This window comes from Rhineura floridana, chromosome 12, assembly GCF_030035675.1.
Source record: "Rhineura floridana isolate rRhiFlo1 chromosome 12, rRhiFlo1.hap2, whole genome shotgun sequence".
NCBI lineage: Eukaryota > Metazoa > Chordata > Lepidosauria > Squamata > Rhineuridae > Rhineura > Rhineura floridana.
This window is the reverse complement of record NC_084491.1, coordinates 20,559,478-20,703,656: the sequence shown is the minus strand read 5'-3', so window position 1 is coordinate 20,703,656 and position 144,179 is coordinate 20,559,478. Positions and strand designations below refer to the sequence as shown.

The 144,179-nt window shown below is 44.2% G+C and overlaps 3 protein-coding genes across 3 annotated transcripts; 1 reads left to right on the top strand and 2 right to left on the bottom strand.

Annotated features, from left to right (window-relative positions):
• Positions 1-36,308: 36,308 nt before the first annotated feature.
• Positions 36,309-41,665, bottom strand: LOC133368759 (neuropeptide FF receptor 1-like). Its single transcript, XM_061593373.1, has 3 exons — positions 41,368-41,665; positions 39,089-39,188; positions 36,309-37,203 (listed from the first exon to the last, which is right to left on the bottom strand). The coding sequence occupies exons 1-3, from the start codon at positions 41,663-41,665 to the stop codon at positions 36,309-36,311; spliced, it is 1,293 nt and encodes a 430-aa protein (XP_061449357.1).
• Positions 41,666-85,096: 43,431 nt separating this feature from the next.
• On the top strand, positions 85,097-103,981 carry EIF4EBP1 (eukaryotic translation initiation factor 4E binding protein 1). The gene is made up of 3 exons (XM_061592907.1): positions 85,097-85,411; positions 101,436-101,606; positions 102,994-103,981. The coding sequence occupies exons 1-3, from the start codon at positions 85,243-85,245 to the stop codon at positions 103,023-103,025; spliced, it is 372 nt and encodes a 123-aa protein (XP_061448891.1). The 5' UTR covers positions 85,097-85,242; the 3' UTR covers positions 103,026-103,981.
• A 29,301-nt stretch (positions 103,982-133,282) lies between these two features.
• Positions 133,283-143,805, bottom strand: LOC133368399 (nodal homolog 2-A-like). The gene is made up of 3 exons (XM_061592602.1): positions 143,235-143,805; positions 137,249-138,069; positions 133,283-134,061 (listed from the first exon to the last, which is right to left on the bottom strand). The coding sequence occupies exons 1-3, from the start codon at positions 143,512-143,514 to the stop codon at positions 133,909-133,911; spliced, it is 1,254 nt and encodes a 417-aa protein (XP_061448586.1). The 5' UTR covers positions 143,515-143,805; the 3' UTR covers positions 133,283-133,908.
• Between the last annotated feature and the right edge of the window lie 374 nt (positions 143,806-144,179).

The following is a 144,179-nucleotide window of genomic DNA, read 5'->3' as shown; positions in this document are numbered from 1 at the left end:
AGGGGGCCACACCCACACCTGACTTTGATTTCACTTGAGACAATCATGGCTTCCCCCAAAGAATCCTGGGAAGTGTAGTTTGTGAAGGGTGCTGAGAGGAGACTTCTCTTGCCCTGACAGAGCTCCAGTGGCCAGACTGGCTTAACAGTCAGCTGCTCTGATTAAAGCTCTGTGAGGGGAACAGGGCATCTCCTAGCAACTCTCAGCACCCTTCATTAACTTCATTTCCCAGGTTTCTTTGGGAGAAGCCATGACTGTCTAAAGTGAAATAAAGGTCTGGTGTGAATATGTCCAGGGACAGCTTTGGTTTAAATTTGGGTGGGAGGCTACATGTGCCTGCTGTAGAATAAAAAGGTGGGGAAAACACTGAAAAGCAATGATACTGTTCATAATGTTTTCCTTTTGGAGAGGAAAGGAGCTTCCACTCTGTCCAGTGCCCACCCACCCAATCTCTCCCCCTCCCCCTTCCTCCCCTCCCCTTTCTGCCCTCCTCCTCCCGTCCCCCAGGTCAGTTTCACCTATCCTAAGCATGATTGCACAGGAGTAAATCCCACTGAAGTCAAAAAGCATGCAAATGATCACACCTGCCCTCTTCTCCTCCCTCTTTCCCCTTCCCTCCCCCTTCCTTCACCCCTCTCTTCCCCTCCCCTTCCAATCCCCTCCCTCTCTCCTCCATGGTCAGTTTACCTATCCTAAGCTTTATTGCAAGGAAGAAAATCCCATTGAAGTCAATATGCATGCAAATGATCAGATCTGCCTTTCCCCTCATTCCCCTCTCTTCTCCCTTCTTCCTCCCCTCTTCCTTCTTCCTCCTCCCCTGCCCACTCTAGGCATCCGTCCCCATAGTCATTTTTACCTATCCTAAGCATGATTACAAGGGAGTAAATCCCACTGACCTCAATAAACATGTAAATGATCAAGCATGCCCTTCCCCTCCCACCTGCTCCTCTCCTCCCCTCCCCATCCCCTGTGGTCAGTTTTACCTATTCTAAGCATGATTGCAGATTACAGATTGTAAATCCCACTGAACTCAGTCAGCATGTAAATGATTAATCCATTCTCAGCAAACTTGCACAGGATCCCATTTCTTACCTCCGGGATAAAAAAGCAGAGAAATTCACTAGTAGCCAACAGATATTTCTATCAAACTTTAAAAAGCAGGGAAATTGGGCAGCTATAGTGAATGCACCAGGGGAGCAGGAGACCTGACTTCCTCTCAGAGATATTGAACTGCCCTACAAATTTGTAAAAATGCAAACACAATTTGGGTTGGTATTTCACAGTACAATCCACATCCTGTGCAGCTTGGAAGAATTTGGTAACATGTGCCTCTGAGCATATGGTGAGTGGTGGCAACACCTGCAATCAGCCCAAGTAACAGAAACAAGACATGTGCTGTGTTGATATTGTTTTAGCAGGCAGGAAGCAACAATATTAACATACAGTTGATATAGTTCAGATAGTCACTTTAAATATGTTTAATTTACTTTGCAATTTTAGTGAAGTTTATGAGATTATGAGAACTCTGACAGAAAAAGTCCAAAAGGGATCTGGGGTTCTTTTTCTCTCTTTTTACACTTTGAACTCTCAATACTCTCTGACTGTTTTGTGTATCACCATGAAAATTTAGAGGGTTGTTAAGCAAGCGTTTCTGAGTTCAGGACTATAAGTTTTGTAAGGTTTTGTTTAAAATGAGCATATGGGAAGCATCAGAATGGCATGGGGTTCATTTGCAATTTAGCATTGCGGAATGTGAAAAATCCAAGCTCTTGTGGCTGTATAATCTTCAAGTTCTCTTATCATCGTGACACACATATGTGCCTTTTCCTGCTGCCATCAAACAATTAACACTCTTCCAACTGCATTAATGTAACCAGACCCCCACTATCCAACTATAAGGAATAATAGCCGGTTGTACCTTCAAAAACCTCTTGTCCTTTTGAGATAAGCAGCAAACTACCACCACCTATTGGCCAAAATGAAACTTAAGGATGCTGTTATGCGTACATAGCACGGAACTCTGCTTAAGACTGCAAAGAATACTGTGTGGATCTGTTGACTTGTCCAGAGCAAAGTGCATGCTAGATTGGGATGATTTTTTTTTCTTAGAGTACATATTTGCAATCACTTCATGAAGATTAGTCGTGCCTTCAAACACTGTTAACTCCCTAGGGTGCCTTCAGACTGTCACTATTTTGAGGAAGAAATTCAAGGGGAATTTAGGTTTGTGCAATGAAAGTGGATTAAAGTGCACTGTTGCCCTAGTGCAACAAACCCACTTTTAAAAAAAATAAAACAGACCTTCTGTGGTTTGGAAAGAGAACCGAAATTCACTGAAAAGAGTGGGATGTATTAATGCCCAGTGGGAAGATATATAAACTCCCCATAAGCAAATCAGGATGAATGTTCACTGTCATCATCCCCCCCCCAAAAAAAACACTCAGAAAGGGTGAAACCACTCAGTAAAACCCAGACATAGTATAACCTCCCTATAAGGTTATGCAAGCAAAACAGGATAAGAACAGAACATAAGAAGAGCTTGCTGGAGCAGTCCAATGGCCCATATCGTCTAGCAACCTCTTATCACACTGGCCAACCAGATCTCCATGAGAAGCCCACAAGCAGAACCTGAGTGCAACAGCATTCTCCTCTGTGCAGACACATAGGCGACCTGGTCATAGTCTTCCCCACTGTAGTGAGATGTATTCTGTTTCTGTTTAAATTGGGAACATAAGAAGAGCCTGCTGGAACAGGCCATTGGCCCATCTAGTCCAGCATCCTGTTCTCACAGTGACCAACCAGATGCCCATGGGAAGCCCATAAACAGGACCTGAAGCAAGAGCACTTTCCCTTTCTGGGGTTGCCAGCCACTGGTATTCAGTTGCATACTGCCTCCACTTATGGCCTTATGCTCCATGAATTTGTCTAATCCTCTTTTAAAGTCATCCAAATTGGTGGCCAACACTGCCTATTGTGGCAGTGAATTCCTTGGTTTAACTATGCGCTGTGTGAAGAAGTGCTTTCTGTTGTCTGTCTAGAAACTTCCAATATTCAGCTTCACGGGATGTCCACAAGTTTTAATGTTATGAGAGAGAGAGAGAGAGAGAGAGAGAGAGAGAGAAACTTCTCTCTATCCATTTCCCCCATGCCATGTGTAATTTTATTCACTTCTTTCATGTCACCTCTTACTTGCCTTTTCTCTAAACTAAAGAGCCCCAAATGCTGCACTCTTTCCTCATAGGGGAGTTGCTCCATCCCCTTGTCCATTTTGATTGACCTTTTCTGAACCTTTTGCAACTCTGCAAATTCTTTATTTGAGGTGGGACAACCGGAGCTGGACACCATATTCCATTATAACAATTTATAGCAATTATTTCTAAATTTGCATCTGTATATATCAATTAACATATGCACATTTTATACAAATCTGGCCTCTTTTTTGGCCTCTGATTCAGAGATGCATAAGTCGCCCACCTCACCTCACCTCACCTCTGATCTGGGTGGGCCCTTCTCATGACATGATTCACAGACCACCATGCAGGATTTTTGTGGAGTGTGCAGGATAGACTGTCAATAGCTGCTAGCTCTCCCTCCACGGTTGGAGGCAGTGTGCTTCTGAATTCCAGTTGCTGTAAAACACAGCCAGGGAGAGTACTCTTGTGCTTAGGTCTCCCTTGTGGGTACCCATAGACATAGAATCATAGAATAGTAGAGTAGGAAGGGGCCTATAAGGCCATCAAGTCCAACCCCCTGCTCAATGCAGGAATCCAAATCAAAGCATTCCCAACAGATGGCTGTCCAGCTGCCTCTTGAATGCCTCCAGTGTCGGAGAGCCCACTACCTCTCTAGGTAATTGGTTCCATTGTCGTATGGCTCTAACAGTTAGGAAGGTTTTCCTGATGTCCAGTTGAAATCTGTCTTCCTGCAACTTGAGCCCATTATTCCGTGTCCTGCACTCTGGGACGATTGAGAAGAGATCCCGGCCCTCCTCTATGTGACAACCTTTCATGTACTTGAAGAGTGCTATCATATCTCCCTCAGTCCTCTCTTCTCCAGGCTAAACATGCCCAGTTCTTTCAGTCTCTCCTCATAGGGCTTTGTTTCCAGCCCCCTGATCATCCTTGTTGCCCTCCTCTGAACCCGTTCCAGTTTGTCTGCATCCTTCTTGAAGTGCGGAGACCAGAACTAGATGCAGTATTCAACATGAGGCCTAACCAGTGCTGAATAGCATCTGGTTGGCCACTTTGAGACAGGATGCAGGACTACATGGGCCATTAGCCTTATTCAGCAGGGTCTTTTTATGTTCTTATGATCTGGAACAGGACTAGGATTTGCGGGTCCTCAGATACCAATCTATCAGTTTAGACAACTTAAGCCTTGCAGTAGAAGGAATAGACTCCTTTCAAGTTGCAAGGGACACTGTTAGCATGCAGTGTGGCACCCAGTCTGTTTACAGCCAGTCTCTCACACACTCATACAAACACACGGTGAATAAAATTCCAGGAATTCAAACAGTAATGTAGTTTCAACCCCAGAGCAAGTTTCAAAGTGACCGCTGCCTAGCCTGTATACATACAGCTTTTAAAGACATGGTATAGCCATACACACTTTTTTTGTCCTACTGTTTTCTTTGATCAAACAGGTTTTGCAAATTTTCAGGAGCACTGCACAAATTTGCAACCCACCAGATACAATAGTGCACTTTGAGGGGGGGTGAATTTGCATACTACATTCCACAGTGCCTCTGTCATACTACTTTCAGCTCCCTGGGGGGTAGAGGGGAAGTTATCATTGATTTCCAGCCAAGATCACCGGCCCCAGCAGAATTTGTGTGTGAAAGAAAAAGGTTTCTGGAAGAATGTCCTTCAGATAGTTGGCATTCTTTGTTTCCTGTCTGGTCTTATGCTAACTGTCCCATGATGTGAGGAAGGCAGGTTTCAACTTAAGAGGGGCCTGTAAGAATGAAGATGACAAATATTTTGTACTGCACATGAGAATCCATTTGCTCTGTTATTGGCCTTGTTCTCACAGAACTCTAAACCATGGTTTATTAAATTATGATTCACTTAACCATGGCTTAGTGCTATATGTGAACTCTGCCCAGCATTTTAACTATGGTCTGTTTGCTGCTAACAAACCATGTGGATCAGACAGAACTTCATTGTACAACATGGGGTCCTGTGTGCTGGGGACCACTTATGTCAAAATGTACTTTTATATTTGTTTGTACATTTGTGATGACCAGTGGTTTCTAACAGATCTGACCGACTGCTAACAAACCATGGCCTGAAGCTACAGCTTGTTGTTGGCTTAAGAATTTTGGTTTGTTGTAACTATGGTTTGGCATGGTGTGTGAACCCACCACCCTTTTTTAACCATTGTTTGTTTGGCCACTCCACACCAGATGTTCACCAAACTACAAAGGCATGAGACCAGAACAGCTAGAAAACAAACCAAACTTTGGAATAACAAGCCATGGTTTGTTTAAGCATCTGTGGGACAACTTGTAGTTAATGCATGGTTTGTTAAACAATCCATGGCTTAGTGTTATAGTCAAACCAATTTTGTGAGTGAGTCAGCCTTAAGCTAAAGGTCATTGTGCCCACAGTTGCTATAAGCTTGCTGTCACAGCATTGCAGATATAAGAAGCATTCTGCTGGATCAAAGCAAAGGTCCCCTTAGTCCAGTGACCTGTCTCCCAGTGGCCAAACAGATGCCTCTGGGAAGCCTACAAGCAGAGCAAGGCACAAGCACATCAAATAGTTCTATCCTTTTGCCTTAAAGCAATACATCATTCGAGTCGACGACCTGACCAAAAAAATGGTTAATGTTCCTTAATGGCTCGAATGGGCAGCAGATGTCTCTTTAGAGCAGCAAATTGTTAAAATATGGTTTCTTAATGTTGAGATCTCGAAAATGTTTAGAATGAGCAAGTCATCAAAATCTGGGGAAGGTGACACTCCCCTATCCTCCAGGGGAGGGGTTTTGTAAGGTGTGTGTAGGAAGGAGCATAGAATGCATTTTTGGGATAGAATCAGAGAAAGCTGTGTGTCAGCTGAAGGCTGGAAACACGATCCAGTGCTGGGTGTGTTCCTCAGGAGATCTGATGGCACGTAGGAGTCGGAGACCAGTTGTTTGTTTATTTGTTAATCAAAGTTACATATGAGTCACACTTTTCATAGAAGTACATCAAGGTGGCTTACAACACACAAAGACAATAAAATTTAAAATCCAATAAAAGCAACATTAAAAACCATAATAAAAGCATCAATAAATACTGCACTGGCTGGTGGGAAAAATCATGTTAACAGGCCTGATAATGAGTTCAGTTTTCAAGAGACCCTGAAAGAAAGCAGGGATGGTTCTTGCTGACCTCTACTGGTAGGGAGTTCCATAGGGCAGGGCCTGCCACACTAAAGGCTCTGTCCCTGGTGGAGGCCAACCGAACCTTTTAGTCAGAAACTATCAAAAGTAGCCCATCAGAAGATCTCAGTGACTGAGATGGAACATAGGGGAGTCAGGCTGTCCTTAAGTTATGCTGCATTACTGTGACTTCATGATCTGTCTGTTTGTTTGTCTCAAGTCTAGCTTTGCTGTGCAAACAAGCTGTTGGTACTAGGATCTGACTGGGTTAGCCCAAGTTAAGCGGAACTGGATCCCAGATCTTTATATGTAGTTCAAGAATCAGGGCTCAAATGTAAATGTACTGCCTTTAAGTTGATCCCGACTTACAGCGACCCTATGAATAGGGTTTTCATGAGGCTCAGAGGCAGTGACTGGCCCAAGGTCACCCAGTGAGGTTCATGGCTATGTGAATGAATGAATGAAAATTTTATTACAGTCACAAGACCAGCATAAATAAATAAACGGGCATACAGTTTCAATAGTTTAAAAAATACCACTAGAAGTTAATTTAAATTAAAATAATCCAGTCATTCATTAAAAAATTTTAACCTTAAAACTTGAACCTAATACATAACAATTATTTAAGATACATATATTTATATTCCAATAGATCTAAAATTTACTAAATATATCGATTCTAAAGGTAAATTATTAGCCAATACTGAGGATCGTCTTTCTAATTGATATTACTGCTGTTGTATATTTTGCTACTAAGAATGTAATTCTCTGAGAGCTATCATTCAATAGGTAATCCAACCAAGCCGTTTCAGGTTTAAGAAGAATAAATTTTAAAAGTGGCATAATTATCCGATGTCTTATGTGACAATAAAATGGGCATCGTAATAATACGTGTGCATTGGTCTCAATTTCACCTTCACCACAGGGACATAATCGGTCTGCATAAAGTGTTTTATTAAAGCGACCTTCAAGCAAGACAGATGGAAGAATATTCAATCTCATCAAGGTAAATGCTTTTCTATATTTATAGAAAGATAGATTAGAATAATATGGCATAGGGTCAAAGAATCTTGGATTATGCCTATATTTCATTGCTTGAGTTATATGTAGTTGAAAATCTATGTCTTTAATTCGTTGACGTATATTCATTTGGGCAGTCTCTAAGTCCATCGTTAATATAATTTGGTAAGAAAAGCCGAGCTCCTGCAATTTAGTTTGAATTAAACTATCCCATTTGGATTTAAAATTATCTTTTAAAATATGCGGAGCAAGGCCATTTGGTTCAAACATAAGTTTTAAACAATAATTTATTCTAAAAAACCAAATTCTTGATTCGATCGATTGGAGCCCTGATTCTAACTGAATCGCACAGCTTGGAACGCATGTAGGGATAGCCATAATGGTTCTTAGAAAGGAATTTTGGACTGACTCAAATTCATTAAACTTATAACAGATGGTAGTTTATATTCCATAGGTGAGTTGTGGAATAATTTTGGCTTTAAAAACTTTAATAGCTGGATTGGGCAGTTGACCACCTTTAGAATAAAAGAAGGATATCAATGCTTTGGTAGGTTTTTTTGCATTAAGTATAAGCGAGTTGATGTGAAAACGATAGCTACCTGAGGCTTGGAAGACAAATCCTAGATATTTAATGGAATTCACCTGCTCCAGTAAGCGTCCATCTATACACCAACGTTGTTTAGTTCTTTTTTTGGTGAATATCATAACTTTTGTTTTTTGATAGTTTATTTCCAAAAGTTCAGAGGAGCAGTATTCTGCTGTTCCAGTTAATAGACGCTTTAGGCCAATAGGTGTCTTTGATAAGAGGACTAAATCGTCTGCATATAATAAAGCATCTCTGGGTCGATTAGCTAACATTGGAGGATGAAGAGAGGAAGAGGCTAATTTAGCAATTACATCATTTATATATATGTTAAACAATAAAGGTGCAAGGACACATCCCTGTTTAACTCCTTTGGTTGTTATTATGGGGTTTGTTAGGTGGCCTTTATTGTTGCATCTTATTTGAAAGGTTGTATTTTTATATAGGCCTTGTATTAGGGCTATCAAGCGTCTATCCAGGCCTAGGTTATTTAATTTAGACCAAAGCCGAGATCTAGATATCGAGTCAAAAGCGGACTTTAAGTCTATAAATGCAATATAAAAGGCTCCTCCTTTTCTTTTTGCGTATTTAGTAGCAAGATGATGTAAGAGTAATACGTTATCCATTACGGATCTTTTTGTTCTAAAGCCTGCTTGTTCAGATGCTAAGATGTTATTTTGGTCAATCCATTTAATTAGCTTATTGTATAAATGAGCTGCATATAATTTACTTATTATATTTTGCAGACTGATTGGTCTATAATTTGCAGGGTCAATTTGAGATCCTTTTTTATATATAGGTATAATTGTTGCAGCTCCCCAATTATCTGGAATGATCGCTGTAGAATCGATATAAGTAAATAGGGATGCCAAAACAGGAGCCCACCATTTAGCATTGGTTTTATATACTTCAGCAGGAATATTATCGGGACCAGGGGCTTTATTTGGTTTCAATTTGATAATAAGTTCCATAATTTCTTCATTTGTTACAGGTAGCCATTCAGGAACATCATTCAAAATATAATGAGTCTGGATTTCTATATGTGTTGTTTCATTGAAAAGTTTTCTAAAGTGACTTTCCCAAACATTGGGAGGAATATTGCAATTGGGTTGAGAATGGGTTTTCGGCCAATGATATGAAATTAAACGCCAAAAAAGGTTAGAATTTTTTAATTTAGCGGCATTCAATAACCGCTGCCAGATTTCAGTTCTTTCGGCACCTTTTTTCATTTTTATTATTTGTTTATATTTTTTCTTTACAGAGCCATATTTCTGAAGATCCAGATGTAATCCAGAGGATTTATAGCGCTGGTAAGTATCTAATAGTTGTTTCTTTATTTGTACACACTCATAATCATACCAGGACTTAGATTTTATATATCTAGTTTTAGTTATACCTATTGAACTGTTATTCAAAATTTGTTGGAGAAGTGCCATCAATTTTTGAAAACACTTTATTGGGACTAGTAAGGGAGAGTTAGCTAAGAGTTCTTGTTTAATAGCTATTATCTCTAAGGAATTTAAACTATTTGTAATAACTTTTTCTAATTTTGGAATCCATTTAACTCTCTGTGGACAGATGTCAGTATCATAATCCGTGAAGGTCTTTTGCCTTAAATGGATATTATTATTTTTGCAATTAAGCTGTAAAGAAACTGGAAAGTGATCGCTCTCTGATCGTTCAATAACTGTACAGTTAGTAACCAAACATAGTAGTTCATTTGATATAAAAGTTAGATCAATTAGTGACGATCCTGAGGAGGAAACATATGTATACTCTCCTTCTAAATCACCCGTTCTACCATTTATTAACGTTAAATTCATCTTAGATGTTAATTTCATTAGAAGAAGGCCCGCATAATTTATCCCATGATCTTTTGAACATCTCGGGATTAATGTTATCGGCTCCTCTGGTATAAGCGTCTGTTGTGAATATTTTGCATAAAGCGCATCATCAGATTTTCCAAGTCTTGCGTTGAAATCGCCTACTAATAAAATTGGTAAATTTGGATAATCTACTGTTAGAGAAAGCAAAAAAGTCTCCAGAAGGGCAATACGTTCAATAACAACATTTTTAGTTCGTCCTGGTGGCAAATAAGTGTTAACAAGTAACAAAGAAAGGTGTGGAAATTTTAAGACAAGGGCAGTGGCAAAATTTGACAAAGAATTCAACTGGATAACATTAACTATTATGGCGGTCGATATTAAAGTGCATATACCACCTTTAGGACGACCACCTACATTACTTGCTATGGCTTGTAGTTGGTACGATGAGAATCCATCTAAATATAATTCCTCTTTTTCCCATTTTTCTTGTAATAAGATATCATAGGCTGCTAAAAACGCTTTAAGATCTGGATCGCTTGCTTTTTTTTGCCATCCAGCAATATTCCATGATATTACGTTAAATTGATCTAATGATAGAGTATTAAGTCATCGAGGTGGACAAGAGTTGTCAACGTTCCCTCGTATTAGTTCCACCTTGGAGTATGAATTATTTGGAATATATTCCATTAAAGTAAAATTATTTTGCTCATGATTACCTAAAGGAGAATGGCAGATTGAAAGTTTAGAGGGGTTATCAGAGGAATTATATTGAGTTTGAGAAGTGCTTACTGGCATTATTTTATTTTCGTGAAGCGAGGAATCATACTGATCACATTTATGTCTTTCTTCCAATTTTGCTATTAAGACCCTAAAGTGATTAATAATCTCAGTTCGAACATCTGGATCAAATTCTTCATAGGAATCCAGAAGAAATAATTCCTCGGGCAAAAATTCACAGTTTACAATGGGGTAAGTTGGAAGAGCTGTCATATTTGCAGTAGCTTGATCCAAGATGTTTTCTTGTATTATATTAAAATTAGTACTTGTCTGTAGAGAAGTCATTGGATCATTAACTTTATTCAAAAAGAGACGTAGAGGAGGGGCTACATTTTCAAAAAACCTTGATATTTGTATCGCTTGAGGAGCAAAAATAGATCTGTTATTATAAAGAGATTGTACTATGTTGGTATCCTTAAATGTAATCACAGCTCTGGCCTTTCTATAGTTGTAAAATAGATATTGAATTGAGACAATTGTATTAAAGTCTAATAGTCCAGGGACAGTTGCTTGAACCAGTTTCCAAAAATGCATCTTCCGTTGGTTCTGATTTAAGAGCCCTCCAGGTTTTGGATAATTTAGAAATACTAATTTAAAACCATTAAGGACAAGTTCCCATGCTTGATGGATATCGTTTACTTTTGGATTGATGGTAGTTAAATGGCTGATAGATCGATCTACATCCTGGGATGTTGATGAAATCGTATTTTGTTCAGTTGTCATAATTATTAAATTTCGATCTGATATATTTTTGATAGGGGATACAGAGATATTGTCTCATAGGATAAAATCCTGCTCCTGTAAAGACTTAGCTGTCTTGTTTTTCTTTTTCTTTTTCCTTTTTTTCTTTGTGATCTTTTGCTTTGGAGTGTCTAATAGAGTAAAAAGTTTTCTAAAATTCATTTTAGAGCTATAGTTGTTTTTATAGTTTTTAATATTTTTACTCTTTTTACAATTTCTTATCCTGCGTTCTCCTTTTTTAATTCATTTTGTTGGTTGGAGTTCAGGGTCAGTCAACATAGTTTGGGTAAATTGAGATATTTTTGTTAGTTTGCTTTTCTCTTCGTTAGTTGGATGTTTAAACTTTATTATTTCTTCTGTTAAAATCGTAAGCAATGAGATAGATTCTTTAACAAAACTTGAAATTTGGGACAATGAAGCTGTTACCGCTGTAGTCCATGGTTCCTCTAAGATATTTGTTCCTTGAGAGTAGAATGTTAAGTCAGCTATTCCATTTTGCTTGTTCTTTAATGATGAGGCAGAAACGCTTAATCCATCCTGTTTAGACAATGAACCCAATATGGCGCTTATATTTAAAGCAAAATCCGCTAAATTATTTTGTTTTTCAGCTTCGGATTGAGATACAGATATATCATTAGATATCTCTTCAGCTTGGTCCTCATCATAGGATAATTCGAGGGCAGGTATAGAGCTACAAGTACTTATTTCTAATGAATTTTCTTTAGATGTAGATTCTGGTTTCATTAAAAAAGCATTCAATTCCCCTTCAGTAGCCAGTTCATATGCTAAACTTCTTCGCCGGGTATTATCCAATGTAGGAAAGGAGGTATAGCCATAATGTCCAGTCTTCTTTATCATTTTCAAGAGTCAAGTTGTTTGATACAATTGTAGTATTTTTCAATATCTCCTTTGGGCTATAATATTGTGTTATCTTAGGTTGCTTTCTCTTTAAGTGGCTATTTTTAGCAGTAAAAGTATCTGGCTCCGCTAAAGGAATAATTCCTAATTCCTTGTAGGACTTTCTTGTTAATACCATATTTCACAGCGATTTTGCAAACTGGTCGCTCACTTAGAAGATCATTTGTAGTTCAAAAGCAATCATTCTCTGCTACGAGGTCTCAGATAATTGGCATTTATAATTAGTAAATTATAATAAGATATTACTCACTTTTATTATATACAGAAAAGGTTTCTCAGTAGCTTCTGTTGATTTAATATAGCGTAAATGTTAGTCAAAAATTCCTTCCTCAAGGTCTGTTGTAGCAGTTCTTATCTTTAAACGTTCTGTATATTCTGTTTCCTCAAGAACGTTTTGTGTTAGTTTGCGTTAGTTCTTCTCCTTATCAATTCAATATAGTCCACAGAAAAACCGGCTGTCCTTGCTTCAGGTTCTGTGATGACTGATAATTCCTAATAGTCCAAAAAATGCTAAATATTTAGCATCAAACAATTGAGATAGAGAAGCTATCTTAATTCGCCTGGTTGTTAAGCGCCATTTTTGGGGGATTCGAACCCTGGTCTCCCAGGTCGTAGTCCAGCACCTTAACCACTACACCACACTGGCTCTCTGAGTCATGGCTCATAGATGCCAAATTTCATGCATGGGAGACCTTTCTCAGAGCAAAGGCTGCATTCCCAGCTGGACAACCGTCCAGGGGCCACATGCCAATGGTGGGCAGGGCCAGAGGCAAAAGTAGGCAAAGCAATGGATATAGAATTTGCGTTCGTACAGTGGGCTAGTTTCTACACACAGTCCTCGCTATCCTCCATCCAGAGAAGGAAGAGGCATTATGACAGTTCAGGGGCACATTTCAGGGAGGCACAAACACTTAGGGCGTGAGGCAGGTCCAATGAGGAATGTGACCTAGGGAATATCACAAGGGCCATTCAGAGAGGCCTGGAGGGCCACATTTGGCTCCCAGGCCTGAGGTCCCCCTTCTTTGTCCTATATGGTTGCTCTGCATGTGGTAGAAGCTATGTGTGCAGAAGGGGACAGTGGGACCATGCTGCTGGCCTCACATCTGACTTTGTGTGTGGCATGGTCCCTGCCACCCGGATGCCACACGATGGTGCAGACATCTGCTCTGGGAAAGCCTACATGTGAACAACTGTTTGCACATAGGCTTCCATGCACTTGGACCCATGCACAATATGACATCCCTCTCACATGGAAACCTATCCATGAACAAGCAGCTCATGCATAGGCTTTCCCAGTGTAGAAGTCTGCCCCAATACACAGATGTCCAGGGCAGCAGAGACAGTGCCATGCATAATATTGGAGTCAGGGCCAATAGCACAGGTAAGGCAAGGTTCAGTACCATGGAGGAAGATCAAGGCATGCTTTCAGGACCCTGGAGAGTACTACTGCAGCTTTAGACAACATCTGGATTGTCTCAGCAAGGTCGTGCAGCAACTGGCTGAGTTTTATAGCAGGGCTCCTAGTCAATGATGGGAAGCCCCATCCTCTGAGTGCTGCCTCTTGGCCAGTTAAAGGGTAAGCATCTTCTTCTGAAGCCATTTGCTGCTTCAAGGAAATGATGTTTCAGCAGGGCTGTGCGTGGCCCCCAAATCTGATTTCGGACCCAATACTATCCAGAAACTGATTTGGGGGCCTTGCACTGTGTTTAATTAGGGTTATGGATGTAGGCAGGTTGCATGTGTCTACTTTTCCCCCACTCACCAACAGACCACCACCCCTCTTTTGATGTCTACAGGTGGACCTGATCTGACTTGAGGTGAGCTGTGGCTGCCTGGTTTGCTCTGGGTCAATCCAAGGTCAACCCAAATTGGCCTGATTTGGTTCAGAATCCAAAATTTGGCCAGAGCTGGTGCACACCCCTAGGGTGATATTTAACACTAGTTCTACTCAGAGTAGATCCATTGAGGTTATTGGGTATGACTAACTTAGGTTCATTAATTTCAATGGGTGTACTCTGAGTATGATTTAGTTGAATACAACGCCTAGTTTTCAGCTTTGGGAATCTCTCATCAGGGTTCTCTTGATCCCCTGAAGAGTCTGTGGACCAGCCATCAGAGTCTGGCAGCAGAGGGCTCAGGGGAGGGGAGATGGGCTCTGGTGACCATGGACTCACATGGGAGTCCATCTCTCTCTTCCTTGGAGCTGCAGTTGCTGGAGGACTCTGCCTCTGAGGCGTCCCGGTCCAAGGCCATGACAAAGGCAAGGAAGGGGATCCAGTATTTTTTCTTTTTCTTAGCACGGTTGGAAATCTCATAATGCATCTGTGGCACCTACTTCAACTGACAATATTGTGGGCAGACGGAGAGCACTGTGAGCAATACCTGGCATTTTACGTCCTTAGCACACTCATCTCCTTGATCTTGGTGACATTTATTAGTTTCTCAGTGCAGGATGAAAGGAGACCTAAGGGTGGGGGAAAGGCTCCATGGAAGTCTAATCTCTATACTAAGACCTGCTGACATTCTCTGCCCCCACTCTTCTGCCCCAGCTCTGTGCTTGACGCACACATGGCAGGAGCCACACAGGGCTGCTGATCATGATGGGAGTCATGGCAGTCTCACAGTTATGGCAACCCAAGGTAATGGCTGTTACTACCCTGATGACACCTTCGGCTGACATTTTAGTTTAACGTGGCCACATTGGTAACCACCCTGCGCTCCTACTGGGAGGAAGGGCAGGATATAAATAAATACATCTCCAACATTCGGTTTTCTTGGTAAAGGGTCTGCACACTGATTCACAACTTAACCCACCCTTGAATATCCTGTAGCCCTCCCTGAGCAAAGAAAATGGCATTTATTGGTTTTCATTTTACCCTTTCTCGCAGAGGGAACTTTTAGCCCATGGGAGACTTTTTAGAACAGGTATGGGGGACCTTGGGCTCTCCAGATGTTGCTAAACTACAACTCCCATCATCCCTGGCCATTGGCCATGCTTGCTGGGGCTGGTGAGAGCTGTAGTTCAGCCACATCTGGGGAGCCAAAGGTTCCCACACCTGATTTAACTCAATGTTGAACCTGAAGCCCTGTTAACTATTATTTTACTTATTTATATATATTTCATTTATATATTTTAAAATGAGGTTGTAATAATATCTATTTTTATCTGATGATTCAATGGTCTGTTGACTGTAATAAAATTTTGATTTGACTATGGGCATTTGATATTAATGCGTGAGGCTTGTGTCTATGGCTGGCTTGTTTTTCTGGTGTATGGGAGGCTGATCTGCAGCACCTGTACCCATATCTCCCCAAGCGAGCCCATTCCCATTCAGTCTGAGAAGTGGACCAGGCCTAGCCGATCCCTGGGTGGAAGACCTCCTGGGTATTCATGTTTGTGGCACATTGCTTACACCACTCATATGCAGTTGGCTCACAACTAATCAGAGATGTTATTGAAAATGTTCACATTCATGAATGAATTCTCAGAGCCTCCAAATTAGGATAGCCGCTTCTGTTTTAAATTACATTCGAGATCTTTATCTTATCAATTAATGTTTGGTTGTAGAGTTTTTATAGTGCTGTGTTGAGTCATTGCACAATGTCTCCCTGGGGAGCTAGAAGGCAACTGATTGCCATCTGGAATTCCTGAATTGGAATTGCCAGCACAAGTTCCTCTTAATTTAAGATCTCTTTAGAGCAAGGGTGAGGAACCTTTTTCAGCCTTAGGACTGCATTCACTTCTGGACAACCTTCCTCAGTAGTGAATGGAGCCGGAGGCAAAAGTAGGCAGAGCAAAGGATGTAATTTTTTAAACCTTTGTACAGTCGGCTTGTTTCTACACACACTCACACGTCCCTCTCTGTCTTCCACCTAGGCAAGTAAAAGGCACTACCAAGACTTCAAGGGCACATTCCAGCAAGGCCAAGACAAAAAGTAAGCTAACGAACAAAAACCACTTGGGGTGCAAAGCGGTGCCAGTGAGGGATGTGGCCTGGGAAGAGGGGGTGTGGCCTGTGGAGAGTTCCAAGGGCTAAATAGAAAGGCCTGGAGGGCCACATACATCCCTGGGGCCTGAGGTTCCCTACCCCTGGTGGTATAGAGGAGTGACTAGCAGAGCAGTCCCAAAGGCAGAGAAGGAAGGAGAGCCAAAGGTGGATGAACCACCTTTTTGAGTGAACTGCTTGGCTCGTACCAGCAGGGTAGTAAGTACGTTTTGCCTAGCAGCAACTCTCCAATATGTCAGGATATTTCCAGCCCTACCTGGAGATGCTGGGGATTGAACCTGGGACCTTCTGCCTGCAGAAGAGATGTTCTACCACTGAGCTATGGCCCGTCCCCCAAAAGAGTATGTGAGCAGCTATCAACGGGTGACTCCACTCTGCAGCCTTCTCTGGCCTCATCATGGCCAAGTATGAACACAGGTGGACTGAAAATTGCCCGGCATGCAGTGGGGGGACAGGATGGGGATGGGAGCATTGGCCCAATCCTTATTGGCACACAACAGCCCAGACAAACGGTGAGAAAAGGAACAACAGCAGCTGCCTAATTGGGAAGCACCACAGCCTTGTTATGCCTATTCAGAGTAATTCAGCGTTCTGACCTGAATGTGCCACTGTGTATTTACTTAAGAAGCAGGCTTTTACCCTGCATTTAAATCACTGACACTTAAGACTTACCAAAATAAGAAAAGCTACTTTATTTATAGAAATACATAGTAGATAGAAAAGGCATCCTTAGTTCTAACTAACTAAGTTGGAGGTGCAATGCCTGGATGTGGGTACTGTCCTCATGGCTCAGGAGAGAGAACAAAGACAGAGATGTCTCCTCTCTCCTCGGACAGTCGAAGAAGAAGTAAACAGGAAGGAGGGTCTGAAGTGAGGTCAGCTTTCCTGAGAATACCAGTTTACAACAGAAGGAAGTTAGGTAGAGAAGAGCACAGGTAAAGGTAGGCAAGCCTAGCCAGCTGCCTAACTCTGTCTTCCTTCTGGAATGAAAAAGAACCCAGTCAGGAGTAGTTCTTGCCACACTTCCAACAAGCCTACAGAGGCTAGAGATGGAAGATTTTGCCACCATGGGGGAGGAAAGCTAAACAAAAGAGAGGAGAGCAGTATTCTGGACTTGGGGGTTGGGGGAGAAGTCAGGGAGAAACTGCGAGTGATGGAATGCCACAGCTCTGCAGAGGAGAAAAATGAGAGAGAAAATAAACTTTGGGGCTGTATAAGAATTAATCAAAGGTGGTGGTCAGACAATATTATTTGAAACAAGTTCCTGATGATGAGAAGAGTCTGAAACTTCCTGAAGGGATAAGAGTCTCACCAGGTCTCCTCTAAAACCTTGAGGCAGATTTGGGGCACTGAAGAAACCTAGGCTGGACCTCTCTAATGGGTTTTAAATTACTGGAGGATAGATCTTGATGCAACATTAGGAGAAACAGTTTAATGGTATGAGAGAGAGCAGCTTGAAAATGGAGCCAGTTACCAGAGGTGGAGATCAGGCTGGACTGATGGAAGATGCTCAAGCTCTGGATCTGGTGCATTAGGCAGGAACTTGGTAATCATCTCCTATCAACTTCAGCCAATATGGCCAGTAGCCAGGGATGATGGGAATTAGAGACGAGGAAATTAGATTCAGTTCACATTTAAAGGCAAATCTGCTTAATACACACTTTTCAAAACAATTTATGAACCAAAGCACAGCCAGCCTTCAAAATTTGCACTTCTCTGAATTTTGCAATGCAGTTCTCCAGCCAAATAATGTGCACACAAATGCATACATTAGGGTAAAGTATGCATAAAAATGCAAATATTATCGAAAATAACATGCATAATGCATTACATTAGGGAAAATTGCTTTGCAAAAATGTCTCTGTTAGGCAAATTTGCATACAATGTATGACTTTTAGGAGAAATATGGGACTTCCGGGAAGGGTGACTTAGCCTGTGCCTGCTTTTGAGACGGGCTCCTGCCTCAAAAGAAGCTTATTCAGATATATCAGTCAGTTTTTTTTTTTTTTTTGACTGATTAAACTTCTCCCGGGTAGGGAGAAACGAAGAGATTAACCTCAAAGCCTATTTTTGTTGGGACGACCAGATCTCATTAATTTATGGGACGAGGTCCAGCCGACGAAGGTGGGACGGATTTTCAACAACAAGCTCTATCTGATAAAGCGAACGTTCATCTTATCTTCTAAGAGAGAACGCACTAACAGGCAAGCACCCTTCTTTCTATATTTTTCTTTTACTTGACTTAAATTGTTGCTGTTTAAAAGAGATTTGCCAGATTGATCGGTTTTTGACATCTCACTGGGGAGCCATAACTTCTCTCTGCTACTCACTAATTAATAGCTTATCTCTGTTTTTGTTGCAAAAAGCTGTCCTGGATTTGCATTCTAAAGATATACACAGAAGAGGGATTTCTATTCCAGATTTTTATTTTGAAGAATATTATATTGTCTGAGACTACTCTCTTTTTGGTCTATTTTATTTTGACGAATCTGTTTCCTGACGACCGCCATTAATTGTTTCGATCCTGGGAACTGCATTTTGTTTACTTAAGCATGGAGAGATAAGGCTGTCTGCTCTGTTTATACTGTGATGTCACCAAGTTTGGAGTATTAACCCAATTGTTGCTGAAATAAGAAGTGGTTTTCCTATATTTTTCTTTTAAAATGGCAATTAAGAAAGTGGCTGAGAATCTGGAAATAACTATGTTTCAGAAAATAATGGATGAGATTGAGATAACGAAACAAAACCTGCGACAGGGTTGTAAGGAGCTGAAAATTGAATTGAGTAAAATGAAGCAGGAGATTAAAGATATAGGGGTCCCTGTGAGAGAGGTGACCCTGGAAGGGGTCCCTGTGAGAGAGGAGACCCCGGAGATTGGAACAAACGTGGAACAGGAAAAAGATTTGGAGTCTATGGACTTTAGAAACAAAATCTATTGTTTGGAGACACAGGAGATTAAAGACATAGGGGTCCTTGTGAGAGAGGAGACCCTGGAGACTGGAACAGGGGTCCCTGTGAGAGAGGAGACCCTGGAGACTGGAACAGGGGTCCCTGTGAGAGAGGAGATCCCGGAGATTGGAACAAACGTGGAACAGGAACAAGATTTGGAGTCTATGGACTTTAGAAATAAAATCTATTGTTTGGAACTCAATGTTATCTCTGAAGAAATTAATGAAGATTCTAGAGATAAAGTTATCAATGGCATGGATAATCTTCTGGACTGGAATGATGTGATGGAGCCCAATATAGAGAAAATCTATGGAATTAACTGCAGCCATGTGACAATGGAAAAACTTTCAAGAGATGACCCAGTGTATTTTGAAAAAAAGAACAGAGATATGATTTTACAGCAGTATTTCAGCAACCTATTCAGAATGGATGGCAAGAAAATATTTGGGATAGAGGTAATTCCCATCAGACTCTTACTATATGACTATGGCTTTGACAGCAAGATTATTATGGAATACTGATAATGGAAGATTGGATACTGAAATTACTGGACTTAACAAGACTACTGAAGATGGAAGATGGAAAATGGAACTAATAGGGATAATAGAACAATGGCTACTGAAATTACTGAACCTAACAGATTCTGATGTGATGGATTAATTGAAATGTTTATTTTGACTATGGTTATGACAATAAGATTATCATAATTAGTAATGAGATGGATTAATCGATATGCTTATCTGGAAAAAAAAATTGATAGATATATTTCTTAAAGAATTGAAACCTCTCTTTGACTTTTTGTGGAAAGAATAAAGTAATGTTTATGAGATTTGATGATTAAGTAAGATAACTACTGGAGGAAAGTGATTTTATAATATGACTTAAGAGACAGGATTGTTATATATTATAGACTTATAACTGATTTGATCTTTGACAAATGGGAAGTCAATATTTTACTCTTTATTTTTTATTTTTGTTTTTTTTTTCTTTTTTTCTTTTTGTTTAACTATTTTTGATTTTGTTTTTTGTCTTTGAATGTTTTATGATTTCGTCTTGTATGTTTTATGAAAATCTGAATAAAAATTATTGAAAAAAAAAAAAAGGAGAAATATGGACTAAACAGCTGATGAATTTTCATGAGAATCTTTTTTTTAATTGTAAACAGATATGAAAATGTGGAGAACTTGAATTTAAGATTGGAAAAATGAAAAACTGAGATTGACAGATTTGCCTGTCCCTACAACACCTGGAGGGTGCCACGTTGGCTGCCTCTGCCCTAGATGGTCTTTTCCAGTTCTATGGTTCTAGGCCATCCAACCATGTCATCGGTGCCTTACAAAGAGCTGAAGTGGCATGGGAACCTGGGCAGAAAAGTTTTCAACAGCTGCCACGGCACAAAAGTAACAAGTAAAATCCACAAGAATTGCCATGCTAACGGAGCCCCCACAAATCCGCCCATACTCCCAGTTCTTTCTTTCCATCAGTCACTCAGGACTGACGCTCCAGGCAAGGAGCCCTCAGCACAGCAAGTTGGTAGCAGCAACCAGCCCCTCATACTCAGCTAGAGGCCTTTTTTCTATCTATAGAAGCTACATTTTTAGTTACAGTGGTTAATAGCCACTGAAGGACCTTTCTCCTGCCAATTTATCCAATTATTTCCCCTGCTTCTCTTGCATAACATGTTGTGTGAATCATCCTAGAGTTGATCTTTTTTTACTATTATTTCTCCCCATTCCAGATCTGGAACTAAAATTAATGTTTTCCTTTGGACATCAGTTTGGAGGGCCAAAGCCTGCATGCAGGTGATTAAAGAAGCGAGGTCCTGGGGTCTGTCTTAATTTGCCACCCATGAGTCTTTTGTTTTCTCTTTTCAAACAGCAGGGCTCACTTGCTTTTTCAGCAGCCATATCATATGCTGTTTTTATGAAGTTCCTCCAAGCACTCTTGGCTGTAAGGGCTCTCTGAAACAGCATATCTGTTTCTTATTTAAGCCAATCCCACTTTATCTATGCATGTAGACTGGAGGATGGTGCCTGGAATACCAAGAAGAGCTATTTTAAAGTGTGTGCATGTGTAAGAGAGAGAGGGCAGGGGCTATATTGAACCATATTTGTGTATGAAAAGGGAAAAGTTTGTTTCTCTGTTGCTAGAGCCACATTGATCTTTTGAGTATATACTAGGGTTGTGCACAGTTCCCTTAATCTGACCTGGGAGGCTGTGGGGTGGAGGATCCAATCCTGCTGTGGTCTGCTTCCCCTGCATGTTCCCTGAGGGGAACACAGTGACGAAGCAGGATCCTGCCACCAGCGCCAGCAGGATTGTACCCTCTGCTCAACCGCTGGTGAGCGGAGGATTCAATCCTGCTTAGTTTGGCTCTGTGCATGTGTACCCTTGCTGGAAACAGGCATGTGCAACCATAGCTCACTTTTTCTGCCTGACAGCCAGAGGCTCAACCCAACCTGGAGCAATCCAGGGCTCTCTCCACCTGATTTGGCCAAACCTGGTCTTTTCAAACTGGCCCTATTCAGTTGGGTTGCCAGGTTGGAAGCATCCCAAACCCTGAGATTTCAGGAGTGGACCCTAGTGATGTCATGGGGCTAGGCTCTGGTAATGTCATTAAGCATGACATGTTATGCATCAACCACAGTTGCCTGGAGTATACCACTCAAATAAAAAAAAATTCTCTGATTAGAAATTAAGATAAAAATCTTAGCTAAATGAATGAGTTCCCAGGTCCAGCTGAAGTGACGGGATCATTCCTTCTCACCTGCTTAAGGATCCTGGGAGGGGACATTTAATTAGCCTACTTGCTTCTGGCGAGAAGGGTTTAAGTGCCCTCAGGCCAGGCCACTCACCAGAAAACCATTATAAGAGGAAGAAGGGAGCCTAGATTTGTTGAGATGTTAGATGAGAGTGCTCAGGATTAAAGATGGATGTCCCTGAAGGCTGCAGTTCTGAACACACTTGACTAAGCCCCATAGAACTCAATAGGATTTATTTCTGAGTAGATATAGTTTGGATTGTGCTATTGGTAAGGCTTGACTAGGGATCCTCTGCAAAGATACCCATATCAAAGCAGGGCTGGTAACCCCCTGCCTGCCATGCCCTGCCTGCCTTTTAACGTGGCTGCTCCAAACCTCTTTACAGACTTGACCCTTCACTGCAGAGAGAAGTTTGAGAATAAAGTAAGAGTTAAGAAGATTCTCTGCCCTTTCCTGCCTAACCTGTGGGCTGCTATAAACTCACTTTGACAGCCAAATCAATTCCAGTGAGTAATAACTGACAGAGAAAACACACACAGTTTGGTCTACATTCACAGGCAGTAACTTGGAAACAACAGCAATTGAAGCCACACTTCCCAGTATGTGAATTCTCTTTTACCACTATTGGGCAAGAAACAAAACATCATGCAAACAACAAGGTGTATCATCAGTGGGTTTAAGGGGGTTGAGCTGAGCGCATGGAATCACTGTTACTGTTTTTATGGATGTAAGGCAGAGGTAAATGAAATGCAAATAGAAAAACAAAACAAAACAAAAGACAGTGATGATTTCCTAAATTCAATACCATACCAACCACAACAAGATTCCTATGAGTAAGGCAGAAAACTCAGCATCTTGCAACCAGTCAGAGTTCCTAACCAAAAAACCCAACTAAAAAAACTTGGCAGCCAATCAGCCAAGGTCACAGAAATCCCCATGCAGCACAACCTGACCTGGGGGTTGCAGTTAGTGCAGAATGCTGCAGCCATTAGACTAGAACTGTTTTGGGCTAGAAGATGAAACAATTAAAGCAGTTTCATGTGCTGAAAGAATAAATAAATGTAAGGTTTATTATTACAAAGAGGAAAAGTCATACATGCTGAAGCAGCCATGCAGCAGCCTGCATTCAGGGAGCCATTACTACCTAACTCAAAATAAAAAACAGGAAGAGAGGGGAGGAGCAAATCCCTCAAAAATAACAAACACTTTAGAAAAGGAATCAGCAGAGGGAAGACAGATTGTTGTTCTTTCTATTCCCCCCCCCCCGTTCAGGTCACTTGTAACAGGTGTTGGTACTTTACTCCCAACTCCTTGGTTATGAATGGCTTCCTGGCTAAATAAAAACAATTTATCTGCTTTTGAAGTAGGCCATTTTCTTTCCAGAGGAAGCAGTACGTAATCAAAGTGCTCACAACACTGGCGAAAGCACTCTAAATACAAATTCCTTTCTTTGCAGCAGGGAAAATGCTCTACATATAGGACCCTCTGCAGAGACTTCAAGTGAGCCCCCCTGTAGGTGTCAATCAGCTGATCAGTGGTTACAGGAAGCCTCTTTGAAGATGTTCTCCTTGTGACAATCAGCTGATTGGTGCTGAAACTGTCTGCAGCGGAGGTTTCTGTATGACCCATCAACTGATCAGTGGTTACAGTAATCTCCTTTGAACTTTGGCATGTTCAGGTGACTGATGTTCATCTTTTGAAGTTGGTCCATAGGGGGCAGGATAAGGATCTAGCCCACTGGCTAATTACAGTTCCCCACTCCTGATCAAGTCACTGGAATTGGACTTGCTATTTGATTAAAAAAGAAAAAACAACCAGAATTAAAAAGCAGGATCCAGTTTATGTTTGCTACCTTTTTAACCTGATAGATTACCAGCACCTCGGGCAATCACATAAGAGTTAAAGTGGCTTTTTGTAAACACAGTGTATTCATCTGTCTTCATCAGTTAAAATAATGTGGATAAAGATTATACTGTGTCAATTATAAATTATAATTGCTATGTAGACTAATAAGAGTTTGAAACACCTTTCAGTAATTATGGTCCCTTGTTGGTCTACAGAGCAATTATAATATTCAGAGCGGAAAATACAAAAAACATGCTTGCATCTTTCTGCAAGAAAATGTACCATGATTGCTTTCTTTCTTTCTTTCTTTCTTTCTTTCTTTCTTTCTTTCTTTCTTTCTTTCTTTCTTTCTTTCTTTCTTTCTTTCTTTCTTTCTTTCTTTCTTTCTTTCTTTCTTTCTTAAAAAAAGCTTATTTAAAGATGATCTGTGCTGCCTCCAGCAGATTACAAATCCAGAAGATACCAAGGAGAGAGGTGGCAGCATTATTGAACATTCATCCTAGTTAATTTGAGCAAAGCTTTTCCAGAGGTTATATGGTGCCCACTGTTTGTTGAGCATTCATCCTTGTGAGTTTGCACAAAGCTTTGGTGGAGGTTATACCATGACTGAGTAGACACATTTTATTCTAGAATCGGTGGAGACTAGTTCTTGTTTTTTCTACAAGACAATCTGCCCATAATCTAGATCTGCTGCAGATTTTTTGGTCCTCAAAAGCACTTCTTGACAAACTGGTTTCATTCTGAAAAGAAAAGCTCGTTGCCAATTGATTCTGCATTACCCTACAGTGTGTCCATTTAAGAATGGATTTAGGTGGTCCCAGCAATGGAGGAGGGTTATCTACAACTGCCCAATGATGTTAGGAGTACACATATCAAGATGACAAGGGGAGGGTTTTCAAACACATATCAAGTAACCACACACATCTGTATGGATGGCAGAATGTACACAGTCAATCTAGATTGAAAGCATGAAAGATTCCATATTGAGAAAAACTACATTTTTGTGCTACAAATGGGGAAGTGTGTGTGCAGCTGATGATTGCTGTTAATTGAACATTCATCCTGACTTATTTGCACAGAAGTTATAAGTCTTTCTGTTAATCCAGCTTTAGCCCACACATTCTAATGCATTTTCCTGTCCCTTTCCTTAACACAAAATACTATTTTTTAAACAATATAAAAAGTGGGTTTGTTGTTCAAGTGTGTAAAAGCACTTTAATCCACTTTAATGACACAAACCTAAATTTACCGGGATGTAATTGAATCCCACCTGCAAAAATAATGAGTCTGAAAACAACCCAGGTCTGCTCAGGATGGAGGAGGAGACTGTATAAATTCTTAAAATGGACCTTTACAAACGTTCTGGCACGTAGGACAAAATGTCTATGTGCATGTGCAGAGTTCCTTGCCTCTGAGAGAATGGCCGTTGTTAATCTGGAAAAGACTTTCCCCTTGTAAAAAAAAGGCAGTTTTTTATATTGGGGGAGCTCCCTAGGTATATAGAGATATATGCAGATATAAATTCAAAGGAATACTTTTTTTCCCCAAACAACCTGACAGACCTCTGAGCTTGCAGGATTTATGGCTTCTTGGTGGTAGTTGGGCTCATAAAGATTAAAAAAAAAGTAAATCATCTCATTATTGATGGATGTAACTACCTGCCTTTTAGAGTCTACACACCTGCTTTCCCCCCAGGGCAGAAGTGAAGGCTACCCACAGAAAACAATCCCACACACAAGGGTGTATTGGTTTACTCTGCACATTTACTGAAAAAAAAGAGGCAATAAAACTAGAAACCTTTTTCTTAGGTGAAAAAAATATTGGGAGATTGAAGGACAGGTTTTGGTACAACACTAACCTGCATCTTGGTAGTTAATGAAATGTTCTACATGGGGATTCAGCAAGACTTCCCCTCCTAAGGTGCCCCATATTTTATATTCACAGACTTGCTTGCACGATAAGGTGCCTGAAGTGAACAGGGATTTCTGATGACTCTCTACAAACACTTCTGAGAGAAATGACATTTTTGCAAAATCCTGAGATGAGACCTGACCCACTTTTCCCATGTTTTAAATGACACAATTTTCTGGCAATCACTTTGCTTCCAAAGGTAATTTAAATATATTACCGGTCTGCTCTCCTTGATGTAGAACAACTAGTCATGTATTTCCTAAAATGGCAGCAGCAACTATGAATGAGTAGCACTTTCAGTACTCCTAATTGTGCAACAGTAGCTATTTCCAGCTCAGTCTACATTCAGAGTTTGGACTATGTATCAGCAGAAGAATATTACCTGTTTGATGACTCGTTAATTACTTCCTGAACTGTCATAAGGTTGGCAAATGCAAAATTGATCCGAAGCTGTAGCCACAAGGTGGGTTACAGCTTACATTTTAAAAGGAGAGCCAGCATGGTGTAGTGGTTAGAGTACCTGATTAAGACTGTGGAGATCTGGGTTCAAATCCCTGCTCAGTCATGAAGCCCACTAGATGACCTTGGGCCAGTCACTCTCTCACAGCTTAACCTACCTCACAGGGATCTTGCGAGGATAACATGGAGCAGTTGACAATCACTAGGCCAGGTATGGGGAACCTTTTGTCTGTCTAGGACCACATTTCCTCATGGGTGGTAATAGAGTTCCACTTAGAGTGCCCCCAGACTGTCAGTATTGTGTGTGTGTGATTCAAGAGCATATCAGGAAACAGGCGTGTGCAATTAAAATGAATTAAAGCACTCTGTTGTCATAGCGCTACAAATCTACTTTTAAAAAAGAAACTGACTTCCTGGAGTTAGGAAAGTGCTGGGGAAATGTATTGAAAAGTGTGGAATGAAAAGAGACAGTATGCCTCTGAATACCAATTGCCGGGAATCACAAGTGGGGAGAGAAATGTTGCACTCAGGTCCTTTTCTTAGGCTTCCCATAGGTACCTGGCTGGCCACTGTTAGAACAGCATGTTGGACTAGATGGGCCACTGGGCTGATCCAGCAGGCTTTTCTTAAGTTCTTATGAATGGGAAGATGTATAAACATGCATGTACCTAGTGCTTCTGTCCTTGACAGTCAATTTGTCAACAGGGAGGAAATTTGTCAACAAGGAGGGAGCTTTTTCCTGCAAGAAGCAGTTCCTTTTTATGCAACTCATGCTGAGGTTAGGGAAGCCTGCCAGGAGCATCCCAGATGCATCTCATATCAGCTGCCAGCTCCGCAAAGCTGTTGTGCTCTTTGCCCACTGCCGGGGCCTTTCAATAAATGCTGCTGCTGGTTTACAAGCATCAAGTAAGGTCTGTAATTGCTTGCATTTTTGACATACACTGCTTGACAATAGCACAGCACTGAAAGTGCCAGCCAACAAGCCAATTTAAAATCTTTGATGGAAAGAGGGAAGTGGAGGAAAGTCACACAATACCCCCAACCCATCAGCAATAGAAAGTGGAAGAACTGGAACTTGGGCACTTGAATCTCACTGCCTGTGGTATGACTAAGAACCTGAGAGTGGCAAGGATCATTCTCTCGTCCTTTGCTCAAGACTAAGCTAGCTATGAGAACCGCAGAGATGTGTGAACACATCTCTCCGTCTTGTTTCTTTCTCCCCAAATAGCATCCGTAGGGAGACAGCACATTCCAGATCAGGACTGATGGGAAGGGATATTAACCCTTTTGTTCCCTGTGCTGTTATTTCTTACTCCACTGCCACCCTGGGCTCCTTCTGGGAGGAAGGGTGCGGCGTAAAATAAATAAATAATACCCCACCCCCAAAGCTGCTATTCTGAGACTTGGAAGCTGCCTTATACTGACCCCCTTTGATGCCATCTTAGCCAGAGACCATCCTCGCAACTGGAGGCAGCGAATCCCATCAAGCCGTTAGGCATTGTCTAAAAAAGAACGTGGGAAGCCGCCTTATGCTGAGGGAGACCATTGCTCCATCTAGTTCAGTACTGTCTGCACTGACTGGCAGCTATTCTCTGGAGTTTCAGATGGGAGTCTCTCCCAGTCTTACCTAAACAGATAGACAGATAACAGCCTTTATTTTTTAATCAACATTTAATCAAACATTTAGTTTTTCCAAATTGTATGGTATTTTTGTAAAAGCAAGGGTAAGGACTGGGCAGAGTGGGAGGTGTCCACGAATTCATATTCCATCCAAGGTCCATGATGCCTCAGAGTGGTCCAGCCAGCAGTGGAGAAATGGAGGAAGTGAGAGAGAACTCTGTCCCACCCACCTTTCTGACACCTGCCATGCTACCATGGATGCCTACCAGTCAGGGGGCAGGGGGCAGTTGGGGGTGGGGGTACTTCTGGATCCACTACTGTCACTGGAGGCACAAGTGCCTCGGTGGTGGAGTACTTCCGTCAGCTTCAGCTGGCGGCACAGATGTGACCTTATCTGGACAGGGATAGACTAGTCTATGCTCTGGCAACCTCTTATATGCAGGGATGCCTTGTAGGCAGTTCAGAAACTGCATATTTCCCTCTAGTTGAATTTAAGATGGGCCAGCTGCACAGCCAAGAGGCCTCTGGTGCTCTGGCTACCTGTTTTTTCTGCCTTTTTCGTGTTCATGGCTCTGATCCCATCTTCGCTCTCAAGTGCCCTGCTCAGAGTTCATTCTGACATATACTTCAGAGGTGCGAATTTCGAGAAGGTGATCCACAAAAGGTAATTAGACAGAGGCGCACATCTCTTGGAAGCCGGGGAGAGCAGAAGCAAGGAGTGGAGGGCATTTGCGGTATATCTGAAGCACCACCACAATGATTATGAGCAGGCATGAGCCAATATCCTTTGTGTTGAGTGACTAATGCAGACTGATGATGGCATTGTAGGGATACACAACTCAAATCACTCTGAGGACCACTTTGACATTCTTATTTAAATCAAGAGGCAGAATTGTCATGTCAACTGCAGAAAAGCACTTCTGGACAATTTAAACTCTCTGTTTTCTGTTAAACCATTTCTCTGTTAACCCTATTTTCTCTGTATATCCCATATCACACTCTCTTCTCTCTGTCTCTGAAACATCACGGGCCTCTCTGAGTCCCTCTCACAATTTACTCTCCCTCCTCTTTCTCTTCCAACTCTCTGTTGTTCTCTGTAGCATCACTCCTCCCTCTACACCAAATTCCCTTCTGGGCAACCTTCTGGGAGGGCCACATGCCACTGGTGGGTGGAGCCAGATGCAAAAGTGGGCAGAGCAACTCATGTAAATTTTACCTTCCTGCAAGTCAGCCAGTTTCTGCACTTGCACGCCCCTCTCTATCCTCCATCCTGGCAAGCAAGAAGCATTACCAGAGGTCTAGGCAATAGTAGAGTGGCAAAGTCAGCAGTGCAGGTCCCTTCATGATAGTCACAGCCACAGCCCCCCCCCTTTTGCTACTGAGTTGAGAATGAGATCCTTGGTAATGCCTTCTCCCACAACAACAGACATCCCTAGGAACCAATCAGCACGAAAGGGGGGAGTGTTAGCTAGAGAGAAGAGGCTTCTCGGTAGCTGGCTCACCTTCTTTCACTCTGATTGGCTCCAATCAGCAGGACAGGACAAGGAAGATCGTAAGAAGACTCTTCTCAGTGGCAACACACTCCCCTTTCATGCTGATTGGCTTATAGGATGCTGGAGATATAGGACCCTGCTCCCAAAAAAGTAAGGTGTCTAAGACCCTGGATGATGACACTCCTGGGCCTAGGGTGTATTCCTAATAGGCAAAACCACTCAGGGAGTGAAACAGAGCCAGTGAGGGGTGCAGCCTGGGGAAAGGGATTGTGGCCTTTGACCCCCAGGGTTGACGTTTGCCCACCCCTGCACCCCCATCTCCAGCTTAACTCTTCTTTTTTCTATGTTTCCACCCACAAATCTCTCTGCACCCACCTCTCTCTTCTAGGGGTCTATCACCTTTCCCACCCCACAGATCCCTCTGCACCCCCTTCTCTATGTTCCCCTCTTTTCTTCCTTCCTTGTTTCTGTCTCCTACCCCTCCATCTCCAGTTTTCCTTGCTGAGTTTGTCCAAAGTGCACAGGACTCCTAGGCGTTCACAAGTCGGCTGTGAAATGTGTCTTTCTGCTTACAACAGTCGGCTCCATCACACACATGTGAACCTGGAGGGAGAAGAGACTTTGGGCCCATAGTCATCCAGACATTTTCATATTCTTTCTCTCTGCCCCATCCCCCACTTTTTGATATACTTTGGTGAGCCTTAGCTGATCATATGAAGAGGCTGGAAAGGGTCCCATAAATGGGTATTTGGAAATCCTCCAAGGACCCACACATTATTAGGGAGCAGGCTACACTCAACTCCTTGGTCCTTATGTTCTGCAGACAGATCTGTGCTACTTGTAGGAGCTGAATAATGATCATTCCCCAATGGATCAAAGTATAGCAAAGGAGTTTTGTAAAAATCAGCTGCTTTTAACCAACCTGGATAATATAGCAGCTGGATGTCAAAGGCTGGGACAAGGGCAAATGATGAAATAATAGAGACCTAAAATCTCTCATGCAAACATTCAGCTTTCATTTTTACTAGTTGATATCTGATCTGTTTTATCCATATATAAGAAATATGAAAGTTGCCCTTAGAGGACTTTATATGTAAGCCACAGAAGTTGCTCAATATCAATTCCTCATGCAATGAAGTTCAGGATGCAGAAATCGGTTTGGCTGCCAGACTCAGCCCCAACCCTGTTTTGTCTTAGAATCTGCTGAGACCAATTATACCAGCTCAGACTATTAACCTGTCCTGTTCAGTATTGTCTATGCCAGTGGTTGCCAGGGTTGAACATGGGATCTTCTGCATGCAAAACATGTGATCTGCCACTCAGCTATAGCCAGCCTTGTCATGGCTATCATACTGAGTACTAAGCAAGAGACACTTCAATTAATATTCATCCTATTCCAACAAATCTGCAAGATCCATGAAGCAAAGAGGAAGCTGATCTGCAGCACAAATCCAGCAGAAGGTATCCAGGCTCCGGGAATCTAAGGCTACACAGCCAGTCGAAGACAGGACCTGGTGCAGCTCCCAGTGCATCCACACAAGTTAACATGTGTGAATATGCTAATAGTGAAGCAGGCCGACTGATGTTTTCTTTTGAATATAATGTACCCTAGGGGGCTGATACATTGATCAAAACTTAGAGAGAGGATGTTTAATCCTCCCCACCTCGTGCCATTTAATCATTCCCTTCTCCCGTGCTGTGATCAAAACTGTCTTCCATGCTGTTGTTTACCTGATAGGGGAAATAGACAGATATTTTCCACCCACGGGCAAAGAATGTGAGAGTGATTTTGACAGGGGAAACTGTACTACAAGTAAAGAGGAAAACATCCCCTTTCTTTTCTGTGGCTAGAACCAAACTGACATCTCCCTGCAGCTGCATGCCTGTCAAAAAGGAAAGCAATCTATTCCTTTCAGAGGCAGTATGCTTCTGAATTCCAGTTGCTGGAAACCTGCAGTGGGAGAGGGGATGCTGTTCGGCTCTGCTTCCCATGAGGCCATCTGGCTTAGCCACTGTGAGAACAAGATGCTGGACTAGATGGGCTGCTGGCCTGATCCAGCAGGCTCTTCTTATGTCTTATTTTCTTATCTTGTCGTTCTATTAAGACTTTCTGGAATCAGATTTCCAAACTGATGATGGAAATGAAAGGTTATCAAATCCTATCTGAGCATATAGATATCTAGCTAAGTCATAATGAGAACAGACCCATTGATTTTCAATGACTATGACTAACACCGGGGATATCACCCATCATTTTTGCTTAAACCAAGTAAATGATAGGAAGCTGCTGTATACTGAGTCATACCATTGGTCCATCTAGCTCAGTATTGTCTACACTAACTGGCAGTGGCTATCCAGGATTTCAGGTAAAGTTCTTTCCCAGCCCTTCCTGAGATGTTGGGGATTGTACCTGAGACCTGCTCAGAATTTGCTTAATCCTCTTTTAAAGCCATCTAAGGTGGTGGCCATCACTGCCTCCTTTAACTCTGATCCACGAAGAACTACTTTCTGTCCTGAATCTTCCAACATTCAGCTTCATGGGAAGTCCCTGAGTTCAAATGTTGTGATGGAGAGGGAAAAACTTTATCCACTTTCTCAGCACCATGCATATGTTTATACACTTCTATCACGTCACCTCTGCCTTGTCTTTTTTCTAAACTAAAAAGCCCCAAATGTTTATTTATTATTTATTATTTATTTATTATTTAATTTATATCCCACCCTTCCTCCCAGCAGGAGCCCAGGGCAGCAAACAAAAGCACTAAAAACACTTTAAAACATCATAAACACAGACTTTAAAATACATTAAAACAAAACATCTTTAAAAACATTTTTTAAAATGCTTTGAAGAAATCTTTAAAAAGAAAAAAGGAAAAAAGGTTTAAAACACTTTTAAAAAAGGTTTACAAACATATTAAAAAGCAATTCCAACACAGACACAGATTGGGATAAGGTCTCAACTTAAAAGGCTTGTTGAAAGAGGAAGGTCTTCAATAGGCGCTGAAAAGATAACAGAGATGGTGCCTGTCTAATATTTAAGGGGAGGGAATTCCACAGGGTAGGTGCTGCCACACTAAAGATCTGTTTCCTGTGTTGTGCCGAATGGACTTCCTGATAAGATGGTATCTGCAGGAGGCCCTCAACTGCAGAGCGTAGTGATCAACTGGGCATATAAGGGATAAGACGGTCTTTCAGGTATCCTGGTCCCAATCTGTATAGGGCTTTGTACACCAAAACTAGAATCTTGAACTTGGCCTGGTAGCAAATGGGCAGCCAGTTCTTTCAGCAGCGGGGTGACATGTTGGCACTACCCTGCCCCAGTGAGCAATCTCATTGCTGCATTTTGCACCAGCTGCAGCTTCCAGACCAACCTCAAGGGCAGCCCCACATAGAGAGCATTACAGTAATCCAGTGTGGAGGTTACCAGTGCATGGATAACAGTGGTCAGGCTATCGCAGTCCAGAAATGGCCACAGCTGTCTTACCAGCCAAAGACAGTAGAAGGCACTTCTAGCCACAGAGGTCACCTGGGCCTCTTGTGACAAAGATGGATCCAGGAGCACCCCCAGACTATGGACCTGCTCTTTCAGAGGAAGTACGACCCCATCCAAAGCAGGCAACTGACCAATTATCTGAACTCAGGAACCACCAACCCACAGTGCCTCTGTCTTGCTAGGATTCAGACTGTTTATTGGCCCTCATCCAGCCCACCACCGAATCCAGGCAGCAGTCCAGGGCTTGTGCTGCCTCTCCAGATTCAGATGTTACAGAGAAATAGAGCTGGGTATCGTCAACGTACTGCTGACACCTTGCTCCAAATCTCCTGATGACCGCTCCTGAGAGCTTCATATAGATGTTAAACAGCATGGGCGACAAGATGGTACCCTGCGGCACCCCACAGCACAACTGCCAGGGGGCTGAAAGACAATCACCCAATGCTATTCTCTGAGAATGACCTTGGAGATAGGATCGGAACCACTCTAAAACAGTGCCTCCGATACCCATCTCACCAAGTTGGCCCAGAAGGATACCATGGTCAATGGCATCCAAAGCCGCTGATAGATCAAGTAAGAGTAACAGGGTCACAACTCCCCCTATCCTCCCGATAAAGGTCATCCACCTTTCCTCACAGGGGAGTCCCCCCATCCCCTTAATCATGCTGGTTGCCCTTTTCTGAACTTTTTCCAACTCTACACATGCACAAAGACATCTGGGATCTGTAACCGAAATGAGTGTAAACAGAAATGTATGGCAGCAATGACAAGACTAGCCAAATCTAGGAATGAGGAGGACAAAAGTTCCCTTCCATAATTGCTCTGGGATCCCAATATCTGGCTGGGTTCCACCTCAGTTTAACTCTGATTGGAAATAGGGATTTTGGAGAGTAGCTGACAGATTTCTCTGCCTACCCTGCCAAAAAATTTTACAAGAGCTGTTCCTGCTTATCAGAGTTGACAGGTTCCCACTGACAGGAAACAACCCAGCTCTGCACTCTTACTGCTGCAATACTTGGCAAGAGGCAGAGGCAGGAAGAGCAGGATGGAATCTTGGGCAAAGACCCTATGAGAATGCTCCTTATCATTTCTACCCACAAGCCACCATTTCTCTGAAGACTGCCCCACCCCTAGCCATTCACTCCTAAATATTGCTGTGACCACAGGCGTCCTCCGTAATGCAAGGTAGAGACAACTGCCTTTGCTGTTGAGCACCAGTGGAACTTGCTAGGCTGATGAGCACCAGGTAAGCTCATTACTGCTGGGCCATTCACCACCGCAAGAAACTGTTGGTGCTGCGATGCCTGGTATGGATCTGGAAATCATACCTGCCGGCAAAATTTGCCTGGTCTTACCTTCCGAGTTGCTTGCTACAAGACTTTGGAACTGGCCATGTTCTGAGTTTGTTGGGATTTGGGGGTGTTTCTTTGGAATTGGCACAGCTTATTGTTTGCTTCTATATTTCCTTGGCCCTATGTGGTATTTTCTCTCTCTTGTCTCTGCCTTTTGCCTATAGAAACACTGTCTTCTGAGGTCAGCTACAACTCAGCAAAGTGCAATGTAACCCTAAGGGATTTGTGGATAAGGTGGGAAATGTCATCTATTCTAGCCAAACGTAAACAAAACAGAATAAATATGCAAAGGGTTCTGTACTCTTATTATAAAGAGTTGCCGGCTACAGTTGCATCATGACTTGTTGCTTGATTAATATGAATAAATCATTTTTAAAAAATCAATTGGCAAAGTGGGAGTCACAGCCGCCCTTTCAGAATGTCCACCTCACATATAATTAGCACCCTATGAACATTCCTAAATCTCCATGGATCTTGTTGTGAATGACTTATTTACTGATACAAATGTTTATATCCTGCCTTTGCATCACAGTCACTTACAAATACAAATAAATACCCCCCTAAAAGATAGTTCAATAATTAACAATATACTTTCCAAATGCCATCAGATAAAAACACTGTTATATAATCAGGAAAAGTCTGAGCAGATAAAGAGTTTGAGGCTGCAAGCCTATACCCACTTACTTGCAAGTAAGCACCATTAAACTTAAGGGGGCTTACTTCTGAGTAGACATGGATTACACTGTCAGGCTCTCTCTCAAGGCCACATAAGAGGGTGCCACATAAAGTCCTTGAGTGACGGGATTCAACTGAGATGAGGCCATCACTAAAAAGGCCCTGTCCTGGCTGCCCAGTACCCTAATCAACCTTAACGGCAAGCTAGAGAGCAAAACCTCTGAGGCCAACCTCAAGGTAAGTTCATGTGGGTGTTGGCAAAAACATTCAATGAGTGTACAAAGTAGGACTAGTGAGGGGTGTGACTCGGGAGAGTCTCTGGCCTAAGGAGAGTCTCAAGGACCAGATAGAGAGGCCAGGGGCCCTGTTTGGCTCCCAGTGCTGAGGTCCCTCATCCCTGCATTACAGCAGTGATTGTCATTGGTAAATCAGGATCATTCCATGGAGATAAATTATGTAATAAATTTCTGGGTCATGATTGCTGTGTATTACCTCCAGTACTGGAGGCAATATGTAAGAACATAAGAACAGCCTGCTGGATCAGACCAATGGCCCATCTAGTCCAGCATCCTCTTCTCATAGTGGCCAGCCAGATGCCTATGAGAAGCCCATGAGTAGGAACTGAGCATAAGAGCACTCTCCCCTCCTGCGATTTCTAGCAACTGGAAATCAGAAGCATGGAGGCAGATCCTAGCCATCATGGCTAGTAGACATTCATATCCTCCACAAATTTGTCTAATCCTCTTTTACAGCCATCCAGGTTGGTGGCCATCACTGCCTCTTGTTGAAGCAAATTCCATAGTTTAACTAGGCACTGTCTGAAGATGTACTTTTTGTTTCTCCTAAATCTTCCAACATGAGAGGCAGTGTGGTGTAGTGATTAAGGTGTTGGACGATGACCTGGGACTGGATGACCTTGGGCCAGTCACTGCCTCTCAGCCTTATGAAGACCCTTCTTGGAATCGACTTGAAGGCAGTACATTTACATTTTAAATCTTCCAACATTCAGCTTCATTGGATATCCACATAATTTTCCAGATTCAAACCCCCCTCATTTCCCAAAATGCCCGCAGGAAGGTTGAAAAAGTATGCCAGCCCTGGAACTAGCATAGTTGTTTCACTTCCATTTCATGTCAGTGAGAAAGAAAATAAAACAACAGGATGATCAAGGGAAATCATAAATGAAAAATCCTCTCCATTTTGTTCTTTAGTCAAAAGAATTTAAGAAGTGGCAGTTTCTCCACCACAGAATCTCCCCATCACCTCAATTTCTTTGTTTCTCTTACTCATTCTTTTTAAAAATGCATATTTGTTTGGGCTTGAGATTCAGACAAAACTTTCAGGGAAAGACAAACTCTGTCCATAATTTTTCTAATTATTCTAAACAAAGTTTTCACAACATGAACAATTCACACCAGTTATGAATGAGCAGCCACCCTAACGCAAGCCATCCATTCATGCAAGTCAACTCTATGTGCAGGGGAGGAAATGATCCCAGCAAAACCTCTGCTGACTCATCCTTCTTGGGCATCCCAAGCTTTGCAAACTTTACTCAGGGGTGTGATGCCACTGATGTCCTCCAGGTGAATTTCTTGTCCCTGGCCACGTCCAGTCTGTGGATCACAAGGAGCTTTAGTGTGCAAATTCTTCAGACAGAATGAATCTGAGGACACCCCGTTAGTGGAGATTTTATTCCGGCCACCAAAACCACTGGTGCTGACTGTTGCCTGCTCAGCATAGACCTGTTGATGACCCATTTCATCAGAGCGTGTTTGGAGCTTGAAGACTGCTTGGAAGCCCTTCTTGAAGTTCTCATTGAAGTAGCCATAGATGATGGGGTTCACACTACTGTTGGAGAAGGCCAGCCAGTGCGCAAAGGGGAACATGTAACTAGCCAAGAGATTGATGTGCAGCTCATCTAGCTTGGCATAGTCCGTGAGCAGCATCAGTGTCCACAAGGGCAGCCAAGACAGCATGAACAGCAAAGCCACTAGGACAAGCATTTTAATGACCTTCACTTTCCTTCTAGAAACTGCCGTATTGCACCGATCTTCACTTCCCACCTGGTGCTGACTCACTGGGCCTGAGGACCTGTACAACTTGAGCCCGATCCTGCCATACAGGACTGTGATGAGGGTCAGTGGGACAATGTAGATATGGGCAAAAAGCACAGTGGTGTAGACTTTGCGCATTTCGCTGTCAGGCCAGGCCTCGTAGCAGGAATACAGGGGGTATGCTGTGCTCTGATTGTCATTGTACACCATGTAGCTGTCCTCCTGCTGAGCCACAGTGAGCATGACAGCAGAGGGGCACATGATGGCAATGGCCAGGACCCAAATGATGGCAATGGTGTTGAGTGCCTGGAAGAGGGTGAGCTTGGGTTTAAATGGATATACAATGCAGTGGAATCTGAAGAGGGAAAATAAAAACATGTAAGTAGGAAACTGTTACCATGCTAGGCAGAAAGGGAACATAGAAAACCTCTTTATACCTGGTCAAAACAGAGCATATGGTGCAGGGGCAGTGAGGTGAGAGGGACTCAGCTGGCCCCAATGCCATCACTTTTTTTTTTTTAACAAAATGCACATCCTGCTTGATTGTAATAAAACCTCAATGCCGTTTACAAATAAACAAAACATTACCATGGTTGTTAGTGGTAAAAGACAGCCCAGAACAAGTCTTTAGAAACATTCAAAAATGAATGAAATCAACAAGAAGCTAAAAATAGATTAAAATTTATGCTACATGCCTGGATAGGCTTGCCTAAGCAAACATGTTTTCAGCAGGCAGCAGAAGGGGACAGCAAAGGTGCCCACCTGCTGTTAGTAAGCACAGCAGTAGCCTAGTGACACATTCAGAAGTGCAGGATCTCTTCATGTTAGTCACAGCCACCCCCTTCCCTCCTTTTTTGCTGCTGGGTTGAGAACAATATTGTTGTTAATATCTTCTCCCCCAATAACAAACATCCCTAGGAGCCAATCAGCATGAAAGGGGAGAGGGTTAGCCACTGAGAAGAGTCTTCTCAGTGGCTAACTCACCTCCTTTCACTCAGTTTGGCTCCAATCATCAGGAAAGGACAAGGAAGCATGTTAGAAGACTCTTCTCAGTGGCTAACACACTCCCCTTTCTTGCTGATTGGCTCATAGGATGCTGGAGACATAGGGACCCTGCTGAGACCCTGATCCCAAAAAAGTAAGGGATCTAAGACCACCACCACCCCCAAGACCCCAGAAGACTACACTATGACTAGGCAGGGAGTAATATTCATTTCTTACAAGTATTACGTGGCACCTATAACATGCTAGTTCATAGAATCATAGAGTTCAAAGGGCCTATAAGGCTATTGAATCCAACCCCCTGCTCAACGCAGGAATCCAAATTAAAGCATACCTGACAGGTGGCTGTCCAGCTGCCTCTTGAATGCTTCGAGGTTAGAGACCCCACCACCTCCCTAGGTCATTGGTTCCATTGTCGTACTGCTCTAACAGTTAGGAGGTTTTTCCTGATGTTCAGTTGAAATCTGGCTTCCTGTAACTTGAGCCCATTTTTCCATGTTCTGCACTCTAGGACAATAGAGAAGAGGTCCTGGCCCTCCTCTGTGTGACAACCTTTCAAATACTTGAACAGTGCTATCATATCTCCCCTTAGTCTTCTCTTCTCAGGGCTAAGCATGCCCAGTTCTTTCAGTCTCTCCTCATAGGCTTTGTTTCCAGTCCCCTGATCATCCTTGTTACCCTCCTCTGAACCTGTTCCAGTTTGTCTGCATCCTTCTTAAAGTGTGGTGTCCAGAATGGGATGCAGTACTCAAAATGAGGCCTAACCAGTGCTGAATAGAGGGGAACCAATATTTCATGCGATTTGGAAACTATGCTTCTGTTAATGCAGCCTAAAATAGCATTTGCCTTTTTTGCAGCCACATCACACCTTTGATTCAATAACAATTCCAAGATCCTTCTCTCGTGTAGTAGTGCTGAGCCAAGTATCCTTCATCTTATAACTGTGCATTTGATTTCTTTTTCCTAGGTGTAGAACTTTGCACTTATCCCTGTTAAATTTCATTCTGTTCCATGGCCCCAGAGCATTCATGGGAACTGCACTTGAACCTGTTGCAAATTTATGTATTCTGCCATTAGGGCAGGGACCCTGTGGCCCTCCAGATATTGCTCAACCACAACATCCATCGTCCATGTCCATTGGCTGTACTGGCTGGGCCTGATGGGAGTGAGAGTCCCAACAACACCTAGAATCCCACAGGCTCCCCATTCCTCCTTTAGGATCTCTCCCTCTTTCTTACCTATCCACAGCGATTGCCACCAGTGTGAAGACCGAGGATGAAACAGACATGCCTTGTGCGAGCCCACTCAGTTTGCAGGTGCTGTTGCTGAAGGGCCATCCTAGGAAACAGTAAGCAATGGGGCCAATGAGCCAGAATTCAGCAGACACAAGAGAGAAGCTAGGATGAAAGTACTTGGTGGTGAAAGAGATGCAGATGATTTTCTTGAAATCTGGTACTAGTTTATTAACTTTGCAAGTGATAATGCTGGAGAATGGCAACCGCCATCAACACATAGAAATCTGGGGCGGGGGGGGGGGCTTTTAGTAACTTTGTCAAATCGTTTTGAGGATGGGGAGTTGTTATGTTCATAGGCTTCTTTCTTGGATGTCCAAGATCTCTTTGAAATTATAATCAGTTTTGGAGAGAAAGAGAGGCTAGTTTTCCCTCTCTCCCTTGGGGAAATCTCATCACTATGTTCGTGGTCAGTAGCGCAGGTGTGGGGAACCTTCGGTCCTCCAAGTGTTCCTGAACTACAACTCCCATTAGCCCTAACCATTGGCCATGCTTGCTGGGGCTGATGGGAGCTGTGGTTCAGCAGCAGCTGGTGGGCCAAATGTTCCCCACACCTGCAATAGTGGATGATGCAGTGGGACGGAGGAACTTCCTTGACCTCCAGGCAGATGAGTTGCTGTTTACTGGTATAGAGAGGGGTGAGGCAGGCAGGAGGTCAGTACAGTGCAAACGCACCAGCGAAGCCAATCCTGCATTCCTGCCAGTATGTTTGCACTATGCTGTCCTCTCCACCACTCTGCTTCTCTCCCTGCTGGTAAGCAGCAGTGACTCATTGCTTTGGTGTTATGTGCCTTCAAGTCAATTATGATTTATGGCAACCCTATGAATCAGTTACCTCCAATAGCATCTGTCGTGAACCACCCTGTTCAGATCTTGTAAGTTCAGGTCTGTGGCTTCCTTTATGGAATCAATCCATCTCTTGTTTGGCCTTCCTCTTTTTCTACTCCCTTCTGTTTTTCCTAGCATTATTGTCTTTTCTAGTGAATCATGTCTTCTCATGATGTGTCCAAAGTATGATAACCTCAGTTTCGTCATTTTAGCTTCTAGTGATAGTTCTAGTTTAATTTGTTCTAACACCCAATTATTTGTCTTTTTCACATTCCATGGTATGCATAAAGCACATGGTATGCACCACATTTCAAATGCGTTGATTTTTCTCTTATCCACTTTTTTCACTGTCCAGCTTTCACATCCATACATAGAAATCGGGAATATGATTGTCTGAATGATCCTGACTTTAAGTGACTTTAAGTGACTGCTAAGTCATGTTAAAAACATCATTAGAAGCATCTTAAAAACAATTCCAATACAAATGCAGACTGGGATAAGGTCCCAACTTAAAAGGCTTGTTGTTCAGTAGGCACCAAAAAGACAACAGAGACAGTGCCTGTCTAATATTTAACAGGAGGAAATTCCAGAGGGTAGGTGCCAACACTAAAGGTCCGCTTCCTATGTAGTGCGGAATGGACCTCCTGATAAGATGGTATCTTTAGGAGGCTCTCACTTGCAGAGTGCAGTAATCAGTACAGAACAGATGAGGCGATCTTGCAGGTATCCTGGTCCCAAGCTGCATAGGGCTTCATAGACCAAAACCAGCACCTTGAACTTAGCCCGGTAGTAACTGGTAGCCAGTGCAATTCTTTCAGCAGTGAAGTGACATGTTGGCGATACCCTGCCCCAGTGAGCACATTTTGCAGCAGCTGCAGCTTCTGGACCAACTTCAAGGGCAGCCCCACATAGACTACATTACAGTAATCCAGCCTGGAAGTTCCCAGGTTACAACAGTGATGAGGCTATCCTGGTCCAGAAATGGCTGCAGCCATCTTATCAGCTGAAACTGGTAAAAAGGCACTCCTAGCCACTCCTAGTTTAGGGATGAGGAACTTGCTTCCTTCCAGATGTTGTTGGACTACAACTCCCATCATTCCTGACCATTAGCCACTCTGGCTGGCTGGAGTAGATGGAAGTTGGAGTGGAATAACATCTAGAGAGTACAGGTTGCCCATCCCTGGTCTGGGAGTATTTTCCTCTTTTCCTGTAAGAACATAAGAAGAACTCTGCTGGATCAGGATAAAGGTCCATTTGGTCCACAGCATCCTGTCCCAGAGTAGTGAACCAGATGCTTTTAGGAAGATCACAAGGAAGGCATGAAGGTGATATTAGAAGGTGATATAAACCTAGAGGCTGCTCTTAGGCATCATATAGCCACCGTCTCTTTCCCTTACCTGTGATTAAATTGTCAACTAGTGTGGTAGGAACACAGAAGATGCCCACCAGCAGATCGCTGATGGCCAGGTTGAGAATGAACAGGTTGGTGACAGTCCTCATCCTGCTGTTTCTCAGCACAATGCAGCAAACCAGGCTGTTCCCAACCATGCACAACGCAAAGATGAACAGGTAGGCGACAATGTAGACGGCTGCAATAGATAGCGAGTGCTGGTAATAGGGGGAGAAAGTCATGTTCCTTTTGGCATTTCCCAAGGAGGAGATTGTTTGGTTCATGCTACCTTCAGGAGCCTCCATAGCATGGCAGGAATTTGGCTCTCACCTGGGAAAAAAGAAAAGAAAATTACAAAAGTTAGTGTGGGTGGCTTAGATGAAACAAGGTACAAGGTACAAAATTTAGCTTCCTTCAGAAATGCCTCCATGCATTCACTTTACATGGGGGGGGGAAGCAGAGTCATGTCTGCTGGCCCCACCGGAAACATCATCAGCTCCACCCCTTATCCTTGGATGTTTTAGAATAAGGTCTGAACAAGGAACCTATACATCAGGAGCAGGGAACCTTTTTCAGCCCAAGGGCCACATTTTCTTCTGGGCAACCTTCAGAAGCCACATGTCAGTAGTGGGAGGGGCCAGAGGCAAATGTGGGTGGAGCAACAGAAGTGAAATTTACCTTTGTGCAATAGGTTAGCTCCCTCTCAATTCTCCATCTAGACAATCAAGAGGCATTATCAGAGTTCACGGACACTTTCCAGCCAGGCAAACATTGAGGGCGTGAAGCAGGGCTAGTCAGGGGTTTGGCTGAGGAGAGTTCTGAGGGCCAGATAGAGAGAACTGGAGGGCCACATTTGGCCCCTGGGGCTGGAGTTCCTTGCCCCTGCTGTACATGTACAGCTATATCAACATAGGTTTCTTCCATGTGATTGGCAGTCCTGCCCAATCAGCTTTCATGGAGGACTAATCATACACAATCAACTTCCATAGAGCGCTAATAATACACAATCAGCTTGCACAGAGTAACAATAATACACCATCTGCTTGCATGGAGCACTAATAGCACACAATCAGCTTGCATATGAAGTGCTAACATCCCATCAGCTGCACATGCTTAGGCTCTCTGTTCAGATCTTCTGCGGAATATGCAGAAGTCAGGGGTGGGTCCAGCATGGATGATGATGTTGAAGATGGAATGAGTAGCACACTAGGCTACTCCCTCCCCATGTGGAAGGATTTCTGAAAGGGGCTCTTGTAATTTGTCATGAAAGCATTGTTACAAGGCTATGTGAAGTCATGTTTAAGGTTACTATAGAAACTTTTTTTAGAAGAGGGAACATTCTGTCTCTTCATCTTCTTTTTAAAAAGGAAGACCACCAAGAGTCATCATCTCAGCTCAAGGACACATTTAGGCCAGGAAAAACACTTGAGGAGGATTCAGAGCAGGGCAAGGGAGGGACAAAACCTGGGGAGAGAGAAGGGGGTCTGGACAGACAGAGATGCCTGGGGGGGCACATTCCCCATGGCTGTTGTATACTTTGCCCAACTGAAGTCAAAAAGGCCATATGCACACCAGAAACATGCACATACATAGAGAATCCATTCTGTCTCTTTGTCTTTTGCCCATCTCATCCTGTACCTTCTCTTTCTCCAGTGGGAATAACTACAGAGCAATACTTTCAAGGTAGTTCCAGGCATGCAAATCAGTCACACATTTCCTCCTGCGAATGGTGAAGGGAAGTCCATAATCTGTGAACCATCTTGAAGAAGAACTGCCTTGTTGCCACTACAAGCAACAATAGCAACACATGTTTTAAAATCCATTAAAAAAAATAATCCCTCAAATTCTCAGTGGCTCCCAAATCCACCTTGCCTTGCTTACCCTTTTGTCAGCAATTGGTCTCAAAACTGCAGAAATGAGAGAGGTGCCTCTGGATAAGAAACCTGCCAAATGGCAGACCGATAGGTCCACAGGCAGACAACGGATCTGCGCAGGAGTGGCTGCGTCGCTCTCCTGGCTTCCCAGCACCACTATTTGCTGCTGGTTAGCAAGAGGGAGAGCTGGAGGGGCAAGGTGCAGAGAACTCAGCGTGGTGTGGCATGCAGTGGCAGGGACTGCTCCACCACCACACACTGCACCAAGCTCCCTACAACTCATCCCTCTCCCTTTTGGTAAACAGTAGTGACCAATGGTATTGGGAAGATGGGAGAGCAATGCGGCCCCATCCATGCTGCCCCAATGGCCGCTATGACTCTGATGAGAGGCTGGACTTGTCACTTATAATGCTCTGTTCTCTCCTCACTCTAGTGTTTCTTCTCCTTTACTCCATCAACCCCACCCTGGCATTATGGTGCTACAGTAAGCGTAGAGACATTACTTTCGCTTTCATCAGATACTAGTCTACAGCATTTTTTTTAAAAAAAATGTCTAGATCGCCAAGGCACCAGAAAGTGCTTCAAAGGTCCCAGCTTCAATTCATCTTTCCTCATATGGATCCTGCTATGTCTCCGACAAGCCCAAAATCCATCTCAGGCACCTTGCTTCACCTTAGGATTCATGCAAATCTGATGTGTCCCCCTACTTTTTATTATTAAATGATTGTGTTTCTTTTATTGTTTATTGTGTCCTGCCCTGCTATCTGTGCAGGTGGAAATCAGCATATAAACATTTTAATTAATTAGTTAATTGATTGATTGAAGTAGATAGTCAATAGTGCTGATGTTTATGGTAAGAGGGTTTCAACCATTCCACTATCAAGGACTGGCTTCAGGTTTGATGGTGCCCTGGGCAAAGCAACCTCTGTTGGACCCCTTCCTCTGTCGATGGGCTCTGGCAGACCTACGTGGCAGTGGTAATGGGCACAATAGCACTCCAAGCAACACTTGGTGGCTAGGAGATGTCATTTTGAATTTCCCATAATTCTTCAAAGTGATACTTCATTGAGGGTATTCTGTGAAATTAAAATGGCATCTAGTTGCTTTGAGCACTGGGCCAGAAAAAATACTACTACTACTACTACTACTACTGCAGGGGTGAGACCAGATGTGAGCAGTTGGCCCTGCTTCAGCACTGGGGCACTGGCAGCTGCCCAAGGATGCCAGGTACTGACACCAGCCCTGACACTGACACATGAAGCAGTGCCCATGGGGAACTGCTTTTCTGGAGCCTCTGAGGCTGTAATGTTGTCCCTGACTCCTGAGGACAGAGGTGGCACCCTCTGATGTACTTGCAAGAACCTGCCAAGATACGGACATTTGGCATGCATTGAAATGAGGTAAACAGCTTATTAATCACCAGGCAGGACATTAATTAGGAAAACAAGGACAAGAGGAAATGCATCCAGGAGTGCAGACATAATGCCCACCACAACCGGCATTCCATTACTGCTCTGTTTGTGTAATTAGCTTAAGCATGTAATGAAAGCAACTGGTCCGCTTTTATCTGGGGGAGGATGACATTCAGCCTTGTAATTATTCTCCTGTTTAATAAGCAGGTGACATGTCGGGGTTTTTTTTTTATCAGGCTTCCTCATTGCAGTCTCTGGGACTAAAAAAGCACATCTTTATCAGTGGGGATGAGGGGAGGAAGTGGCTGTCTCAGCTGTTGGCTCCTTTCTCAGTATTTCAAGGAAAGCCAATCTTTGTAAGGACGCAAAAGCAAGCATCCTTTCTTTTTCCTCAAAGGGGATTGAAGGCAGGTGGTTGAGGTGAAGCAGAGACACACAGAAGAATAAAAGGGCTTGTTCTCCTGGCAATATATATACAGTATTTATGAAGAAGCCTATACTTCTGCAAGCTGTAAGATAAGGTAAAACGCCTGGCTATTCAATTCAGGCAGGTGTGTGTGTGTGTACACACACCACACACACACACACACACACACACACGACTCCCCAGTTAGCATTGACCCTTGACAGGGTCTTTTCAGTCGCAGTTCCCCTTAGCGGAATGCCTTCCCTGGTGAGATGTGTCTGTCTCCCTCATTAAACCCTTTCAGGAAGAATGTCCTGTTTGCCTAGGCATGCTGAAGCTAAGCAGGGTCAGGCGTGGTCAGTGCCTGGTTGGGAGACTGCCTGGGAACCATATGTAAGCCACCCTGGGTTTGTATCATGAAAAGAAAGGCAGGATATAAATGTAATAAATAAATAGACTATTATTGGCATACCCTGAAATCACTGATTGGGAGAATATTTTTAATTGTATATAAATTAAATCATTGTCATCATCACTGTGTCTGGATCTATTCAGCAGCTAACTATGGCTCAGCTCATGTGGTGGGCATGACCCAAGAGTTTCATCCCACAGAGCCTTCTGCAACATCACCAATGACCCTTCAGCACATCTCTTGGAGTGTGCAGTTCCATTGTTCTCTGTGTCCCAATGAACACTAAGGGTATGCCCAGATTTATTAATTTTTTTGGATGGGGGTGCACGGGTGCAATCACTAATAGTTGCATGAGCAGAGGCTGGAGCAACGTGTGGGTTTTTAGATTAGAAAAAAAGTTAGAGGGGCATGAAAGATATAAATATAGAATTATATAGAGTGTTGAGGAAGCAGACAGGGAGAAGATGATCTCTGTCTCTCCCTCCTCCCCTAGTACTGGGACCAGGGGTCATCCAGTGAAGCTGCATGATGGGAGATGCAGAGCTATTGAAAGGAAAGACTGCATCACACAGTGCAGAGCTAAACTATGGAATTTGCCACTGCGAGATGAAGTGATAGCTGGCAATTGGGAGAGCTTGAAAAGGGGATTAGACAAATTCACAAAGGATGAGGCTATCCATGGCAACTAGTCATACGGGCTCGGTACTTGCAATACCAGAGGCAGTACGCTTGAGAACATGAGCAGGACAGTGCTAATATGAGGGAGGGACCATAGCTCAGTGGTAGAGCACCTGCTTTTGCACACAGAAGATCCCAGGTTCAATCCCCGGCATCCCCAGGTAGGGCTGGGAATGTCTCCTGTCTGAAACCCTGGAGTGTGTGCCAAACACTCTGGACACTACTGAGCTAAATGGACCAATGCTCTGACTCAATATAAGACAGCTTCCCATGTTCCTATGTTGCTCACGTCCTGCTTGTGGGCTTCCCATAGGCATCTGCTTGGTCACAGAAAGCTGGACTAGATGGGCCCTTGGTCTGATCCAGCAGGGCTTTTCTTGTGTTCTTAAGTGGCCAGTTCAGATAGTGAGCCTGTGTCCTTCATTTACCAAATAAATAAATAAATAAATATATCGTGGCATTGCCTGCCGAGAACATGTCAAATGAGGAGATGCATTTCTCCAGACACACAACAGCACAGGCCATGGAATTGTAGCCAATTCCTACAGCACGCTGACCCATCACACATCTGCTTCATAGATGCCCCTCATTCACACGTTGAAGGAAGCACCAGTGTAAATGCAGACAAGCATGCTTGCTGACCTCTCACGGGAACTGCTTCTTAGGGCCAAACTAAACGAGATGTGGCATCTCTGATTGTGGCTCAGTGATAGGGCACCTGCCTTGCACACAGATGGTCCCAGGTTCAGTCCCCCACATCTCCAGCTAGTGCTGGGAGAGACTTCTTGCCTGGAACCTGGGAGAAGTGCTACCAGTCAGTGCAGACAATGCTGAGGTAGAGGACCAATCCTCTGACTCAGTGTAAGGCAACTTCCTCTGCAATTACATTTCTGTGTTCCGTTTTGTCTTGGTTGAATAGCCGCCCAAAATATGGGGTGGGGGAATCAGGGCTGAGACTGTACTGTGTGGGGAGGGGTTACCCCTCCCCTGCAGTCCTGGTGGAAATTCTCCCAGCCAGCTGCCCACCCCAGCTGCTATTGGCTGCAAAAGGAAAGCTCCTGTCAGCTGATGCTATTTAACAAAGAAAGAAACAGACACATGAAATGCAAGTACCAACTCGAGCTATAAATTGTCCTGCAGTTAGTGTTGACCCTCTTCTCCCAGTAGCTCACTTCTGGGCTTGGCTCCTCTGTCCATCCCTCTTCCATCAGGGCCTTTTTCTTTCTTTTTTCCATTTGAAAGCAATCTTAAGGGCCAAACCACACAGGATTTGCTTTGCAGATGGCCCGTGAGTGCAGTGATTGTCCAAAGATTGCCCATGGGAGAGGCGTTGATGTGGATCAGGACACAAGCTTGGGGGGTAGGAGGTCTTTAACCCTTTGCACCCTAGTATGATCCAGATAAGGGTGCCACCCTTGCAATTTTCACGGAAGGAAAAAAAAGAAACCATCAAAGACCGCGAGATCTTTTTATCTTATGCAAATTGCCATTGTGAGGTCCCCCCTCTCCCAGTTCTCATCAAGTCCTAGGAAGGGCCATCGCTCACTGGTAGAGCATCTGTTTTGCATGCAGAAGGTCCAAGGTTCAATCCCCAGCATCTCCAGGTAGAACTGGGAGAGGCTCCCTGCCTGTAACCCAGGAGAGATCCTGCCGGTCGGTGTAGACAGTACTGAGCTAGATGGACCAATGCCCTGACTCAGTATAAGGCAGCTTCCTATGCTCCATAATGGGGGACAACTTCTTATCCTCCTTATTCGAGTCCTGATTCATGTAGGACCCCTCATGCAATATGAGTAGGAGGTGAGAGAGAAAGTATGTTTATGCTCAAAGTAGATTAAACGCCACCTGTAGTTTGGCCCTTAGTAAATTGATTTGGCAAATGGTCTGGAGTGGGTTTTCTGCCTTAGGTTGGCATCTCATCTGTATCCTTTCCAGCAAAGCCACATTCACACATGCCTTGGCAACATCCAGGTGAGGTCCCCGCAATGCACCCTGCATGCCTCTGAAGTGTGTTCAGAAACTCTGTCTAGTCCCCAAAATGCAGCTGCGAGATCCTTATCTAAGACTTATCATTTGCAGCATATTTCATTCAATTGGTTTATTTTTATTGGTATCAAGATTTATATAATGACTTATTGCTGAAGCCTCATGGTAGCTAACGACAATAATTATGTTTTTTACAAAAAATGAAGAAGAAAAGCAGCATCAGGGTTAAAAACACCACCACCACCAGAATAGCAGATAAAATATAAAACAAAAGCAGCCAAGACACTAATTCAAGGGGGAGGCGAGAACAAGCCAAACAAAGAAATCCGATATCATATAATTCCAATATCGTGCCATCAGGGACTCAGGCCCTGGACTTGTATTCACTGCCAGCTTGAAACATGTGGAATATTAATAAAGAATATGGTTCCAATGGGTGTGTGAAAAGTTCATTTCCCTACCTACTGAGGGGTATAAAAGACTGAGAGCTGGCATGATGAAGTGCAGGGGTAAGGAACATCTGGCCCTCCAAATGTTGCTGGACTCCATCTCCTATGATCTCCTAGGTTGTCCCTAGACTATATGGGCCTTTGGTTTAATCCAGCAGGGACTGGTAGTTCAGAGGCATGCTGCAGGGGTGGGGAATCTGTGGCCCTCCAGATGTTGTTGGACTCCAACTCCCATCATCCCTGATCACGACCGCTGCCATAATCTCTGACCACCGGCCCTGCTGGCTGGGGCCGATGGGAGTTGGAGTCCCAACAACGTCTGGAGGGCCACTGGTAATCCATCTCTGATGTAGTGGCTAAGGATGTCAGATGTCAGGGGTGTAGTTGTCCAGGGTCTCAGGGGGTCTTAGACCTCTTACTTTTTGGGGAGCAGGGTTCCAGCAGGGTCCCTGTTTCCAGCATCCTGAAAGCCAATCAGGATGAAAGGGGAGCGTATTTGTCATTAAGAAGAGTCTTCTAACATGCTTCCTTGTCCTTTCCTGCTGTTTGGAGCCTATCTGAGTGAAAGGAGCTGTCAGCCACGGAGAAGATTCGTCTCAGTAGCTAACATCCCCCCTTTCATGCTGACTGGCTCCTAGAGACGTCTGTTATTGTGGGAGAAGGCATTAACAAGGATCTCATTCTCAACCCAGCATCAGAAAAGGGTTTGTGTGTCTGTAGATATAATGAAGGGATCCAGCACTTCTGGATTTGTCACAACACTACTGGGTAGCATGGGAAGTCCTTGGTTCCAAATCACTCCTGCCCTCTTTCATAACCTAAAGGCAGTGGTGGCTGATGAAGCTAGAAGGAACGGAGAAAGGAGAATTCCCACCCTTTGGGGTAATTGTCAGGGATGCAGAGATTAAATGTCCGGAGCATTTCCGTCAGCACCATGGAAGCTCAGTGTTGCTGATTGGCTAGCTGCTCCAAGTGCAGGCTGCTAGTGTCAGCACAGGGGCTAGCCAGTCAGCAACTGCATGCTTGCACAATGCTGACTGAGGCTTCTGCCTGACTCCATTGACACATTATTGCTGTTGTTGTTACATTTGTATACCGCCCCATAGCGAAGCTCTCTGGGCGGTATACAACAATTAAAAACATTAAAAACAAATATACAAATTTAAAAACACTTTTTTTTAAAAAAAACAATTTAAAAATACATGCTAAAATGCCTGGGAGAAGAGGAAAGTCATGACCTGGCGCCGAAAAGATAATAGTGTTGGCGCCAGGTGCACCTTGACCTTTTAATGGTTGTCAGTAAGGATAGAAATTCCCCTTTCCCATTCTGTTGCCTCTCAGCCGCAGCCAGATTTCCTAAACCCAACCACTATAGCAATAGGCTGGCCACTATGGTCATTTTCAGATGACCCATTTACTAAGCATACATCCTGATTTGTTTGCACAAAGCTTGCAGGGTGGTTTGACAAGGTTGGCTACTTACTGAGCATCCTTTCTGATTTGTTTGCAGGGAGGGTATCAGTTGCTGCATCAAACAAGTGTTATCCTACACTTTCCAGTACATTTTCCCACCTCTTTCCTTATCTCAAAAAGTCTGGCGGGGTTGGGGGGTGGGGAATGATAGGTTTGTTCTGCAAGAGCAACTTCAGTTCCACAACCAGAATTTACTGGTACATGACTGAATCTTGCCCAAATATAGCAACAGTGTGCAAACACCCCAACACCCCCACCTGCATGCAATATGAAGCTAACAATGCTGATCTACCTTACAGGGTTGTTGTAAGGATTGTTGAGACAATGATTACAAAGCACTATAAGCAAGAGTGCAGACTTCATTTGCCTTCTTGCTGAATAACCCCAGCATAGCCCCATACATATGAAATGAAAAATGGGGCTTGCTTGCCAGATATATTCCCCTGCATGCCTTTGTTACTAATTCACTTCCTCTGTTGTTTCCTCCATATTTGGTTTTAGACTGAAAGTTCCTTGAGACAGTGACACATCCTCTTGTAAAGAGGTTTGTTTGTATATGTTTTTGTATTTTTATTATGATATATTGTATTTTATTTTGTTTGTTCACCGCCCTGAGAGCTATTTCGCTAAGGGCGGTATATAAATTGAAATAATAAAATAAATAAATAATAAATAAAGCACCATACACAGTGATGGAATGTAACAATAGCAATGATAGTGGTAGTGGTATTAATGGTGATGTTGTAGAAGAGCCCTGGCTTCAACAACAAAAAAGAACGTGACTGAGCTCTGACTTCTCGCTTTGTTAGAAATTAACCATTAGACTGTATTTATCTGAAATTTCCCCATCCAACCCCTGAACTGGTATAAGTCAGCCCTAAACTGATTGGAAAACACATTTTGTGGTCCATAGGATGGGATTTACCCAGGGGAAGGAACGTGCAGAAGTTATTAGCTGGCTGTTATGTCCCAAAGATTATTAACCAAATAGGCAAGAAACAGTGAATTAAGCAAAGAAAGATAAAACACATCTCCTATATACTAATAATGCATGCTTTCTTTTCTCCTTTCCTAATTCTTTGTTCCTGGAGACAGAGAGAGAGAGAAAATGTTATGTTGCATCACTTCCAATAACTCTACTCATCTACAAGGCAGATCCAATTTTCCTGACTCGAGATGTAAAATTTAGAATGTATTTCTATTACATTCTTTCTTTCCCCTTACCTGCATCCTGCACTGTCCCAGGGATCCTCCTCTGCGGCTGGCAGAAAGACCACTCAACTTTGCTACTAACAGTCTACGCTTCCATCAGGGGAAGAATAGGCAGGTTTAAAATGCAGCAACAACAGAAAGGGATCGAATCATGCCTGTCTGTTGAAGTCAAGAGAAATGCCGCCTGGTGCTGAAGAGGCAAGACCTGGTCTGTTCCAAATGAGAGGAGGTGCTGTGTTCCTAACTCCTGTGCCTATCTAGCCTGCCTCAGCTCTGACTGAATCCAAGAGAATATACAATTCCCTTATCATAAAAGGCAAGAACAGTGATATCACCACAGAAGATTCTGAGCACATGTGTGCAACAGGGACAAACAGAGATTCTCTGTTTCTGCACTTAACTTTGCTTCCCATTCACAAAATAATACTTGTTGCATTGCAGTTGTCAACGTTATTTGGTGCAGTCATTCCTTCCTTTCCCTCTTGTTCCCCTTTTCTTTCTACAGCTGATCAAATGACAACAGATTGCAAGCCTTACCCCTCCTCTAAAAAGGGGGGGGCAGTTCTGTATCTTTCATCCTTTCTTTAATTTGGAAAGCTATAATGCAATAGCATTAGGAGACTTGGTTTTGTCCTCCAGCAAGGATTTTTTAAAAAAAGTCTTACTGTTGTCATTAAATGGAATTTCTGGTAAGCAAATATTGACTACTTCACTCTCCCTCTGGCCACTTACCAGTAGGGGAAATGGGAATGACAGTAGTTTGGCCCAAGGGAGTAGCAGTTACATTCATAGACCTGAACAAACTAAGGCAGTGGAGACGGGCAGCTCCAAAGTCAGTGGGGCAGTGAATCTGCTCCGGGTTTTACTCTGAACTTTCAAGGAGCAGATTCACTGCCCCACTGAAATCAGCCACCAGTCTCCACTGAAAAAAGGAACAAGATTTTAAAAAAACTTTATCCAAATACTTGTAGCCCACCCTATATCATTAAATGTCCAAATAGGGTACATATAATATAAAACAGGGGTAGGCAACCTCAGGCCTAGGGGCTGACTGTGGCCCTCCAAGCCTTTCTAGGTGGCCCTCCAGACTCTCACCAGACCATGTCCTTTGCCCAAGCCACACCCCTTTGCTGAGGCCAAACCCATCACCAGTCTTGTTCCATGCCCTCGAGTGCTTTTGCCAGCTTGTATTGTGTTCTTGAACTGTCATAATGCTTCTTTGCTTGCTTGGAAGGAGAAGTGTGTTTGTGTGGATTGGTGTAAAACCCACTCTGGTTTATGCGTGGCTGGAGTGTAGCCTACCATATAAAGAGTCACATTTCTTGATAAACTCACTTTTGTGTCTGGCCACACTTTTCCCTGGCATAAGGCCCCCAAAATGTCCCCCCCCCAAAAAAAATACCAACAGTCTTACACAGCTGAATGGGAAGAAAAGTAGAAATTAGTGGGCACAAATCCTTTATGTGCCAAAAGGAGTACATTTCATCTGCTCCCTGGGCTCTGTCCAGGTCCTGAAGGTCCAACCACTGTTGTTCCCAGAAATCCTGACTGATCCCTTCTGCCCTCTGCCCCAGATTGCCCACCTGCTTCATCAGGACTGGATGCTTACCACTTACAACTCTCTTTACAACTATGATTTAGCTCCAGCCTATACACACACACACATACTGCCTTTCATTTGAAAGCACCAGACTGTGCACTGTTTAAAAAATGCATTTAAAATTACAACACAAAAGAAAATATCTTGCATCATCCCTGACCATTGGCCATGCTGGCTTGGGATGATGGGAGTTGTAGTCCAGCAAGATCTGGAGACAGTTTTGGCTACCACTGTTGTAGACCTTTCCAATCCTTCTAAAAGTGCATATAGTGACTACAAAGACAGAAGAGTGGGGAACTCCCTCCCCAACCAGGTGTGCCTGGCAACTTCATTGTTCAACTTTCGGCAAATGCTGAAGACGCACCTTCGACACGTGAGATGTATATTTTTAGGACCCACCCTATTTTCTGTGATGTGGTTTCTTACTGTTTTATTATGTGTTTTCAAATTGTTGTAACCCACCCTAGGATCTCTAGGTGAAGGGCAGGTAATAAATTCTAATTCTAATTCTAATTCTAATAATAATAATAATAATAATAATACCCCCTGTCCCATCCTCTCTGCAACTTTCACTGTTGATTGGCTCCACGTGCAGAGAATCTACAAACATATAAGCTGTATGCACTCCAAAAATGAGAGACCCCCAATTGCACAGAGGGAGAGAGCTGACAGGCATAGTTTCTGTGCATACAAAACCAATGAATGAATTGAGGTTTTGGACAAGGACAGCTAGCATGATCCCTCTCCACATGCTGACTTTCAGAAAGCCTGGAAAGGACTAAACCAGGGTTGGGAGATAGCCCAAGGGCAGCATTCCCTTCTGAGCAACCTTTCAGGGGCCACATACCAGTGGCAGGCAGGGCCAGAGCCAAAAAGTGGGCAAACGAAACAATGTGAATGTTTCCTTTGTGCAGTAGGCTAGTTTCCATGCATACTCACACACCTCTCCCTATTCTCCATCCAGGCAGACAAGAGGCATTGTCAGACTTCAAGAACACATTACGGACAGGCAAAAGCATTTGGGGTGTGAAGCAGGGCCAGTGAGGGGTGTGGCCTTAGGAGAGTTCTGGGGGCTAGATAGACAGGCCCGGGGGGCAGCATTTGGCCCCTGGGCCTGAGGTTGCCCACCCATGGGTTAAACTCTATGACCAATTAATAAGGTAGAGATATGCCTCCTTCTAGAGGCAAGGAGCACTGGGAATTGAGGTTCTGATGCCAAACAGAGGAGCCTAGAGGGGCACTAGAAAATCTCAAATCCCCCCAGTGTTCACCATGCATAGACGAAGCATCTCCAAAACAGCAACGTGCACTTGTCATCACCGCTCGACTGGGTCTCTGTATGGCCAGATGTAATTTCCAAGGCAGAATGCGAATCGAGATAGGCCTCCAGTCAGGAAGGCACACAGAGGCTGTCAGACTGTATTCTTGGCTGCCCTCACAGCTCACCCATGTCAGCAACACAGAGAGAGGGCCTGCTTCCTAGAAGCAAGAGAAAATTCACTGCTTTGGAAACTCAAATTGCCCTGAATTTCCGCCTAGCCTCCCGGCCACCTTGCAGCTCACTAGCTTTCTTTTTGTTTGTCATGGAGGGGAAGAAGCCACCTGAGATGAAAGTCAGTATGTATTCCTGTATCCTGACAGTGGGGAACCTTTTTTGACTTAAGGGCCATATTCCATTCTGCGCAATCTTCCAGGGGCCACATGCCAGGGGTGGAAGAGTTCAGAGGCAAAAGTGGGGAGAGCAATGAATGTAAACTTTACCGTTTCTAAAACAAAAGGCTTGTTTCTGCACAAATTCACTTACCCTCCATCCAGATAAGCAGGACTCTTTATGAGAGCTTGAGGATGCATTCCAGCCAGGCTAAATAACTCAAGGAGCATGCAAAGCAGGGTCAGTGAGCGGTGTGGCCTGGGGAGAGAGTCTCAAGGGCCAGATACAATGGGCTGGAGGGCCACATTTGACCCCCACCCCAGGCCTGCAAGGTTGTTTGAATATTAAGCAGGCGCTATCTTTTCGGCACCTTCTGAAGACTTTCCTCTTTCAACAAGCCTTTTAAGTTGAGGCCTATCCCAGTCTGCATCTGTGTCAGAATTGTTTAATATGTTTTTTAATAATGTTTTTAACCCTTTTTTAAGGTTGTTTTTTTAATTGTTTTTAATGCTGTTTTGTGTTAATGTATTTTAAGATCTGTTTTTATGAAGTTTTAAAGTTTGTTGGTGCTTTGTTTGCCGCCCTGGGCTCCTGCTGGGAGGAAGGGCGGGATACAAATTAAATAAATAAATAAAATAAAATAAATAAATAAGGTAGGTAGACTGCCAACCCCCCTTAAACCTGGTCACCCACTCTGGACCAAGGGGAAACCCAAAGTGCCAGAAATAGACCGGCCAAGGATTCCAAGAGACAAGAGCCAAAGGTGCACTCCTTGTCTTAGAGCCTTTGGCAAAATAACCAAATATACGGTAGTCCGTGGTTAAGTAGCCAAGGTACTGGATTCAGGGCCACACTGCTCCAGCAATGAACACACACTGGTAAATAAGAAGTAGCTTTATTAAATAAAATATAAGTGCACAAAAATAGCAGCAAAATTATTCCTGAAAACCCACACCCAAAGGTAAAATACACAGAGAGTTACAGTCGCAGGCAAGACAACAAAACTGTCTAGCCCAGCCTTTCCCAACCAGTGTGCCTCCAGATGTTGTTGGACCACAATTCCCATCTTTCCTGACCATTGGCAATGCTGGCTGAGGCTGATGGGAGTTGTGGTCCAGCAACATCTGGAGGCACACTGGTTGGGAAAGGCTGGGCTAGCCTATTCTATACTTACAAAGAGGTAAACAGTAGAATAACTTCATGGTTCTGCATCTCCCCAGAGATGCACAGCCTGGATAGCAGATGGAAAATGGAACCCCACACAGGTAACACCAGTAGGCATGATGGAACCCAGGGGACAAAAGGCTAAAGTTTGGATCCTATACTTATGGGAAAATGTTCAGCAACAGCCAGGAATTAATTAGCCAATCAGGTGGCTTTTAGATGATGAAATGCTTTCTGGAGTTTTTGCGCCTAACTGTCACGTACTCCCCAAACATTCCCAGGCCTATGGCCTTGATGTGCCAGGTTCCACTGATAAGCAGGTGTTCTTGCTTGCAGCCTAATTAACTAGCTTCACTGTGAGAACTGCAAAGTCATACATCTCACAGGCCCCATTTTGAGGAAGATGTTTTCCGCCACAATTCTTTGCCTCTTTTAAAAATCAGGCGTTCTTGACATACAGTAGCACACTCAGGGGCAAAGGACACACTTATAGGCAGGACTGTCTCCAAGTAGGAGGGGGAGCCCAGCAAAGTATCCTCTCATGGGCCCAGTGGTGGCTGGTGGCTGCATGTCAGTGGACAGGGCTAAAGCACCTTGGACAGCTCCTTGAAAGTTCCTACTAAAACCTAGAGAGGATTCCACTGCCCCACTGTCATGGAGCCACCAGCCACCATTGCAGGGGCCCCTTCTGACATGGCTGCCCATCTCACCCCTCAGCAGGCATACCTGTTACTGCTCCTGATGGTGGAGACAGCAGCAGCTGCGCAATCTGTGGTGAGCAGTTGTGAGCTGCCTGCCTCTCTAATTTCCCACAATGCCCCACAGCGATGCTAAGTCAGGGCATTGTGGGTTGTGTAGCTAAACTGGCAGGTGTTGCTCTCAGAGGCAGTGTCAATAGTGTCCCCTGCCAGCTCCTGCCTGAGGATGTTGGGTGATGATGCCAGCCCTGCTTAAGGGTAGGGAGGCCACATTCCCTACTGTTTTATATTTACAGACTGTTGGTCAAGCATCATTCACTTGCTGGTCAAGGATCATTCACTGCCCATTGGGACAGATGGGTTTGAGGACAATCAAGCAAAAAGAAATGAGATAGATAGATAGATAGATAGATAGATAGATAGATAGATAGATAGATAGATAGATAGATAGATAGATAGATAGATAGATAGACAGACAGACAGACAGACAGACAGACAGACAGACAGACAGACAGATAGACAGATAGATAGATAGATAGATAGATAGATAGATAGATAGATAGATAGATAGATAGATAGATAGATAGATAGATAGATAGATAGATAGATAGATAGATAGATAGATAGATAGATAGATAGAGGGGATTTGGCTGGTGTGATCACTCTGAGTAGTCAGGGACTCAAGGACATGAATCATAGAAATGCATGCACAGGAACACTTGCACATCTTTCAACCTGCCTGCCATCTGACATAGAATCACAGAGTTGAAGGGACCTCAAAGATCATCTAGGCCACACACACAAACACACCGCCAATGCAGGAAACCTGTTTCCACAAGAGGCCATCTAGCCTCGAAAACCTCTAATGAAAGAGAATTGACCTCCTTCTGAGGCATTCTGTCCTCATTACTGAACAGTGCTCACTGTCAGGAAGTTCTTGATGTGTGTACTCAAAATCCTGTCTTGCAATTTGAACCCTTGGTTCAGAGCCTCCTTTCTGGAGCAACAGAGAACACATCTTAACTTAAATGACAGTGGATGGTTTTGTGAACAGGCAATTCACCTGGAGGGGTGGCGTCTGAGACAAATGCTTGGCTGGAATCTGTGTGTTTGAGAGAGAAAAGGCCATTTTTGAATGAGCAGACTGTGTGAGTACAGGTGTGTAGCTTCTAGCTCAAGTCAGGGTGCAGCTTCTTTTCGCATGGGAACTGCATTCTGAGGATTCGCTGCCTGATTTTAAGAAGAGCTCCTGCATTATATGTAAATAAAACCAATATTACAAACACATCTTACAGGCTGTATCCAACTAGGAACGCAGAGTCAGGCCCTTAGTTCATCTAGCTTCATATTGTCTACACTGACTGGCAGGAGCTCTCCAGAATTTCAGACAGGAGTCTCTCTCCGACTTACCTGGAGACTCTAGGGATTGGACCTGAGGCCCTTTGCATGCAAAGCAGATGCTTTTCCACTGAGCTACGATCCTTCTCCTGAGGTATACTCAGATTAAAATTAATGGACCTAAATTAATCATGTCCATTATTCGCAGTGGATCCACTCTGCATAGGACTAACACTGGATGCAGCCTTTTGTTTCCAGTGCTCTCTCATCCAAAGGAAACTCAGAGCACAATCCTATACATGTCTGCTCCAAAGTAAGTCCCATGGAGTTCAGTGGAGTTTGCTCTCAGGTAAGTAGGCACAGGATTCCAGCCTAAATCTGGTTGCTCCCAGGACTTCACACTGACTGGGGAGCACATAGCAATATTCACCCATAGCTCTCAGTGCCATTGTCCACTACAACTGCCAGGGATCTTCCGCATGCAAAGCATGTGCCCTGCCATAGAACTATGGACCTTCTGCTATAAATATATCCCTGTTACTCATGACGTGAGGCTTGTTCACACGTCACACCGAACACAGGTACACACTGCCTCTACACATGTACAAGTGTTTGTGTAAAAGAGTGTAGCATACTTGTGTAGTTCATTTTTTGTTGGCAGCTCCATGCTGTTTTCCAGGGCTCTAAGTTCATTGAGGAATGCCATTGAAATGTTTTGCCAAATGTCTTTAGTACTTTGATTAGGCCTAAGCTTACATGAGAGTGGGAATTTGTGTGAATATCCCCATCAAAGTTGAAAGGTACACCATTTTTGTTTACTTTTTTAAAGAGATTGTTGCAAAAATATATATGCCTATTCAGGGAGCATTGCTATTTAGGAACAGGCTTTGTCTGCCAACCTTGAAGTCATGAGGTTCAGTACATGAACTTTGATTGGCTAGGAACATCCATCAAGGAAATCAAGGAAATTCTGCCCTCACTCTGAATTGGCTTTGTTTGCCCTAAATGATATCAGCATGTAGCCACATCTTATTGGCAGGAACACAGTGTTATTTTGTCACATTCACAACATGATCCCTGATAAAATGTCTCCAATAAGAAGAAATAAGAAATCCCCAACATGGTTTAACAATCGCTCCCTCTTCCCAGGGAACCCTGGAAATCGTAGCTCTGTGGGGGCAGGGGGGAGTAGGGGTCTCCAAACAACTTTCAGCACTCTTCACAAACTACAGTTCCCAGGTTCTTTGCAGGAAGCCATGACTGTTAACGTGGTAGCACAGTGCTTTAAATGTAAGTGCAGATGTGGCCTCTGAAGTGGTGAGAGAGAGGAACTCATCCCCCATTGCCCTGCTGTACCATAACAATTTAATTGCCATGGTGCGGCACAGCAAAGGTGAGAGCATCAGTCTGGTTGTCTCAGCAACAGTGTTGCATTCCCTCTCCCAATAGCCATTCAAAGCTAGGGACAGCCCCACACTATGGGTTGTGTACACCTTCACATCCTTTTCTAGGGCCCTTGGAAAAATCAGCAAAGGGGAAGGGAAGCCCCCTTCCCCCACTTCAGCACAGCTCCAAGGAATTGATTCACAGATCCTTGTAAGAGATGGTGATTCATGTAGCTGTTTCGGTATCAAACAACTGAGGCACAAAGGATCCTTAACACACAAACAAAACGTTAGCAATCAAAGCAAAGTTAAGGAGGGGAAAGCTATTATAAAAAACACAATGGCTGCCCTGGGATTCTTTGGGAGGAAGGGCAGGATATAAATTTAATGAAGTAAAATTGTTTATTGCAATGAAAAGGATAATGATCATACCCCAATGACATATCCCAAAGACACATCCATAGTAGGAAAATCTTATGCAGTCTATGCATTTGGGGCAGTCTGTCGAATGCGTCCAGTCAGTGCAAGGATTTCCACAACAGACCTCCCCCCCAAACACATCTCTTCCCCTCACGCACGCCCTGTGCCCTCCTCAAATCTGCTCCAGATGGTTGGGGGAAACTCTAGAACAGATTTAGGGGACATGAAGGGGAAGTTCTGTTGCACCAGCAGAAATCCTTGCGCTGACTGGATGTGTTACATTCTTAGACACAAAGATCTTCATCAGTGGCCTAATATAACATCTAAGAAACTAAAGATCACAAAGCAGTAGGCTCTGACTTTTGTATATAAAACTTCAGGAAAAGAAGACAGAAACAATTCAGTTCAAACCTCCATTGCAAACAGCTGTTCTGGCTTTGCTGGCATATTCTGAATAATCACTCATTAAAATCATATAACTGTCTGCCTTCAAAAATCCCAGACATCAACATTAACCATACTAAAACTTAACCTAATTATTAATTTCAATACAAACAGTCAATACAAACTCTCCTTCTTTCCCCATCCTAGTTCCAATAGGTGCCTCCCTTCACTCAGTCTCCTGTCTTGGAACATAGCAGGTTGGACATCTAAAACCAATTCACCTGATCTTCTACCATTCCTGCACAACTTCGATGTGATACTATTACAAGAAACGTGGGCAAAGGATGCAATCACACTGGCAGGCTTTTCTTCAATTATGCTCTCAGCAGTTCCCCCCAAAGGCAAAGGTAGACCCAGCGCAGGCCTGGCTATTCTTTTTTCAACTTCTCTAACTGCAACATTTTCCAAACTCTCTTCTTGCGGTTCTATGGCCATGGCTGCTTTGATAGAACTTAAAGACCTGTCTTTTGTAGTGATTAATGTCTACATTCCCCCCTTGCCATCTAGAAGAGAAATCTCCGAGGCTTGGGAGACTCTGGAGTACTATATCCTGGACATTGAAATATGTCATCCATGCACTCCGTTTGTCATATTGGGAGATTTCAATGCCAGGATTGGCCCAAACAGCACCGCCCTCCTCTCCTCCAACCTCTGGGGTTCCACTGATCTTATCGAACAGTGGATTTCCCAAGAATGGTCTTCAAAAGACCTAAAGTCGAACTACACCGGCACCCGCTTGCTGCAATTGGCCGGTTGCTTCAACCTCTCAATTCTGAATGGCCACCACAAACATGATTGCTGTGCGGAATTCACCTTCATCTCGGGCCGAGGCAGCAGCGTGGTAGATTACGCGCTGGTTTCCTCTTCCTTATCCAGTGCTATTGCCCACTTTGCAGTGGGCACAAGACTCGACAGCGACCATCTCCTGTTAATCTTATCAATTTCAACCCGAGATCCGATCCATTTAAAAACCATTTTTACATTTAATCACAACTCTGTTAAGCTCAGACACACAAAGGTCAAATGGTCCCCAAATATCTCTTCTAGAATATCATCCTTTCTGGACTCCACCCTGGCCAAGGAGATCAGAGAAAATATTCTGATGGAGTCAGACCCGCAAACCAAACTTGCTGCATACTCGGACCTGATCCTTGCTTTGGAACCTATACTAAAAAATAACTCCCACGAACCTAATTCCCGAGGCCCTGCCCACTCTGCCCGCTGGTTCGATAAAGACTGCGTGGCCTCTAAGAGAAACCTGAGGAAGATTTATATGACATATAGGATGCTCAATTCCAATCAACTCCCTCCCACATATTACACTTCCAAACGTCAATACAAAGCACTCCTGACTTCTAAAAAGAGACTAGCTATTCAGGCCGGCTGGAAGTCACTAATCAATGTGGCCAAACTCAACGATTCCAAGATCTTCTGGGCCCTGGTCACGGACGCCCTCTCTTCCTCGAATCCAGTTACTTGCCATATTCCCCCCCAAGAATGGGAAAAACATTTTTCAGACCTTTTTAAGGAGCCCACACTTTCTCTTACCGATAAGCTACTCCCCTCTAGACCCTCAGATCTACCCCTCTGGCCTCCAGTATCCCAAGCGGAGATTATGTCACTAATCTATAGCCTGAAGTCCGGAAAGGCTCCAGGGCCTGATGCAATTCCAGCGGACCTTCTGAAGGTGCAAGCTGCATGGTGGTCCCCTCTTCTCTCCAATCTTTTCACCTCAATAAATACCCACAGCAGTATCCCAACAACATGGCTGGATGCCATCGTGATCCCCATCTATAAAAAAGGGTCACAAGAGGATCCCAACAACTTCAGACCCATCAGCTTACTATCTATCGTTGGGAAACTTTATGCCAAATACTTGAACGGTAGGCTGACCACCTGGATCGAGGAGAAGTCCATCCTCGGGCCGGAACAGGCGGGCTTTAGAAAACTGAGATCCACTCTTGACCATTGTGCCCTGTTACTTCATCTGGCCGAAAAATATTCTAGTCTCCACGGGAATGGGCTGTACGTGACTTTCATAGACCTTAAATCGGCCTTTGATTCGATACCCAGAGATAGACTATGGTCAAAGCTCCTTCAAACATCTATAGATAAAAGACTCCTTTTTCTTATCTTCCAACGCTATCAGCCCTCCACCCTTCGTGTTCGTTGTAGAACTGATGGTTCAGTTACCAACCCTATTTTAGTCAATAGGGGGGTGAGACAGGGCTGCATACTGGCCCCTACTCTATTCAACCTTTATCTAAACGACCTGAGCACACACTGTCAAGCAGTTAAGTTCCACCCTCCCAAAATTGCTGAACATGCATGCCCTCTATTACTATATGCCGATGATACGGCTCTACTCTCCCTATCCAAAATAGGCCTCAGAAGGCTATTCCACTCTTACATGGCCTACTGCGATCAGAATTTCCTGTCCATTAATTATTCAAAAACAAAGATTTTGGTGTTTTCCCCTCGGCGCTCTATTCCAGTATGGACTATCAATGGCCAGAAAATCTCCCAGGTCAGGGAATACAAATATTTAGGGGTAATATTTCATTCTTCACTTTCATGGTCTTATCATATTCGCTCCTCTGTGTCCACGGCCAAGGCTACGGTCAAAGTGCTACTCTGTTATTTTTTCTCAAAAGGGGGTCAATTCATACCAGCTGCCATCAAAGTTTTTGCTGCTAAAATCACCCCACAGCTCCTTTATGGAAGCCCAATATGGGTCAACCATTTCTGCTCCAAAGTGGAGGCAGTTCTCTCTAACTTTCTTCGTTCTATTTTCGGCGTTCCCCGATGCGTCCCCAATGCAGTCTTAAGGTTAGAGGCAGGGCTCACATCCTTGGAATGCCAGTCCTGGTCCTGCACCCTATGCTTTTGGTCCAAGCTGGCCTCTCCTAACCTTAAGTCAGATTACGCTACTTACATTCAACAGGATTTCTTTACCAGCTCCTGGGCTAAAGCAGTCCAACTCAAATTCTCTTCCATCGGCCTCCCACTGCTATCCCTAACTAGTCTAGACCCAATTACAACTAAGGCCTCTATCAACAGAAGACTTAAGGATATTGATCTACAAATGGACACAGCTAAGGCCTCCACCTCCTGTTCCCCTTTTCATTTTGGTCTGAGCTTTTCATCCCCTTTCCCTGCCCCATACCTGGCTTTTCTAGACCTTCCATGCTACAGACTAGTCTTCTCACGGGCCAGGTTTAATTGCCTAAAGTCAGCCCTTCTCGAAGGCCGCTTCAGGGACATCCCATATACCAACCGATCCTGCCCCTGCAGCCCCAATGAAATAGAATCTCTTGTGCATGTTCTTTTTATCTGTCCCTTTTATCATATGCCTCGAATTAAGTTTCTAAATACCCTGATTGCCAAATTGCCTCAATCCAGCTCATTTTTAGACAAATTACAGTTTCTTCTAAAAGGGACGGACAAGTATATATCCCATGGGACTGCCAAGTTCCTGCACACAGCTCAATCTCTACGATGCCAACTTTTTTAACCTTCCCTGTTTTTTAATTTTTTAATTTTGTTTTTACCGTTTGTAGTTCGGGTCTCTGACCGCACAATAAATTTGAATTTGAATTTACAAACCCCTGGGTGCATAACAGCTTGTTGCTTTTTAGGTATGGCTATTTTTTATTCTAGATGTGCTGACCTGTTAATGTTATTTATTTATTTATTTATTTTGCTATGTTTCACTTCTTTGATGTTGTATTAGGCTACTGATGAAGATCTTTGTGTCAAAATGCATTTGGTTTATGTCGAAATAAGCTGCATAGCATTTGGCCTATTAAGGATAGATTATTGGAGAGTTTGTGTACAGGATAATTATTACAATAAAGTAATCATATATACAAACACTCCAATAATATGTCCTTAAAATAGCGGAGCTTTGTCATTCTGATTTTCATTGCAGCTTTGGCATTCTGCAAAATTTCTGGGGGCGTTTGCATAAAACCCTTTGTATCCCTTCATCCCTTTCCCCTAGTCTGCAGGCTGCAAAATGACATTTAATCTTCTGGCGAGGCTCATCCTGCATATATAGAATGCATTGTTATTCAGCCTCACCAGCACTAAGCATGTTATTATAACTAATTTACAGAGCCAGATATAGATACTACGAGGATCCCTGAGGCCACCAGGGATCTGTGGCAAATGCTGATAGCTGCAACTATCACGTGAAGCACCAAGTCTTTCTGGAAGCTAGTCTTTGGAGCCTTGGCTAACCATAACAGCAGCCCTGATTGTCATATCCCAGCTAACATCTGGGAGGAGCATTTTCTGGTCATGTTTAAGATCCAAATTCACCAAAATTAAGCTCCCCCCCTTTTTTGTCGACTGACATCCCTGAGTGGCCCCCCGTTGATACTAATACCATTGCAGAATTACTAACTCAAATAAAGGTGGGCAAAGCCCCCGGACCAGACGGTATTCCCCCGAAGCTGCTGAAATGCAATATCAGCTGGTGAGCTCCTCTGCTGGCCTCTGTTTTTACGTTAATTAATAAATCAGGAATAATCCCCGCAACCTGGCTGAGTGCTTATATTATTCCTATTTATAAGAATGGCTTTAAGAGTGACCCGAGTAACTACCGCCCAATCATCTTGTTGTCTATTGTGGGGAAGACGTATGACAGTTATTTAAGCTCAAAGCTGAAACTGTGGTTAAGTGCAAACAACATCTTGGGAGAAGAGCAGATAGGATTCAAACCAGGGTATTCTACTCTTGATCACTGCTTGGTTCTGGCTCATTTAGTGTATAAACATTCTAAGCCTCGAGGGGGTAAACTCTTTACAGCCTTTATTGATTTGAAGTCTGTTGTTGACTCCATCTCTCGCGAATGACTATGGAGTAAATTAGAATCTCTTTTGATAGTGAAAAGGCTACTGTTTCTGATATCCGCTTTATATTATAATACCTCCATTCAAGTCCGATGTAGTCATCTTGGCCATCTTGGCCATCTCTCAAGGGAGATCCACTCCTCACAAGGTGTCAGACAAGGGTGTGTCCTTGCACCCACCCTATTCAATCTATACCTGACTGATCTTCCCTCTGCTTTGGGAAGGATTCAATCCCATCCTTCCAAACTTGGGTTTGCAAAAGTGTTCATTCTGCTCTACGCAGATGACGCGGTTCTAATATCTCAAACCCAGCTGGGTCTAAAAAGACTACTTACGGGTTTTGCGGACTACTGCAAAGGCAACTTTTTAACAATCAACCATGCTAAATCTAAAGTAATTGTGTTCCCCTGGTTTATTGGACCCATCAGAATTGAACAGGTTAACTCCTACAAGTACCTGGGGATTTGGTTCCATTAATCACTTAGTTGGAGATCACAAGCTAAATATGTTAAAGCCAAAGAAGAGAAAAAACTGGGTGCATTAACCCGTTTCTATTTCTCCAAGGGTGGGAAATTTGTCCCAGCTGCAGTTTGTGTTGTAAGATCTAAAATAGCCCCGATGATGCTATACAGGGCCCCAATTTGGACCCCCTATTTCAAGGGACTGCTTGAAGGAACTCTCCATTTCTTTTTGAGATCCATATTTGGTGTTCCAAGATGTGTCTCCGGAGCTACTCTCATGTTGGAGGCTGGCCTTAATTCCATAAACTATCTAGCATGGATGTATACTATTCAATATTGGCTACGCTGTTGCTCCATGCTTCCTTAAGATTCATTTACGAGACAGGTCCTGAGTGCTCCCATCAATTCATCTTGGTCCAAATTGGCGTTGGAGAAAATTGCCTCGGTAGGCCTCTCCCCTGCTGACCTGCTTTCTACGGAATTCAATAGGGCTAAGGGAATGGTCAAACAGCGATTAGTTGATATTGATAACCAAGAGCTTCTCGTAGCAGCCTCCGGCCCCTGCTCCCCCCCGTTCACTGGGTCTAATAGGTTTCCCTCGCAAAGAGGAGATGCGCTATTTAAGATGGTTATCTGTCCCTTAGAAGGACCTTTTCCTTGGCTCGCTTTGACGCTTTACCCTCTAAACTTCTAGAGGGCAGATATGATAAAATCCCAAGGAACAACAGATACTGCCCCTGTGACAAGTCTGAAGTGGAGACAGTATCACACGTCCTGTTTAATTGTAGATTCTATGACGGGGCCAGAAAATATCTTTTACACCCCATTCTGCAATCTTTCCCAGGCCGCTCCCCAGTTGCTCTTCTACCAGCCCTCCTCAAGGGCTTTGATAAAGCAACTACCATTCAAGTGGCTAAATTTCTGAACCTGGCCATCGAGGTCAGATCCCATATGACTGTGCACTGTCCTTAATATACGTATTGATTGATATAACCCATTTTAAAGTATATGTTTTATGTTTTGTACCTAGTTTTGTTTTGCAATGGTCTGTTGTCTAAGCAATAAAGATTGTTGTTGTTGTTGATAATTCAGTCCTGGCATTTTCCAACAGGCCAGGTGTTTGTACTGTGGCACAAATAGTACTGGCTGGTCCATGGTGTTCTGGTACTGAAGCCAATGCTGGTGCAGCAAAGATCCAAAATCTTCCCCTGCGGCTTCTCCTTAGGCAATGTCGATCATAATCTTAACAAAGCATTAGGGTTTCATAACATTCTTGGTGACTCCATTTGCACTTTTCCTATTAAAAGATTTAATCAATGTTTATCCCAAGACTGAGTGTGACATTTTATAACGTGGATAAGCAAGGCATATCAACTCATTTGAAATGTGGTGTTGGAGGAGAGCTTTGCGGATACCACGGACTGCGAAAAAGACAAATAATTGGGTGTTAGAACAAATTAAACCAGAACTATCACTAGAAGCTAAAATGATGAAACTGAGCTTATCATACTTTGGACACATAATGAGAAGACCTGATTCACTAGGAAAGACAATAACGCTGGGAAAAATAGAAAGGAGTAGAAAAAGAGGAAGGCCAAAGAAGAGATGGATTGATTTCATAACGGAAGCCAGACCTGAACTTACAAGATCTGAACAGGGTGGTTTACAACAGATGCTACTGGAGGGCGCTGATTCATAGGGTTGCCATAAGTCAAAATCGACTTGACGGCACATAACAACAAACCAAGGCATAGGACACGCACCACACAATCAGTTTGTAACGCTCAGCCAAGCTAAACTATTCTACACATGCAATCGTCAAACTTTCCATATAATATCTCCATATAATATTTGCACAGCTGGTCCAGGGCCCCGATCCAGGGTTCAGGATCATCCCCAACCCAGGAAACACCCATGCTGGAGCCAGCCTCAAATCAATTTGAGGGCGGGGCTAATATTTAATTAAGCCCCAATTAAACATATGGTTGAGAGGGGACATAGGAAGATGGCAGTGTCTCCCCCCCCACTCTCCTGGCCAAGAGCAGAAGAGCTCAATGCTGCTGGGTGCTGCTTTATAGAGTCATAGAATACTAGAGTTGGAAGGGGCCTCAATGCAGGAATCCAACTTAAAGCATAAGAGGCAGGTGGCTGCCAGCTGCCTCTTGAATGCCTCCAGTGTCAGAGAGCCCACTACCTCTCTAGGTAATTGGTTCCATTGTCGTACCACTTCTTCCTGATGTTCAGCCAAAATCTGGCTTCCTGTAACTTGAAGGCACCTTCTCTGCGGAGAGCCAGAGACTAAGGAGGAGGAGGAGGTTGACAGCCAGGGCCACCATCTAGAGTGGTTGTAAGTAGGAAGGAAGGAAGGGGGCCTGGAGAATCAAGGTTGGATTTCCTCTGTTCATTTTTGAGGTAGGGCTGTAGCTCAGTGATAGAGCATCTGCTTTGCATGCAGAAGGCAGCAGGTTCAATCCCTGCCATCTCCACATATGGCTGGGAAAGATTTCTGCCTGAAATCCTGGAAAGCTGCTGCCAGTCAATGTAGACAATATACTGACCTAGATGGACCAAGGGCTCTCTCATTATATGGCAGCTTCCTGCATTCCTACAGGCTTAAGGAAAAAGACATAAGAAAAAGCAAGCAGGTAGTATTCTACAGAGCTTGGAAGTAAGTAGTCACAAGTAATGAATTACTTGTAATTCATTACTTTTTTGAGGAACGAGTGGGTGATTCCTTTACATTTTGATTGTAATAGAATGAAGAGTAATTTTATTACTTTTGTAGAGTAATTGTAATGTTTCCAGCATTACTTTTGGGCATTACTTGCAGGGGCAAGCAGGGGAAATCTTTTGCTCCTCTGATTTGTGGATGAAAATCATGTGCCTCAAACTGGGCTTCTGAGCAGCGTCGCTCTTCCCTCATGCTCTGTGGGTGAGTAGGAGGCGACGAGGGGGGAGGTAGAGAGTGAGAGACAGGGTGGAGTGGAGAAAACAATTGTTTAAAAAAATGGATGGTGGTGGTGAAGAATGGAATGGAGGGGAAAAGGAGCCGGAGGGCAAGAACTTGGATAAAGGAGGAGAAGGAGGCAGCAGCAGAATGGAGATAAAAAACTGTGGAGGTGAAAGATGACACGTGTGTGTGTGTGTATACTGTGTTTGCACTTGGCACACAAAGTGGCCTCCACCACCCTCTCTGGCTACTGTGCTGCATTTGCAGTATTTTAACTTTTTTGCATCTTGGGAAAATGTTTGCTTGGGTGAGTGTCCCTTAGTTGGTGGCAGGGCAGGGTCTGGGAGGTGGTTAAGTGAGAAAGATTATGCTGGCTGGCTGAGGGGGGGTTGCACTTGGTTTGACATACAAAGATCTGAGTAGTGGCCTCTGCCTCCCTCCCCGCCTCCCTTACAAGCGGAGAGTCCACCATTGCTATCTTATGGATAAAAAGAATTATTCTAACTCTGTATGTGTGCGTTTATTTTTAATGTTGTTTTAGGCTACTTAGATGTGCAGCAGCCAAGGCCAGCACCTTGTAGGTGTTTTGTTTTTTAAAAAGTAACAATGTAATTGTAATTATTACTTCTGAGAAAAAGTAATCAGTTACTTTCAGAGTGGTTGTAATTGTAGCGGTAATTACTACTTTTTTGGACCATGTAATTGTAACTGTAATTTACTACTTTTTAAAAGTAATCTTCCAAGCTCTGGTATTCTATTGACTTGCTCGGTGCAAAGGTTTACATGTACCTTTTAAGTTTTATTATTTAAGTTTCGGCTGCTCTAGAATGGTTCTGTCTCCTTAGGGAGTCTTAAAAGTCCTATTAAAAGTATGCCTGAATAACACCCATTGTGAGCAAGTTGTCATGTGACATCACTCCTGTACAGAGAGGAAGAGGAGCCAGCCAGCCCAGAAGGACCGCCTGGCGCAAATCAGGATTGAGATGCAGAACAAGACATTTAAATCAATAATCAGAACACAAGCTGATGCATGCAGTCAGGACATTCTGGGGTGTGCAGTGCACTACCATACATGCCAGTTCAGAATTAAGCCCTGTTGAGTTCAAAGGGACTTACTCCCAGGCAGTGGAGGCTAGTCCATGAGGGCAACTGCCCCACCAAACGTAGTCTTGATTCCTCCAGGCCCACCTGCCTGCTTTCTTACCACCAGTCCAGGGGGTGGTGGTAGCTGTCAACCTCCTCCTCTTTAGTCTCAGTGTTGCCATTGTAGAGCTCAGTGGGTGGGAGGTGGGGGGAGAAGGTCAGATGGCAAGAGTAGAATTAGTTGGCTCTGCCTATAATTGGCTCTGGCTCTGTTTCCTGTGGGACTCCTCAATTTCTGACCTATCAGTCTCAATGGGCCCCAGTAGTAGCAAATTGAGAAGTGCAGGGTCCCTTCATGATACAGTAAGGCCCCGCTTTTTGGCGTTCTGCTAATATAGCGGCTTTCAATTAGAGTAAGACCCCACTCATATGGCGCTTGTTCCACTTTTAAGGCATTTTTTGGGCGTCAGGTGCCATTCTATTGAATGAGTTCCGCTTTTTGGCTGGCTTTGTTTAGGCGGGGGTCTGGAACATAACCCGCAGTATGAGTGGGGCCCTACTGTAGTCATAGCCACACTCCCTTTCCACTTTTCCTTCTCTCCCTTATTCTCTGAGTCATCTGTGAGTCCACACTCCACTACAACAAGCATCCCTAAAAGCCAATCACCCTGAAAGGGGAGACTGTGTGTTAGCTACAGGGAAGAGTCTTCTCAGTGGTTGGCCCACTTCCTTTCACTCTGACTGGCTCCAATCAGCATGAAAAGACAAGGAATCATCTCAGTGGGTAACATGCTCCCATTTCATGATGATTAGCTCGTATATGGGGACCTCACTGGGACCCTGCTCCCAAAAAAGTAAGAGGTCTATGACCCCCCCCATGACCCTGGATGACTACACCCCTGCTCCCAGGTAAGTGTGTCTTGAGGATTGCAGCCTTGAGGATTCACTCCACCTCAACCCCTGAAGCCTGTTTTCAAGACAGGCAAGCAAAAGGGTACATGCCACACAATGCAATGCAATGACCACTGAGACAAGATTGAAAGTTGCTGTGTAGAATCAGGATGGCATCTCATGACCCTGACATTCGATGTCAAGGTGGCCTAGAGCTACCAAGTCTCTGAAACCATCTGTTTGTTATCTCTTGTTTCCTAGTACTGCTTCCTGGTTGGACACTAAGGTGACAATTCTATTTGCTTGGGAGTACCTTTTTTTTCTTCATTTTTTGCTGGGGTTGGGAGCCAATTGCTCTTTGGCCTCTGTGCTCAGCCTCTCAGGAGTAAGCACCTTTTAGGACAATGAGACGTACTTCTGAACAAGCCTGCCGGAAGCCTCAGGAGGGGAGAGTGTTCTTGCACTCGGGTCCTGCTTGCGGGCTTCCCCCAGGCACCTGGTTGGTCACTGTGAGAACAGGCTGCTGGACTAGATGGGCCACTGGCCTGATCCAGCAGGCTCTTCTTATGTTCTTATGTTCTTATGTTCATGTAAAATATTGATATATTTACTTTAAAATACAATTCTTTTAACAATACAACTTACAAATGTTTAAAACAAAATCCTAACGTTTAAACAAAACACAGGAAGCTGCCACTTACTAAGTCAGATCACTGGTCCATCTAGCTCAGTAGTATCTACCCTGACTGGCAGCAGGTCTTCCAGCTTTCAGACAGAAGTCTCCACCTGCTCTACCTTTAGAGGCTGGAGATTGAACCAGGGACCTTCTGCATGAAAGGCGGATGCTCTACCCCTAGCTATAGTCCATCACACCTTAACGTGGTGAAGGGGTTTGAGAGTGCTGAAGAAGCTGAGAGCAATGCCATCAGGCATCTAGACCAAGAGGCTAGACTCCTAGCAGGGGCACCCATGGCGGAATGGTCAAAGCTGAGACACCAGACTAAGATGCATCCAGACTCAGAGGAAGGCAATGGTAAACCACCTCTGAATACCTCTTACCATGAAAATGGACTACGAAAAAGACAAATAATTGGGAGTTAGAACAAATTAAACCAGAACTGTCACTGGAAGCCAAAATGATAAAACTGAGGTTATCATACTTTGGACACATAATGAGAAGACATGATTCACTAGGAAAGACAATAATGCTGGGAAAAACAGCAGGGAGTAGAAAAAGAGGAAGGCCAAACAAGAGATGGATTGATTCCATAAAGGAAGCCACAGACCTGAACTTACAAGATCTGAACAGGGTGGTTCATGACAGATGTTCTTGGAGGTCGCTGATTCATAGGGTCACCATAAGTCGTAATCGACTTGAAGGCACATAACAAAAACAACAAAGACTAAAAGCCAAATATATCTATGTTCCTGCCAAAGGCACAAAAATGTCAGACAGAGCAGGAATAAACTCTTGGGCACCAGCTCGTCCTTATAAGTGTCTCTGTCAATGGGGCAGCACAGCCTCTCACCTGCAAGCATGCACTGGATTTATTTATTATTTCCTTATTTGTTACATTTTTATCCCACCTTTCCTCCAAGGAGCTCAAGGTGGCATTCATAATTTCCCCCCTCCACATCTCATCCTCATAACAACCCTGGAAGGTAGATTAGGCTGAAAGACAGTGGCTGGCGCAAGTTCATGTAGTGAGCTTCAAGGCTGAGTGGGGATTTCCTAGGTCCTAGTTCAACTCTCTAACCATTCCACCACACTGGCTGGAATGCTAAACACACTTACTTGGAGCAAACTACATTTGAATATGGTGGGACTTCATTATGAGTGGACATGCACGGGACTGCGCTATATAGTCGCAGCTGGAGCAAAGGAAAAACAAGCACCCATGTGGCCATACATGCAAATGCACAAGACTATCAAAGTAGCATGCAAGGGTAAGGTCAGCAGAGGGCACCAGCATGCAACATAAACATCTCTGCATTCTGAAAAAGAATGATCAGCTTAGAGAATGTTATTAATTTCCCCTTTTTTAATGCAGGTTTTGCAGAAAATTGGTTGGCAATTGCTGAGCTGCTTTTTTTGTAATGATTATGCCATTGGATATGCATTTATTCCTGGTTTTGTAAACTAAAAATTGGGTTGGACACTTTGCAGTTTGGCTCAATGTGTCTCTGTGTGTTTCCTATGAGAAAGGCTGGTGCAGGAAATCTGCTACGACAGGTGTGATGCATCTTTGGCCCTCCAGGTGTTGCTGAACTACAACTCCCATCATCCCTGGCCACTGGCCATGCTTGCAGGGGCTGATGACAGTTGTAGTTCAGCAACATCTTGAGAGTCAAAGGTGCCGGACACCTACACTACATCATCCCTGATAGGTGGCCTCCAACTTCTGCTTAAAAACCTTTAGCAATGGAGAGTTCACTGCCTCCGGAGACAATCTGTTCCACTGACAAACAGCTTCTACTGTCAGGAAGCCCTGCCTAACATTTGGTCTAAATCAGGAGTGGTCCTTAGGAGATTTTAATCCTTGAGGGATATATGGAGGTTTTGACACTTGAGAGAGACGTCAGGAGATTTTGATGCTTGGCATTTACAGTTGAGAGATATATTTTTAAGACCTTCTCTTGTTGTGAATGTGATTTGTTTTAAACTGTATTTAAATATTTTTTACTGTTGTGACCCACCTTGGGAGCTGCTAGTGAAGGACAGGTAAGAAATGTAATGATGATGATGATGATGATGACGACAACAACAACAATAATAATAATAATAAGTTGGAGCATGGAACCATCAGTACACTGATGATATTCAGCTCTATTTCTCTTTAACAGGGGAGGGCTTTTACAGCCAGGGGGCCACATTCCATTATGGACAACAATCTGGGGGCCACATTCCAATGGGGGATGGTGCCAGAGGCAAGAGTGAGTGGAACTTTGCCTGTCCCTCTTGGCCTCTCCCATAACTACCATTTTCTGGCTTTCTCCCCTCCTGCATTCCTTATTCAGATTTTGTTCTGTCCCTCCAAGCGATCTATAAAGCCATGTCTCTGTGCTCCACATCTCAGCACCATCATTCCAAATTTTTCCTGTATATGTAAGAGCAATCAGATTGGAATAAAGTCAAATGTGTCAGCATTCTCCTTATAGCAGGGGCGGCTAACCTCTTTGGGCTCGAGGGTCACATCACTCCCATGAAACCCTTTCAGGGACTGCATGCCAGCAGTGGCCATGGCCCAAAGGTGGGTATGGTCATCCCACAGCTGGCATGCATGTGCTCGCACCATACACACACATACATTACACAGACACCAGAGTGCCAGAGCATGCACCCATATCACATACACATACATACAGTGTGCATGTGATCCTCCCCTCCCCACTCCACAGATGATCCATGCAAAACAGCAGAGGCCCTGAGAGGGGTAGTTTTCTAGCTATACATACATAACATTGTCCTTCCCCAGAAAAGACTGATGGGTGAACTCTTTAAGACTCAAGAACCATCAAGAAATACTGTTTCTTCTTAAATTAGCTCTTGCTATTATTGTTTCTTTTACTTTTCTATTCCCCCCTTTTTTCTGTTTGTCTATTTTATTTTATATACATGCATTTTTGTATATTTTTGTATATTTGTATACTTTTAAGTTGAGACCTTATCCCAGTCTGCGTTGGAATTGCTTTTTAATATGTTTTAGCTTCTTTCTTTAAAAAATATTTTTAAAGATGTTTTGTTTTAATGTATTTTAAAGTCTATTTTTATGATGTTTTAAAGTGTTTTTAGTGCTTTTGTTTGCTGCCCTGGGGTCCTGCTGGGAGGAAGGGCGGGATATAAATCAAATATATAAATAAAATAAAATAAATAAATATACTTTCAGTTTTCAGTTTTCTTTGGAAATTATAATCTGTTATAATATATGAATTGATAGATTGGATTTCAGTTTAATTTATTCTTTGCAATCACTCTCTTTTCCATGCCATCTACTTTTGAATGTATTATATATGATGAGTGATGATGAGACAATGCTGAATTGTTCTGAAGCCTATGATGATAGGGCAATGTTTTTTGAGCTCTTTTTTTTAAAAAGAACATTCAAGGACCATAACCATCAAAAGATCAAGACTTTTCCCAACATTGACTGACGGTGGCCAATTCTTTCGAGTTGACACATGGTTTGGGCAGCTTCCTTTTCACTCTCCATAAGGGCATTTTCTTCAATGGCATTTTATACCCGAGATGGCAAAAAGAGGTACAACAGAGCATGAGGCCAGCTGAGTCACGCGGATGTAACAATTACTTTACAGGTATGCATGGAAACATGTGGCCAAGCTTTCATCCACCAACTGATGTGCCAAAGGCACAGTGGGGCACATACAGATGGCCAGGCATGGACCACACTGGATTCACAGCATTGAGGTGGTCTTGCTGACCACCCACGTCAATTCACCCCTAGGCAATAAATCCTTCTTCCATTAGGAAGTTTGGCAATTAAGGAACGCCAGATAGAACCTAATTCATAGAAACATCCAGACGGAAAATTGTAAGTTTGCACTGCTTGAACATCTTGAACATCTTTAGCACACCAATGGAGCATGCACACATGCGTACCTCTCAGTGGAAAGACTATTTCTTTCATGCTCATGAAGAAGATACTACCACATACATAATGGCAAAATAGGTATCTTGTATGCTTATGGTGCAACCTGGAGAATGCTAACTTGGAAGTAAGTTCCTCTGTGTTCAGTGGGACTCGCTCGCTAGTAAATGCATTTCCAGAATGCAGCATTAGGCTTCCAAACTGAAATTATGAACGTCTTCTTAGGTGCCTCCCAAGGTAAGAACATGTATTTCTTACCATAGTTACCAGCCTTTTTACTATCTGCCTTTGACAGCAGCCTGGCACTCAGAAGTTAAGCTGGGAAACATTCCCCATGCCAGTAAACAAAGCTTTGTCACTTGAATTTTCTGCATCTCAAGTTTTTATTCATTTTGTCATTACATTTATGTCCCACCGTTCTTCTAAGGAGTTCACAGTGGCAGACATGGTTCTCCTTTCCATTTTATTCTTACAACAACCCTGAGAGGGAGGTTAGTCGGAGAGACTGTGACTGGCCCAGGGCCACCCAGTGGCTGAGTGGGGATTGAAAGCTGTTCTCCCAGGTCCTAGTCCAAAACTCCAGCTACAACATCACACTGGCTCTCTTGATGTTAAGGGCAGAGGGGTACAAAAAAATAACCAGGCCCAATGCCAGCTGTTGGCCAAGTTAGGGACTGGTCAAGGGCCCCAGAGACTTGGAAGGGTTCCTTCTGGACCCAAGCTGGCTCCCATTCAACACCCTTCTCACCAGGACCTTGAATGCATTTCAGAAGCAGGCAGCGGTGCTGTGCTTTTGAATGGGAGACTGCCTCAGCTCCCATGTGGTAGTCGCCCACCATTTTAAATTATCCAAAATTATTATTTTATTGTTTATTGAATTTAAATCCTAGCCTTCCTCCTGAAGAATCCCAAGCCAACAACACATCAACACAACTTTTAAACAACAGCAACAAAAAGCAATCTAAAAACTATTACAGGTAAAAACACTCTAAAAACATTTACAGATAAAGACATTCTTCCATCCAGTGATCTTCAGGTTGTTAGGAACAGTCTTCTTCAGCTATCAGATGCCTTCATAAATAGGAATGTTTTTAAATTCCTACTGAAAGTCAGTAATGAAGGAGACAGATGCACCTCGCTGGGGAAGGTATTCCACAAATAGGAAGTCACAACTGAAAAGGCCCTGTCATGGGTGGAGTTACCAACAGTACTCTTTTAAGAGTACATGTACTCTTTTTGAGATGGTGCAACAGCATACTCTTACTTTTCACTGATCGAAGCCAAATGTACTCTTTTTGAAATGACAAAATGATGGTAACCGTAGTCACGGGTCAACACTAACCAGCGCTCGGTGGCTGCGCCACCAGCAAGACCTCACCTGCCCTGACCCATAGATCTATGAAATAAGTCCAGGGAATTACATTTTAACTTATGATGGCAGGCAGCCACCACAGATGAGAGCTTAGCTGAGCTGAGCTCCCATTCCAGAGTGCTGCTGCCTGTCTAACCACTGAAGCATGTCTGGAGCTCCAGTGGACAATGGTAAAGTGGTGCAGCAGTGGCAGAGGAAGCACATGGTGGCCACCACCACAACTACCACAAGCAGGGCTTGGTCCTGGCCTTGTTGGTGGGAGTATTGGAGGCCCACTGTTGGCACCATGCCAACGGCCTTCCAAAGACTGGTGCTGGCCCTGAGGGTGACAAGCCTAGACTTTGCCAGTGTTTAATTGGGAAAAGTGGGTAGCTGATGCTCAAACCTGATTAGATGGCTCAGTGTCTCTACTCATTTGTTTGTTTCATTAAATGTACATCCCATATTTCCTCCCAAAGAAGCCCAGGCCGACAAACATACCCTGTTGAAACATCTACAAGCAATGCCAATACAGATGCAGACTGGGAAAGATCTCTACTTTAAAAGGCTTGTTGGAAGAAGGAGGTCTTGAGTAGGCATCGAAAACACAACACAGATGGTGCCTAATATTTAAGGAGAGGAAAGTCCAAAGGGTCAATGCCACAACACTAAAGGCCCAATTCCTATGTTGTGCGGAACGGACGTCCTGATGAGATGCCCTCACCCGCAGAGTACAGTGATGGATGAGACATATAATGGTTGAGATGATCTTTTAGGTATCCTGGTCCCAAACTTTATAGGGCTTTATACACCAAACACGGCACCTTGATCTTAGCCCAGTAGGTAATGGGCAGCCAGCCATATCCATTGGCCTTCAACTAATGGGTTGAAAGGCTGAGTACCCTGTGACCCTCCATATGTTTTTGGACTACAACTCCAAGTGTGAATCTGGTGACGTTGAGGACATTGTACATTATTTACTAAGCTGCCCCCTATACAGGTCCCCAAGGCTTAAATTTCTTTCCTAAATCCTTCGCTCCTTGTCCAATAGTTCTTTCCTGGAGCAGATACGTATTCTGCTAGCAGGCAACAATACATTATAACTACCCAAGTGGCAAAATTTGCTCTAGCTGTGGGGAAACGTAGAGCTAGACACGAAAAAAAAACTTTGTGGGGCGAGTGGGTTGTGCCCCAGCGCCATTCTGGCTGTAATACTTATCCATTAAGTTATGAGGTGAGTCAGTGTATCTTGAAATATGACTTGTATTTTAATTTTTTTTTTTTTACATGTGATGAATTGTGGTAGCCTATGGCTTTGAGCACTAAAGATTCATTTCATATAATTAGAGCCAGTGTGGTGTAATGGTTACGGTATTGGACTATGACCTGGGAGAACAGGGTTCAAATCCCCACTTAGCCTTGACACTTACTGGGTGACCTTGGACCAGTCACCGTCTCTTAGCCTAACCAACCTCACAGGGTTGTTGTGAGGATAAAACCAGGAGGGAAGAACCATGTACACCACCTTGAGCTCCTTGCGGGAAAGGCAGGAAGTAAATATAAGAAATAAAATCATTAAAAATAATAACATGTAAGAAATCAGCCCTGACTATTGACCATGCCAGATGAGGCTGATGGGAGAGGAGGTCAAAGAACATTTGGAGAGCCACAGGTTCCCCACCCCTGAACTAGCGGGTCAATGCTGCTCTCTGTTTTCTTTGTTCTATCTGGATATATTTTCTGTGAAAAAGAGACTGGGAAGAGACCATAAGTAAGGCTTTGATTCTTCCACACACCCTCAATTGTCACCTCAACAGGTGAAGTTTCACACAACTGCAAGGTCACGCAGACACCAAAGAACATACAGAAGAGGAGGCGGAGGAAAAGAGAGGTGAGGGAAAGGGTAGGGAAAGCTGCCAAATCTGACACTGCATGGGCTTCACAAGGGGTTCCAAAGGCCACCCAGAGATGGCAGCCTTCAGGATGACTTTTCTTAGGGGAGCACAGGGAAGGCAAGGTAGGCCACAAAAGGGATGGAAAAGACTATGGGTCCAGAACCAACAAGCAACAATAAGAAAACAAGAGGCTGTTGGTCCCTTTGGTGCAGGGGAGGGGGAGAAAAAAGGGAATGTTTAGAAACTTGAAAGAAAAAAAAACAGATCACTTGGGGGGGAGGAATGCATTACCCCCCCCAAAAAAGAGGACATATGAGGACTCAGATGAGCATATAATATGCATGTGTTTACTTGTATGTAAAGACGCACATTTAGGGAAAAAATGCTATAATTTAAATAGAAATACAATAGATCTCATTATAGTGGTGGAGACAGTGCCTGCCAGGTAACTGGTGTGCCTGCTCAGTCTGCTGTCCAAGTGCTAACTGTCGATAGGCAACTTCAAGGCTCTCCTGGCTTTTCCTTCTTAGGATTCTTTCTCTTTAAATTGGACTTGGACTGTGGACACAGCCCCTCAGACAAACAGAGGACTCTCACAGGGACCGCTGTCCTTTGTAAAGTTGGGCCTCAACATAACCGTTAAAGGTGCAAGAGTCTTGTCTTCTTTTGCATCTGGCTGCCCTAGCACACAGGAACACAGAAAGCTGCCTTATACCCGATGGAGACTGGTGGCTCTGATGTCAGTGAGGCAGTGAATCCGCTCTAGGATTTAGTCTGGACTTTCAAGGAGTTGTCTACAGCATCTTGGACAGCTCCTTGAAAATTCAGACCAAAACCCAGAGTGGATTCACTGCCCCAGTGACATTGGACCCACTAGTCTCCACTGGTTATACCGAGTCAGTCCATTGGTCCATATAGCTCAGGATTGTCTACACATCCAGCGGCTCTCCCTGGTTTCAGATTGGGGACATTCCCAGCCCTACCTGGAAATGCCAGGGTTGAACCTGGGAACTTCTACATGCAAAGCAGATGGGCTTCCATTGAGCTATGGCCTCTCCCCAAAGGCCCTATGCACATGTTCATACACCCCATGTGCTGAGGCTTTGAATATGCAATCTATACCCTGAAGGTACTTTTTTTCCAGACATGAGCAGGGCAGACACATGAAAAAATGAGCATGGCCACCTGTGTCTAGCTTGACCCTTGTGCAATCACCTCTTTGGATTCTGAGTTTGACTAGGCATTTATATGGTACATTTTATCCCACCCTTCTTCAGTGTTTCTTTCCCTTCTGCATTTCACCCTTATAACAACCCTGTGAGGTAGGCTAGGCAGAGAAAGAGATTGACTGGCCCAAGATGACCAAGTGAGCTTCACAGCTAAAGAGGGATTTGAAGCCAAATCTTCTCCATCAGACACTCTCTGCTACAACTTGCTGGCTCTTGCATCCTCTCAAGCCTATATTTGCACCCATATGGGCTAGAAACATTACAAACTAAATGCTGAAATTCTCTGGAAATTTAATTCCGCACCTATCACTTCATTCTGTGCTTGTTGTTTTTGTGGAATGTGCATAGGATTTCACAACTCCTAGCTCAGAGAACCCTCTGCAAGCTGACAGCAGGGGATAAAATATTTATATATTTATTTTGCTCCAATGCCTTGGCAGCTTTCAATGAGACAGTTTGAGATTGTTTGGCATAACAAGGGATTAAGAGAAAAAGAGTAAAGAATTACATAAAGCATAACAGGAAAGAGAAGGTATTATAAACTTTGATGAGCAATAAGAAGAGATCAGCAGGAACCGAGTTGGTTATTGACACAGTAAAGTTATATTGAATCTATATGGCTGCAAGGCAGAGTGAGGGATGCAGAAAGGTTTGGATTATATCCAGCTAAGACCACATTCACACCATACATTTATTCCACCATTATTCCACTTGAAGCAATCAAGACTTCCCCCAAAGAATCCTGTGAAGCGTAGTTTGTGAAGGGTGCTGAGCACTGTAAGGAGACCCCTATCCCCTTCACAGACTCGCAACTCCCTGAGTTCTCTGATAAGAGGAATTCATTATTAAACCACTCTTGGAATTGTAGCTCTATGAGGGGGTCTTCTAACAAATCTCAGCACCCTTCACAAACTACACTTCCCAGGATTCTTTGGGGGAAGCCATGACTGTTACAGTGGAATAAATGTATAGTGTGAACCTAGTTTATTTATTTATTTCATTTGTATCCCGCCCTACCTCCCAGCAGGAGCCCATTGTCTCCAACTATGTTATACTCAGAGTATAATAAATATATACTCAAAATAAATATAACACCTAAGCTAGTCATGCCCATTAATTTCAATGGGTCTTTTCTGAGTAGAACTAAGCACATAAGAAAAGCCTGCTGGATCTAGTCCAACATCATGTTTTCACAGTGGCCAGTCAGATGGCTCTTTATTTGTTGTTACATGTATATCCCACGTTTCCTCCAAGAAGCTCCAGGTGGAGTATATGGTTCTCCTTCCTCTCAATTTAATCCTCACAACAACTCTGTGCAGTAGTTTAGGCTGAGAGACTGTGACTCACCAAAGGTCATCCACCAAGCTTCATGGCTGAGTTAGTATTTGAACCCTGGTGTACAGGGCCCTATTCCAAATCTCTAGCCACTACACCGTGTTGGCTCTCTATGGCAAGCAAGGACCTGAGGACAAAACCACTCTCCCTTCCTGTGGTTTCCAGCAACTGGTATTCAGATGCATACTGCCTCCAACAGTGGAGGCCGAACATAGCCATCAGGGTTAGCATCCATTAATAGCCATATCCTCCATTAATTTTTCTATCCGCTTTTAAAGCCATCCAAGTTGGTGGCCATCACTGCCTCTTGTGGGGAGTGAATCCCATAGCTCTGAGGCTAGCATTGGATGCAACCCTTTATGCACGGCAGGCATGAGGAGCCTTACTCAGCCCTAGTTGCATTCCCTTCTGGGCAATCTTCTGAAGACCACAATGTAAATGCTACCTTTGTATAGCAAGCTAGTTTTACAAATACTTTCTGTTCTCCATCCAGGCAAGTGGCAAGAGTTCAAGGGCACATTCTGACCATGCAAAAACACTTAAGGGGGGGTGCAAAGTTGGTAAGGTCAATGAGGGGTGTGGCCTGGGGAGAGTTCCAGGGCCACACAGAGAGGCTTGGAGGGCCACCTTCAGCCCCAAGACCTGAGCTCCTTCACTTCTGATGTATGATATAAAGGGGGAAATAGCAAACCAGCATTAATACCATGCCTTAAATGAAAATGAGATGTGGTTAATGTTAATTTTATTAACAGAACAGTATATGGGGCACACACTCTGTCTTAAGAGAATATATGATATTGGCATTATATGGCAATGTGAAGATTGCAAAGGTTGGGTGTTAAAAATTTATGTGATTTTTGGATAGTGTTTTTTTATGAAATAAAACATTTCTTTTTTTAAAAAAAAAATCCTTTTTTGCTATGCAAATAACTCTGTTTCATTCCTCCACTGTTGTATGTGTTAAATGTTATATTTTGTGCCTGGTTTATCTACCTTTATTTTTTAAAGTGGTTCTGATTGAATGACAGCAAGAAATCTGCACAACAACAATTCACTCCACGGTCAACCACCATTTACTTCTGCAGAATACTCATTCTCATTTTGAAGAAATTATTAATTGGACCTGAGAAATTTCACTCATTAAAACTTGATCTCAGGGGTTTTATTACATTCCATGAAAATGGATGAAACCTTGTATGTCTTTTCATCGTTTTAAAATATGTTCTGATCATATGCAGATGGTGGTGGTGGAATCTATTACAGAAATGTACCACAGAGAGACCATCATCTTCTCTGTGTCTTGCCATAATCAATCAAGGGGGCCCTTCCAGTCTTTTTTTTTTTTTTTTGGTGGGAGGTATTCTGCAACATGCAACTGATGCAATAATAGTGCATTAGGTCCCATCTGCACTATGCATTTAAAGCAGTATTATACTACTTTATACAATCATTGCTTCCCAGAGTTCCCCAGGAAGATGAATTGATTGTTAAATCACTCTGAAATTGTAGCTCTTTGCAGGGAATACAACTCTCAGTACATTTCACAAACTACAGTTTTCAGGATGCTTTGGAAATGCATGACTGTTTAAAGTGATATATTAGTGCATTAAATACATAATACAGATAGGGCCATAGTCATGGATTTAGGCTGTAAGCACACTAGTAGCCTACAGCAAAATATTTCCATTGGCCACACCTGGAGGGGGAACAGGTTGATCTGCCAATCAGCTGCAAAATCTCTTTGAAGCATTTTTTTAAAGTACTTTTTAAAAGTACAGTAAAAAGGGACAGGGTTTGACTGGCATCGTGTGCTCCCATTTTCAGAAAAGAGAGGTGGAGATGCACTGGAACTGGCAGAACATTGAGTGTGTTTCTACCCTTATACTGGACTGTCTGCACATGATTCCACTTTACTAGTTGTTCTGCAATGCTTCCCCAATGCCCCCATATTACTGCTGTCCAGAAGGCCACTCTTGTGCTATAGCACAACAAAAGTAGGAGAAATAACTAAATAACCCATAATATTTGTGGTATAAAAAGTTACAAGATTTCAGCAGGAAGTTAGGGGACATGCACTAATTGGAAACGAAGCAGTATGTCTGCCCCCAAAACGTTTGCAGGCGTGAAAGCAAAATCTCAAGACCAACATTTTGAACTCTCCATCCATATTTCTTTCAGCTACTACTGGAGATTTTCCAAAGACAGAACATATTTTGGTATCAGGACGCCATGTGGTAATTCTGTACTATAGACTTAATAGTCCCCTCTTTAGGTGGCAATGCACTTTTATTTTTGCTTATTTCAAAATGTAATAAGTCAATCCTGCTGCATCTGTCTCCGCAGAAAGCAGTATGACCACCAGTGTGGCATGGTGGTTAGAGTGTTGGAAGAGGACTTGGGAGACCAGGGTTCAAATCCCCAAATCTCACTGGCTGACCTTGGGCTAGTCACAGTCTCTCAGCTTAACATACCTTACAGGGTTATTGTGAGGTTAAAAATGTGTGTGAGGGGGAAGAACCATGAAAGACAACTTGAGCTCCTTGAAAAAAAGGTGGGATATAAATGTGATAATGACTAAATAAATAAAACATGGCCTGACTCCATACAAAACAGGTATCTATATCCCTAAAATTGCTACATTCAACAAACCTGCAGAGATGAAGGTGGAAAGGACCTGAAAATTCAAACACTGAAACAAAGTCTTGTTTGTCAGGTTGGTGAGGGATGGGAGTCATTTTGTGTTGTGTGTCCAAATGGACACCCAGTGCTAGCTTTTGGACAACCAGTGGACACAAATGGACATATAAAATTTAATCAACAAACCAAGAACACAAACTCAGATTGGAAGCCACTGAAAACACTGACTAGAGGTAAGACATTTTTACTGAAATTGACTAGAAACACTAGAACATTACACAATAATTCTTAGGGTTATTACAAACTATCAGTCTTTCAGAAAAAACTTCTCAATAAAATCTCTCTGTACACTGTGATGTCTGCTACAGCTGGCCATGAATCATAAGCAGCAGTTTTTAATTTTAATTTGCTTTTTTAATTTACTGGTGGGTGGGCAGGCTAGTTCCTTATATCAATGCATTTGCAAGGCTGTATTCACTCCCCCCCTTTTTAAGTTTGAACCACTTTTGCCTCAATCCAAATATCAGGGCTTGTGCATAGTAGAAAGGCTTCCACACACAAGTTGTGTGTGTGTTTTGTGCCTTCAAGTTGATTACGACTTATGGCAACCCTATAAATCAGAGACCTCCAGTTGCATCTGTTATACACCACCCTGTTCAGATCTTGTAAGTTCAGGCCTGTGGCTTCCTTTATGGAATTAATCCATCTCTTGTTTGGTCTTCCTCTTTTTCTACTTCCTTATGTTTTTCCCAGCATTATTGTCTTTTCTAGTGAATCAGGTCTTCTCATTATGTGTCCAAAGTATAACTTCAGTTTCATCGTTTTAGCTATGAGTGATAGTTCTGGTTTAATTTGTTCTAACACCCAAGTATTTGTCCTTTTCACAGTCCATGGTGTGCGCAAAGCTCTCCTCCAACACCACATTTCAAATGTGTTGATTTTTCTCTTATCCGCTTTTTTCACTATCCAACTTTCACATTCATACATAGAGATCGAGAATACCATGGTCTGAATGATCCTGACTTTGGTGTTCAGTGATACATCTTTGCATTTGAAGACCTTTTCTAGTTCTCTCATAGTTACCCTCCCCAGTCCTAACCTTCTTCTGATTTCTTGACTATTGTCTCCATTTTGGTTAATGACTGTGCCAAGATATTGATAATCCTTGACAAGTTCAATGTTCTCATTATCAATTTTGAAGTTACATAAATCTTCTGTTGTCATTACTTTAGTCTTCTTGATGTTCAGCCGTAGTCTTGCTTTTGTGTTTTCCTCTTTAACTTTCACCAGCATTCGTTTCAGATCATTACTGGTTTCTGCTAGAAGTATGGTATCATCTGCATATCTTAAATTATTGATATTTCTCCCACCAATTTTCACATCTCCTTCATCTTGGTCCAATCCCACTTTCCGTATGATATGTTCTGCGTACAGATTAAATAAATAGTGATAAATTACACCCTTGTCTCACACCCTTTCCAATTGGGAACCTGTCGGTTTCTCCATATTCTGTCCTTACAGTAGCCTCTTGTGCAGAGTATAGGTTGCACATCAGGACCATCAGATGCTGTGGCACCCCCATTTCTTTTAAAGCATTCCATAGTTTTTCATGATCTACACAGTCAAAGGCTTTGCTGTAATCTATAAAGCACAGGGTGATTTTCTTCTGAAATCCCTTGGTCGTGCCATTATCCAAAGTATGGCTGCGATACGATCTCTGTTACCTCTTCCCTTTGTAAGTGGACCCGATGGTCACAAGGCAGCAGCCTGGGTTCCAAGGGGTTCCGCTTTCCTCCACCTCCGAGGACTACATTTCCCATCGTGCTTTGCGCGGCCGAAAACAAAGGGGGCGGCCTGAGCTCAGCCTTCCAGGCGGCCGCTATTTGCACCGCCGGAGACGAAGCGGAGCCAGCAGTGACGGCGGGTTACGCGGCTCCCAGCGGAGTATTTCTTCTCAGAACCTCGCGCCAGTTGCGGCCGTCGCCATGTCCATCGCCAGCCTCTGCCGCCCTCACCACCCCGCTCAGGGGCCGACGCTGGGCAGGGATATCCCCGGCCCTGCCAAGCGGGTTATCCTGCCCGAGGGAGTCCCGCTGCCTATCGGCGACTACAGCACCACGCCCGGCGGCACCGTCTTCGGGACCACGCCGGGCGGTGAGTGGCCAAGGAAGGGAAGGAGCGGGGTGTGTGTGAGAGGGGGGGGGCAAATAATGCTGCAGTGCCTCTGAGCATGTCCAGAGTGCCGCTGAGCAACGTCCATCAGCCCCCTTACGTGCGTGCGCTCTGAGGCTAACAGGGAGGTGGGGGTCAACATGGTGACATCTCCCACACCCCCGGTTCCATGGTGAAATAATACTAGAGTGCCTCTGAGCGCTTGCAGAGTGGCATCCTTAGTTTGTGTCTGGGCTTTGAAGCAAACCGGTGTTGATTTGAGGTGTTGGGTACTCCTCTCTCTTCCATGCTGAAGTAATGTTAGCGCACCCCTGAGCATATGCGGAGTGGCAGTCCTGGGTTGTGTGTGGGCTCTTGAGGTGAACAGGGGGCTTTGAATTCAGGTAACTCTCAATACGGTGATTCTTCCTTTGCTTTGATAGTGAAGTAATGCTATAGCGCCTCTGAGCATGTGCAGAGTGGTCTCTCTCACATACCATTGAGTGCAGCTTGCACCTTGCCTAGTTTGCATGGGAGGGTAGATGGCACGGATTTTAGGTCGGAATAGTCAGGCTTGAGCCTTCAAGAGGAGTGGGTCAGTGCCAGAGCATAGGAGAGGGCTGGAGTACAGGGTGGATATCAAGGTTAATTTGAGCCAAACCTGATTTTTTTTTCTCTTTTTTAAAATAACACAGAAGTAATATTTCAGTGCCTCTTAAGCATGTTTAAAAACGAGAGAGAGAAAAGGACAGGGTAAGCTTTCCTGGACCAGAGCCCACTTATATGCATTAAGTGTTATCCTCCGTTGACAGATGCACCAGCTGGTACAGAGGGGGGAAATGTAAACAGTGGGCCCAAAGTGCTATGAAATGCAAGAGGTGAAACCGTCTCTGTCTCTGCTGCCTTCACCACACCACTGAGGGCCAAACTATTTCTTAAATGGGGAGAAGTTGTCAGATATACTGCTGTCCTTTTTATTAAGGTTACCCATCCACAGCCTTTCTCTAATGGAAATCACCCCTCCCCTGAAACTGCTATGAACTGTCAATGGACAAACAGAAACTCAGTCCTAAGTATGCTTATAGGGCATAAGTATCCTGGGAAAGGGAATAGTAGTTCTGGTCAGGCTTGAGCCCTGACACTGCTTGTTTGAACTCATAAACAGTTAGATGCACCTTTGCTGTCCTGAGGAGGGGATAGTGGGTGTCTGAGTTAATTTGGGGTAGCAGAACTCATTTCTAACAGGACAGGTGAAGCCTAGAGCATCAGAAGCAATATTCATTGTGCAGTGAGACAACTTTTTTATCTTTTATGCTGTAAAACAAGCCATAGCTTTGAAAGCCTTCTGGCCTTGGCTTCCGCACAGAAAGCTCTGCACAAATAACTGAAACCCAAACAACGGACTGCAAACTGTGCAGACTAAGCCTGCTGGGTGCCCCCATAGAGGCATTATGTTTAGGGGCAGAGAACAGGTACCCTGAGGGCAGGGGATCGCTGGAGAAGATGGGAGGGGGACATAGCTGTGCTTTGGAAATTTGGGGGCTGGGAATTGTGCGTGTTGGACTCGGACCTGAGAGCAGATATCAAGGGTAGGAGGGGGGCTGTAGAAAGCTGGATGTTGCAGTGTCTCTGGGGTGCTGAGAAGAGAGGGGTGGTTGGAGTATGTGTGCATATGAATGAGAGAGAGAGAGAGCACAATTCGGGACTCATTTGGACTGGGCAATATCCTGGCATTGTATTGTGTGTCCAGGTTGTCCCCAAGTTGGACTCTGAACCTAAATATCTACAATTGGGACTAAGATCAACTAGGGTTACTTGGTTGTAAGTATATCTAACGTTGCAGACTTGTTGCTGCAGGGTTGCGTCTAAGATTTTTTTCCTTCTGTACAAGCAACCAGCACATTGGCCCCCACAAACTAGTCAAGTAATTTGCCCCATAATATACTATTACCAGGCTTTTTTGCGACAGTACTCACCAGTACAGAATACCTGCTCCTTTTTTTTTGCTGCCCACACCAGCCATTTTGTGCTGGCCCCCCAGTACTTTTATCAATATATGAGTACTGACATCTTGGTTTTTTACCAAGAAAGTACTGAGTAGTAGTATAAATTTATGAAGATGTGAAAGGAGCCAGTATTTATCTTCATTTTCTGTTTCTTTTTATCTTTTCTCATGTTTTTCTGTTTTCGAAACTCCCTAGCTTCTTATTAAATCCCATATGCTCACCTGCACAAAAACTTTTCACACTGCACAGATATTTTTGACACTGCACAAAACATGTCTAGCTGCATATTAGAATAAATGTTGCGTTGCTGGCCGGTTAGTACACTTTGCCACCCGATTGTAAGAACAGACCAGTGTGTTTCTTAAAGGTGTGGAATTCAAACTTTTTGGGGCGGCTGCTGTGTCGGAGAGTAGTGCTTGGGGGACAGGAGATGGCTGCCTACAAGCAATTGGTCTGTGCCTCCAGGAGGCACCACAAGGCCAGGCATCTTGTGTTCGAGCATTCCCAAGCATATTCTAAGACGTCATCCCCATCATTGGGAATACTAGAGTACCCACAATCATAGTGATACCCTTAACTTGGAACATTTGGGGGGAGATGCTTGAGCACAAGGTACATAATCTGGCTTTGTGGTACATGTGAGAGGCAGAGAGGGGTTGCTCATACCCTGGAACTAGATTGTGCATTGAAGGTAGGAGCTGCGTCTCGAACAAGGAGGATGGAACAGGCGGGGGAACACCTTTTTTGTGTGAACCGGCATTATGATTCAACTAAAGATTGTTCTGTCGGACACTAGTAAGTCTCTTAAAAGGAAAATGACTTGCGGTGCAGGACGCAGAATAATGGGCTCAAGTTACAGGCAGCCAGATTTCGGCTGAACATCAGGAAGAACTTCCTCACTGTTAGAGCAGTACGACAGTGGAACCAATTACCCAGGGAGGTGGTGGGCTCCCCAACACTGGAGGCATTAAACAAGCAGCTGGACAGCCACCTGTTGGGTATGATTTAAGTTGGATTCCTGCATTGACCAGTGGGTTGGACTTGATGGCCTTATGGGTCCCTTCCGACTACTATTCTGTGGTTCTATGGGGTATTCTGAAATTGGGTGAGTGACTGAGCAGGGCATGATTTGTGGAATTCGTGCACATGGAGCCCTCACATCGGGGACAGTGAATATTAAATGGTGAGTATATTGGGATTAAAACGCAGCAATTCTAAAGGCTCAAGAGAATGTATTTGTCTAGGCTGCAATCCTTATCCCACTTACCTGGGAGTAAGCCCTATGAAATTCGCTGGAACTTACCGCAGAGTAGACATTGTTAGGCTTGCAGCCTTAGCCACCTAACAGAGGGAACCTCTAGGCAACTTAAAATCAAGCCTAAAAACGTACCAAATTGCTAAAAACAACACATTACGTTTGCCTGCAGAAGAGACAGTGTTAATCCTATGAGTAATCATGTGCATAACTTGTTCCAGAGTTTCTCTGTGTACAGTAGTTTAATCAAAGGCTGCCAAAACTTCCCCAACATGATAAGGATACAAGATAACAAACAGCTTTCAGTCTATTGCTCCTCCCAATCTATAACCATTACCGAGCAGAATGACCATGGCATTCATGTTTTATACATTCTTGAAAGTTTAAATTATAAGAGATTCTCCCAGTGTGGAGAACATTCTGTTATAAGTTCTGATGTAGTAATTCTAATGACTCGATTCTGAATTAGTTATGTAACTGTTCACTATCTTTACTGCTGTGTCAGTCTGTGAGAACACAGCATGCAAAGGAGTGTAAGCAATTCCTTTTATTAGACTAATATCCATCTGTCTGCAAAATTCTGTGTTTCAACCGGGCTGAAGTGTTGCCCGGCATTGATTGTAAGATCAATATGCTCTTGTCAACTGATATGGGCCAACTGAAAGTGACCGTTACTTTTTACAGCTTGTTTTCACCAAGTGAAAATGTGCGGCAGGCATGGAAAGGCAAAATCTAATGCTTTCAGCATGGTCTTTTGTGTCTGGAAGTCTTACAGGTGAGGCAAATAGTTGAGGTAGAAGTGTGTAACCTAGCTGGGCTAGCCTGCATGTGTAAGCCTGACAGCTGGCGAAGCTTCCTGGTAGCCCAGAGGTGGGGAACCTGTGGCCATCCAGATGTTGTTAGGCTCCAGCTGCCATTAGCCTCAACCAATAGGCAAGGATAATGGGAGTTTTAGGCTAGCATCTGGAAAGCCATTGGTCCTCCTCCCCACTTTTTAGCCCTGAAGAGCAAAATTTGGCAGGTAGCAGTGCCTGAGAAAAGATGGCGTGGTGCAGCTGGTGATTTTGCTTCGCAGCACACTCCCTTATCTTTTGCCACGTCCATTTTCCCTGCACCTGATATGCACACAGGTCAAGGATCGAAGCGAGATGTGCACATGTGCTGTGGGCCTTGCAGGGATCAGCATGCTGAATTCAAACTCCAGAGACCTGGAGTGGGGGAGAGGCATGCCTGGCTTTGTTTGTTTTTGTGTGGGAAGCATGATCTGTTGGCAGCCACCCAGACTGATTCACAACATTAAATGCTTTGAGGTACGTAGCAACACACTAATAGGATAGAGTGGGTAAGTTATCTTGAGAACCAGTTTGTGTGTTACGGGTAGACCCCAAGGCTTGCAAATAACAGAAGTGGCTTACTCATTTGAGCGGTGTAAATATCCCAGAAACTTGTGTGGTTCTTCACGAAAGCTACAGACTATATGAATAAGCTTCTTGGGGGTTAACACTGCTTACACAGGAGACCTCTTTGATGAGTAGTTATTTGTGCATTGGTTGGGGCAGATTTCAGGAAGTATGAAATAGATTTTTGTTGGCAGAGTTTTTGTTTGTAGTATAGATGTAGCTTGAAAAGTTGCTTTACTTTGATCTGGTCTTGGACTAGGCCAGGTATGAGGTCACTATGGCCCTCCAGATATTGTTTGATTCCAATCAGCCCCAGCCAGCATGACCAATGGTCAGAAATGGAGGAAGCTGGAGTCCAGCAGCATCTGGAGGGCCACAGGGTTCTCCACTCTGTCCTCAATCCTAAACATTTTCACTGCTTGTGTACCTCATTTGAAAGCTACTTAATGTCATAACATGAATTAAGCATGGCTTATGATGCTTTGGTAAATATTTTTGTGTGTGTGGCTCCAGAGTAAAAGCTTGTGGACTAGAGCCCACTTTGTCATACGCATGAAGTGTTATCCTTTAGTTGCAAGCCATGTGTTCCTGTATAAATGTATATGTATATATCCACAGGTATAGAGAAAAAAATTGTAAGCCGTGAAGTCAAAAAGCCATGAAATACAAGTACAGTCTGTGACGTTTCTATGCAAAATTCAGATATGTGCAAATTTAGCACAGGATGATACTTCATGCATCTGATGACATGGGCTGTATTACACAGAATTATATGCCATAATGAACTTATGCATCTGTTAGTCTTTAGATGCTATAAAACTCATGGCTGCCCCTCTGGAATTGGTCAGCAGGAATTAGACATGAAATGGACTGCCTTCAAGTCGATCCCGACTTGTGGCTACCCTATGAATAGGGTTTTCATGGTAAGCAGTATTCAGAGGGGGTTTACCATTTCCTCCCTCTGAGGCTACTCCTCCCCAGCTGGCTAGGGCCTGCTCGGCTTGCCACAGCTGCACAAGCCAGCCCCTTCCTTGTCTGCAACTGCCAGCTGGGGGACAACTGGGTTCCTTGGGATTATGCAGCTTGCCCACGGCTGCACAGGTGGCAGGGCATGTAACTCTGAGCCACTCACTGTGGGGGTGATATTTAGCCGACCCTTGACATCCAGGAGACATGAGCGGGGATTTGAACTCGCAGATTCTGGACTCCCAGCCAGGCTCTCCTCCCCACTGTGCTATACCAGCTATCTTAAAAGTTATTGTCTACTGCTTATTTGTAGAAAACTGAAGGGAGACCCTTGGATTCTCTGCTCAGAGTTGGACGTTATACAATATTTTACTGCACTGCTCTGAGTAGATAAAATTTTCCTTTGTTCAAAGTGTTTTGCTGTTCAGCTGAAAATCCTCCCAGAATGGCTTGCAGATAATAAAAAAGACAATTCTGCCCTCATGTTTATAATCAAAAAAGCACAACACAAAAGGAAAAAGGAATGGGGCAGGAGGAGGAAAAATAAATGCAGGCACCATTTTCCAGTGTTACAGATTTCTTAGAATAACCAGCTGGGATAGGGACAGTTCAGGTGCCTGATGGAACAGCTGCTGCTAGGTTAGAGTTGAGGGAGAGCCAGAGGCAACTGCTGTCTCAGAGGAACTGATGGAATAGCTCTTCTTCCCTCTGTTCTGCAGCCTGATGGAATCTATGTTGCTACCGAGTTGTTTTTGTATACTTTTTATTGTTGCAAATAAGATGCAGGTAGTTGTGCTTATGTCTGCTCTGCCGAGGTCATGAGGCATGCCCTTGCTTTAATCAGCATTACAAGGACATTTATTTCTTGAGGCTAAATGTACACTTGCTTGAGTTTGATTTAAGTATTTGACTTGAACTTGGATAGCCTTGGGGGAGGAGGTTTCAGACCCTTGGCCTCTACATTGTGGTGTGCCACAGGGTTCTATCCTCTCTCCCATGCTATTTAACATCTATACGAAGCCGCTGGGGTCAATCATCAGGAGGTTTGGATTGCAGTGTCACCAATATGCGGATGACACTGAGCTCTATCTCTTATTTAAATCTTCACCAGAGTTGGCTGTGGAGACCTTGTCCAAGTGCTTGGAGTCCGTGAGTGGATGGATGAGAAGGAATAGGCTGAAACTGAACCCTGACAAGACCGAGGTACTACTCGTGGGGGACAAGAGAAGGTTGGGATCTGTTGACCTGAAGTTCAATGGGGTGAGTCTACCCCTGAAGGACCAGGTCCGCAGCCTTGGAGTTGTACTTGATTCCAAGCTGTCCATGGAGGCTCAGATTTCGGCAGTGAGCCGGGCAGCTTGTTATCAACTACACCTTATACGTAGGCTGCAACCCTACCTTCCTGATCATCAGCTCCCACTGGTAGTACATGCCCTGGTCACCTCTCGTTTAGATTACTGTAATGCGCTCTACGTGGGGCTACCCTTGAAGACGGTCCGGAAACTACAACTTGTTCAAAATGCAGTGGCTCGACTACTTACAAACAGTCGTCGTCGGGACCACATCACGCCAGTGTTGTTCGATCTACACTGGCTTCCAGTTGTTTTCCGGGCCCAATTCAAGGTGTTGGTATTAACCTTTAAATCCCTATACGGTCTCAGCCCAGTTTATCTAAAGGAGCGCCTACAACGCCACCAATTATGCCGCCCAACAAGATCGGCCACACAAGGCCTTCTCTCAGTCCCGCCAACCAAATCAGCTAAGTTGGTGGGAACTAGAGAGAGGGCCTTTTCAGTGGCGGCCCCCACCCTCTGGAACTCCCTCCCACAAGATCTTCGGCACGTCTCTTCCCTGAATATGTACCGCAAGGCCATAAAAACCTGGCTTTTTCAACAGGCTTTTGGGACTTCTGAGGAGGCTTAATGTTCTTATGTTTGAAATGCCTCCTACTCTGTATTCTCCTGTTATTATAATTTATAATTTATATTGTTATAGTGTATTTTAGTGTATTGTATTTCTCTGTATTTACTATATGTACGTCGCCTAGAGTGGCCATTGGCCAGATAGGCGACACACAAATTAATTTTTATTATTATTATTATTTATTATTAACAAGTCTTCAGCCTTTCTCCACAAATCCTGCATTTTCTTGCAGTATAATTCTGTGCATATTTACTCAGCACACTAAGTTCAGTGTCACTTACTCTCTAGCAATTGTGCCGAGAGTTGCATCAGTAGCTGCTCAGCTGTATTTCAGCAGAAGACGATGCTATCTTCTCCCAGTGAGAAGCTGAGCTGCTTCCTGCATTATAGATTCCATCACGGAAAGCACTTCATTATAGAAAATGGCAGGAAGTTTGTGTCTGGATTATAAAATGCATTGCCCTTTATTTGCCTGAGTTTCTGTCTGCATGCATGCATGTTGGGAAGCTGCCACAGAAGCCCATATGTAGGGTTTCCATGAGTTACGATATATGTACCAGTGTCCTTTGATTTTGTACATGGAAGGGCCTTTGTGTATCGAGAAACTCTAACAATGTGTGAAGCAGCTCTCAGTCAGTGGCATGTCTAAACATTCCCCTTGCTGGCCTTGGTTTATATACAGTGGGAGGATGCACTTAAATCTAAAATTGTACTATTTACAGTAAATATGTAAATTGAACAGTCTTGAGTAAATGTCATTTGAAAGAGAGGAGCATTGTCAAAACACTTGTGAGTTGAATGTGCTGTAGAAACAACTTTTTAAAAAGTTTGGATGAAAATATTGATGGAGTGTAGTTCAGGCAGGTTGAACCTGTGTCAAGGTATTCACATTCACTGTGGGTCTTGTGAGCACCTCTTCTGTATGATATCCCATTCTAGTATCAGAAAGCTCAGAACAAACACTGGTTAAATATTCCCTAGAGCTTATAACGATTAACATATTTTCAAAGCCTCTTGGCACACATCACTTGAATGTAGAAAAACCAGGCTCCTATGCTTCCAACATTGATACCAACAGCAAAAATTCAACAGGTGAAGCATTTTTACATGACTATACCTGCATGCCAGGAAAAGCTTCACCTGATGCATTTCTGTTTATTAGGCAGCGTTAAAGATGCAAGAGTTCTGCCTGAAACCCTGGAGAGCCACTGCCAGCCAGTGCAAACAGTACTGAGCTAGGTGGGCCAATGGGCTTGCTCCATATTAAGCAGCTTCCTATGTACCTAGTCGGTGCTTATGTGAATGTTGTGTTAATGCCCTTGAGCACGTTTCTGTGTTCACAGAAAAGCTTTGTTGTAAAGGAGAGGCACTGCGATGATCTACTGTGGCATGGTAGATATTATTGGACTCCAACCCCAATCAGTCCCAGCAAGCATAGCCACTGGTGATGGGAGTCCAGAAAATCTGGAAGGTCACAAGTCCCCCAACCCTGGTTTACAGCATTGCTGGGTAAGAGAAAACTGCAAGTGTAAAGTGGGAAGCGATGGAGTCAGTTTGAGAACTTGGGGTGACTGAGGTTAGTCCATCTGAGGACAGCATCGTTGAATTGCCTGCAAGTTCATAGCCAAGTCCAGAGATGTGACCTTGACCGGCAATTTCCTAAATCGTAACCTGGACAAAGATAGGGGTTTAGTTACATTCTCTTGCCCTGGTGTCAACAACTCTAACCTTTGACTTTCTAACAGAGGCTTAGAGGGGGAGAGGGAGAGGGTGGATGGGTGGGTGGATTGTCATTTTTGGATATAAACAAAAGAGCTGACCTTACTGAAAGTGTTGTTTGTTGACTGCAACAGAGTTCAGGATGGGAAGTGAGGACAAGAGGCTGAGGGAAGTGGCCCCCTTTCTACGTCAGAAAGGGGAGCATGTTTAATGCTGTAAGCAGCATTCATGTAAACTAATGCTGTGGTAAGATCCTGCCAACACAGCTTTGAGATTCCAAGGCTTTTAGTTTCCACAGATATTTCTCTGTGACTCCAGCTCTGCAGATGTGTTGGACATCAACTGGCCTTGGCCCATCAAAAGTACAAAATAAATCTTACTGCTGTTGAGCTACAAGTGAGTGGTTGATGGCCCTATTCATGGCTTGTTTTTTAGGGTCTCAGATTACGGTTGAGAGCCCTGCCGGTGTCACCAATGTTTCTAACTACTGCTTGCACAAAAACTTCAGCACATTGTGGTCTCAGTTCAGTTTTCACTAATCCACTGCGAGTGCATGAGCAGCAGAGTTCAGGATGGAATGCCAAAAAATATGCCCAGTGGTAGGAGCGCATAACTGGCCTTTGTAGGCTGAAGTAGCAGGAAAAGGAGTTGAAGTGGGCAAGGGTTTTCCCTCATGGCCACCATTCAGTGCTAATGGAAATAGAGCCAAAGTGCTTGTTACGTTAGGGGAGCCCATTAGGTCAAATCTAGATCTTGTAGACCAGCCTTTCCCGATTGAGAGCCTTCCAGACATTTTGGACTATAACTCCCAGGGCAGCTTGTGAATTCTCTTCCAAGACATCTGGAGGGCACCAGGTTGTGGTAGACAGTCCTTCTGGAGTGAGTGAAATGGGAGTTAGCTGATTCAGACTTTTGAATATGGCACACAAAAATGTCTATATCACCATGCAATAGTGGCAAATTCAGAAGTGCAGGGTCCCTTCATGATAGTCACAACCACAGCTCCTCTCCCCCTTTTTTGCTGCTGGGTTGCGAATTAGATATCTTGTTAATGGCTTCTCCCACAACAACAGACATCCCTAGGAGCCAATAAACTTGAAAGGGGGAGACCATTAGCTACTGAAAAGAGTCGTCTCAGTGGCTGACTCACCTCCTTTCACTCTAATTGGCTCCAATCAGCAAAAAAGGGCAAGGAAGCATGTTAGAAGACACTTCTCAGTGGCTAACACACTCCCCTTTCATGCTGATTAGCTCATCGGATGCTGGAGACATAGGGACACTTCTCCCAAAAAAGTAAGGGGTCTAAGACCTCCATGAGACCCTGAACCAGTACTCCCTGATGAGGGAACTAATGTAGGTTACATAAATAGGTTTCAGACACTTGAGTTTAGAAAAGTCTTAGTAAATTATATGTGTGAGCTTTATTTGATCAACTAAATCTGTGTAAATGTAAATTTGCATTTGTAGAATGTAAGAGTAGTTCTAAAGAAGGAAAAACGTTTTGTTTTTAGGTGTGCATGTTTTGGAGCAGGGATCTCAGAAGGGACTTTCCCTGTTCTTTACACACAAGAGGAAATCCCTCAAAGTTGCTGTCTGCAGTTTTATAAGAGTGACGGTTGTGAAAAAGGCAAATGCCATGCTGGGGATCATTAGGAAAGAAACTGAAACTGCCAATGTCATCATGCCATCATACAAATTATTGTGCGACCACACTTGGAATTCTATGTTCAGTTTTGGATGCCTCATCTCAAAAAGGATATTGTATAGATAGAAAAGGGCAACCAAAATGGGCAATGGGATGAGCAACTCCCCTGTGAGGAAAGGTTGCAGTATTTGGGGCTTTTTAATTTAGATGCTCTTGGAGGTCACTGATTCATAGGGTCGCCATAAGTCGTAATCGACTTGAAGGCACATAACAACAACAAATTCAGAGAAAAAGTGACTAAGAGGATGCTTGATAGACTTGTATAAAATTCAGCATGATGTGGAGAAGGTCGTTAAGAGAATAATTTAGTTCCTCTTGTAACATAAAAACTTGGGGACATCCAATGAATGCTGGAAGATTCAAGACAGACCAGAAAAAAGTACTTCTTCATACAGTGCATAGTTAAACTATGGAACTCAATGCTACAGGAGGTAGTAACGGCTGCCAACTTGGATGGCTTTAAAAGAGGATTAGATAATTTCATGGAGGATAATGCTACCAGTGGCCACTAGCCACGACGGCAGTGTTCTTCCTCCGCTGTTGGAGGCAGTATGTCTCTGAATACAAATTGCTGGGAATCGCAGATGAGAAGAATGCTGTTGTGTTCAGGTCTTGCTTTTGGCCTTTCCATAGGCGTCTGGTTGGCCACCGTGAGAACAGGATAGTGGAGCAGATCCAGCAGGCTCTTCTTATGTTCTGCTTGAGTAGCGAGAGTGATTCAACAGTGGAGTCCAGTACCAGTCTACGCAGAAGTAAGCACTGTTGAATTCAACAGAGCTTACTCCCAAGTACCAAAAACGACTACCTCCATCAGCTGGTTTCGGGATAAAATTGAGACAAGCATATTAACCCCCCCCACACACACACACACAGGTATGTTGGTGTAAAAGGGTTACTTATTCTTGTAATATACATTCAGGGTTGCATGTTCTTTGCACTTAAAAAAATAATAAGAAACAGCCACCCAACCACCAATGAGGATTCCGTATCAAATGAGGGATCGTAGCTCAGTTGCAGAGCATCTGCTTTACATGCAGAAGGTCCTGGCAAGATCCCTGGCATCTCCAGCCAAAACAATCGGGTAGCAGATAACAGGAGGGACCTCTGCCTGGGACCACTGAGCTGGCTGTCAGTGGGAGTATTTATTATTTCTTACAAGTAATAAACCACCAGCAAAGCAGTTTTTACAGCCTAGGCAAAGATGAGGCTAACCACACCTCCCTTGGAGGGACGGAGTTCCACAGTCACGTCGCTGCTACAGAAAAGGCATAAGCAAGTAAGACCTTGATGTGTGTGGCTATATCCACGCATACTTGCACATCAGTTGGTACTAAGGGAATTTTAAAAGCAGTTGTAATGTGGCAGCAGGAGCTGCTGTTCAAAGGGGGAAAGTCAAAACTCCCACCAGGTATGCCCAGTGGATTCTGGGCATGCCTGGAAAACAACTGGAAACTTAATGGGCTGAGTGGGGATAGGGATGTTGTGGACCCCTTCCAAAACGAAAACAATTGAGTATCACAGGGCACAACCCTCAGGATCCTGCCAGCTCCGTTTGTAAAACAGAACAAGCCCTTGTGCTCTCTGATCAGTATTTACTTTCCCAAACTCGATCTCTAGCCATGAGGCAGTCCTGCAGTGAACCCATTATGAAATGTCCTTGCAGTAACCGGTACACTGACAACGCTTCTAGGAAAACTGGAGTTCTGCAAACGTTCCAACTGTTGGCAGCTGTAACAACCGGCAAGGCTTGTTGTCTCCAGAGCCATGATTAACGGCTGCCTAATGTTGGGCGTAGGTCTGAACTGTTGACTTTGCCAGTTCCATCCTCGTGATCTGTGGAGACTAGCCAGATTTTGAAACACTGCTACTGAGTTGGAAAATTTACTTAGCATGCGTTCCTCCATTCCGAGGGTCTGAAACTCTTTCCCCACCCCACATAGTTTCTCAGTAAGATCCTCGGTTTAGTTTCAAAAGCGCTGCTTCATTCAGCTCAGAGAATTGCAGAAGTGATACTACATAACATAAACATCTATTTCATGTATATTACTCCTTTCCTTCCCCCTCCCATTTCATTCTCTCAACAACCCTGTGAGGTGGGTTAGGCTGAGAGACAGTGACTGGCCAAGGTCACCCAGTGAGCCTCATGGCCGAGTGGGGATTTGAACCCTGGTCTCCTAGCTTCTAGTCCAACACTTTAACCACCGCACCACACTACACTTTGAACATTCTGAGACACACTTCTGGTGCTTTAGAATGTTCAGAGCACATGTGCATTCAGTCAAGCATCTTTGCGACAACCCTGGGAAGCAGGTCATTATTTTTACAGGCAGCAGGATATATTGCTATGTTCAATAGAACATAGTAATATATCCTGTTGTACTCTGGTTCTGCTTGCAGACTTCCCATAGGCAGTTCTTATTGATCATTTTAATGTGGTTTTTCACAATCTTGCAGCATATAAATTTTGTTAAATAAATTACATAGGTGAGCAGTTGGCCACTGAGAACAGGATGGTGGAACGTAGGGAGCTGCCTTATTTAAAGTCAGATCATTGGTCAGCCTAACTCAGTGTAGTCTACACTGACAGGCAGCAACTCTCCAGGGTTTTAGACAGGAGTCTGTCCAAGCCCCACCTGGAAATGTTGGGAGTTGAACCCAGGACCTTCTGAGTACACCACTGAGCTGTGGGCCTTCCTAGATGGGTCTTTGGTGTGATCTAGCAGGGCTCTTTCTATGTTCTTATCCTTATCTCCTTATGGGATCTTCAGAGTGGCCAGTCCTGTCCCACACCCCATTTTTCTGTTTTTCTTCTCTGGCTGATAGACAGCATTCCATAGCTACTGAGCATACTCAGACCTCTTTGGGTTGGAGGGTTGCACCCCCTTGATTTATTTATTTATTTTAATTCAGCAAATGACAGGCTTTTCCCAAACAGGCTGATACTTCCCTCTTGCCTTTTAGCGGCTTCATTTTGGCCATAATTCTGTTGGCCCTCACAGTCTGAGCTCACTATTGGGGGGAGCAATGACAGCTGAGAGGTGTTTGCTTAAAGTCCACTGAGTGGCGTTTTGGCTGAGAGCACAGCTGCGTGTGGCATACAAACGTGTGCAAATAAAACCTGACAATCTATATAGGGATGGAAAAGCTGCTTCTGTGTGGTGGTGCTAAAGAGTGATTTTTGAGTAGAGAAGCAAGTACACACACCCCAATCCGATTTGGTGCTCGATCCAGTGCTTCGGATCTAGGCCCACTCTTTAATTACGGTTTAAAACCCTAGTTAAGCTGTGTGTGTCTCCCCTCCTCACCACCCCCATTTTGACAGCTCTGGATCACTCCAGTTGGACCCCGGGGTGATCCAGGGCAGCCTCAACATGCTCCATCCGAAGCCCTGGTCAATCCAAATCGACCTGATTCAGTCTGGGATTCAGCCGGAGTAGGTGCATAGCCCTAGTATCTGTTTTGCTGCTCATCAGTTGCAAAATATAGATTGGGCACAGGGCTCCTCTTAGTGCTCCCACAAAGAGATCTTTTATACGTGCAGCTACCTCCTTGCATTACCACTTATGCCCTTGTGTGTCACCTGTTCCAATGGTGAGGGTGCCATCTGAGGAGGCTTTTCATGGTAGGAAACAGCTGGAAAGGGTGCAACATCTGAAGAGTGATGAGTGTGACCTCTTTCATTTAGTTCAGCTATAGTTGTCAGGACCTTTGAGACACAGGTATAGCAAATCTAGACCATTCTCTTTGCCTTTCCTATTGCTGGAGTCCTGATCTCCTTGTGAGCCATATTAAGTGAGAGGCACTTCTAAGAAACACCAGTAAATCCTTGCTCAAAGAGTCTTAGAGGTGGTGATGATGGGGAGACATAATAGCTGGTGGGTTGATGCAGAAGGAGAACCAGGAAATTGTATCCAACTAAGTTCTGCTCAGAGTAGACCCACTGAAATGAATGAAACTAACTTCAGTGGTCTTCTCTGAGCTGAGTAGGACTAGCATTGGATGTAGTCCAGAGTTTCCAGAATGCTGAGTTGACTTGTCGCAGTCCACTCCAGCAAAATCCACTTTATCTAGCATCCACATCATAGAAAGAATGCTTCTGAAGTTGTGACAGTAAGAGTTTTAAGAAGAAGCAGGAACACGATTCCTTGCTTCCATGCTGGTTTTGTGCCTTAAGGGATGTGTTGCATTTCTCTTCCTTTCGTTCCTCCTAGCTTGAAGGTGGACATTGTGCTATCATGTACCTGTGAGAGGGTTTGCACAGGCATGTTTGTATAAGGCGGTGCCCATGCAGATTCTTACATTGCTTGCTCTCCATTGTAAAAAACGGATACTGTATGTTCCATGGACCACATACTTAAGACAGACTTATTGGCTAGCTTCAGATGTAACAGGGAAACATGGTTTGCAGTTAAATGCGTGAGTCTCGGAAAACTGCACCAAACCCCTAGTTCAGGGGGTTGGGGCATCTAAGGCTCAGGGGCACATGCAGCCCTCCAAGTCTCTTTCATCTGGCCCTTGGGGCTCTCCTGACTTAACAGACCTGGTCCTGCTTTGCATCTTCCTTGAGTGCTTTTGCTTGGTTGGAATGTGTCCTTCTACTCTGATAATACCTCTTGCTTGCCTGCATGGAGAATAGAGAGGGGTGTGTAGAAAACAGGCTACTCTACAAAGGTAAATTTTACTCTTTTTTTGCTACTTTTGCCTCTGGTCCCACCCTCCACTGGCAAGTGGCCCCTGGAAGGTTGTTTAGAAGGAAATGTGCCCTTTGGCCTGAAAGGAGCTCCCCACCTCTGCTCTAGCTCATACACCCACCCTTGCCCCTCTGCTTCCAGTTTTAAACTAACCACAGTTCCCTGTAGTGTCCAAATGTTGTTAAACCACGTTTTTGGAACAAGCTGGTGTGTGACAGGGAGGCCAGGAAACGCAAGGGTGTAGTACATCCTGTGGCACTTCTGTGATGCAACACACTTTAACATGGCTGCCCCTCTAGAATTTGTTTCCAAACCAAAAAGCCTGATGAGAGCAATGATTTGTGGGTATCGTTCCTTTCTAGGTACGCGCATTATTTATGACCGTAAATTTTTAATGGAGTGTCGGAATTCCCCAGTTGCCAAAACGCCACCTTGCCATCTTCCAGATATTCCAGGCGTTACAAGTCCAGCTGTCCAAATCCTTGGGACCGAGACCAATCTCATCCATGCTGAGGAGGAGAAATCAGGCGTAGGTGAGTGGTTTTCTGTTGCTGTGTCACAAAGTACGTTCACTGTGCAATTCAAAACACAGATTGCAAAGCTTTTGTGCAGCAGTACTCTTCAAGTACATGAAAGGTTGTCACATAGAGGAGGGCCGTGATCTCTTCTGGATCGTCCCAGAGTGCAGGACACGGAATAATGGGCTCAAGTTGCAGGAAGCCAGATTTCGACAGGACACCAGGAAAAACTTCCTAACTGTTAGAGCCATACGACAATGGAACCAATTACCTAGAGAGGTGGTGGGCTCTCCGACACCAGAGGCATTCAAGAGGCAGCTGGACAGCCATCTGTCGGGAATGTTTTGATTTGGATTCCTGCATTGAGCAGGGGGTTGGACTTGATGGCCTTATAGGCCCCTTCCAACTCTACTATTCTATGATTCTATGGTGGTCCTTCAGGAGCTCCGTAAACCTTATGTGTCTGCTCTCTGCTTGTGATTGCAAAAATAGGAGGATTATTATTAAGGTCTGGGAAGATCCAGGTCTGGCGTCAGCATTTGGCATCCTAGGGCAACTATGAAGTCCCTGGTGCTCCAGCAGAGCCTACCATTCCAGCACCTGCTCTGGGCAATCCACATTGAACAACTGCATGTATGAGCATCCTGTTTTAATTTTCCTCCATTCCCTGGAATTAACACTGTCAGGCACTGTTGTTGCAACCACTGCCAAGTCAAGGGGGCCAATCAGTGTGAGAGAGTGTTCTTTGCCCATGGCCCCCTGAAACTTGGAGAGGCCACAGTATGTGGCTCAGGGACTGGGTTAAGTGAGCCTGGAGGGTCCCAAGTTGTGCAGGCCTGGGATCAAGGCATTATAATGTGTTAGGGCAGGGGTTGCCAGCCTGGGATCTTCCAGGTGTTGTTGGGCTGCAACTCCCATTAGCCCAAGCCAGCATGATCAATTGTCAGGGAAGATGGGAGTTGTAGTCCAACAGCATCTGTAAATGAACAAAACAAGGTGAGAACTGGTGAGGCTGTCTGGAAATGCACAGGTTAAGGGCATCTTGCTTGGTTGCTTTTCTGACTGCATTACCATAGCAAAACATTGGTGGAACCAGTAGCCAAATTAAGAACCTTTTGAGAGAACATTTTGTTCTCAGCCAGCAGGCAAGGAACACTGAAAGAGTTTAGCAAGATTGCAGACCTGTTCTACCACTTAACTACACTTATCAAAAATGGCCATGCCACTTATTTGTTCATAAGCTGCCAACCTTTGAGGCTGCAGCTTTCCTTAGCTGTCTCAAAGAAAGTCTTTGTGTTCACAACTAGGTGACTTGACTTTCAAACACTTAAGCAATAAACCAATTAAATCAAGTTAATGAGTATGAAACTTAGCATTCATCAAGAACTTTTCTCTTTCACAGGTGAGGAAGCCCAGTTTGACATGGATATCTAAAAACCTGTCCCCTGATACATACTGTTTTTCCAGTGAAGATGAGAAATCAGTAATGCTTCCAAAACAAGTGAGGCTTGTAGAATAGCCAGCACTTTGCAAAGCTTTCCAAGATGGAAGGTCCATTTTTTTTTTTTTTTACTGGGAGGAAGAGGAGATTTCCTGTTACAAAAGGACTGAAAACGCTTGATAGGTTCCTCTGTCACTGCCAGTGAGGAGCGTTGGCATGGAGAGATGGAATGCTCTGCGCAACTTCTGGGCCTTCAGTTGTGTCTTTGTTCATGAATATCAATGCTGTCAAGCAAGGGACTGAATGCAAGGTCAGAGATAAAATCATGCTGGATCTAGGGGATTAATACAGTGGGGGGTCACTTTAATTCACATCTCCTATGCAAAGTACTCTACTTATATCATCACTCTTCACAAGAGATGAGAAACTGATGCTATGTGTAAATAAGTTGTTTCTATATGTTAAAAAATCATCTTTTTGCCTTAAGCTTTTCTGTAGCACTAGCACCAATCCAGCATGGGTGGCTTGATAACTTCTACAAATAAACTGGGAGAGGAGGCAGCCTGGCTATAGGAGAGGAAAAAAGCTTGTTCAGTCAGTTTTCCTGTAGCTACTTTCCCTGGTACCATACAAATCAATGGTCTGGTAAAATTGACTAGATAATATCAGGAGGCTCTGATCAATTTCACTCTGAAAGGAGCATTTCTTTCAAATAATAATAATAATTCCTGAATGTGTTGGAGAAGGCAAGTGCGCATTCTTCAAAGAAAAGTGGATTTTCAAAACCTAAGGAGACATTCTTGAAAGTGTTGCTGTGGGAAAGCGGGTAGCCTTACACTGTCTTTCTTCTTAATTTTTAAAGGGCTACATAAAAAAATTCGTGTAAATCTGTACACGTCCTTCACTGTTCTTTAAAATAAAGAAATAAAAATTCTTGAAATTGCTCTGAGCTTTGGTGGAAATGGTTTCTCATCATTAGTGATGTCGTGCAAGCTATCCAGTCGGATGGGCACCTTTGCTTAATCATGCACTGTCAAGAACATAAGAGAGCCTTCTCCAGCATTGTACCCTCCAGAAGTTTCAGACTACAACTCCCATTAGGCCAGCATGGTCAAGGATTGGGAACTGCAATAGGTGTAGTCCATCAACATCTGGAAGGTAGCAAGCTGAAATGTAAGGCTTCGGGAGTGGATGGTTAACATAATTTGCTGCTGGGAAAAGCCAGGAGCTATAGATTATCCAGCAACATAAGAAGAGGTGCCCCATCTTCAGATGTCCTGTGGAGAGGAATTTTCTTATGTTGCCTGTTCAGAACCTTTGGAGCACAGTGCCTTGTTTTAGTCCCTGCTCTGCTGTAAAACAAACTTACATTTACATGCGCATCTACTTTTTTATTGTTGCCTTGAAGGTCTGTTGTCAGCCAGAAATGTAAACGTTTTAAATACATTATGCACCCCTAGTGTTGGTCATGCTGCCGAGACCTGGTTCTCAAGTGTGACAGGGACAGGGGGATAAGGATAGAATGAGGTCGGTGTTGTGGTCTCCACCTAATGTGGGGTTGGCCTTATTGATTTCAAGGCAGGTAACAAGAGTGCCTCTGAAGCTAAAGTCAAGATGTTCAACACAGGATGGGGAGTGGGGGTGGTGGCTCACTTCTTCCCTGCAGGCAGGCATGGTGGAGAAATTTAATAAAAACATAAGAAGAGCCCTGCAGGATGAGACCAATGACCCATCTAGTCCAGCATCCTATTCTCACAGTGACCAACCAGATGCCTTTGGAAAGACAGCAAGGAGAAGCTGAGCACCACAGCAGTCTCCCCACTGGCAATTCCCAGCACCTGGCATTCAGAGGCATACTGCTTCCAACTATGGAGGGAGAGCATAACCATCATGGCTGCTATGCATTGACAGCTTTCTCCTCTATGAATTTGTCTCACCCTCTTTTCAAGCCATCCAGGTTGGTGGCCATCACTGCCTCTTGTGGGAGCCAATTGCAGAGTTTAACTATGTCCTGTGGGAAGGAATACTTTTTTTTGTCTGTCTTGAGTCTTCCAAAATTCATCTTCATTGGATGTCCAGGAGTTCAAGCGTTACGAAAAAGAGGGGAAAGATTTTCTCTCATCCCTTTCTAGGAGCAAGTTAGGGCTCAAGGAAGCTCCGGAAAGTTCAGGATGACTTTGGGGTGGAGCGGTGTGTTGCCTGGTGTCTATTCTGGCATATCTGTTGTACGTTTATAAACATTGTGAGCAGCTTTGAGGACCGTAATAGAAAAGTGGAGTATAAATTTACAAAATAACATGTTTGAGGTACTGCACCAACCTGCAATGCCAGTTAGGCTGGATTCCATGCTAAGACGGGATGTGTGGGTGGGATAAATGTGTACACGGCAAGAGGCAATATCCTCACTATGCTACCTCCCAAGTCTTTGAAGAGTTCCTTTGGTACCAAGCCCAAGGGTCTGCTTTTAGATGCAAATCTTCCGATACATTGCAGCCTGGACTGGCATTTGACCCTTTCACCTTCAAGGTGTCATTCCAGTGTTCTCCCACGTGGCCAGATTAGCTTTCTCATTGCTGTGTAAGTGTCGGAAGAATTGGCTGGTTGGTGAAGCTACCTGAGCAGACTTCGCTGACACTGGATGAAGACGTCAGCAAAGGCTAACTGGTTGCTTTCAGCGGTAAGCAAGGCCGAGGTACCATCAGGCAGAGCGAGATAACCTCAGGTGGCAGATGCTGGGAGAAGAGAGGGTTAGAATACATAGGAAGCTGCCTTATATACAGAGCCAGACTATTGGCCCATCTTCCCTAGTATTGTCTACACTGACTGGCAGCGGCTCTCCAGGGTTTCACACAGAGAACATTCCTAACCCTACTTGGAGATGCTGGGGATTGAACCTGGGACCTTCTGCATGCAACGGATATGGCCCTTCCCCAATACAAAGCTGTGCATGCCACACAGCCTGCCTTGAGCCCCCAAAGGTATCCTTTTGCCCTTCAGAGGTAGTGGAGGACGCTGTTCCATTGCCGGTATTAAACTGCCAGTCCATCATTATTCTTTTAATCATTTTATGTACACCACTTAGGAATTCAGAATATTAAGCCATATAATTAAATACCTAAAATAAAATATTTTGATTGATTGCTTAAATGTATATCCCACCCTTCCTCCGAGGAGGAGCCCAGGGCAGCAAATATATAGTGTGATCCTGAATGGATGAATGTGTACTGCCTTCAAGTCGATTCCGACTTATGGCGACCCTATGAATAGGGTTTTCATGAGGCTGAGAGGCAGTGACTGGCCCAAGGTCACCCACTGAGCTTCATGGCTATGTGGGAATTTGAACCTTGGTCTCCCAGGTCGTAGTCCAACACCTTAACCCAGCCTTTCCCGAACCAGTGTGCCTCCCGATGTTGTTGGACCACAATTCGCATCTTTCCTGACCATTGGCAACGTTGGCTGAGGCTGATGGGAGTTGTGGTCCAGCAACATCTGGAGGCACACTGGTTGGGAAAGGCTGCCTTAACCACTACATCTCTAACCATCTCTAATCAGTCTATTGAATTCAATGGGGCTTACTCCCACGTAAATGGGGTTAGGACTACAGCTGTAAACACCGACTGCCAGTGGGCTGGGAAGCTGGAGTTCAATGGGAAGGCTTCTTGCTTCTAGGGGTTGGCATCTTAATCATCCGTCACCCACTGAGTCTTGTCTGAAAGCCCTTCTGGCTACTCCCTTGGGATGGAAGAGGCTGGAGTCTGGACTGTATCACTAACTGCCAGGGGACAAACAAGACTGTCGGCCAGCTCACCTCCAACATCCCTAATGTTGCTACACCTTTTTCCAGTGGGGGCTGATCCGCTAGGGCAAGTGGGGCACTGCCCCACCATCCTCAATCTGCCCTCGGCCAGGCCTCATAGGCCTGCTGTCTTTCTTACAACCAACCCAGAGGGTGATGCTGGCTGTCAGCACCCTCCTCCTTAGTCTCAGTATTGCCCTAGTAGAGGTCAGCAGGGTGGAAGATGGGGACAAAATTAGAATAAATTGGCTCTGCCTGCCTCAGGCTCCACCTTTCATTGGCTCTGGCTTCCACTATCCAGTAGTGTAGTGGCAAATTCAGAAGTGCACGGTCCCTCCATGATAGTCACAGCCACGCCCTTCCCCCCTTTTTTGTTACTGGATTGAGAATGAGATCCTTGTTACTGCTTTCTCCTACAACAACAAACGTCTCTAGGAGCCAATAAGCACAAAAGAGGAGAGTGTTAGCTACTGAAAAGAGTCTTCTCAGTGGCTGACTCTCCTTTCACTCTGATTGGCTCCAATCATCAGGAAAGGACAAGGAAGCATGTTAGAAGCCTCTTCTCAGTGGCTAACACTCTCATGCCGATTGGCTCATAGGATGCTGGAGACACAGGGACCTTGCTGGGACCCTGCTCCCCAAAAGGTAAGGGGTCTAAGACCCCTTGAGACCCTGAAAGACTACATTACTGCACCTACCATTGGCTTACCAGCCTTTGGTCCTACCGCTGTTGATGGGCACAAGCTGCCACTGCCTTTTTGTGTGGATTTTTAAAATTGTAAGCCATTTGAGGAGCCAAGAGTGGCTTACAAGCTGGTTGTAAGTATAACCAATGCCTTAAAAACATCCAAGACTTTGTTGTGTACCAGGGGTTCCAAAGCTGTGATCCATGAGCTGCATTCAGGTGGTCTGTAGCATGTCCACATTAAATACTCAGATTAATATTTAAATGTATTTTTACTGCTTTTATTTCTTACATTGCATTTTACCGTCGTATCATCAGATTGTGATACAATAAAATACAATGTGAGAAATATAAGAGGCAGTAAAACTTCAATTAAAAATAGTACAGCCCCTGCCGTGGCACATTACGATGGCTACAACAGGCACAAAAATATTACATGGTCCACCAAGACCCTCAGCAATTTTCAAGCGGTCTGGGGGCTGGGGACAAGTTTGGGAACCACTGGTCTAGGTATCTTGCTAAATGTCACACAAAGGGGGATAGGGCTGTAACATGAGAAATAAAGGGTTGTACACAACAAACATCTACTCAGAGTAGACCCATAGAAATTAATGGACCTAAGTTAGCCATATCTATTGATTTCAAAGGGCCTCCTCTTAGTAGGACTAGCATTGGCTTTAACCTGTTACTATTATGTTTACTATGTTTCTCAAAGGAGCCCAAGATGGTGTGCACGGTTCTCAACCTCTCCATTTTAACCTGACAACATCCCTGTGAGGCAGGTTAGGCTGAGATCCAGTGAGTGGCCTGGTTTCCCAGGCCCTAGTCCAACACTCTAACCACTGCACCACTCTGGCTCTCTAAAGATGACCCTTTCAGTTGTGTGGATTAAGCTCGCCCTTAGGCTTTCCACAGCGTGAACAATAGTTAGTTGATGATTTCTGATTTTAAATTTTTACATGGTTTCTACTGCATTGTATATATATATATATATGATTGCTGTAAACCTCGTTGATTTTTTTTTTATGAATAGTGGTATTGAAAACTACAACAAACCTACCAAAAATTAAAAGAGGCAATGCATTTTGTAAAATGTTTTGTGCATCATCAAAAGGCTTAAGACATTACTAAAATACGTCACAAATTGATCTTCTTAGGCTGCATTCCCAAACGTGCACTACAGAATAAGCCTCACTGGATGTGGTAGGATTCACTTCTGAGAAAACATGCTTAGGAATCCACGCTTAGTATTCTTTCGGGTTCCTAATGAGCAATCCAAGATACTATTTAAGAATTAAAGCTAGGGCCTTTTTTGTGACAGTACTCACTGGTACTGAGTGCTGGCACCTCTTTTTTTTCTGCCTATGCCAGCCATTTTATGCTGGCACCCATGGTCCTTTTATCAAGGTATGAGCATCAGCACCTCATTTTTTTAACCAAAACAACGCTGATTAAAGCTGTGTATTAGAACAGAGATGGAGAACAAGTAGCCCTCCAGATGATGTTGAACTACAACTCTCATCCTCTCTGACCATTTGGCTATGTTGGCTGGGAGTTGATGGGGTTTTGAATCTAAAAACATCTGGAGGGCCGCAGGTTCCCTACCCTTGTCTTAGAAGATAACTTTCCTTGGAAAAGGCGTAAGCTTGTTTTCTCTATATACAGGATAATTTGCACAATTGTATAAGCCTATACTATATATACAGTATGTTACCATAAGCAGCGTTTCCAGTAACTCTGAGACATAACGTTTGTAATGCAATCTGTAATTTTCTGTTTTTGAAACAATCAAACTTAAAAGAGATTCTGGAGAGTTCAGAGAGGCTATAACTGCTAAATGGACTTGTCAAAAACAGCAGCAGTTGAGGAAAAGTGCAGATTATAACTAAAGTTCTTACCTGCCTTTGTGTATTCTCTTGTGAAAATAATTGAATTCCAGTTGCCTGAAGGTTCAGATTGAAGCCTTTCAGCAGGTTAGCACTTGAATAGCTGTCAGACTATAGAGCAAGATGGGCCATTTACAAATGAGCGTGAAGAATTTAGCAGCAAATTCCAGGATGGTTGGTTGGTTAGTTTTAAAACTCATATCCTACCCCTCCTCCAAAGACCCCAGTGCAAGTTGCAACAGTAAAATCTACAAAAATGTCAACAATACAATTTAAAACCAATCTCAGTAAAGACAGACATCTATCCAGTGTATCAAATTTCTATCGCTGCAGCATCACTTAAAACTAAAAAGCCTGGTAGAATAGACAGGTTTTCAGTTGGCATCTAAAAGAGTACAAAGTTGCTGCCAACCAACGCTGCATGCACAACATACACTGAAAGCACATGACTTCCCCCAAGGAATCCTGGGAGCTATAGCGTACCCCTTACAGAGCTTCAGTTCCCAGGATTCTTTGTGGGAAGTCATGTGCTTTCAATGTATGGTGTGTATGCAAACCAAATCTCCAAGGGGAGTGCATTCCATTGCTGGAGTGCAATTGCTGAGAAGGTAGTCTGACAAATCGTAGCTTGTCATGTTCCAGACATGTTCCAAACAGTGTAATAGTCTGTTGCCTTTGCTTTACCCTTTGCTGTCCTAACTTTAAAAGTCAATTTAGTTTTTAATTGGCTGTAATGCCCTCCACCCCTTTGCAGGGATGAAGGACCCATTAGAATGGTTCCCCATTCAGAGACTTATGGAATTTGATGGATTCCTGATTGCTCTGGAAGATTTTCTGGCTGACAAAGCTGGTGCCCCTGTTAGCACTTTGCTCTCGCTATGGAATGGTAAGTTGCGGAGGGCTATCAACATGGCCACTCAAGAACATAAGCTGGATAAGGCCAATGGCCCATCTAGTCCAACATCTTGTTTTCACAAGGCATTTTTCAAGTAATATTTGTGTGTCCAAGTGGACACTCAGTCCTAGCTTTTGGACACCCAGTGGACACAATGGACACATAAAATTTGATCAATGAACCAAGAACACTAAATTCAGATTGGATGCCACTGAAACACTGACTAGAGGTATGAAATTTTAGTGAAACTGAATAGAAACAGTAGAACATAGAGGCACATTACACAATAATTCTTAGGGTTATTACAAACCATCAGTCTTTCGGAAAAACTTCTCAACAAATTCTCCCTATACACTGTAATGTCTGCTAAAGCAGGATATGGATCATAAGCAGCAGTTTTTAATTTTAATTTGCTTTTTAATGCATGTATTTACTGGTGGGTGGGTGGGCAGGCTAGTTACTCGTTTAGATGCATTTGCAAGGCTGTATTCACTCCCTGGATTTTTAAAGTTTGAACTACTTTCATCTCAGTCTAAGCATCAGGGCTTCCACATAGCAGAGAGGCTTCCACATATAAGCTATTTGAATGAAAAACTAGACACCCAGTAACAATTCCATCAAAAGTGCCCTGTGTTCTCACAATGGCCAACTAGACTTCCAAGCACCCTCTCGGGTGCAGTGGACCTCAGCTGCCCCATGATATGTGAGGGAAATCGAGGAGGTGAAGCATGTCATATGACAGCTTGAGAGTAAATGGCTCAAGTACCATACCAAATGTTACCAAACACAAGCACCTACTGTACCATGTGGTGTTGGTGGGAGCAAAGAAAGCTCCACCACTATTGCATCCTAAACTAGGCATCCAGCAGAGCTGTTCTGAATGGGGAAGAAACTGGTGGGATCTGTCACAGGAAGTGAATATCCCCAGAGCTCTCGAAGGCCTTGTGTTACAAATTTACAAGACATTTTGAGGGCCAAGTCCTTCACATCTAGGCTGAACTTGATGCCAGGGTTAGTGCAAGTCTGATGGAGGTGTCTTGAGCACCATCTAGTGTTGTTGGGTGGTATCAGTTTCAGTTGTTGCAGTCTGATAATATGGACAACTCACTTAACATAATAAGAGCCTCCTGGATCAGGCCAATAGCCCATCTTGTCCAACATCCTGTTCTCACAGTGGCCAGCCAGCTATGAGAAGCCCACAAACAGAGTCTGAGTGCAACAGCACCCTCCCCATTTGTTATTCCTAGCAACTGGCATCCAAAGGCATACTGCCTCCAAAAATGGAGGTAGAACATAAAACATTGTGGTTATAACCATTTATAGTCTTATCCTCCATGCACTTTCTCCACACCATGCATACTTTTAAACGTTGGTGCTGTTACTTTAGAAATTTGTTTTGCAATCACGTATGGTTTTCAGCAAATGAAATGCAAGCATTCTTACCATAGTAGCAATTGCCAGCACATACTGTAGTGCCATGCAGAGTTTGAAGCCGCTCTCAGTGCTTAGATAACCTGGCACAAGGACCCAAATTCAAGCTTTGGCTTCACATGTTAAAAACTATTTTGGTGTGGCTTGGAAACATTAAGAAGCTGCCTTATACAGAGTCAGGCCATTGGTCCATCCAGCTCAGTACTGTCTACACCACTATTCTTCAACCTTGGGTCCCCAGAAGTTGTTGGACTACAACTCCCATCATCCTTGGCCATTACCTAAGCTGGTTTGGATGGGGGTTGCAGTCCAACAACATCTGGGGACCCATGTTTAAAGAGCAGCGGTCTACAGCAGTGGTTCCCAACCTGGGGACCATGACTGCCATGGGGCCCGCAAAGTAATCCAGAGGGGGCTGACAACAGTAAGGAAATGAATTATTACTATTTTTTGAAAAAAGTCTTCCCTCCCTGGACACTGTCTGCTCCCCACTGCCGCTGCAGGCAACACCTCCCCCTTGCTCCAAACAAGAGGGGAAGACTTTTGCTGAAGCACCAGAGCATCTTTCAGGCACACCGAGGACAGGCATCTGCCTATAAAATACATGACAGATGCCAAAGGAGGCTGAGGGTGAAGCTACCAGGAAGAAGAGGGGATTACTATCGCTGACTCCTGTCTCCTTGCACTGCCGCTGCTGACGACGCCCTTACTCAGAATTAGAGGAGAGGGCTTTTTCTGAAGCAAAAAGAAGCAAGGCTGCAAGGACAGGCTGCTTTCCCCCTTCCTTCCTGGCAGCCAGTCTGCCTCCTGGAGGAAGGGGGTCACGAAATGTTTTGAGCTTATTAAGGAGGTCCCATACTCATAAAGGTTGGGTACCACTGGTCTACAGTGACTGGGAGCGGCTCTCCAGGATTTCAGGCAGGGGCCTCTCCCAGCCCTACCTGGAGATGCCAGGGATTGAGCAGGGACCTTCTGCATGCCAGGCAGGTGCTCTACCACCGAGCCCTTCTCTTAGCCTAGCTTGCCCATAGCCAGGTAGGACTGGCAGTAGATGCCAGATAATCGCTATCCCACCAGAATTAAAATAATTCCTCTTCAAGTGGTAAGGGTGCATATTGTAACCACTTCTCATTATAAATTTGTGTTGTCGGACTTACATTTGTAATCTACCCTATGAGCCTGAAAATACCCTGGTAAGCGGAACTTGGTTGCTCACTTCTAATATCAGGTCCCTAGGCCAGGGACGGGGAGTCTCAGTCTGAGGAGGGGGCTGAATGTGACCCTCCAAAACTCTCTATCTGGCCCTTGGGCCTCTCCCCAAGCCACACCCCCTTTCCAGCCACACCCCCTATGGGCTCCGCCCAGCACCCTTCTTAAGTATTTTTGCCTGGCTGGAATGTGTCTTTGAACTCAGATAATGCTTCTTGTTTTCCTGGATGGGGAACAGAGAGGTGTGTGTGCAGAAACTGCCCTACTGTACCAAGGTAAAATTTGCATACATTTATTTGGCCACTTTTCCTCTAGTCCTGCCCACCAAAGGCATGTGCTTCCATTCCCCCCCTTCCCCAAATGTTGTCCAGAAGGGAATGCGGCCCTCCAGATGAATAAGGTTCCCCACCCCTGCTCTAGGCCATTAGCATCATCAGAAGTAGCACATAGTTCACTTTGGCAGGTGATTGTGGCAGTCTCTTATGGGGCTGAAATTGCACAGGAGGGGGCAGGCTCAGTATTCATAGTCCGAATGGTTGAGTCAGCCCAGTTGGATTTCCTGTTTCATCACTTAGCCTAGCTGCTTCCAATAATAATAATAATAATAATAAATAAATAACAACAACAGAGCTGCAATTCTTTAAATATTATATACCACCGCTGAAAATAATATGTGAGTTCAAAGTTTATCCTAACATGCAGCCAGATGCATTTTATACAGTGGAAGAAGAAAACTGTGCACTGCAAGCAAAGGTTTTGTGCCCCTGGGCCCATGCAGTTTAATGGAGAAGTAGGTTGCTGTTCTTAATAAGAAACATATGAGAAAAAAGAAATAGAAAATCAAGACATTGCTTCTCCTCTTTTTTCTTTTTCTTCCTGGAGTTTAATGACATTGCAAGACCAGAGAGAAGGCCCTAGTGCTGTCACCTGTTCGCTATAATGCTGTTACCCGTCAATAATCATCATTCATGGTCACATCCAAACCATACTTTTAAAGCACATGGCTTCTCCCAAAGAATCCTGGGGACTGTAGCTTACTCCTCACAGAGCTACAGGTCCCAGCAACGTTAACAAACAACAGTTCCCAGGATTCTTTGGGGGAAGCTGTGTGCTTTAAATATATGGTGTACTGGCTATCCAACACTGGACCCCAAAGATTTTTGTCCCGAAGGACAGCCCTCAAAAACAAATGTATAATGCCCAAATCATTAAGCTTGTGAAAGAGGGTTTCTCCTTCATCCTCAATATTGCATGATTATCTCCTCCTGCCCATTGGACTCGTAGGGCAGAAAGTAGGAAAGCCAAGGCCAACAGTAGGTAGGGCCAGAGCTAATGACAGGCGGAGCCAAGAGCCAATGACAAGAGGAACCAGCTAATTCTATTTTTGTCCCCATCCTCCTCCTAGGCTTAAAATCTAAAACAGGGGTTTCCAAACTATGGTCCATGGACCACCAGTGGTCCATGAGCTTCTTTCAGGTGGTCCGCAGCATGTCCATGCTAAATACTCATATTGGTTTTTAATTGTATTAATATTGCTTCTTTTATTTCTTATGTTCTATGGAATTCAAATATGAATAACATAAAATCCAATATAAGAAATCAAGGAAGGTATAAAAAGAGAATTCAGAATCCTACAGCATCTAGCACTGTGCATTACAATTGCTGCAATAGGCAGAAAAATAATTAGTGGTCCACCAAGACCATCAGCAATTTTCAAGTGGTCTGTGAGGAAAAAAGTTTGGGAAGCACTGATCTAAAAAGACAAAAGGCAAATGACACAGTAGGAAGAGCGAGAGAAACTGGAGAGGAACAGGTGCACAGAAAGCTGCCTTATACTGAGTCAGACTATTGGTCCATCTAACTCACCATAGTCTACACTGACTGGCAGCAGCTCTCCAGGATTTCAGGCAGGAGCCTCTACCAGCCCTACCTGGAGATACTGGGGGTTGAACCTGGAACTTCTTGCATACAAAGCAGATGCTCTACCACTGAGCTATAGTACTTCCCCAAGATGTTCATCAAACTTAAAAGTCAAGAAGTAGGACCTCTAACACAAATGTGGAGTGTTCCACTCTTCAGGGTTAGAGTCAGCCAGCCATGCCCTTTTCTAGAATACTCCACTCCACCGCCACCAGCCTCTTTTTCCTGGTTTTATGTTTTTTTTCCTCCTCCCCAAAGTCAGCAGTGTCCAATGGCCACTGAGCATGCTCATTCCTCATTGGTCTACCCCCCCCTTTTAGGGTTCTTTCTAAAGTTGTTTTCTTTTTCTTTTTTTTACTTCTGCAAACATTGGGGTTGTGTCAACCCTGCCGATATCTCCCTTTTGCAAACAGATGGTTCTGTTCTGGCTACATAAAGACCCACACCCTTGACAAATAAATTTGTTAGTGTATAGGATGAAAAGCTCATGGAACCAGGCTAAGGGGCAGGAGTAGTCCACCACTTAGCAAAAAAGGAAACTAAGCCATAAATAAAATCTGCAGTTCCAAATCAAAACTTTCCAATAAAAGCTGGACAAAGAGAATGACCTTCCCAAACATGATCTGCATCAAACACTGGCAGACATTGCTGGGACATTATGACTACCAAGAAGAACCTGCCACAGTAGCCCACTAATTTCACAGTCCTTAAAGGTGGGACCTCCCACTGGCCCTGTCTGGCCAGTCGTGATGTATTTATTTTATTTCTTAATTTGAGGTACTTATATGCCACTTCATCACTAACATTTCTAATTTCTCTAATTTCTTTTTGTATATGGTTTGCAATTGTAATCTGCCTCAGGACCTGCATTCTGGGTGGAAGGCCAACTACAAAAATAAATAAATAAATAAATAAATATTATTATTTCTAAGCAGTGTACATAATATTACAAAAAAAATAAAAACAAACAAACTATACAAAGAATAAGAACAATAAAACTTCATCATAAAACTGAACACTACCTTAAAATGCCTGCTAAATTTGCGAAGTCTTTGGCTTGCACCTGAAGTTAAGAAAGGAAGGTGCCTGTCTTCTTCTTCTTCTTCATCGTCATTATCATTATCATTATCATTATTGTCCTGCCCTTCCTCCCAAAGGAGCCCAGGATGGCAAACATAAACAAATCAATTTAATAAGAAAAAGAAAAGCAGACTTAAAACAGTTTAAAACATTTCAAAACAACAATTTCAATTAAAAAAACATTCTCAAGCACAGTTAAAAATATTCTAAAGTGGAGTTCAGTCTCAGCTGGGAGAGTTTAGGCCCACAATGCCAAATGTGTGGCTTCTAGTAGTGTCTCTGAGCCATGGGGAACCACCAACAAAGACTCCCCCAAAGATCTCAGTGATCAAGGAGGGGTATAAGGGATGAAAGTGGGGAGGAAGCCTAGAGAGAGGCATGCTCTAAGATATGCAGAGCTCGAATTGGTATACTAAACCAGGCAGGCAGGCAGGCAGGCAGAAGGTAGATTGGGATCTACTGGTAGATCTCTAGGATGATTTGCAATAGATCAGCAAGGGTTTCAACTCCCTGTGTTTTAACAATAGCAAAAGCCTCCCCGCCCCTTCTAATTAGGCTTCTGCAATCAACAAGATTGGTGGGAAACTGGAGTAGATTTGTGTGTGGAAGGATCCGTGTGCAAACTTCAGTTCTTGGACTGAAAACCAATTCCTGGGTTGAGCGTATCCTCATGTGCACCTTATTCTGTAATTCCATGTCCACCTTCCTGAGCCACTATTTTGCACCTGTCTCCAGTTAGTGGATCTTGGGGATTCTACTGAGAAACAAAGTAAATCCCACAAGCCTAAAGTCTGCCCATCCCTGTGCAAAACCCTGGGGTGACAGCCAGTGTTAGTCATACATGAAGTTATTTAACCCTATTGATTTCAGTGGGTCTACTCTGTGTATGACCCATAAGGATTTACAGACTCAGGCTCTTCATTATAATCAACAACATCAGCCCTCATACTCTCTCCTTCTCCCCTTTTGTTGTTTCTTGTTCCTTTGTTTCCTGAAAATCCAGCCTGATGGAGAGTTTTTAGAGCTTGCTCTTCTTTGTGAATTTTTAGTTGGTTCCAATCAAGGTATAGGAAGCTGCCTTGTACCAAGGCAGACCAATGGCCCAGATGCCAAGGACTGAAACTGGGACCTTCTGCATGCCAAGCAGATGCTCCACCACTGAGCTATGGCCCTTCCCCAAAACAATGATGCTCCTGTTGCATTAGGATGGGAACCCACTTGTCCCTTCTGGACAAATTTTCCACCCAAGGATGACTGACAGAGGACTTTCACTCCACATTTCCTTGGGATTTAAGCATGGATTGGTCAATAAACAGGGAATTTACTCTTAAGTCCGAACTGCAAACTAGCTTAGCTGGATTATTTAGATTCAGTGGGACTTAAAATGGCTTAAATCCAGATATATTGACTTATGATGGGCAAAGCTGTAGATTTAATGGATTGAAACAGCACAGTGCAAAAAAATATATTCCTGCAACATTTGTTTTATTTGTCCAGGCCCTATGAAAGGGACTGCAATTGCAGCTTTAGGTTCAGTTCTTGTCCCACTTACCTGGGTGTGCCCCACTTACCTGGCCCCATTGAGTCCGATAGTACTTACTTCTGAGTAGACCTGATTGGGATTGTGCTGTTAGGCACAGTCATTCTGTATTTGATTGGAATATGACCAGAAGCTTAAAGGGATTCCACACAGGAGATAAATGGGAACAAATGATATCATGATCTACACATATTAAGATCTTAACAAAGACTCTTGCGTTACCATAAAGACTAACAGATTTATTGTGACATAAGCTTTGAATTTCTTTAGAGACATGATTTATGATTCTTTAGATTCGTTTCTTTAGATCCATATACCCTCTATGGATGGTGATAAGGAAAAAGAAACTCTGTACACAATGGGGTCAATTTGTCATGAAATGTAAAAAGCATAGTCTGAGTGTTCAATTAGTTATTGTATGCCAAATAAATGCAGTGACCATTGATAACAGCAGCAGTTGGTGAGAACACCATCCTCTTAGATTTGCAGTGTTAATTAATACCTATAGCAGGGCAGGACATCTGAAAAAATTTATTGGCATTAGGATTATTACAAAATAAAGACTAGGGGTAAAGAACACAAATATATAGCCCTGTAAGGGCTAATTACAAAATAAGTAAAAGAAAACAAGTAAAGATGAAATAATAATTAATGGGAGGCAAATAACTAAATATTAAAGTCAAAAGTCAAGAAAATAAAGAAAAAAGGCCCCAATCCTTCAGTAAATAATGAAGGAAAAGAAAAGAAAAAATCTATAAAAAGTTTAGAAACCATGTAAATCTCAGGATCATCTAAAAATGTTTGCATCACAGTTATGTTTAAAAAAAAAGTCTGAGTCAATCAGGTTTCCTCTGAATTAACCACACACACTCATATCACTGTAATGCTATGCTACCAATGCATGCCTGTTCATCCAAAAATTTTGATTACCCACATTTTGCATGCCCAGAAGGCATTCTAACAGGTGTGAATTTATGAAAGGATCAGCAGAGCTAAGAAGGCCTCTAGGGAAAAGAAGATGCTAACTGATGTTCAATGGTGCCCAGCTCAACAGACATGCATTCCTCTGCTAGGGGCACAAAGATTTTTTTAAAAATGCATTTGAAAGCAGGTGTGTATACTGTGGCCCTGCATGGTTAGTAGCCTTTGCTTAGCACATCCTCTTCCAGAGTGAGAGTGATTACACTTGCATGCATTTAAATGTAAATGTCTCTGGATCAAATCATCAGCACTTCAAACATGGTCCTTAGCGCTAAATGTCCTGTACAGTTTAGGAACATTTGCATCAAAACTAGTCTGGTCTTTGCCCTCTAATCCAGTTTAGCTACCATTCCTCTGGTAAACTGAAGGGAAGAAGCAGATGGCAAGATTCCTCAATATATTTATTATTTATTTATTGCATTTGTATACCGCCCCATAGCTGAAGCTCTCTGGGTGGTTTACAACAATTAAAAACATTAAAAACAAATATACAAATTTAAAAACACATTTTTTAAAAAGCAATTTAAAAACACATGCTAAAATGCCTGGGAAAAGAGGAAAGTCCTGACCTGGCGCCGAAAAGATACCAGTGTTGGCGCCAGGCGCACCTCGTCAATAAGATCATTCCATAATTTGGAGGCCACCACTGAGAAGGCCCTCTCCCTTGTTGCCATCCTCAAAGCTTCTCTTGGAGTAGGCACCCGGAGGAGGGCCTTTGATGTTGAGCATAATGTACTGGTGGGTTTGTGTCGGGACAGGTGTTCCATCACGTATTGTGGTCCTAAGCCTTGTCTGCCTTGTCTGTGTGTGCAAGTTTTAGGCTTGTTATTGGTGAAGTGCATGAGCGCCAGACTACATTAGAATATTATAGCCAAATCCCAAGTGAAGGCCTACGCTAGTTCAAGTGGCTTAATTTGGATTCAGGCTGCATTCACTCCATACATTTAAAGCACATGACTGTTTGTGGGCTTCATCCCAAAGGCATCTGCTTGGCCACTATGGGTTGTATCCAATGTGAGTCCTGCTCAGAGTATACCAACTGAAACAAATAGACATGGGTAATTTAAGCCCATTGATCTCAACGTGTTTACCCTAAGTAGGAATAGCACTGGATACAACCTAATGAGAACAGGATGCTGGACTAGATAGGCATTTGGCTTGATCCAGCAAGGCTCTTATGTTCTTAGTGGCAGTGGCTGGTGCCCATTGCGACTGGTGGGGTGGAAGGCAGGGAGGCCAACAGTAGGTGGAGTCAGAGCAAATAACAGGCAGAGCCAGCTGATTGTAGCTTTGTCCCCATCCTCCTCCTTGCTAAGTTCTGAGGAGGAGGAAGCGGACAGCCAGTTTTCCTGAAAAATATTATCTTTTCCAATGCCATCTTTCCAACTAGGAACAATATGAACAAGGGATAATGTGATGTTATGTTATAGCCTGTGCAACTCAACAGATAATAATAATGGCCATAATAACAATAATAAAAACGATCTTTACTTTGTCACATGAGCAGAAACAAAAGATAAATAAAAATAGTAAAATGAACCCAATTACCAAATGACTCTATTTCAGAGGCAAGAGCACCTTCAGCTTGAGGAACAGCAGTGTTTGAGATATTTATTATTCCAATGTGTTTCAGATCCTGCTGGTCCTGCTTCAGGGAAATTCAAAGAAATGAAGTGAACATTAGATGCTCTGTCTTTTCTAAATGTTAACTCTTCCTTTCTCCGAATTTCCCTGAAGGACTGGCAGGGACTGAAACACTTTTGAAATGATAAATGTCTCTTTTGTCTACTCCAGGTGTTGGGAAACTTTGGCCCTCCAGATGCTGCTGAACTGCAACTCCCATCATCCTTGGCCGTTGGTTATGCTTGCCAAGGCTGATGGAAGTTGTAGCTCAACAAATACCTGTAAGGCTGAAGGTTCCCTGCTGCTGGTCTACTCCATAGCTTTCTGCTCCTGCTTCCCATTTCTACTGAAACAATGTCTGCTGTGACACATCTGCAGCTGAAACAACAAGTGTTCTTGCACTCGGGTCCTGCTTGCGGGCTTCCCCCAGGCACCTGGTTGGCCACTGTGAGAACAGGATGCTGGACTAGATGGGCCACTGGCCTGATCCAGCAGGCTCTTCTTATGTTCTTATGTTCTTATTGCTGTTTCTCATATTCATTTGTTTGGAGGTCACTGGTTCATAGGGTCACCATAAGTCGTAATCAACTTGAAGGCACATAACAACAACACACTGCTTAAAAATACAAAATCTCTAAGCGGAACTTCCACATATTTATCAAAAGGTCAGAACAGAGCCGCACCTGCCATCTGTATGCACGTTGGCTCTGTAGCCAAAATGCCGTTCAGCTGCTCATGAGACAAGATCCTGCTTTGCATGCGTTTGGACAAGCGTAGGCTCCACTTTGACCTTTTGGTAACTGTCTGCAGGTAAGTGGTGGGAGGGTGGGGCCTTGACAGATTCCAGCTACAAAAGCTGCTACTGCTTGGTGCCAAAAAACATATTGGCGGTCGGGTGTTGTTTAGGGGCTTTTGTTGGGGCCAGAACATAATTCTGGAGGTCAGTTATTTTTGCTGTTTATTGGGATTATGGTTTTGTTCTTTATTGTTGGACCTTATGAATTCTAAGGAAATTGTTTCATGTTATTGTATATTTCTTAATGAGATATTTTAATTCTTATGGTTTGATTATTTCAACTTTTTTTCTAACAGAGTGAATTAAGTAACCGTTTTGATGCTGTAAGCCACCTTGAGAATAGATTACTATGGAAAGATGGCATACAAATAAACCATGATGATGATGATGCAGGTGATGCATCCACTAGGTGTACTTCCATTCACAGCCCCCGCCCCCATGCATCGATAATCATAGAAACATGGAGGTATAACTAAGGGACCTTGGAGGTCATCTCATCCAACCCCTTGCTGAATCTGCAGTGCGGGATGCAACAACATCCCATCCCTGACAAATGTCCTTCCAGCCTCTGTTTAAATAAGGATGGAGAGCCCACCACCTCCTGAGTCAGTCTGTTCCATTGTTGACCAGCTCTGACTGCTAGGAAGTTTCTCTCCTAATGTTTAGCTGAAATCTGCTTCCCTATAAGATCCATGGATGCTGTCACAATCAGAAGGCTATGAACAAAATAAGGCTGGCAGTGGATGCCTGCAAATCCCTGCTTCTCATAAGAATGATGGCCTCATATTGTTTTCTCTCTCTCTCTCTCTCTCTCTCTCTCTCTCTCTCTCTCTCTCTCTCTCACACACACTCACTCACACACACACACACTCACACACACACACACACACACACACACACACACATGCACACATGCACACACACATACCTGCTTCAAGGCAGCTGGAGCAGGCATGTGTTGACTTAACACCTCCACCCTGACTATAAAGGGGACCATATGGGTCCTTCCTGTCCCTCGGATGCATGGAAGGGGTGTATGGAGAGGTTGCATGGAGTGCAGTCTCTTGCTAAGGCTATGCTGGCCAGGTGGGTGGCATCTAGCTTTCCATCTTTTTTTTTAAAAAAAAATATCTTATATGTATTTACTTGTAGACCAAGTTTGACCAAAAAGAAAAAAATAACATGACCAAAAAAACCAGCTCACAGTAATAATACAATAATACAATACATCCATTTCATTTTAAATATATGAGTCAATAGATGCGTCGTTCAAATGTACTGATAGATATCCAAGCGAAATTAACATTTATAAGACATACATTCAAAGGCAGCAAAGGGCAGTAAGGTCCTCAGATCTTTGCATCATAGATGGTCCTTCCAGGCTCAAAGTAGAAGTCTCTTGGCAACCATAAGGGCTTTCAAAACCCACTTTGGTTGTCCTGCTATTAGTCTCCATATCACAGGAACATAATTTAAAAGTACATGGACATCTGCAAATCTCAAGGATTTCTCCAATTACAAAATTAATGCAGATGATAATTTCAGACCAAAAAGAAAATATCACTGGATGGGCCCACATCATATGCCTCGGTGAGACATTTTTCAGCATTACACCTCCAGCGTCTGTCTTTATTCATCAGTGCCTTCCTATACAAACCGTGGAATCCAATATACCCAAAACATGAATTCCACCTTTTATTAAAATAAAATAAAAAAATGAAGCCACAACACAAATCCCATCAGATCTCTTTGCCTGAAATAGTTGATGCTTAGGATTTTTGGGAGGCGGACAGGGAAAGAGTGGGTGGGGTCACTCCTTTCTGGGAAGTCGTTTTGGGTAATAGCTCCTGCAAATGAGCCTCTAGTCACTCCTTAATTGCTACAGGCTCACAGTGTGAAACTGTTGTCTGAATATGCAGCAATGCCGCTCCCCCTCTGAGCTGGGGGCAGGCCTCAGGGGTGAGACCCAGACACGCTTTGTTTATCTGCAGAGGCTGATGTGGATTGGAACTAATCAGCCTTGGGAAACACAGTGGGTCTGTGGGAAGGCAATGGCAAACTAACATCTTCCTTCCCCCCAGCACTGCCTGTTTTCAGCCCCCAGCCTTGGCCAGCGCAAACCATGGCAGAGAAATGGAGAGCTAGGATCAGTCATACAACACCCATCCTTTATCGACACACGTATGTTCCTTGTTGCACCCACACGGCCATTCCCATGCACTTTCCAAATCTTCTGGAACCAGGGTTGCACGATGGTTTAATCATAAATCCAGCCAATATGTCAGCAGAGAAAAAGCTGCAGTGTTTGGGACAGGGTTGGAGAGCTTCTGGTCCTCTAGTAATAGTTGGAGGCCAACTCCAGCCAGCACAGTCAAGGATTAGAGAGGATAGGAAAATAAGAACTGGGCTTACACTGAATCAGACCATTGGTCCATCTAGCTCAGTAATGTCTACACTGGCTGGCAGTGGTTCTCTGGGGTTTCAGACTGCAGATAGTTCCAACGCTACCTACATATGCCAGGGATTGAACCTGGGACTTTCTGCATGCAAAGCAGATGCTCTACCACTGAGCTAGGGTTTTTCCCTCCCATGGGAGTTGCTGTCCAGCAGCATCTGGAGGGCCACGGGTTCCCTATCCCTGGTTTGGGGCTTTTTAGTGAGAAGGCCAGTTCAGTCAATGTGCCACCCCAACATGCAGAGGGCAGCATTTGTGTCCAGCTGCTCCCTGCCTGCCTGGTGTGCCATCCTCAGCTCCTTCATTTCCCATCTGCACACACAGGGAAGGGTTGTTCGATTAACATGGCTGCACTTGTACAAATCGTCCCACCCACCACCGATTTGTAGAGGTGCGTCAATCAGACAGTCCGTCCTTATCTGTCCTTGTGGGGGCACTGTGCTGGCTGACCAGGGAGGAGCTCTGTGCAACGCACACGCTCACCTCCATGCACATGGCTGAAGTACTCTTTGCTTATTTGTTATGGGGATTTATATCCTGCCTTTCGACCCCATGAATCTCAAGATTCCCATTACAAGCAAGTAGCAATACAACCCCACACAACCAGCAGCTCTTGATCTTCTGGCCAATGGGTGGAGCCAAAGAATGGGGAAGGGCTATATCTCAGTGGTAGAGCATCTATTTTGCATGCAGAAGGTCCCAGGTTCACTCCCTTGAATCTCTAGGTAGAGCTGGGAGAGACCCCTGTCTGAAATCCTGCAGAGCTGCTGCCAGTCAGTATCGACAATATTGAGCTAGATGGACCAGTGGCCTGACTTGGCCTGGGTTCCTATGTAATGCAGTCCCAGGGCAGGTGTCAGGTGGAGCCAAGGGGTCTTTCCAGCAGGGAGAATGGAAGCAAGCTCCCCACAGCTGCACCTTTTCTGATCGGGCTGGTCTTCCCCTTGTGATGTTTTTCCTGGAAGGTGGCAGTGATGCAGCCTCCTTGAATTAACCAGCCCAGTAAAAAGACAATTACAGGAGACATCATAGCACAAGGGAGGGGATCCTATGACTCTCCAGATGCTGTTGGCCAATGGTCAGAGATGGTGGGAATTGTTGTCTGGCAACATCTGGAGGACGCAGGTGCTAAAGGCTGATAAAGAAATATGCACGGGGTGGAGAAAATGAGTAGAGTTTTCTCCCTCACTCAAAATACTAGAACTCAAGAGGGGTGTTGAAACACCCCCTCCCTTAGCACACGAGGGGCTAGTGAGAGTGCACCCTGCTGGCCATGCCCCTTCCGCATACTGGCCAAGTTCACCTTGACACCCACGCATTTGGTATGAGTGAGAAAGTGGCCTATGAGTGTGCAGTTCTTCCACCCGCTTGGGACCCCTGGTCGATCTGTTGTAAGTGCACGGGGCCCCTTTCTTGTTAAGTGCAAACAGGAGGGTGCAGCCAGAAGGTGCTTCAGCATGGAAGAAGTATGGCCTGCGGGGGCATCCCAGTACATCTCGCACACTAAATGAACACATGAGGAGGGTTGTCTGGACACCCCTATTTTCATCCAGCCAAAATCAATTGCTGTTAGATTCAGGGCATACAAAGAGGAATGGCTGTAGCTCATCTGCTTTGCATGCAGAAAGTCCCAGGTTCAGTCCCAGCCGGTGGAGGTTGGCAGGGGTGTAGTCGTCTGGGATCTCACGGGGTCTTAGTCCCCTTACTTTCTTGGGAGCAGGGTCTCAGCAGGGTCCCTGTCTCAGCATCCTACAAACCACTGAGAAGAGTCTTCTAACATGCTTCCTTGTCTTTTCCTGCTGTTTGGAGCCAAGCTGAGTGAAAGAAGGTGAGCAGCCACTGAGAAGACTCTTCTCAGCAGCTAACACTCCGCTGTCATGCTTTTTGGCTCTTAGGAACATCTGTTGTTGTGAGAGAAGGCATTAACAAGGATCTCATTCTCAACCCAGCAGGGAAGATGGGGGAGGGGGCGTGGCTGTGACTATCATGAAGGGACCCTGTATTTCTGAATTTGCCACTACACTACTGGAGGCTGGTCCATTAGGGCGAAACAGGGCACTGCCCCACCAATCTCAGCCTGTCTTCAACCGGCCCCTGCCTGCCTGCCTGCCTTACTTACTTACAACCAATCCAGGGGTGGCCTACTCCTTAGTCTTTGTTTTGCCCTTGTAGAACTTAGGGAGGAGGATGGGAGCAACACTAGAATGAGCTGGGTCTGCTTGTCATTGGCTCTGGTGCCACCTGCTATTGGCTTCCTTGTCTTCCACCCCACCAGTCCCAAGGGGCACCAGCCACCCCGCCCCACCATTTCTAGGTTGAGCTGGGAATGTTCTTTACCTGAAACTCTGGGGAGCCACCACTGCCAGTCAGTGCAAACAACTCTGAGCCAGACATCCTGGGCCGCCTATAGGAAGGGCCAGAGCTCAGCAGTAGAGCATCAATTTGACATGCAGAAGGCCCCAGCTTCAACTCCCAGCATCTCCAGGTGGGAGAGGTTCCCTGGCTGAAATCCTGGCGAGCCACTGCCAGTCACTGTAGAGAATACTGAGCTAGATGCACTGACTCCGTGCACCTTCCTGTGTTTCTAAGTTCTTTTTCACACAACTCCTAATGGATTGATGGGATTTGCTGCCTCTGGCTGTAGGGTTGGTTACTGGCTTAGATGGCTTGTAAAGGGGATTAGGGTCACTTCACACACAATACGACTGTAGTCAGAGGCCCCTGAAACTGCTCCTCCATGTAGCACACAGGGAGTCTTTCTGACTGTACTTGTTTGCCATGTGGTCAGCCTCCACCAAGTGAGAAATGCCCCCACAGTATCAATAAACATTCCTGGCCTCAGTGCGTAAAGGTGGAGTGGAAGTGATCATTTAAAGCAGTGTCATACCACTTTAAATAGTCATAGCTTCCCCCAATAATAATCATCCCTTCATAGAGCTACAGTTCTCAGCGTGGTTTAATAACAGTAACAAACAACAACAACAATATCTTTTTACCAAACAGAAAACTCAGTAGGGGTCTCCTATCAACTCGCAGCACCCTTAGCAAACTACAGTTCCCAGGATTCTTTGGGGAAAGCCATGACTATTTAAAGTCGTATGACACTGCTTTAAATGTATGGTGTAGATTCAGTCAGTCATAGAGTTGGATCTTGGAAATCATTTAGTCCAACTTCTGCTCAATGCAGGCATCTGCCATGCAGGATGCAACTGCAACATCCTTGATGGTTAGCCACCCAGGCTCTGCTTCGATACCTCCAGTGAAGGAGAGTCCATCACCTCCTGAGACAGCCTGTCCTTGGGAAGTTTTCCCTGAACGCTTCCCCAAATCTGTTTCCTTGCACTTTCCGCCCATTCACTCTAGCAGTGCTCTCTGAAGCAACAGAGAACAAGTCTGGTCCATCTTCTACATGGTGGCCCTTCAGATGTTTGAAGACTTCTGGCATGTCTCCCCTTAACCCTCACTCCTCCAAACCTCCCACAGAAGTGGATCTGGCACCTTCGCTATACAGTTTTTATCATTTGCTGAAGACACACCTCTTTATCCTGGCCTTGGACACTTGAGATGTATTATTTTTAGGACTGACTCTATTTTTGTGATTGTAATGTTTTAAACTGTTTTTAATGTTGTATTTAAATTGTTGGGGCCTGCTGTGGGATTTTAGGGTGAAAATCAGGTAATAAATCAGATTTATTATTTATTATAAATCAAATTTATTATTTATTATAAATCAAATTTATAATAACAATATCATCATCATCATCATCATTCCACCTTTCCTCCAAGGAGCTCAAGATGCCATACATAGTCCTCCTCCTCCCCAGTTTATCCTCACAACAACACTGTGAGGTAGGTTAGGCTGAGAGACAGCGGCTGGCCAAAGATCACCCAGTGAGTATCATGGCTAACTGGGGATTTAAACCCTGGTCTCCCAGGTCCTAGTCCAACACTCTAACCACTATACCACATTGACTCCCAGCTCCTTCAGCTATCCTCATAGGACTTGGTTTCCAGATCACTTGCCATCCTGTTTGCCCTCCTTTGTCCCAGTTTGGCAATGTCCTTCTTAAAATGTGGTGCTCAGAAGCAGACATAATAGTACTCCAGATGTGATCTGACCAGCACAAAAATAAATAAATAGTGGTTGTGTATATCAAACGGCCTTCCTGGGACAGCTCTATCATGTGACATGACCCTTAACTCAACTTTCTTGTCCGGGATAATGAGCTGTTTATGAGCGTGAAGGATCTTTCCCCCTTGCTGCAGAGCTTACCCACGGTCAGGTGTCTGGATTCCCACTTCCCAAGATGACAAGGCTCCCCGGGGAGGCAGGGGGGTTTATTCCCAGTCACACAAACATCCACTACACAAAAGACCCCCGACTTCAGATCAAAGGGCATGACCCAAAGCACAGTGGGGTTTGTCTGAAGGGGATGGTGGTGGAGGAAGAGCTATCCTTCCATTGTTGGGAGGAAGGGAGCAGGATTAGGCCAGGCCTGAAGATAAGGGATCATAAGCTGCATCTTTCCCTGTTTACTCAGAATGGGTTTCTCTTCTTGTCCTCTCGCAAAATCATTGTCCCTATTTTTGTTGTTTTGGAGGGGTGCCTGGTTACAATCCTGCCTTGTCTGCAGAAGGTCCCACATTTAATCCCCAGCATCTCCAGGTAGGTCTGGGAACATCCTCTGCGTGAAACCCTGGAGAGCTGTTACCAGTCAGCGTAGACCGAGCATGGGGGAACCTTTGGCCCTCCAGATGTTGCTGAACTACAACTCCCATCAATCCTAGGAGGCACGGCCTATCCCAGGGATGATGGGAGTTATAGTTCAGCAACATCTGGAGGGCTAAAGGTTCCCCGCACCTGGTGTAGACACTACAGAGCTAGATGCACCAAGGGTATGATGCAGTACAAGGCAGCTTCCCATGTTCCTAACATTTAGTGGGTTGCCAGAGTTGTCATTCTGTAGAGTTCACCCCCCACCTCACCCCTAGGTCCCCAAAAGTTAAATCTCTGAGTGGGAGGGTGGTACTGGATGCATCTTGTATCTAGTGCGCATAGCTAAAAATGTCTATGCCTGAAATATTGTCTTACCCATTATATACCCAGGTCTGCAGGTGAGGGCCTTTAGTGCTGTGGCACTGACCTTTTGGAATTCCCTCCCCTTAAATATTAGGCAGGTGTCATCTCTGTTATATTTTATGGGCCGACTGAGGACCTTTCTCTTTCAACAAGCCTTTTAAGTAGAGACCTTTCCCAGTCTGCATCTGTGTTGGAATTGCTTTTTAAGATTTTTTTAACGTTTTTTTAAAAAATCTTTTTAAGATGTTTTGTTTTAACATGTTTTTACTATGTTTTGTTTTAATATGTTTTAAAGTCTTTTGTTTTTACGATGTTTTAAAGTGCGTTTAGTGTTTTTGTTTGCTGCACTGGGCTCCATCTGGGAAGGGGGGTGGGATATAAATCAAATAAATAAACAAACAGTGAATTCTAAAGCATCTCCCATTTCATACCTTCTAGGTGCGAGAGTATATTTTGAACTGTGGTAACACATTACCAGCCTATTCCATTTGGTTCCCCTCCCCCCATATAACTTTCAAAGAACAATTGCCATATTTTGAATCAGTGGAAGGCGAGCTATTGCCGAGTCAATGAATGCAGTGCAACAGTTGATAGCCTTCCACAATGCATAAGAGGGGCTTGAAAAATGGTCCTTAATAGTGTGTACTTGCAACAAAATGTCACAGCATAGCCTCACTTTCTATCAGTACTGCTCCTGTTCAGGGTTCCAGCCAGCCATGCCATCCTCCAGGATACTCCTTTCCATCCACCCCCTCCGTTTTCTGATTTTTTCCTCAACTGACCACCAACATTTTGTTGCTACTGAGCATGTTCATCCCTCATTGGGCTGTTATTTAAAATAAATGTTTGTACTCCTGAATATCTCAGTGTTCCCCCCATATATGCTGATACCTCACTTTTGTGTCTCCTTGGCTTCTTTCCAGCTTCCATCCTATTGGCACGTGGCATCAGACGTTAACTATTAGAGGGACACTGGTTCCTAACAGAGTGGGCAAATCTTCTGCTGCAACATGCAGAGCATGCACTGCCCACTGTAACAATGAACTATGTTTCCTATTCTCCTTGCCATTGCAAGTGGCCAGTTATTCTGTTTTTAGCCTTTCACATTTTTCTTTTCCATCATCCCAAAGGTCAGTTTTATACAAGTTGCAGTAATCCAATCATCCATCCCACCACTGCATCAAGGCACCAGTCCAAAGAGATCCAAACATAACTACTGAAAATTAATACACCTGTACACATTTGCCTAATTTGGAATTTTCTGGTCTCAAAATCTGAGTGCAATTGCTTTGTTCTTTTGCTATGCAAATTTTTGCTTTCTGCCAAGTTTTCAGCAAAGAAAAGTCTGGGGCACAATCCAAGTATTGCACATGGGATGCAAAAAAGCAGTTTAAGAAGAGACAGCTATCATCCATTCATTTCTAAATTATCTTTATTTGAAGCATTGACGACAACCATACAATCCAAGATCTTTTGTAGTTACAGATTCTGTTATAAACACCAGCAACACCATCGGTTATTAATTCATCAAGTCTGCTTTTGGGTTAGGGTTGAGGACTGGGGAGGAAGGTACTAGCTATCCAGACTAAGGTCACAATCTCTTTGTGCATGTTCCTGGACTTGCTTTCTTCCAAATGTGTACAGAATTGGGCTATGCATCCCTTACATTTCCCCAATTGCCAATGACCTCTCAAAGGGTAGTATTCAATGCTAGTCATACTCAGAGTAAACCCACTGAAGTCAGAACATAAGAAAAGCCTGCTGGATCAAGCCAGTGGCCCATCTAGTCCAGCATCCTATTCTCACAGTGGCCAACCAGATGCCTACGGGAAGCCCATCTATGGGACGTTAACAGGCATGGCTAACTTAGGTTCATACATTGAACCATGGGTCTACATAGGACATAGATGAACACAACCTAAAGTAAGTAGAAAGGCTCATTTCCTTGTGCTTTCTGACCTTCCAACCAACTGAAAGAATTTGGGTCCACAAATATCTCTTCTTGTGCTTCACTTCCCTAAAACAAAAGTTGAGCTCTGCTGAATCAGAATGGTTGCCCATCTAGTCCACCCACTTGGAAAGCCTACAGGAAGGGCCAGGGTCAGTGGTAGAGCATCTGCTTGGCACGCAGAAGGTCCCAGGTTCAATGCCCAGCATCTCCAGGTGGGAGAGATTCCGTGCTTGAAATCCTGGAGAGCCGCTGCCAGTCAGTGTAGAGAACACTGAGCTACATGGACTAATAGTCTGACTCAGTACAGGCAGCTCCCTATGTTCCTATGGTCTCAGAGTGGCCAGCCAGATGCTTCTGGAATATCCATAAGCAGAGCTGCCAAGTAATCTCCAAGTTTGACTCCACTTAGTTGACTCCAAGGTCTAGCAATTATAGGACATGGGGAGAGAGAAAAATCCCTGATTATCGAATGATCTCACCCTTCCGCCTCCTGTCCTTTCCCTGCTTGATGTGCACTACTGTAAACTCTTCCAGGCAGAGTCAGTATTACCTAGCAGAATAGTATCACCATAACTGAAGCTTAGATGTCTTTCCTCTCCCCCCCCCCGTTTTATAGTGATTTCTCACATTTATGTCTCACAATGGGGAAAGGCCATAGCTCTAAGTGAGACAGCACATGGTTGCCATTCAGAAGGTCCCAGGTTCAATCCCCATCATCTTCAATTTACAAAAGAAAAGAAAAAGGCATCTGGTAACTAGTGATAGGAAATCTCTGTCTGAGATAGAGAACTGCATCCCAGTCAGAGTTAACAAAGCCAAATTGTCTGACTTGCTACACAACACATTTCTTTGTACCCTATAATTTTAGTTCAGTTGATCTAGGTTGAATGTAAGCATTTTAATTCCGCTCACATGGTTTGGAAAAATCTGTTGCACAAAACTTAATTAACTCAGAAACTTGTTTTCAATCACATACAGACTTAAAACTTGGCACACTGATCACACAAGGCAGACAAAGTTTATAAAGACTGGAATAATTTTAATACTAACATGAAGCTAGAGAACAGCTATGGCAAGCCCAGACTGCTCTGGATTCTTTAAAGTTGTGATCCTATGCACATTTACTTGGGGGAAAGACCCATTGAACTCAGAGGGACTTTCTTCCAAGTAAATGGGCATGGGATTGACCTACATGATATTCAGTCTGTAGTCTGGGTTAAAATCCGTTGCACCCAAGCTAACCTGGAACAGACCTAGGCCAGTCATCTCCATCAGGGATAGTCCAGGACATAAGAAGAGCCTTACTGAATCAGACCAAAAAATCATCTACTCCAGCATCCAGGAAGAGCTTTAGCACTAAAAGGGGTTGCTTGGAAAATGATATGATCTTTACCTCCTGCAAAGAAGGTCAGACAAATGTTTGGTTGGATAAGTTTCAGTCAGGAGTGAGAAACTATAGGCCTTCTAGATACTGTGGAACTGCAACCCCTATCAGCTCCACCAAGCATGGCCTATGGCCAGGGATGATGGGAGATGGTCCAGCAATTTCTGGAAGGCCACAGGTTCCCCATGTCTGGTTTTGGTGAACTCGGTTCAATCCATGTGGACTCTCCATGCGGAGCTGAATTCTGACCTTTCATTTCTAACTCTGCAGCCAAGGACCTGCATTAATGGCAATGGGAATTGTGCTTTGCTGCTAGCCGGGTGCTGGATTTGGATTCCTCTGTAACATGAACGTTGACAACTGGGAAGTCTTGGCCCATGAACGTCCCAAATGGAGGTCGGCTATTATCAACGGTGCTGTGGACTTTGAAGAAGCACGAATACAGGGCGAACGGGACAAACAAGCTAAGCGGAAGGCATGTCAAATAAATCCTCATCACGACCATCTTCCATCTGGAAACCTATGTCCTCACTGTGGGAGGCTGTGTGGATCCAGAATTGGCCTCCACAGTCACTTACGGACCCACTGTTAAAGTCCTTATCTTGGAAGACAATCTTACTCGGCCACGAGTGATCACCAATGAATGATTTCTTGATGGTTCTATCATTCTCAATATCACTCCCCTGCAAAGCCATAAGCCAGTCTCCCTTCTACAATTCCTAACCAATTCCCATATCATTTATTTTATTACATTTTATAACACCTTTTCAGGACAGCACATACAGTTCTCCTCTTAAAACGAAAACTTTGTCTACAAAGGAGAGAGTAAATGATCATCCAGTGAGCTTCACGGCTTGAGGGGAGATTTGAACCTGTCTCTCCCCAGTCCTAGTCTGCCACTCTAGCCACTACACCACACTGAGGCCCCATCTGCACTATACATTTAAAGCATGTTACATAGTCATGACTTCCCCCAAAGAATCCTGAGAAATGTAGTTTATGAAGGGTGTTGAGAGTTGTTAGGTTCCCATGGCAGAGCTACAATTTCCAGAGTGGTTTAACAATCCCTCTTCCCTGGGAACTCTGGGAATTGTACCTCTGTGATGGGACTAGGGGTCTCCTAATAACTCTCAGCACCCTTTGCAAACTACAGTTCCCAGGATTCTATGGGGGAAGCCATGACTATTTAAAGTGATACAATAGTGCTTTAAATGTAGAATGCAGATGAAGCTTCCATATTTATTTATTGAATTTCTTAGTCGCCCATCTGGCTGGCTATCCAGCCACTCTGGGCGATGTACAAAATAAGCATACAGATACAATAAACATTAAAAATCTGGACACAAGATAATAAAATCGATACCTTGAATGTGTGTGTGGGTGGGGATACACCTTTTAAAGAATATTTAACAACTTTCTCAAAACCACTTGAGGTGGCTGATGCCACATTCTTTACAGACATGAATAAAACAACTGTCTTCACTAGTGGTTTAGCATGCATCTATCAACCCTCTGCTGATCACAATATACTGCTAGCCTATATACAAAATATAGGTTTATCTATAGCTCTCACCGGTGGGACTTTTGGACAGAGCTATAGATGCTTGAGCCAGCAGGGACCCAGTTGTTGCCTGCTTTGGGGGCCCTTTAAACACACTTTTGCAATGGGCAGCTGGCTCTTGAGGCTGCCATTTTAATTTTCCACAATGCCCTGGACTAGCACTACTTCACGGCATTGTGGGAAATTAAAAGGGTGGCTGCATCAAAGCACTGCTACTGCAGTCTTCTAATGACGCCACCATCAGATAAGCCCACCAGACAGGCCTGTTGACATAGGAGGGGGCTCAGAAGGTTATTTTGCCAAACCTGGAACCAGCTTTGCTGTGGTTATTTCTATGAGAACCCTCTTGGGACTCTAAGTTCCATAAGAAAGGTGTGACCCCTACCCTAATCCTCTGCCTACTCTGTCTTCCGTTCTGATGAGGATTACATGGACAAGACCCTAGAGAAACAGCTTGATCTCCATGTGGCGAAGAGTACACTTTCTGCTTCTATTTAAGAATGATACTTCCTGGGTCTCTGCTTCAAGAAGTGAAGGTACGTTGAGTTTGGGAGAGCTGGTCTCTGGAGACCCCATCAATCAAGTAGCCAAGACGCATCAGCTTCAGTTGCAGCCGCATTCCTCAATGATCATGTCCTCATGGTGACGGACCTTCACTTTTCCTTTCTCATAGTATAGCATGGACAGCGGGCTCATTTTGACTGGGGCACAAGATGGGCAAGGCACCCGGTTGGGTTGGTATAACTTCAACAAGCTCTGTGAGGGGGGAGAAAAAGGGAAGAGGGGGAAAGCGTCATCTGCAAGAATTGGCATGGTGTAGTTAAGAGCAGTAGTGGGTGATGTGGTGGGGGGCACCCCTGACCTGACCTCCCTCGCGCTGAGTCACAGCTGCATACCGGGATGGAGAGTAGGAGGGGCAAGATGTAAGCAAGATCTGCATAATGCAAATACACCAGCAGGAGCACTGGAATGGCACTTTCGGTGCTTTTGCACCATACCAACCTCGCCTCTACCCTTCTCCATCCCAGTATGCAGCAGCAGCGCAGCTGGAGGGAGGTCAGGGAAGCAGCACAGCTCCACTGCGCTATCTGCTACAGGGGAAGTGCATGCTCAGTGATGAGTTGGCAGACTCTCGTTCAAATCTGTACTGCCCCCTGCCCTATGTAAGTGTCTGGACTTTTGACCAAGAGAAGGAGCAGCCAGCCAGATCAGAAGGACCTGCAGAATAAACTACAGAGAGGTTTGGCCCAAGCGCTGATACCAAGCCATAGCCTGTCAACTTGGACCCCTTGAGCCACAGACTGCCAACCTGGGACCCTCAGAAATAACACCCCTGAGCCAGACTCTGTTAGGAAATCCAGCCTCTTTACACCAAGGGCCTTGAGCTCCCCAGCACAAGCCAGGAACCCAGAGGACCGACACCTTAGAGAGTTGCTGCTGGTCACTGCAGGCAACAGTGAACTAGATGAACCAATGGACTGACTCTGAATAAGGCAGGTTCCTATGTTCCTGGCCTTTTCCAGCACAGGTTGCTTTATTGTGTAGCTCATTGTAATGTTTCTTTGGTGCTTTATGCTGTTGGTGGATGGTTTCTCTGATCGGATGGTGGATATATACCCTGTCCTGGATGGGGTTACACTCCCCCTAAAGGAGCAGGTGCATAGTCTGGGAGTCATCTTAGACTCTTCCCTCACACTTGAGGCTCATGTAGCCTCAGTGGCCCGGAATGCGTTCTACCAACTTCAGTTGGTAGCCCAGCTACGTCCCTATCTGAGTAAGGAGGACCTCACATCAGTGGTACATGCTATGGTAACCTCGCCTCTGGACTACTGCAATGCACTTTACGTAGGGCTACCTTTGAAGACGATTCGGAAGCTACAGCTAGTGCAAAATGCGGCAGCCAGACTGCTAACAAGAACTAAGCGGTCTGAGCATATAACACCTGTGCTAGCCCGTTTGCACTGGCTTCCAATATGCTTCCGGGCCAGATTCAAAGTGTTGGTACTTACCTATAAAGCCTTATACGGTGCGGGACCACGGTATCTGTCGGAACGCCTCTCCCGATATGAACCGGCCCGTATACTACGGTCTACTACGAAGGCCCTCCTCCGGGTTCCGACTCATAGGGAAGCCCGGAGAGTGGTGACAAGATCTAGGGCCTTCTCAGTGGTGGCCCCCGAACTATGGAATGGTTTCCCCGAGGAGGTGCGCCTGGCGCCAACACTATCATCTTTTCGGCGCCAGGTTAAAACCTTTCTCTTCTCTGAGGCATTTTAATTCCTGTTAATTCTAAATTATTATATTTTGATTTTAGACTGTACAGTTTTTTGTACAGTTTTGTATTGTGATATACTGTGTTGTGTTATTTTTATTGTATTTTTAATGTTCACCGCCCAGAGAGCTGTTGCTAGTCGGGCAGTATATAAGCTTAATAAAATAAATAAATAAATAACTAGATTTTATTTTATTGGTTTAAATTTGCATTGTAAGCCACCCTGGGAGATATGATAGGAAAAAGGGAGTAGTTAAATGTAAGAAATAAATTGTTGTTGTTATGTGCCTTCAATTACGACTTATGCGACCCTATGAATCAGCGACCTCCAGTAGCATCTGTTATAAACCACCCTGTTCAGATCTTGTAAGTTCAGGTCTGTGGTTTCCTTTATGGAATTGATCCATCTCTTGTTTGGTCTTCCTCTTTTTCTACTCCCTTCTGTTTTCCCCAGCATTATTGTCTTTTCTAGTGAATAATAAATAAATATCAATAAATGTTGCTGTTTTTTGAAGCAATAATACTGAGCATGAAAGGGATATCATTTTGACTTTATACCTTAGATGTACGGATAATCCTGGAACGCTAGAGAAAGACACAGGAAGGGATGGGCAGAGGTAAGAGATTTGAGAAACTTAACGTAGCCCACAAGGTGCACACTGAAGAACAGGAATCTGCTAAACTGAACATTATAAGGAAGGTACATAGCTCAGTGCAGTGGTGGCTGGTGTCCACTGAGACTGGTGGGGTGGAATGCAGGAGGCCCAAACAGTAAGCGCAGCCCAAGCCAATCAACGGCAGATCCAACTAATCCTAGTTTGCCCCCATCCTCCTCCCTGCTGAGTTCTACTAGAGCAACACTGAGACTAAGGAAGAGGAAGCTGACAGGTACTGCTACCGCTCCCTGGGCTGTTGTAAATAAGAAGACAGACAGGTGGGGACTGGCTGAGGGCAGATTGAGGTTGGTGGGGCAGTGCCCCACATGCCCTTATGAACCAGCCTCCACTGGCCAGTGGTAGAGCATTGGCAGATAGTCCCAGGTTTAATCCCCACCACCTCCAGGTAGGGTTGGGAATGTCCCTTGTCTAAAACCCTAGAGAGACATTGCCAGTCAGTGTAGACAATATTGAGTTAGATGGATAAATGGTCTGACATGGTATGACAGCTTCATGTTCCTATTGTAGTGAAGTGTAGTGAAGTGTAGTGAAGGAGCATTCGCCAGATCTGTTTTTGAAAAGCCTCCCTTTCCTAAGCTTCTTCAGACCCACTTTATAAGTTATAATTAGCATCATTATGCATACATAAATAATCCCAGATGATATATTATACTATGCATATACACAACTAATTGACAGGAGGAAAGAAAAGGGATTTTGCAGCTGCATAGATCAGATATGGACTTAGGGATCCCCTGTTCTTAATGCAATGTTTATTAAATATAAAACTAGATAGTTGAAAACCAAGGGTCTACACAGAGTAAACCCACTGAAACTGATGGACATGTCTAACTTAGGCACATTAATTTTAATGGCAACTTTATTGAATACGACCCCAAAAACTGTATGGTTAGATACAGTAAATTGCATTGGACCCAGTTTCTAGTTTCCAGGACCTCTACAAAGAACCACAGGATGTGGTTTTAAATGCACAAATAAATATAAACAAACCAACCTGAATATATGCATGATTTGTTGGCTTGAAGGTCTCATCGACAGGTGATGGGCACTCCCCCTCACAGCGGTATGCATTGTACTTCTTGGGGTGCACAATCCAGCTTCCAAAACCAGTCTGCTCAAAATCCACAATCATATCTACCCTCCTGCATAGAGATCTACCATCTTTCCCAAAGCTGGGGGTGGATATGTTACTCAATTTAATCCGTTGCTTTTGCTTCCTGTTCCGCCGGTGCCGACGGCCCCCAGCCTCCTTGGATGTGTTGTCCAACATGATGTGCTTGGACATTTCCACTGTCCTGATGAGACTTGGGCCCTGAGAGGGCTCCACCAGTTCCTTATCTTTGGAAAAGACAACCAGTAGGACTCTATCAGTCATGCTACTGGTCAAGACGTGGGCCTGTCTGGATTCATTGTGCCCACATTTGCTCTGGAACCCACTGACTGCTCTCCCACCATTATTTTCAGATAGGTTTTCCTCTTCCCAGACCTGCTGCTGGTCATCTGGAGCATCCTTGCCAAATGACACCCCCTGGTGGACCCAGAAGCGCAGCATGCGGGTGATGTTGAAGACTTTCCAGGAGGAATGGCTTGAGGAAGAGTTGGTGCTAACAAAAGAGCCGAGGAAGAACTTGTCTGTGCAGGTCTGGTTCCCATGACACGTGCGATCGTGGCTGTGGTAGATGTTCATAGTGACATTCCTCAACTGGGAGAAGGACATCAGGCGAACCCGGAGTTCTGCCAGCCTCACATCAGAGCTGCTGGAGATGGAGGTCAGGTCAAAAGAGAAGTCCCATTGGTCCCTGAACTGGAAATGATCTGGAAGGCAGAAGAATGGTGGGAATGAATGAAACAAATGAATGCCTTGAAATGTTAAAGGTTCTTATCAGTCCTTGGACTCCAAGATTCTCAAAATGGGGATGGGGAGAAGGCAGGACAGGAGGACACAGGGGTGGGAAAATAAAATCGTACATATGAAGGCCAGCATAGAACTGTGTAGGTAGACTTTTGGGCTGTGTATATATAGTGGGCCCCCTAATGGAAGAGCCTCCTCTGCTGTATTTTGTTCACTCAGACAGTTTCCTCTCCTGCCCTGAACTTGAGGAAACTAGTCCTTCTGCCTGTTGCAGCTGAAACTAGCTATGCACAATACTGATTGGCTAGCACCCCTAATGTCATTAATGTACCCACCCATTCATCCCTGGAATCTTTCAGTTTTTTAAAAAGAAAACGATGGTGTTCTTCTTTTAAATAAGGTGGCAAACAAGTGTTCAGTTGAATGAATATACATGTTGTGTGTCAAAACTAGAGAAAGATGGAGAAGACAGCCATCCAGAAAGAACATTTAGAAGAGCCCTGCTGGAAGGCCAAAGGCCCATCTAATGCAGCATCCTCTTCTCACAGTGGCTAACCAGATGCCCATGGGAAACCCGCAAGCAGGACCTGTGCAAAAGCACTCTCCCCATTTGTGATTTCCAGCAACTGGTATAGAGAGCGATACTGCCTCCGACATTGGAAGTAGAACATAGCCACCATGGTTAATAGCCACTGATTGACAAATATCCTCCATAAATTTGTCTCATCCTCTTTTAAAGTCATCCAAGTTGGTGCCTCTCACTGCCTCCCTAGTTTAACCATGTGCTGTGTGAACTAGGGTTGCCAGGTTCAGGGCCTGAGACTGATCCTGTATCTTTAGGAGAAGAGAAAGTCAGCCAAGTGTAGGTGTTCTTGCAACACTGTAATGGGAAAAACCACAAGGTGGGATCCTCCCTTCCCCCTGCACAACTTTTAAAGATACAGAAGACCTCTTGGTTGCCAGGCCCACCCTCCAAGAGGTCTTCTGTATGTTTAAAAGTTGTGCAGGAGGAAGGGAGAATTCCACCTTGTGGTTTTTCTCATTACAATGTTGCAAGAACACCTGCACTTGGCTGACTTTCCCTTCTCCTAAAGATACAGGATCAGTCTCAGGCCCTGAACCTGGCAACCCTAAAAACAGAGAAGGGAGAATGATGTCTGCCACCTTGAACTCCTTGGAGAAAAGGTGGGATATAAATGCAATAACAAATTATTTAGTACATTTACTAATGATCTAAAAATAATACTTCCCTACCACACTTTAGACCAGACAAAGTTAACAGAGAACTCAATGGAGCTTAAGTGCTCAGGAAAGCATCTGAATTCCATTAATATCAGCAGGTGTCAAGGGCATCATTTTTTAAAAAAAACCTAGCCTTTACTGCTAGGTACCATGGAACTGTTTTAGCAAAGACAGTGGGCTATGGAGTCTTGTCTCAGCCAAGCCACATCTCTCAGCTTCAGCCTACTCCTCACAATTTGCAATATGGGGGAAATTATATTTAATTAATTAATTAATTTTACATCCCACCCTTCCTCCCAAAATCCACACAGATCTAGCTTACAGGGATGTTGTATTACAAGTTAACTTATATGAATGACTTTTGAAAACTCTAGAATAGTATATAAATGCTGAATGTTATTATCTTGCATTTCTAAGATAATGGGCATTGACAGCCTCTAGCTTTAGAGATCTAAAGGCAAAAGAGAACTTCACCAAGTCTGTAAAATGAATTCATTCTTAATGCTAGTCCCTAACAGCATCACCTAACAGCACCATCTCCAATTACCTGTGGAAACTCCAGCTATCCTGCTTATCTTCCATTGGCCCTGATATCTTCAAGACAGCTATTAAGTCATTGCATCAGTTAGTTAAGTGGTTAATTGGATCATGGATGTTCAAAGACTACAGGCACCCAGCTCTCATTAAATTTCAATGAAATTTCAGCTCTTCACACCCCCAGACCCTTCGATAGTCCCAGGCATTTATAGAACTCTTTGAAAGAGCTGATAACTAATTAGGACATTTAAAAATTATCTTTCCTCTTTTGAAGTGCTAACAAAAAGGCAGAGGGAAAGCATTATATTCGGCCTCAGAAAGCTAAAATGGGGTGAAAAAGCAAGGAAAAGAAGATAATTCATCAACACACTGATCACTGCTCAGTGTTCAAGCACACCCTTTACAAGCATATGGAAGGCCCCAAATCCAACTCCTGTAACCTCCCGTTAAAAAGATCAGGTAGCAGGCATTTGGCTGCTGCCAGTCAGGGTCTAGATGAGCAATACTGGGCTAGGTGGACAGTCTGACCTGTTTACAAGGCAGCTTCCTAGAGTCCTACATGGGTACATTGTACCAAAATAGTGTTTCTAATCCCCAGATTAGTTATTTATTCATTATCAACATTTATTATCTGCCCTTCACCCAAAGGTCCCAGGGTGGGTCACAACAGTTTTAAAATACTTCATTAGAAATAGTTCAAAACAACCTAAAATCTGAACATCATCCCCCCCAAAAAGGGTGGGTCCTAAAGGCATTCATCTCAGGAGTCAAAGGCCAGAGTAAAGGGGTGCATCTTTGCATTTGCCAGAAACTGTAAAGTGTCCTCTCCCAGGCTGCTACCTCCACGCTGAGCTTCCAAGAGTGGCGGAACTACCAAAACTAGAATCAAAACAGCCAGTGTATGAATTTATTCTACACTTACTGATTCCCATAGCCATTCACTAACATTGCAATACCAAATGAAAGCTTGGTTGTGTTGTCGTAAGAATGTAAGAGGATTCACACTGGATCAGGCCGGTGGCCCATCTAGTCCAGCATCCTGTTCTCACAGTGGCCAACCAGATGCCCCAGTGGGAAACCTACAAGCAGGACCCAAGTGCCACAGCACTCTCTCCCCACTTGTGACTCTCATTGACTGGCATTCAGAAGCATACTGCATCCAACAGTGGAAGGCAGAACACAGCCATCGTGGCAAGGAACCATCGCTAGACTTACCCTCCATGCAATTGTCTAATCCTCCTTGAAAGTCATCCAACTTGGTGGCCCCCAGTATGTCTAGTGGGAGCAAATTCCAAACTTTAACATGAACTATGTGCTGTAAGAGGTGCACTCTTTTGTCTGTCCTGAATCTTCCAACATTTAGCTTTATTGTATGTCTTGAGTTCTCGTGTTATGCAGTAGTGTAGCAGCAAATTTAGAAGCACAGAGTCCCTTCATCATAGCCACAGCCATGACCCTCCCCTTTTTTTGCTGAATGAGAACCTTGTTAATGCCTTCTCCCACAATAACAGATGTCTCTAGGAGCCAATCAGCATGACAAGGGGGTGTTAGCTACGGAAAAGAGTCTTCTCAGTGGCTGACTCACCCCCTTTCACTCTGATTGGCTCCAACCAGCAGGAAAGAGCAAGGAAGCATGTTAGAAGACTCTTCTCAATGGCTAACACATTCCCCTTTCATAGTGATTGGCTCATAGGATGCTGGAGACCTAGGGACCCTGCTGGAACCCTGCTCCCCCAAAAAGTAAATAGTCTAAGACACCCTCCAGAGACCCCAGATGACTACACACCTGGTGTTATGGGGGGGGAACCTTTCTGTATCCACTTTCTCCACACCATCATTTTATACACCTCTATCATGTTTCCTCTTGCTAGCCCTTTTCTCTAACCTGAAAGCCCCAAATGTTGCAGTTGCTCCATCCCCTTGAGCATTTTGGTTGCCCTTGCTTGAACCTTTTCCAGCTCTACCAGATCCTTTTTGAGGAGAGGCCACCTGAACTGTGTGCCAGAGTCTTTCTTCCACCATTGAACAAAAAGGTGAACCTCAGAAGAGCCCTGCTGAATCAGACCAAAGGCCCATCTAGTCCAGCATCCTGCTCGCACAATGACCAACCAGAGGCCTTGGTGAAAGCTGCAGACAGGACCGGAGCCCAACAGCGCTCGCGCCACTTGCGACTCCCAGCAACCGGCATGCAGAGAAATGCTGCCTCCGAGGCAGAACATAGCCAGCAGGGAAGAACGGTTAAAGCAGTGTCTGCACACAGATATTTCCCCCTCTGTCTATCTCTCTGTGTCTCTCCTCCTGGTTTTCTTTTCTCTGAAGCCAGCACAGACAATGGAATCCCCCACTTTCTTCCAAAGAACCGATCAATGAAAGTTTGGATGCCACTTTCGCCTCCAGCGGCCTGCAGGTGAGTCATTCATTCCTCGCCCAGTGTGTATATGCAAAGGTCGCCTCTGAGTTTTGACAGCTTCTGGCTGCAGCCTTCCTGGGTACTGAATGGGGGGGAGGGGCGCACACACACACACACCAGCCTTGCTTTATATTTTTGCTCTCTCCCCCCCTTATTTTCCCATCTGTTTCCTACCAGATGTCCAAAAGAAGAAAAGGAGAGAAGGAAAGGGGGGGGGAGCGTGGCAGGAAGGATGTGGATTGGATCCCTCGGGGGGGTCCGTCCTTTGCAGACGTCTGAGGCCACAATCCACAAAGAGAAAGAGAGAGAGAGGAGAGGAAGGAGGCGGGTTCATTAAGGCAAAAAGCCCCCAACCACTTACTCCAGGGGAGCTGACACGCATCGATCTGTCATTGAGGTCCTTAGAAATACAAACCCATATGGGCTGATCACGCCGGGCCTGTGCGATCAGCCAGAAAATCAGAATGAAGAAAGGAAAGGAAAGGAAAGAAAAGGCCCAGGCGAGGGGGGGCAGTAGTGTACTGGCAAATTCAGAAGTGCAGGGTCCCTTCAAGTTAGTCACCACCATGCACCCACTTTTTTGCTGCAGGGTTGAGAATGAGATCCTTGATAATGCCTTCTCCCATAACAACAGACATCCCTAGGAGCCAATCAGCATGAAAGGGGAAAGTGTTAGCTACTGAAAAGAGTCTTCTCAGGGGCTGACTCACCACCTTTCACTCTGATTGGCTCCAATCCTCAGGAAAAGACAAGGAAGAATGTTAGAAGACTCTCCTCAGTGGCTAACACACTTCCCTTTCATGATGATTGGTGCGGAGGATGGTGGAGATATAGGGAGCCTGCTTCCAAAACAGTAAAGGGTCTAAGACCCCCTGAAACGCCGGACGACTACACGGGGGGAGGGCGAAAGAGGTCAGCCGAGACAAGGGCAGGACTTACCTCGAGCCGCGAGGCTGAGGATGGTGTCGGATTCTCGCCAGGCCGAGGCTTCCGCGGACGGGTGCCCCAGGGGTTTGCCCACGATGAGAGCCCTATAGAGCTGCAGCATATACACCGGGTAGCGGAGCGCTGGGGGCAGGGGACGGAGGCGGACGGAGGCGGGCCGGGGCTGGCCCTCAGCTGGCTCCTGCAACAGGCCGAGGGGCTCTGAGCCGGCCGGGCCCAGGAGGGCGAGCGTCCAAGACATCAGCTCCAAGACCGAGACAGTCCTGGGAGGCATCGCTGCAGATGATGCGCTGGAATCTGCCTTCCGCTCTCTTCCGAACTAGAATTCTTTCTTCTCTCCCCTTTCGCTCTCTTCTGCTCAGGTCGGAATGTTCTCTCTCGCTTTCTCCCTCCTTCTAAATCCGAATTCTTTTCCTCGCTCTTTCACCCCTTTCTAAGTTCGGATTCTCGCTGGTTCGCTCTCCCTCTCGCTTTCACCCTCTTGCAGATCGAGCATTTCCCCCAATAAACAAGTGTCTTTCTTTCTTTCTGCTGGAGGGTTTCTGTCCGAGCCTCTCACTTCCCTTCTGCTCGCTCCGAATGGTCCTCTCCACTCCTCGCAGATGAGCGCTTTATACCTGCGGCCGCCTAATCTCGCCGGACTTTGATGTCAACAAGCTGTCAAACTTTCTACGTTTTCCACTTGGTCCCTATTCTCTTGCAACTCCCCCCACCCCACACACCGCCACCAGCTCCTCCCTTTCCCTCCAATAAGGAGAGCTCAACAGGCCATTAATGACCGCTCTCCCATTGTACATCAGCCCCAACGTGGAATGTCAGGCAAGCGATTCTTTCACAGAGGGTTGAAAATAGCCAGATCCTCCTGGCGGGTGTTATCCTCGCCCCCTCTTTCCCTCCCCACAACCTCTTATTCCACCACCACCCCCAAAAAATCTTTGC

Coding starts and splice junctions, on each gene's coding strand:
- LOC133368399 (XM_061592602.1), bottom strand. CDS start 143,514: ATGCCTCCCAGGACTGTCTCGGTCTTGGAGCTGATGTCTTGGACGCTC. Junction 138,070..143,234: donor CCTCAGCCTCGCGGCTCGAG/GTAAGTCCTGCC, acceptor TCTGCCTTCCAG/ATCATTTCCAGTTCAGGGAC. Junction 134,062..137,248: donor CAAATCATGCATATATTCAG/GTTGGTTTGTTT, acceptor CCCCCCTCACAG/AGCTTGTTGAAGTTATACCA.
- LOC133368759 (XM_061593373.1), bottom strand. CDS start 41,665: ATGGAGGCTCCTGAAGGTAGCATGAACCAAACAATCTCCTCCTTGGGA. Junction 39,189..41,367: donor AGTTGACAATTTAATCACAG/GTAAGGGAAAGA, acceptor ACTGTTTCCTAG/GATGGCCCTTCAGCAACAGC. Junction 37,204..39,088: donor GTGGCAATCGCTGTGGATAG/GTAAGAAAGAGG, acceptor TTCCCTCTTCAG/ATTCCACTGCATTGTATATC.
- EIF4EBP1 (XM_061592907.1), top strand. CDS start 85,243: ATGTCCATCGCCAGCCTCTGCCGCCCTCACCACCCCGCTCAGGGGCCG. Junction 85,412..101,435: donor CTTCGGGACCACGCCGGGCG/GTGAGTGGCCAA, acceptor GTTCCTTTCTAG/GTACGCGCATTATTTATGAC. Junction 101,607..102,993: donor GGAGGAGAAATCAGGCGTAG/GTGAGTGGTTTT, acceptor TCTCTTTCACAG/GTGAGGAAGCCCAGTTTGAC.